At 46.3% G+C, this 144,179-nt stretch overlaps 2 protein-coding genes across 2 annotated transcripts; both read right to left on the bottom strand.

Moving 5' to 3' along the window:
* Positions 1 to 43,435: 43,435 nt before the first annotated feature.
* On the bottom strand, positions 43,436 to 80,542 carry LOC309559017 (uncharacterized protein; the record flags this gene model as incomplete). The annotated part of the gene is given in 3 exon segments (XM_082262127.1): positions 43,436 to 44,921; positions 44,923 to 45,018; positions 78,965 to 80,542. Coding segments are annotated over 3 exon segments (3,150 nt in total). The 3' UTR covers positions 43,436 to 43,445.
* A 14,917-nt stretch (positions 80,543 to 95,459) lies between these two features.
* Positions 95,460 to 97,031, bottom strand: LOC309559013 (E3 ubiquitin-protein ligase TRIM39-like; the record flags this gene model as incomplete). Its single annotated transcript, XM_082262123.1, has 1 exon — positions 95,460 to 97,031. The coding sequence occupies one exon, from the start codon at positions 97,029 to 97,031 to the stop codon at positions 95,460 to 95,462; it is 1,572 nt and encodes a 523-aa protein (XP_082118249.1).
* Positions 97,032 to 144,179: the final 47,148 nt, after the last annotated feature.

The following is a 144,179-nucleotide window of genomic DNA, read 5'->3' as shown; positions in this document are numbered from 1 at the left end:
AAAGTGCTATTTTCTCTATTTTCGGCCGAATAATGTTCGGCCGCCGAATATTCGGTGCATCCCTAATGAAAACCATCATTACCACCTAAACAGAAACAAACAAGGTTACGGCGGGCTAAAGAATATAAATTATGGGCTGTGAATCTGCATTGGGCAGGGTGATGATGCTGGAACTTTTGTTTGGTGCCGTTCCAATGAAATATGTGAAGACGACTGCCTGAAGAAAACATGCATATTTCCCTAATTATTGATGATATGGGGTTGCATGTCTGGTAAAGGTACGGGGGAGATGACCGTCATTAAATCTTCAATAAATGCACACGTTTATATTGAAAATGTGGACACTTTTCTTATTCTATCACTTGAGAGGATGTTTGCTGATGATGACATCATTTTACAGGATGATATGGCATCTTGTCGTAGAGCAAAAACCGTGAAAACTTTCCTTCAAGAAAGACATATACAGGTGCATCTCATGAAATTTAAATATAATCAAAAAGTTAATTTATTTCAGTAATTCAATGCTCAAAAAAATTAAAGTAACAATTTGAAAACACATCAGATCTCATTGGGGAAAAATCTCATGCTGGATGTCAATACTGGTATGGACTGGGTAATGTGTTCGGAACTAAAGGATGTCAAATCATTGGATGGAAATAAAAATGATCAACCTACAGAGGGCTGTATTCAAAGACTCCCCCTTCCCCCCGAAAATCAAAGTTAAAAAATTATGCAGCAGGCTAGTCCATTTTGCTGAAATTTCATTGCAGCAACTCTAAATGGTACTTTGTATGGACCCCACGTGCTTGTATGCATGCCTGACAACATCGGGGCATGCTCCTAATGAGACGACAGATGGTATCCTGGGGTTTTTCCTCCCAGATCTGGACCAGGGCATCACTGAGCTCCTGAACAGACTGAGGTGCAACCTGGTGGCGTCAGATGGACTGAAACATAATGTCCCAGAGGTGTTCTATTGGATTTAGGTCAGGCGAGTGTGGGGGGCCATTCAGTGGTATCAATTCCTTCATCCTCCAGGAACTGGCTGCATACTCTCTCCACATGAGGCCGGGCGTTGTCCACCAGGAGGAACCCAGGACCCACTACACCAGCGTGGGGTCTGACAATGGGTTTAAGGATTTCATCCCGATACCTAATGGCAGTCAGGGTGCCATTGTCTAGACTGTAGAGGTCTGTGTGTCCCTCCATGGATATACCTCCCCAGACCATCACTGACCCACCACCAAACCATGCTGTATGACTTTACAGGCAGCATAACGTTCTCCGTGGCTTCTCCAGACCCTTTCATGTCTCACATGCTCAGAGTGAACCTGCTCTCATCTGTGAAAAGGACAGGGCGCCAGTGGCTCTGGTGTTCACTGGCAAATGCCAATGGAGCTCCACTGTGCAGGGCAGTGAGCACAGGGCCCACTGGAGGAGGTCAGTCCCTCCGGTCACCATCATGAAGTCTGTTTCTAATTGTTTGGTCAGAGATCTTCACACCAGTGGCCTGCTGGAGGTCATTTTCTGCACAAAGGAGCAGATACCAGTCCTGCTGATGGCTTAAGGACCTTCTACGGCCCTGTCCACCTTTCCTAGGGTAACTGCCTGTCTCCTGCAATCTCCTCCATGCTGGGTTTTCACTAGCTGTAAGCCATAATCTTCAAAATGAAAGGAAAGAAATGCCTGAAATAAACCACTCCTGTGTGTAACGCATCTACACTGCTCAAAAACATAAAAGGAACACTTTACAAGTCAAGTAAACTCCTGGGATATTGACCTGGTCCGTTAAGTAGCAGAGGGGGTTGTCAATAAGTTTCAGCTGCTTTGGTGTTAATGAAATTACCAACTGGTGCACTAGAAGGACAACAACGACACGACCCCCAAAACAGGAATGATTTTACAGGTGGACTTTGGACTTGATAAAACAGTGGACCAACACCAGCAGATGACATGGCTCCCCAATCCTCACTGACTGTGGAAACTTCACACTTGACCTCCTGCAACTTGGATTCTGTGCCTCTCCACCCATCCTCCAGACTCTGGGACCTTGATTTCCAAATGAAATGCAACATCTACCCAAAGTCAGTGATGATTTGGGGAACCATGTCATCTGCTGGTGTTGGTCCACTGTGTTTTATCAAGTCCAAAGTCAGTGCAGCCCTCTACCAGGAAATTCTAGAGCACTTCATGCTTCTTTCTGCTGACCAGCTTTTTTGAGATGCTGATTTCATTTTCCAGCAGGACTTGGCACCGCCCACACTGCCAAAACTACCAATACCTGGTCACATGATCATGGTATCACTGTGCTTGTTTGGCCAGCAAACTTGCCCGACCTAAACCCAATAGGGAATCTGTTGGATATTGTGAAGAAGGAGATGAGAGACACCAGACCTAACAATGCAGATGAGCTGAAGGCTGCTATAAAAGCAACCTGGGCTTCCATACCACCTCAGCAGTGCCACAGGCTGATCACCTCCATGGCACGCTGCATTGATGCAGTAATTCATGCAAAAGGAGCCCTGACCAAGTATTGAGTGCATACTATACTGTACATGGACAGACTTTTCAATAAGACAACATTTCTGTTCTTAAAATCCTTTTTTTATTGGTCTTATGTAATATTCTAATTTTCTGAGATACTGAATTTTGGGGTGTTACTAGCTGTAAGCCATAATCATTAAAACTAAAAGAAAGAAATGCTTGAAATGTAATCACTCTCTGTGTAACACGTCTATATAGTATATAAAGTTTCACTTTTTTAATTGAATTACTGAAATAAATGAACTTTTTGATGATATTCTAATTTTATGAGATTTACCTGTATATGTCAATGGCATGGCTTGCCAGTCCAGACCTCAATCCAATTGGAAATCGATGGTGGAAATGAAAGAAAACGTTCCATGACAAGGCTCCAACCTGCAAAGCTGACCTGGCAACTGCAATAAGAGAAAATTGGAGACGGATTAATGAAGAATATTGTTTGTCGATAGTTAAATCCATCCCTCAGAGAATTCAAGCTGTTATAAAAGCCAGAGGTGGTGCAACAAAGGACTAGTGGTGTACTGTAGTGTTTTTTTTTTTGTTTTTTTTTTCATGATTCCATAATATTTTCCTTTAGAATTGAGTGATTCCATGTTTTTTCCTCTGCTTGATCTGCAAAAACAGTTGCAATTGACTACAGTTTTCTTTCTTTTTTAGGTATTTCTTAGAGCCAGAAGGTTGGAATGTTAAATAAAAATAGTTTTGAGCGATGTCTGTGATTCGTTTTTTTTCTACACAAATTAAACTATTGAATGAACATTTTCCAAGAGTGGTGATTGCATACTTTTTGCCAGGGGTTGTAAGAGAGGCTGGAGGAGGTCAGTAGTGCTGATACTTGTATACTGCTTATCTATCTAAAAGGATGGCACCGTCTTCGTTCAGGCATCTGCCAGGGTCACCAACTACTTCATGGACTGAAAATTTGGCTCTTAATTATGTAAATACTGGTGCCTATGCAGTTTCTGCCACAGGCCAGCCCCTGGCTGCAGCCTTTTATCTTGTGACTTGCAACAAAGTTACAATGTATAGTCTGCTCCCTGGGGAGGGGAAATGTTTTCCCCTTCCAGCAATACCTCAGGTGCCCTGACTGAGAGGTGTCTCAAAGATTTAGTGACAGCTGCATGACAACCAGACCATACGAATGCTGTGCGTCACGCTTCCTCTCACGTGGTTTCAGAGATGATGGCGGAAGTTTTCTTTACACAGAAGTTTGTGGTTTCGATGCAATTTCCTCTCCCACCACCTTCTACCCTAAACCTTCACTGGAGCGGAGACGAGGGGACCTTTAACACGGTATGATAATGATTTTACTGCGATTTTGATTGTCTGTTCTGCAGTTGTAGCATAAGACGGACAATGACACTGAGATGTGTCTGCTGCAATGTGTGGATGGTCCAGCCCCATCAAGGAGCACACAGGGGTGGTTCTGTATACATAGGGATGGATATAGAAAGCTGACATTCATCACAAATCTTCCTGATCCATGTGTATTCAGTGGCAGTGACTGATTCTCCACAAGTAAATGTTTAGTGAAAGTCACATTGACTGCTTAATAAAAATGTGAATATTAAATTAAAACCCATGCTTAAGGTGCGAAGTGAAAAAATGTCTAAAATTATAAATAAATAAATGTAGAATGTACGCAGCTGCTGTGTCTCTAAGTAAATCTTAGATAAAAATAGAAGATCAAATTTAAAACAGCGCTAGCAGATCTATTGTGACAACAGTAAAATATAGTGAACAAACAATTTAATTTATAAATAATTAAAAATATATAATACAAAAGTCCTTTTAAAAGTGAATGAAATCCAAAAAAGGTGCTTGAGTGCAGATAATCTATCAATCTATAACAGGGGTTTTACTTCCTGGATCGGCAGTGGAACGCACGCTACCAGCAGCGTCCACCACCATCTGTTCCTATACATTGCGATATTTTTTCTTCTGTTTGTGAGTATGGCTCTTACTTTATTGGGGCAATAAACGTGTATGAATATATTACACTATATGCGGTCCTTTTTGTTTTCTTATTTGGGGTCCACGGAGGAGCTTTGGACCTATCCCACAGGAGACATTGCGGTCTTGAGTTATCCCTAGAAAGAGGCTGAGTGCACCATCCTGATCGATTTTTCAAGCGATTGAGATTTATCATTGTGGTGAGTAGGGAACCAAGAGGGTTTGCCAGTCACCTTGAGCACCTTTCGAATAGATTATCTGCACTTGAGCACCTTTTTTGGATTTCATTCACTTTTAAAAGGACTTTTGTATTATATATTTTTAATTATTTATAAATTAACTTGTTTGTTCACTATATTTTACTGTTGTCACAATAGATCTGCTAGCGCTGTTTTAAATTTGATCTTCTGCTTAATAAAAATGTCCCTTATATACTGGTATGATGAATACTCAGCCCAGGTTATACATTGATGCATTGGAATGTGATCACAGAGCAGATGCCCACACTGAGGTGCAAGAAACAGCTTGCTACATTATGTAGGTGTATACATATATATATATATATATATATATATATATATATATACTGTATGTGCACACACACACTATGTATATATGCTCCTATTAGGGATGATCAAGTGATTTCCCAGTTTGCTATAAAATAGTTGTTTTTGTTTTTTCATTTGGAGGACTTTTTTTTTTTATTATTGGAGTGAATGTTTTTAAGGTAGTTTAGTTATTCATTTAAGACCTAGTTTACACTTGCGGTTGGCAGAAGGGGGAGGTAAAAAAATAAAGTTAGCTTATGATTTTTATCCTGCCCAAATGTTGGCAGTAGTGGGGCTATTTACACACACAGTGCAAGTCATACTGACTGTTGGTTATTTGATGGAAATGATTAGGATGGACTGTAGTGACCACAAACCCATGCCCCCCCCCCCCCCAATGGGAACCCCATGCCATGTATCCCGGGCACCGTTCCACCTGTGGGGCCCAGGACAGACATGGCTGATGTCTTGCCAGGTTGAGTGAAAGGAGATCAACAAACATCTGTTCCTTGATCCTCCATCTTGTGAATGAACCTGCAAGCGACATGCATTTTGTCCATGTTCAGAGCTTTTGTTCCCTGACTGCAGTGGCCAGGAAAGCAGCTAATCAAGCATGATTTGTGCTTGATTAGCTGCAGGGGTGTGCAGGGGAGATATTTAAGAGGACCTGTCATCAGTAATATGCTATTACATTTGTGATAGCATTAACCACTTCCCTTTTGGCCTATTGTAAAAAGATGCAGTCAGGAACACTCTCTCCCTTTGGGCAGGCGTCATACAACCGCCCGTTCTCACCGCTCTCGCGCGCCCATCGGGGATGAGGCCTGTCCTTTGGGACACAGCCCATCCCTGATCAGTGTAAAGAGCCAATAAAAATGGCTCTTTACCACGTGACCGACTGTCTCCAATCACAGTCGGTCACATGCACTGTCCTTGTGCACGCCTCTCGTGTGCCCCCCCAGGGGCGCATGGAGTGACGATCGGGGGTAAGACTTGTCACTCTGACACAGCCCATCTCCGATCTGGGTAAAGAGCCAATGAAATTGGCTCTTTACCACGTGAGAGGCTGTGTCCAATCACAGCCCGTCACAGAATGTAAACAAGCCGTGGTAACTAGCTGTTTTCCAACACATACCATCTTGCCTCATACTATATAGTATCTAACTAGCTGTTAGCGGGTTCTCCTCCTCACACACCGATCCTGTGTGAGAAGGAAATTGCAGCAACAGCTAGTTACTGATTACAGTACAAAGTAAAACACACTGATTGTCCCAGTAATAAAGAGGACCTGTCACCAGCCCATCAGAGTACCCGGGTACATGTCACCAGCCCATCAGAGTACCTGTCACCAGCACATCAGAGTACCCAGGTACATGTAACCAGCCCATCAGAGTACCTGTCACCAGCCCATCAGAGTAGCCGGGTACCTGTCTCCAGCCCATCAGAGTAGCCGGGTACCTGTCTCCAGCCCATCAGAGTACCCAAGTACCTGTCTCCAGCCCATTAGAGTACCCGAGTATCTGTCTCCAGCCCATCACAGTACACAAGTACCGGTCTGCAGCCCAACAGAGTACCCAAGTACCTGTCTCCAGCCCATTAGAGTACCCGAATACCTGTCTCCAGCCCATCAGAGTACCCTGAGTACCTGTCTCCAGCCCATTAGAGTACCCGAGTATCTGTCTCCAGCCCATCAGAGTACCCGAGTACCTGTCTCCAGCCCATCAATGTACACAAGTACCTGTCTCCAACCCATCAGAGTAGCCTGAGTACCTGTCTCCAGCCCATTAGAGTACCTGAGTATCTGTCTCCAGCCCATCACAGTACACAAGTACCTGTCTGCAGCCCAACAGAGTACCCAAGTACCTGTCTCCAGCCCATTAGAGTACCCGAGTATCTGTCTCCAGCCCATCAGAGTACCCGAGTACCTGTCTCCAGCCCATCAATGTACACAAGTACCTGTCTCCAACCCATCAGAGTAGCCTGAGTACCTGTCTCCAGCCCATTAGAGTACCTGAGTATCTGTCTCCAGCCCATCTGAGTACCTGTCTCCAGCCCATCAGAGTGCCCGGAGTACCTATCTCCATCTCATCATAGTACCCTGAATACCTGTCTCCAGCCCATTAGAGTATCTGAGTACCTGTCCCCAAGCCCGGAGTACCCGAGTACCTGTCTCCAGCCCATCAGAGTACCTGAGTACCTGTATCAGGCCCATTAGAGTACCCAAGTACCTATCTGCAGCCCATCAGATTACTTGTCTCCAGTCCATCAGAATACCAGCGTGTGACGGTATGCACCGTCACTATGAGTAAAAACAGATAATTAATGGTTTAAATTGCTTCAGATGGGACGGTCATATTTGCCAGCCATATCTCCATATAGGAATATAAAGATTTATTCCCATTTGCCATGAAATCTGTAATTACTAAATGATGTGTATATTACATATCTTTCGATGTCAGACAAGTTCCTTTTGTTGTGTATTGGGAGGGAATGTGGATTGCCCTGTCTCATTGTTAAGTGCTAATGACCTCCCATTGTTCTGTCTGTCTGCCTTAAGAGAAACTCATTATGGGATATGTGGATTGGATGCTAAGGGGGAGGGGGGATTGTCCCAAATTGTATATTTTTGTGTACACTGTATGAGAGTGTAAAACTCTGTTCCGATTGGATGGTGAATGTTGAGTACAGTCTTCAACAAGATCCACCTGGGTGGTACCTTGTGGGTGAAAACTGTATATAAGTCTGTTTAATAAAGTGTTCTAGAGTTAGTTCACCCTCAATCTAGAGTCTTGTATCTTATTGGGGGAATCTGCTGCAAGGGATTGCTATGGTCTTCCATACTCCCTTAGAGAATCACTGAGCTCTTGTAAGAGCTTGTGTAAGAGCTTGTTCTGCTGCACTCTCTGGGGAAAGAGAGGTTCACCCACAGGAACTTGGAGCCTTGTCGTAGGTCCAGGATGGGTAGGAGATTGGGAGACCCTAACCAAGCTGTGGCGGTTCGTGGGGTCTGAAGTGGTTACGTTGTCTGGTGGAGTGCTTGGAGCCCTTGGAAAGCACTAGGAGCAGGGCCAGCCTTAGGTATTCAGGCGCCCTGTGCGAGCTAATCCTGTGGCGCCCCAATCCCCCCCCCCCGCGCGCATTTTCTTGCACCTTTTTTGCACTTTGTTTGACTTTTCTTTTTTATGATCACTAATAACTTAGCCCCCCTTACATCAGAGACCCCCCACACAGAGCCCCCTTTACATCAGAGACCCCCCACACAGAGCCCCCTTTACGTCAGAGACCCCCCACACAAAGCCCCCCTCACTTCAGAGACCCCTCCACACAAAGCCCCCCTCACATCAGAGACCCTCCACACAAAGCCCAACTTACATCAGAGACCCCCCCCCCCCCCACAGAGACCCCCTCACAAAGCCCCCCTAAGATCAGAGACCTCCTACACACACACACACAAAGCCCCCCTCACATCAGAGACCCCCACACACAAAGCCCCCCTCACATCAGAGACCCCCACACAAAGCCCCCTTACATCAGAGACCCCCCACACAAAGCCCCCTTACATCAGAGACACCACACATCAGAGACCCCCCACACAGAGCCCCCCTCACATCAGAGACCCCCCACACAAAGCCCCCCTAACATCAGAGACCCCCCACACAAAGCCCCCTTACATCAGAGAACCCACACACAGAGCCCCCTTACATCAGAGACCCCCATACAAAGCCGCCCTTACATCAGAGACCCCCACACAAAGCCCCCATAACATCAGAGACCCCCCTACATCAGAGACCCCTCACACAAAGCCCCCCTCACATCAGAGGCCCCACACACAGAGCCCCCCTCACGTCAGAGACCCCACACACAGAGCCCCCCTCACATCAGAGACCCCACACACAGAGCCCCTCTCACATCAGAGACCCCCCACACAAAGCCCCCCTTACATTACAGACCCCCCACACAAAGCCCCCTTACATCAGAGAGCCCCCCTTACATCACAGACCCCCCACACAAAGCCCCCTTACATCAGAGCCCCCCCCCCACATAGAGACCCCCACATCAGAGAGCCCCCCTTAAATCACAGATCCCCCACACAAAGCCCCCTTACATCAGAGCCCCCCCACACAGAGACCCCCACATCAGAGAGCCCCCCTTACATCACAGACCCCCACACAAAGCCCCCTTACATCAGAGCCCCCCCCACACAGAGCCCCCCACATCAGAGAGCCCCCCTTACATCACAGACCCCCACACAAAGCCCCCTTACATCAGAGCCCCCCCACACAGAGCCCCCCACATCAGAGAGCCCCCCTTACATCACAGACCCCCACACAAAGCCCCCTTACATCAGAGCCCCCCCCACACAGAGACCCCCACATCAGAGAGCCCCCCTTACATCACAGACCCCCACACAAAGCCCCCTTACATCAGAGCCCCCCCACACAGAGACCCCCACATCAGAGAGCCCCCTTACATCACAGACCCCCACACAAAGCCCCCTTACATCAGAGCCCCCCCCCACACAGAGCCCCCCACATCAGAGAGCCCCCCTTACATCACAGACCCCCACACAAAGCCCCCTTACATCAGACCCCCCCCATGGAGCCCCCCACATCAGAGAGCCCCCCTTACATCACAGACCCCCTTACATCAGACCCCCCCATGGAGCCCCCCACATCAGAGAGCCCCCCTTACATCACAAAGCCCCCCTCACACAGAGCTCCCCACACAAAGCCCCCCCCCTTACATTTTTTGTAGGAGAGAGTCCTCACCTTCCGCTCTGCAGCTTTTTTTTTTTTCTTTAAACTTCCCGCCCACACATCCCCGGGAGTGTTAGCGGGGCGGGAGGAGGAGGAGAAGGGGCGGGGCGAGGAGGAGCTGACGATCTCTCCTCTGGCGTCAGTGCAGGGAGGGAGGAGAGATCGTCAGCGTGGAAGGATCGGAGACTGAGCTGTGTGTAATACACAGCTCGCCTCACTGCATCTGTAGGTGACCGAGGCACAGCCGCACAGCGGGAGGTAAGCGGCGGCCGCGGCCTGTGTTAATCCCTGTCCAGGCAGCGGTCGCCGCTCACCTCCCGCTGTGCGACTTGATCCTCTGCGAGCTGTGATGGCCGCACGGCGCCCTTGTTGCCCATGGCGCCCTGTGCGGCCGCACGGCTCGCACACCCCAAAGGCCGGCCCTGACTAGGAGCATCTGTCAACGGAGGTACCCGGTCTGGGGTGCCCTCTTCCGTTACACAGAGTACCTCTCTGCAGCCCATCAGAGTACCCAAGTACCTATCTTCAGCCCATCAGAGTACCTGAGTACCTATCTGCAGATCATCAGAGTACCTGAGTACCTATCTGCAGCCCCTTGCCTCATAGAATATATGTCAGGGTATTTGCTTTCCAAAATGGGGTTATTTTGTGGGCGTTTCCATTGTCCTGGTGCTTCAGGGCCTTCAAAAATGTGCTAGGTAGGAACGGCTTTTTTCTCAGGGAATAGGTGCAGGAAACCACCTTCCACAGTCAACTTTTCGCCCAACCTAACCCTCAACCCTGCCGCCATTCCCGCCATTCTTCAGGAAAGAGAAGTGTTGCCAAATAATCAAATAATAGATGTTGTCAAGGCTCACCTTGTCTCCCAACACAGCTCACCTCTCCACATCCACAGCCCACCTTTTCTCCCTATTCGCAGCTCATGCTCTTCTGCTCTGTGTACACCCCCCCCCACACAGGTCACCTTATCTCCTCTCGTCCACAGCTCACCCTCTCCCCCCTGTTCACAGCTCACTCTGTCCTGCCTGTCCACAGTTCACCATCTCCCCCCCTGTCCGCAGCTCACCCACCCTCTCCCCCCTGTCCACAGCTCACCCTCTCCCCCTTGTCCCACATCTCACCCTTTCTTCCCCCCTCCTCCCCCCGTCCATAGCTCACCCTCTCCCCCCTGTCCACAGCTCACCACCCCCCCCCTCATCCACAGCTCCCCCTCTCCCCCACATTCCACAGTTCATCTTAGCATGCACCCAACATCCACAACTCCCCGTTTTACCCCCTGTTAACATGTCACCTCTGCACACTCCCCCACCCCCATCCACAGCTCTGCACCCCCAGCTCCCCCCACAGCTCTCCTCACTTTGTACAATTCCCCCTGCCCACAGCTCTCACTTTGCACAATCTATAACCCCCCAAACCCCCCTCCCCCCGCTCTGACCTCTGCAGAACATCCTCAAAGTCTTCACACTCTGAACAACCACCCTTCCTCCCCCCTTTTCCTCTGCAGCTCTCTCACCAGCATTTACATTAGAGCAGTGCAGCTGACTCTGGGCTGTTAGGCAGAGCGGGCTTTTTTTAATTTTTCTCAGCATATTGCGGTCCCATCCGTGCAGCTACGCATGTCAGATCAGTGTAGCATATCTCCATGCTATACTGATCTGACAGGCAGCAGGCAAGGATAGAAGCTAGCTCTGGAATGCCCCGTTAAATGCTGACAGTTGCAGCTTCTAGACCCGGTCCAGGGGCACCCATCAAGCTGATGTGGGCATGTGTGCGGTGCTAGCATACAGATTCCTGAGGAGGAAGTGAGTGGCATAGAAAACTTCCTCTACTGACTTCTGTGTTATGTGACAGGCTGAAGAGGAGAAGGCTACTGTAGGTAACGGAATGGCGTACTGCCTCCTTCCTGCAGAAAAAAAGCCCTGTAGGAATGAAATTGGATCTGTAATTTATGCACCTTGAATGCCTGCAGGTGCTACTTGGATGTTGGGCCTCTGTATGTGGCCAGGCTGTGTAAAAGTCTCACACATCTGATATCGCCATATTCAGGAGTAACAGAATGTATTTTGGGGTGTAATTTTTGCTATGTACATGCTATGTGTTAGAAATATCTTATGAATTGACAACTTTGTGTAAAAAAAATACATTTTCATTTTCTTTCCACATTTTCCAAAAACTTGTGGAAAAAAATGACATGTTCAAAAGACTCATTATGCATCAAAGATTATACGTTGGGGTGTTTACTTTCCAAAATTGGGTAATTTTGTAGGTAATTCCACTGTCCTGGGGCTCCAGGGCCTTTGAAAGTGTGATAGGTCGTTAACAAAATATATGTGTAATTTATGTCCATAGAACACCTAAAGGTGCTCCCTGCATGTTGGGCCCCTGTATGTGGTAAGGCTGTGAAAAAGTCTCACACATGTGGTATCACCATACTCAGGAGGAGTAGCTGAATGTATTTTGAGGTGTAATTGCAAGTATACATATGCTGTGTGTGAGAAATAGCTTGTTATTATGACAATTTTGTGTAGAAAATAAAAAAGGAATCTTCATTTTACCAAGAATTGTGGGAAAAAAATTACTACTTCAAAAAACTCACCATGCCTCTTGCTAAATACCCTGGAATGTCTATTTTCCAAAAAGGGGTCATTTGAGGGTACAGAAAAACCTTGAATCAAGAGTAACTTGGTTTGAGATTGTTTTGCAAGACAAGCATATTTTCCCTTTGACGGACACAGCTTATGATCTTCTTGACCATTGGGTTATACTGCCCCCTACAGGAGTAGGACACTAGGCAGAAAAATACTTTGACTACACCTATGGGCAGTCCAAGGAGGTATACTCCCCCTCTCTGCTATAGGTACTATAGGTTTTTTTTTGCTTAGTCAGGAGTACGGACCTAGTTCCTTGCTGGGATCTCTGATCCTGGCAATTTTTTATTTTAGATAGATTTTTTTCTCCTGTTTTTTTTTTCCTGTGAGAGCTACAATCAACTGCCGGACTGGGCGACGGGCTGGATAATTTAGATCCAGTGGTCACCCTAGTCTGGCCAGCGAGCGTGCGCAGACCTCAGCTCCGTGCTAGGTTGGCCTACATCTCACGGGTCTCGGTCTGGCATTGAATTAAATGGCAATTATTACTGTGGAGCCTTCAGGGCGTCCATTTTAGCTGTGGGAGCCCCTCCTGGGCCTCTTTTTTTCTTTCTGGATGCCACACGTGGAGTGCTTTGATCCTTGTGCTGCCGGTGACTGCCTAGTGGGGTGGTGAGTTTGGTGGGATCCTCTCCCTCTTTCTGCTGCAGGATCAAGGGATGCTCTGTGGCTGGCAGCCAGGTGGTGTTACCAGCGCTGTGTGGGTGTCCCCCAGCAGTGTTTTTTTGCACTTTTGTGGGGTACCCTTATTTCTCATGGGGTCCTTGGAGCACATTTTCCCAACTGAACCCCTCTGAACCTCTGGGAGCCTCTTCTGGGTCCCAACCATATATTGATGCTTTGTGTCCCGGGTGGAGGTGGCTTTTGGGTGGAGGTGGCTTTTGGGCGACGGTGTAGTAAAAACCGCCCCCGCCTTCCCCTGATTCATCTATCTCCTCAGATTCTGAATCTGATCTGGCCGCCATGGACGGGGCCCACCCTGAGGGGTCTGCGGCCACGCCCCCTGAGTCCTCAGATAGTGAGGATAATTCCTCCACTCCTGTAGCCACGCATGAAAAGGTGCTGGTGAACGCTGATTGACTAAAAATGGAGGACGCAGCTGAAGCTGCGGCGGAAACACAGGTTCCCTTTGCCACTCACAAGCCGTCTAGAGCGGCGAAGGTGTTTCAGTTTCCTTCCTATTTTGACAGATTTGTCACAAAAGAGTGAGAACCTCCTAAATTGCCCTTTGTGGTCCCTAAGCATTTCGCAATGAGGTACCCATTTGAAGAGTCCCTCCTTAGGAAGTGGACTGTTCCACCAGTGGTGGATCCCCCTGTTTCCAGATTGAATAAGGCAACCATGACTTAGGTAGACGAATCGCCAGCTTTTAAGGATCCGGCTGACAGAAAGACAGAGGCTGTGCCCCGCAGTATGCTCCTTGTGGCCGGCTCGGCACTCAGACCGGTCTTCACCATTGCCCTGGTGTCAAAAAACTCTGACCGAGTGGGCTAAACTTTTATGCCGTGACCTGGAGGGTGAGCAGCTCTCCCCTGCCTTTGTGGAGCTGGCGGACCAGTTGGTCCAGGGGCTGCAGTTTATCTGTGATGCCTCTTTGAATGCGGCTCCCCTGATTTCTAGACTGTCTGTTTCGACAGTGGTCCTTAGGCGTGTATGTGGCTCAAATGTTGGTCTGCGGACTTTAGACTTCTAAAAAAGCCATAACTGATCTTCCTTTTCAAGGAGATCGCCTGTTTGGAGCTACCCTGGATGACATCAAGAGTCTCAAAGGAGGAGAAGAGCACCTTTCTTCTGCAGGCTAGTAAGGGTAAGGAACCCTCAGGGTCGGCCCACATCTAAGTATGCAGGCATCCGGGGTAAAGCTGTCCACATAGACTGTCCTCCGCACCACCATTGACGTCATTCTTTCCACACTGCGCTCCACTAGCGCTTCAAGCCTCACTTTCAGATCGCTCTACTGCAGGGTAGTCTTCCCGGTCACGATTGCAGACTGACAGCGGTGAGAGCCGGCGGTGCGGAAGACGGTCTATATGGACAGCTTTCCCCCGGATGCCTGCATACTTAGATGTGCCTCTTTTAATCATCAACCATGTGAGTTGCTAAATGTTGAACCTTCACAGTGGTGGCTGGTGCTCAAAATTTTGGGGGGGGGGGGGGTGCAAACAGAAAAATGTAATAGGCATCGCTTTGCGGCAAAAAACGCTGTAAAAAATTGCGTGACTTTGAGGTCGCAAAATTGTGAAAGGGGCCTTCAGTAATTAAGGTATAGTGTGCCCCCTTTCAATGCAGAGAGACCAGCATGCCCCCTATTAATGCACAGTGACCAGCGTGCCCCCTTTCAATGCAGTGACCAGTGTACATGCCCCCTTCAATGCAGTGACCAGCGTACATGCCCCCTTCGATGCAGTGACCAGCGTACATGACCCTTTCAATGCAGAGATCAGCGTACATGCCCCCTCTTCAATGCAGTGACCAGCATACCATTCCCCCAGTGCAGAGATCAGCGTACATGCCCCCAATGCAGTGACCAGTGTACATGCCCCCAATACAGTGACCAGCGTACATGCCCCCAATGCAGTGACCAGCATACATGCCCCCAATGCAGTGACCAGCGTGCGTGCCCCTAATGCAGTGACCAGCATACATGCCCCCAATGCAGAGATCAGCGTGCGTGCCCCCAATGTAGTGACCAGCATACATGCCCCCAATGCAGAGATCAGCGTGCGTGCCCCCAATGTTGTGACCAGCATACATGCCCCCAATGCAGAGATCAGTGTGCGTGCCCCCAATGTAGTGACCAGCATACATTCCCCCAATGCAGTGATCAGCGTGCGTGCCCCCTTACTTACCTGGAGCAGCAGCGGCGATCGGCTTCTCCTCAGTCCCCCGAACGGCTTCTTCTCCTCGGTCCTTCCGATCCTGCCTCCTCCTCGGCCAATGGCATGGGGTTTGCCTTGCGGCCAATCAGGAAGCACGTATCGGACGCGCTTCCTGGTTGGCCAGGAGGAGAATCGGTGTGACAATAGCGAATTTTCATTCGCTATTGTCACACAATGGGTGGACTCGGGACGCACTGCTCTGCGCCCCGGGTCCACCCTTTGCATTGCCCTATTAGAGCCTCTCTAATCAGGTGATGAAAAAGAAAAATCCCCATTGAACTCCATGCAGATTAGGGGGCATGGATGCATGGATGGGGGGGGGGCGCCGCCCCTAACGCACCGGCCGCCACTGAACCTTCATTAAAGGAGTTGTAAAGTCAGGAAAATTTTTTGTTTTAATGCATTCTATGCATTAAGGTAAAGATCCTTCTGTGTGCAGCAGCCTCCCTCAACCCCCTAATACTTACCTGTGCCCCCTCTGTGTTCAGCGATGTACACAAGTCCCTTGGCCGTCCTGGGACTCTCCCTCCTGATTGACTGAGATACAGCCACGGCACCATTGGCACCTGCGGCTGTCAATCAAAGTCAGTGATCAAATCAAGAGAGGGAAGGGGCGGGGCCGAACAGCAGCTCCATGTCTGAATGGACACACGGAGCTGCAGCTCAGTTCGGATGCCCCCATAGCAAGTTGCTTGCTGTGGGGGCACTCAATAGGAGTTAGGAGCCATGAGCAGGAAAGAGGGACCCGAGAAGAGGAGGATCCGGGCTGCTCTGTGCAAAACCAACTGTACAGAGGAGGGAAGTATAACATGTTTGTTTTTTATTTAAGACTTTACAATCACTTTAAATGTAACCATATAACTAGACTTAGAGGCGCCTCTCTTCTCTTTTATACTCTGTAGCTCCTGCTGGATTTGCTTCTAATCCCCTTGTGGAGGCGCCATTTGTGGATGGACATTTTATGGTTGCACAACCCATTGCATTGCTATAATCTTTTTATATGGACTATAAACGGAAGGATTTATAAATAAATGGATGTAGAACGAATCATCTGAGTTTCCATTTTTTCTTATGGGGAAATTCACTTTGATATAAGAGTGCTTTGGATTACAAGCATGCTTCCGGAACGAATTATGCTCGCAATCCAAGGTTTTACTGTGTACTGTCCTGACATTTCAGGGCCTCAAGAAATGAGATAGGCCGTCAGTACATCAAGTGTGATCAATTTTTAATGATTGGCACCATAGCTTGTAGACTCTATAAAATCCACACAGACTAAATAATATCCACTAATTTGGGTTATTTTTACCAAAGATATGACCTACGTCGCTTGCCCATGAGCCTGTAGGGGGCATGCGCCGCCGGCTGCGTGCTCCAGCCCCCACTCGTTCCCTGCCTTCCCCGCGCGTTTGACCGGAGGCTCCAATGTCTGCCGGCCACTCGCAATCTCCCTCAGGAGAGGAAGAAAGACAGACGGCTGATGTGAACACAGCCGTCTGTCAGTCTCCCTTAGATCCATGGGCATCCGCAGGTAGGGGCAAGGGGGGGGCAAATGCCCCCCCCCCTGGAATCTCAACTTCCCCTTTCATGTGGTTGTTAAGCCATTTTATACCATCCTGTCTGGTCTGTTTAATAATCCTGTTTGCCCGTGTGTCTGTGTATGTGTTTTAAAAAAATAAGCCGTTCTTTACCAGTTTTCAGAGGGCCGAGCACCGCTCACGTGACCCGTCAGCTCTCTCCTCTCCCCGTCTTACAGCTGCCTGCAGTGGGCAGGGCAGAGGATTTCTCACTGATGTCAGTCAGGAAGGAAGGAGGAGGGGAGGGGGAGAGGAGGAGAGAGGCGGCGGGTCACGTGAGCGGCGAGTGGTGCTCTGAAAACTTGTAAAGAATGGCTTATTTTTATAAAACACAGACACAGGGGCACACAGGATTATTAAACAGATTGTAGACAGGATATGAAACTTTAAATTAAACTACAGCAGCAAGAGGGGAGAGTGGGCACTGACACAGGAGCAGACAGGCAGGGAGGGAGGGGGGAGAGAGAACAGAGGAGGACAGGAGGGCTGCGGATGACGGAGGCACGTAAACTGACCACAGTGTCAGGGCTCAGCAGCCATGGAATACCGTGGTCAGTTTACAGAGGGGAGGACATAGCCAGGCAGGATCAGCCAGGTATTTTAGGTGATAGAAGGGGCCAAATTACACAGCAAAGCACTGTGCTGTATAACATGCTTTAAGGGAACAGGATACATTTTTTTTAGGTTAAAAATGCTCTAAAAATAAATTCTAGTGTTTGCTCTTTAAAAATAAATGCTCAAAATAAGTATAATGACTAAGCCCCTCCCCTTCATGACATTTTTGAAAAGGGGCAGAGCATGGGTGACCAAAAATGATGCCCCCCCCCCCTGAAAAAAGCTCTGCGGACGCCCATGCTTAGATCATCACAGAAGCTATGCGATCCTGCTATGTAGGATCGTATGTCTCTGTGATGATCTAACGCCACGCCCCCCCCCAAAGTTAGAATCACGTCCCTAGGGACACACTTAACCCCTTGATCACCAATAAAGTTAACCCCTTTCCTGCCACTGTCATTTTTACAGTAACAGTGCATATTATTAGCACTGATTACTGTAGTAATGTCACTGGTCCCCCCAAAAGTGTAAAAAATGTCAGTCAGGGGTCCGATCTGTCCGCCGCAATGTCGCAGTCCCGCAAAAAAATCGCAGATCGCCGCCATTACTAGTTAAAAAAAAACAATAAAAATGACATAAATCTTTCCCGTAGTTAGTAAACGCAATAACTTTTGCGCAAACCAATCAAAATACGCTTATTGTGATTGTTTTTTACCAAAAATATGTAAGAGAATACAAATTGGCCTAAAATGTTAAAAATTTTTGATTTTTACTTTTTTTTGAGAATTTCATATAAAAATTTTTTAAAAATATTGTTATTTTTTCAAAATTGTCGCTCTTTTTTTGTTTATAGCGCAAAAAGCAAAAATTGCACAGGTGTTCATATACCACGAAAAGAAAGCTCTATTTGTGGGAAAATGTCAATTTCATTTGGGTACAGCGTCGCACGACCACACAATTATCCGTTAAAGTCACGCAGTGCCGAATCGCAAAATAGGGCCTGGTCTTTGAGCAGCCAAATCCTCCGGGGCTTAAGTGATTAACTGCGCGGTCGTGCGACACTGTACCCAAATAAAATTGATGTCCTTTTTTCACCACAAATAGTTTTCTTTTGGTGGTATTTTTTTCACCTGTGTGATTTTTTATTTTTTTTTGCGCTATAAACAAAAAAAGACCAACAATTTAAAAAAAAAACAAAAAAACAATATTTTTTACTCTCTGCTCTAAAACATATCCAATAAAAAAAATTGTAAAAATCAAATTTTGTTATCAATTTAGGCCAATATGTATTCTGGTACATATTTTTGAAAAAAAAAAAAATCCCAATAAGCATATATTGATTGATTTGTGCAAAATTTATAGCTTCTACAAACTATCAGATATACTTATGGAAATTTTATTTATTTATTTTTTTTACTAGTAATGGCAGCAATCTGTGACTTAAAGCGGGACTGGGATATTGCAGCAGAGCAATCGAACACTAACTGATGCTTTTGACACTTGGGGACCAGGGACACTAATACAGTGATCAGTGCTAAAAATATGCACTGTCATTGTACTAATGACACTGGCTGGGAAGGGGTTAAAATTAGTGGCGATCAAAGGGTTAAATGTGTGCCTAGGGAGTGCTTGTGTACTGTGGGAAGGTGCTTTTTCTCTAGTGGAAAACATGGATCGGTATTCCTGCTTTACAGGATCCATGCCTTCCCTACAGACAGAATGGTAATCTGCCTTGTTTACATTGGCAGGCTGGCATTCTGTCAGAGTACTAAACGATCAGCGAGTGCCGGCGAACATTGGGTCCGCGGGACCCGCTGATCAGCTCCTGTTGTGGAAAACCACAACGGGAGTGAGCCGACGGCAGGAAGTGCAGGATCACGTATATATACAAAGTATATATATATGTGTGTGTGTGTGATCCCGCACAGCCTGGCCGCCCTGTAGCAGTAAATGTGCTATGGGGCAGTCAGCAAGCGGGCAAATTATTCATTATATAATTATTAATTTAGTAATTATTCATTATATAAATATGTATTCCTTATATAATTATTAATTTAGTAATTATTTATTATACAAATATGTATTCATTATATAATTATTAATTTAGTAATTATTTATTGTATAAAAATGTATTCCTTATATAATTATTAATTTAGTAATTATTTATTGTATAAAAATGTATTCCTTATATAATTATTAATTTAGTAATTATTCATTATATAAATATGTATTCCTTAAAAAAATTATTAATGTAGTAATTATTTATTACATAATTATGAATTTGTTATAAAATTATTAATTTAGTAATTTTTTATTATATAATTATGTATTCCTTATATAATAATTTAGTAATTATTCATTATATAAATATGTATTCCTTATATAATTATTAATTTAGTAATTATTCATTATGTTCATAAATATGTATTCCTTATATAAAAACAAAATAGTTTAGCGCTAAATCATATAAACATATCACATTTGAATGCAATAAACAGTGAATTGTATCAAAGTGCAAAAAATAATTGTGCCAAAACCATAGGTGAATATCGGTGTGAAAAAGAGTCCAAGAAAATCCAAAAAAAGTGAAAAAAGAGTCCCAATAATCAATATGTGCAAAAACATCCAACAAAGGGCTGATCTGAAAAACAATTCCTCTTGTGACAACCACGGGAAAGTGAAGATGGGGACACCACAGTGCGGGGTTATATGAGGCTTCTTACCATAACGATATGGCCAATCAAATTAATGAATTGGCCTCGCACACATATAAATAAAGGTAATCTTCAAGCACATCAGAAAGTCCAGTCCTCACAATGGATTCACATTGCGAAACAGATGCGAGTATATGTAGGAAATAGAATAGAGACCGTAGCGTAATCCCATAAAGCACCCAATAAAGTTTATTAAAAAAACTACTTACAAAGTTCCAGAAAAAACAAGCGTGTAACATAAATAGGACTGTAGATCAGGATTGCGGCGTCCCGCGTCCTCACTGCAGACAGATTGCAAAAGCCGGAGTGGAAGGGGGCGTGCTGACGCTGCGTCTGGTGCCACCGGCGCGTTTCGTCATCAAAAGACGTCTTTTGATGACAAAACGCGTCGGCGGCACCAGACACAACATCAGCACGCCCCTTCCACGCTGGCTTTTGCAATCTGTCTGCAGTGAGAACGCGGAATGCCACGATCCTGATCTACAGTCCCATTTATGTTACACGCTTGTTTTTTCTGGAACTTTGTAAGTAGTTTTTTTAATAAACTTTACTGGATGCTTTATGGGATTACGCTATGGTCTCTATTCTATTTTCTACATATACTCGCATCTGTTCGGCAATGTGAATCCATTGTGAGGCCTGGATCTTTCTGATGTGCTTTAAGATTACCTTTATTTATATGTGTGTGAGGCCATTTCATTAATTTGATTGGCCATATCGTTCTGGTGAGCAGCCTCATATAACCCCGCACTGTGGTGTCCCCATCTTCACCTTCCCGTGGTTGTCACAAGAGGAATTGTTTTTCAGATCAGCCCTTTGTTGGATGTTTTTGCACATATTGATTATTGGGACTCTTTTTTCACTTTTTTTGGATTTTCTTGGACTCTTTTTCACACCAATATTCACCTATGGTTTTGGCACAATTATTTTTTGCACTTTGATACAATTCCCTGTTTATTGCATTCAAATGTTATATGTTTATATAATTTAGCGCTAAACTATTTTGTTTTTATTTATGTTTAGATCACTGTCTGTGGATCTAGTGTTAACAGCTTCACGTTATCTATTTCCTTATTTATTGCAATCATTACTTTAGCGCAAAAATACCCTATTTTTTTCATATATTCCTTATACAATTATTAATTCATTAATTATTCATTATATAAATATGTATTCCTTATATTTTTATTAATTTACTAATTATTCATTATATAAATATGTATTCCTTATTGAATGATTAATTTAGTAACTATTCATTATATAAATATGTATTCCTTATATAATTATAAATTTAGTAATTATTCATTACATTCATAAATGTCTTCCTTATACTAGTATTTATTCAGTAATTATTCCTTATATAAATATGTCTTCCATATATCATTATTAATTTAGTAGCTATTCGTTATATAAATATGCATTCCTTATATAATTATTAATTTAGTAGCTATTCATTATATAAATATGTATTCCTTATATATTTAATAATTTAGTAATTATTCATTATGTATATAAATATGTATTCCTTATATAATTATTAATTAAGTAAATATTCATTACATAAATGTTTAAGTGAATATTTATTATTTTATTAATTATTCATTACATAAATGTTTATTAAGTAAATATTTATTAATGTAGTAATTATTGATTATATGAATATGATTTCCCTAATTATATAGTTTAGTAATTATTCATGATATAAATATTCATATATTAATGATATAATTAATTATGTAGTAATTACTAGTTCTATGAATGTTATTTTATTATATATACAATTATTAGTCCATTGTGAAGGTTTACATTTAAAATAAATGTTTCCCTTCTCAGCGGCTTCAATGACTTTCACTAAAAATTGTGACATTTTTTATGAAATCTCCTTTTTACTGAAATGAAAACTCTCAGTTTCACTCACCACTGCTGCCTCTGTACAACTCTTTGTAAAGCAACTTCAGGAAATATCTAAATATTCTCTTTTAGTTTTCCTTTCTGGGACGTAAAAACATTGTTCACTTCACCAATGTGTAATTACATAAGATCTAAGTTGTCACACACCAGCTGAATGCTGATATCAGGCTTGTAGTCAGGGCCGTCTTTAATATTGTTTGGACCCTGGGCAAATATTTTCTTGGGCCCCCCCAAAACCACTTATTAACGATTTGCAGGCAATGTGGGCTCAAGGGGCAGCCGCTTTGGGCCCCACAACAATGACTGGACCCAGGGCAGCTGCCCCTTTTGCCCTGTGTTAAAGACGGCCCTGCTTGTAGTGAGGGTGGCTGCTCTGTAAGCTGATGGGGTTCAGAGGTGCTGGGGAAGGGGGGTTGTACTGGTAAGTATACTTACCAGTATAGTGTACTGGGGTATAGGTAAGTCATGCTACTGAAACCTCTAGCAAAGATAAAGTGATTGATTGCTGAACATACTGTATGGCCTCCTATGGAGTGAGCTGCACAATAATATAATGAAATGATCACAAAAGAATCAATATACAATCCTATGAGATTCATCGCTGCTTCCTGTGTAGTCGGTATTCAGGGACCATTTACTTGTTTCCGGTGGATGAGCACACGTTATCTGCTACATTAACATGCATTGTGTTAAGGAAGCCTATTGAAAAAAATACATTAAGGGCTCATTACACTTCGACTTTAACACACATTAAAGCGCCGACTGCAACAACATACTTGTCTGATGTGTTTTTAATGATTCAGTGATGCTTTTTTGAAGCTTTAATGAAGCTTGGCAAATGCCCTGTGTGTGTGTGTTGATTTTCTATTTGTTTTAAAGGGGCCAAGTAGAACCCCAGCTCATTAGGTCCCCCGTTCAGCAGATTCCCAGCTCACTAGTACCCCCGTTAAGCAGATTCCCAGCTCATTAGTACCCTCTGTTCAGCAGATCCCCAGCTCACTAGTACCCCCATTCAGCAGGTCCCAGCTCACTAGTACCCCATTCATCAGATTCCCAGCTCATTAGTACCCTCTGTTCAGCAGATCCCCAGCTCACTAGTACCCCCGTTCAGCAGATTCCCAGCTCACTAGTACCCCTGTTCAGCAGATTCCCAGCTCATTAGTACCCTCTGTTCAGCAGATCCCCAGCTCACTAGTATCCCCATTCAGCAGATTCCCAGCTCAATAGTACCCCCGTTCAGCAGATTCCCAGCTCATTAATACCTCTGTTCAGCAGATCCCCAGCTCACTAGTACCCCCGTTCAGCAGATCCCCAGCTCACTAGTACCCTCTGTTCAGCACATGCCCAGCTCACTAGTACCCTCGTTCAGCAGATTCCCAGCTCACTATTACTCTCTGTTCAGCAGATGCCCAGCTCACTAGCACCCCCGTTCAGCAGATCCCCAGCTCACTAGTACCCCCGTTCAGCAGATTCCAAGCTCATTAATGTCTCTGTTCAGCAGATCCCCAGGTTATTAGTACCCTTGTTCATCCAATCCCCAGCTCACTAGAACCCCTGTTCAGCAGATCTCCAGGTTATTAGTACCCTTGTTCATCCAATCCCCAGATCACTAGAACCCCTGTTCAGCAGATCCCCAGGTTATTAGTACCCTTGTTCCTCCAATCCCCAGATCACTAGAACCCCTGTTCAGCAGATTCCCAGCTCATTAACCACTTAAGGACAGCCCGCCACAGATTTACTGTGGCAGGCAGCCCCTCCTGCGCGAACCGACGTAGCTGTACGTCGGTCACGCACCTGCAGCTAGGGGGCGAGCACGCGCCGCCGCCGGTGCGCTCCAGCCCCTATTCGACAGCGGGGACTCCGATGCACGGGGCCGGCAGCTCTGATTGCCGCCTAACACCCGAGTTCATTCCCCGCTGGGAGAGAAGAACGGCCAGCTGTTGTAAACACAGCTGACCGTTCTTCTCTCTGGAAGATCATAGAACCCATGTGATCCTTCTATATAGGATCACAGGTCTCTAAGTCCCTCCCCCATACAGTTAGAAAACACCCCTAGGCTTACATTTAACCCCTTGATCACCCACTGTGTTAACCCCTCTCCTGCCAGTGTCATTATTACAGTAACAGTGCATATTTTAAGCACTGATTACTGTAGTAATGTCACTGGTACCCCCAAAAGTTTCAAATATGTCAGTTAGGGGCCCGATCTGTCCGCTGCAATGTTGCAGTCCCGCTAAAAATCTCAGATCGCCGCCATTACTAGTAACAAAAAAAAACCAATAAAAATGACATAAATCTTTCCCCTAGTTTGTAGACACGATAACTTTTGCACAAACCATTCAAAATTGTGATTTTTTTTTTACCAAAAATATGTAGCAGAAAATAAATTGGCCTAAAATGTTAAAAAATTCTGAATTTTATATATATATATATATTTTTTTTTTTTTTTTTTTTTTGAGAATGTTATATAGCAGAATGTGAAAAATATTGTTTTTTTTTTTTTTTTTTTAGAAAAGAAAGCTCTATTTGTGAAAGCTCCATTATTTGGGTACAGCGTCGCACGACCGCGCAATTGTCCGTTAAACTAACGCAGTGCCGAATCTCAAAAAATGGCCTGGTCATTAAGGGAGCAAATCCTTCCTGTCAAGAAGTGGTTAATGTCTCTGTTCATCGGATCCCCAGCTTGTCAGCAGTGTTGGGACAAGATCATCAGTGCCCAGGGCAAAGATGGCAAATTGCACCCTCCCCCCTCATTATGTGCGAGCTTATCAGGAGGAGAGAAAGCACAGCCTGCATCCCCTCCGGGCTGTCTCCTTGCTGCTTCCAGCGCTGGTCAGTCAGACGTAGTGATGCCGCTGTCTCTACTACTGTCAGCCTTATAGTAGAATGAACTTGCTGCGCCCCCATTCCCACAATACATGCTGCGCCCAGGACAGCCAACCCTTTTGCCCACCCCTTGTCCCAGCCCTACTTATCAGTACCCTGGTTCGGCAGATCCCCAGCTTATCAGTACCCTCGTTCTGCAGATCCCCAGCTTATCAGTATCCTCGTTCTGCAGATCTCCAGCTTATCAGTACCCTGGTTCTGCAGATCCCCAGGTTATCAGTACCCTTGTTCTGCAGATGCCAAGGCTCAGTAGTACCCCCAGCTCTGCTGATCCCGCACTTAGTAATAACCCCCAGCTCTGCTGCACACCAGGTGTGACATCTGTTAGTTTCTCCTGCTCGGGTCCCCTTGCTCTGCTGATCCTCTGCAGCTCAGTCCTCGCTCCCCAGTCCTGTTCACCTTCCACTATAGAGTTTGCTTGTTGCACACCACATGTGCTGTCTGCTAGTTGCTCCACTCCAGTCCATATCCTGCTCACCTTCCTGCTGCTTCATGCTGCACACCAGATGTGACATCTGCACCAGAAACTTCCAGAATATATGACTGCTGATGGCGCCTTTCCAGTTCGCTTGTTGGTTTCCCAGTGCATCCTGGGATATCTCATACCTGCAATACCTCCAAAACAAAGCTAAATAAAAGCCTCTCAAAAGCTTCAGGTGCTGTTAGCGAGCTTTATCATAGACTTCTATGGAGGCTTTGAAAATGCTTTAAGGCACCAAGAAAGTGACATTGAGTATATTTTTTGAAGCATAGCAAACACAACATGTGAACAGGAGGACTGTAAGCTGACCTTTTTATTTAGTGACATTCAGAGTGCTGTAAAACAGCGTGTCAAATGCCACATTTTGAAGCAATTGTAAATGAGCCCTAAAGGAAATGTACTGTATATATTGTTTTTGTACACATGTATGACAGCCAGGCAAATTGCATTTTCATAAGTAGAACATCAATGTCAGCCCATATATTTCTCTTTTGACAGGTTTAATTTAAAGTGTACATTGACATTCCTTGTTATTTTTCTCCTGTCCCAGGTTTCCGGTCTCCATAATCATGGCTGCCTTTGCAACCAATTCTGGGGGTGCCACCACGGCCGCGGACCTGCCTTTGCTTCAGCAGCCTTGCAGTCTATGTCTTATCGCCATGCTCTGCCTGGCATTGGTCACTGCCATATTCATGGTCACCTGTCTTGTACTGTCCTTCAAAGTCTGCCAAATCTCCCAGCAGAGGTCACGGCAAAGCAAGATCAGGCCGTCAGCTCCCAAGTCCATGGATCTCTGGGCCTCACCTCCGATCTCTCACAGCCAATCAACTCTACTAATGGAGGAGCCAGCAGTGAATCCACTCGTGCTTCCTGCATTCTCCCCAGAATGGGACGAAGTCATCTCCCGGCAGCCGCGGGTGACCCTACGGGACCTGGATGAGTTCTGGTGGCGCAGTAACGCCACGGCTGTGTAAGACCAGAAGGCTTTGAACCTTCACCAGACTATGATGCAATAGCCTAAATGCTCTTGATTACCTCTGACATTTTGTAAACGTTTTGAACTCACGATGAACAATACAAATTCTATGGATATGACACATCTGAAAAATAATTATGTGGTGCTCTTTGTAATCTCTTCTATGTAATTGACCACAACTGCTTCATTTCCTAAGAATAATCTATTGTATATTTTGTGTGTAATCTTTCTTGCTTAGGGCTTGCTACTTCCTGTTACAATAGATACATTTTAATTCCGAATTAATTTTCAATGACCAATTACCAAATACCTGTTTAGATACCTGCAGCTGAAACGTGCCTTCATGTCTCAGTTTGGCTCTGCTGTCCTCGACCTTCAGCCATCGGCATTGGAGCTATTTTTACACAATGATTCTTGGGTTAAGCCTATGTCTGTAGTGTATAAAGAACTATTTACAGTTTGGCCAAAGGCACCTAATAAATGTAGACAGGGCTGCTGTTAGAAATTGCGGGGCCCCGTACAGACTACCCGGCAGGGCCCCCTCAAGAAAATATTAAAGATATATTTAGCTAAAATTACAACAAAATCACTATTAGCAGACACAAATATAACATAACTCACATAATTCCTGCTAAATCTAAAAAAAAAAAAAAAACTATGTTAAATAAAAATGAAGATGAGATGAGAAAAATATACAGGCTGGGCAGTTGGAGCTCAGTGATCAGAGAGACAGAGAGAGAGAAACAAAGTTACAATTTACAAATAAACTCCTGAGCAGAGATAACATTAGAGCCTGTGCTGGGAGGGGGGCCCACACAAGGGAGGGGGATTAGTGAGGGACGACTGTCTCTTTCTCAACAGATAAAATCTGATAGCAGGGAGAGGGACAGATCAGATTCAGGTGCTGGAGGAAGATTTCTGTATTTGTTGTCCATCACTAATCCCCCTCTCTGTGTGGGCCCCCCTGTGTGCTCGGGCCTCATACAAGAGGGCTGGTGGCCCCCCCCCTATCAGCAGCCCTGAATGTAGAGATGTTTGGATGCAACTTATTCCCAATTTTCAGGGAGAGGACTGGGATGACATTTGGGAGGTTCCTTTTAAGGCACTGATATCAGCTAGGATCTCCTTATCCAATTTAAACTGTTACATACAATCTATTATACTGCGGCACGGCTAGCCTCTATTTTTGCGTCCACTTCGGCAGAATGTTGCACGGCCTCGCCAGCTTACTTTGACCACATCTTTTGGCATTGTCCGGAAATACAAATTTTTTTGGCCTGAGGTTATCTGCACTTTGCAGGAGCTTCTATCGGTGTTAGTCCCTTTAACCATTTTAGTCTGCCTCTGGGGGTTGGTTGAAGTCTTGGTACCGAAACAGGCGCAGAGGATGTTTCTATCCATCACAATATTTTATGCACATATACCCATTATATTATTTTGGAAAAACATCAGAGGCACAATCACTAGCATTTTGGAAGGGTATGGTTAATAAATTATTACCTTTTTATAAAGTAACATATGCGACTCGAGGATGCCAGGGCAAAGTTGAAAAGGTTTGGCGTAGTTGGCTGGCAGATCTGTAAACTGTTGAAAGAGGCTTTTTATAGCTCTTACAGGTAATTTTGGCCAGGGAAGGTGCTTGTCAAAGGGTATAATATTTGATGGCTTTTGTATATGCATGCTTTCATAGTTTGTAAAAGGGAACACTAGGCGATAATGGAAGATGTATGGGTTTCACCTTCATTTGGACCTTGCTAGTTGCATGCTAAATTCTTTATCCTAATGTCCTAGGGTGGGGGTTGCACATGGGGAGAGGGGGAAGGGTTAGGGGGGGGGAAAGGAGGGGTTTATAGTTTAATGTATAGATAGTTCTAGCCCCTGTTGAGCCTGGGTATGCTCAATAGGCTCTGTGTTGTATATTATACCGCTTTTAAAATCAATAAAAAAAAATTCTCGATTACCAAAAACAAGTTCTTGCACCATGGAATGTCTAAACCGTCAGGAACTCAAAATTATTGTCCACTGCTGCATATAAATCAGCTGTCCGACTTGGAGGCTTTCATCTTTTCTTTGGCCCTTCTTCAGTTGTAGATGCAAGTGGATCATGGAACAACAGCTGAAGGAACCTGAATATCTTATCACTAGAGGGATCACCAGCAGGAGGAGGGAGGTTCTGATTCTTTTATGTAGATCTTTATATCACTAGAGAGATCACAGGCAGGAGGAAGGAGGTCCTGATTCCTCTATATAGATTTTTATATCACTAGAGGGATCACCAGCAGGAGGAAGAAGGTCCTGATTCCTCTATGTAGATCTTTAGTTATCACTAGAGGGATCACAGGCAGGAGGAAGGAGGCCCTGAATCCTCGATATAGATCTTTAATTCTTACTAGAGTAGCCACACCGACAATGTTGAATGTGAAAAGGTGCACTAGATCCGCCACCAACAGAGATGTTCAAAATACCCTTACCAGATCTAAGGATCAAAAAGGCCATATATATCAGATGTAAAAATCTGGGAAGCATCGATCAAGAAACACCGGACTATTCCACATCCATATCCTGCATTTCAATTCAAGCCACTGAACCACTTTGAACTTCACTCTCATAAAAAGGAGAAAAAAATGCCCCTCATAGTGTAGTAAATCAAACATGAATATATTAAAACAAAGGAGAGAGACTCACATTGTATCAGAGTGGCAGCAGCATGTGTGTGCAGTTCATTCGGCGTGGATCTGTTTCCAACCAAGAAGATGGCCGCCGTCCTCCTCAGCTGCGCATGCGTCCGGACATCCACCAATGAGAGTCAACCCAACGCGTTTCGTCAAACCTAATGACGTCATCAGGGGCGTGGCCTTATCATGGAGGGACGCAGCTTTATACAGACTGGAAGAAGCGGATTGGTTAACGGAGTAAACCGGAACAAGGGTCTAAAACTGAATGCGTTCCAAAGACCGGAAGAATTGATCATAACTATATTAGGCCAACCTATACCGATTACATCTACCATTATATAACAATATTCTGCCTAGATTGCAATAATGGCCTAGTTATAACTAAATAGTTTACTGGACATTGTAACATGTCATATCGGTTCATATATTATACCATTGATACGGACGTGCAAAGCCTGGTAACAGCGCCATCTTGTGGTAAAGAAACAGAACCGCTTCCAAATAGCATTTGCACAGATCAGCCACTCCTGCCCAATGTCATATTAATACATACATTCAAAATTATAAATTAACAAGAAAAAAGAACAATTAGAAAAATACAAAAATACAAATTTTAAGGGACTAATACATAAAATTAAATAAAAGATTGGACTAGATGAATAAAATACAAAAATATATAAGGAACACGCACACACGCTTGACACCGTCTGAACCAAATAAGCTTATCTTGGTCTCATCAGACCACAGGACACGGTTCCAGCAATCCATGTTCTTAGTCTGCTTGTCTTCAGCAAACTGTTTGCGGGCTTTCTTGTGAATCATCTTCAGAAGAGGCTTCCTTCTGGGATGACAGCCATGCAGATCAATTTGATGCAGTGTGCAATGTATGATTTGAGCACTGACAGGCTGACCACCCATTCTTTCAACCTCTGCAGCAATGCTGGCAGCATTCATACATCTATTTACCAAAGTCAACCTCTGGATATGATGCTGAGCACGTGCACTCAACTTCTTTGGTCGACAATGATGAGGCCTGTTCTGAGAGGGAACCTGTCCTGTTAAATCACTGTATGGTCTTGGCCACCGTGCTGCAGCTCAGTTTCAGGGTCTTAGCAATTTTCTTATAGCCTAGGCCAGTGATGGCGAACCTTGGCACCCTAGATGTTTTGGAACTACATTTCCCATGATGCTCAACTACACTGCAGAGTGCATAAGCATCTTGGGAAATGTAGTTCCAAAACTTCTGGGGTGCCAAGGTGCGCGATCACTGGCCTAGACCATCTTTATCTAGAGCAAAAATTCTTTATTTCAGATCCTTAGAGAGTTCTTAGCCATGAGGTGCCATGTTGAACTTCCAGTGACCAGTATGAGAGAGAAAGAGCGATAACACCAGATTTAACACACCTTCTCCCCATTCACACCTGGTACCTTGTACCACTAAGGAGTCACATGACAACGGGGAGGGAAAATGGCTAATTTAGCCCAATTTGGACATTTCCGCTTAGGGGTGTACTCACTTTTGTTGCCAGCGGTTTAGACATTAATGGCTGTGTGTTGAGTTTTTTTGAGGGGACAGCAAATTTATGATGTTATACAAGCTGTACACTTAAAATTGTAGCAAAGTGTTGTCACATAAAAAGATGTAATAAAATATTTACAAAAATGTGAGGGGTGTACTCACTTTTGTGAGATACTGTAGATCATAAGTTATCACTACAGGGGTCACTGGCAGGAGGAAGGAGATCCTGATTCTTCTATATAGATCTTTAGTTATTACTGGAGGGATCACCAGGTGGAGGAAGGAGGTTCCACTTCCTTTATATAGATCTTTATATCACTAAATGGACCCGGGGCAGGAGAAAGGAGGTCCTGATTTCTCTATATAGATCTTTATATCACTAGAGGGGTCACCAGTGGGAGGAAGGAGGCCCTGGTTACTCCATATAGATTTTTATGTAGCAGGTTTTCCAGGCATTGGGCCTGATGTGGGTCTGCCATTGTTACAGGTTACCAGGGATCAGTGGCAGAGGAATTGTAGTGGAGTGATGAGTACAGTGGCAGAGGAATGGTGGTGGGCGATGGGATCAGTGCAGAGGGATGGTGGTGGAGGGATAGGATCAGTGGCAGAGGGATGGTGGTGGAGAGATGGGATCAGTGGCAGAGGGATGGGGGTGGAGAGATGGGATCAGTGGCAGAGGGATGGGGGTGGAGAGATGGGATCAGTGGCAGAGGGATGGTGGTGAAGAGATGGGATCAGTGGCAGAGGGATGGTGGTGGAGAGATGGGATCAGTGGCAGAGGGATGGCGGTGGAGAGATGGGATCAGTAGCAAAGGGATGGTGGTGGAGAGATGGGATTCGTGGCAGAGGGATGGTGGTGGAGAGATGGGATCAGTGGCAGAGGGATGGTGGTGGAGAGATGGGATCAGTGGAAGAGGGATGGTGGTGGAGAGATGGGATCAGTGGCAGAGGGATGGCGGTGGAGAGATGGGATCAGTGGCAGAGGGATGGTGGTGGGGAGATGGGATCAGTGGCAGAGGGATGGTGGTGGAGAGATGGGATCAGTGGCAGAGGGATGGGGGTGGAGAGATGGGATCAGTGGCAGAGGGATGGCGGTGGGGAGATGGGATCAGTGGCAGAGGGATGGTGGTGGAGAGATGGGATCAGTGGCAGAGGGATGGCGGTGGAGAGATGGGATCAGTGGCAGAGGGATGGTGGTGGGGAGATGGGATCAGTGGCAGAGGGATGGTGGTGGAGAGATGGGATCAGTGGCAGAGGGATGGGGGTGGAGAGATGGGATCAGTGGCAGAGGGATGGCGGTGGGGAGATGGGATCAGTGGCAGAGGGATGGTGGTGGAGAGATGGGATCAGTGGCAGACGGATGGCGGTGGAGAGATGGGATCAGTGGCAGAGGGATGGTGGTGAAGAGATGGGATCAGTGGCAGAGGGATGGTGGTGAAGAGATGGGATCAGTGGCAGAGGGATGGTGGTGGAGAGATGGGATCAGTGGCAGAGGGATGGTGGTGGAGAGATGGGATCAGTGGCAGAGGGATGGTGGTGGAGAGATGGGATCCGTGGCAGAGGAATGGTGGTGGGGGATGGGATCAGTGGCACAGGGATGGTGGTGAAGAGATGGGATCAGTGGCAGAGGGATGGGATCAGTGGCAGAGGGATGGTGGTGGGGAGATGGGATCAGTGGCAGAGGGATGGTGGTGGAGAGATGTGATCAGTGGCAGAGGGATGGCAGTGGAGAGATGGGATCAGTGGCAGAGGGATGTTGGTGGAGAGATGGGATCAGTGGCAGAGGGATGGTGGTGGAGAGATGGGATCCGTGGCAGAGGAATGGTGGTGGGGGGATGGGATCAGTGCAGAGGGATAGGATCAGTGGCAGAGGGATGTTGGTGGAGAGATGGGATCAGTGGCAAAGGGATGGTGGTGGAGAGATGGGATCAGTGGCAAAGGGATGGGGGTGGAGAGATGGGATCAGTGGCAGAGGGATGGTGGTGGGGAGATGGGATCAGTGGCAGAGGGATGGGGGTGGAGAGATGGGATCAGTGGCAGAGGGATGGTGGTGGGGAGATGGGATCAGTGGCAGAGGGATGGGGGTGGAGAGATGGGATCAGTGGCAGAGGGATGGGATCAGTGGCAGAGGGATGGTGGTGGAGAGATGGGATCAGTGGCAGAGGAATGGTGGTGGAGAGATGGGATCAGTGGCAGAGGGATGGTGGTGGAGAGATGGGATCAGTGGCAGAGGGATGGGATCAGTGGCAGAGGGATGTTGGTGGAGAGATGGGATCAGTGGCAGAGGGATGGTGGTGGAGAGATGGGATACGTGGCAGAGGAATGGTGGTGGGGGGATGGGATCAGTGCAGAGGGATGGGGGTGGAGAGATGGGACCAGTGGCAGAGGGATGGGATCAGTGGCAGAGGGATGATGGTGGGGAGATGGGATCAGTGGCAGAGGGATGATGGTGGGGAGATGGGATCAGTGGCAGAGGGATGATGGTGGGGAGATGGGATCAGTGGCAGAGGAATGATGGTGGGGAGATGGGGTCAGTGGCAGAGGGATGGTGTGTGGGATGAGATGGTGGTGGAAGGATGGGATCAGTGGTGATGGAATGGAGGGATGGGATTAGTGACAGAGGGATGGGATCAGTGGCAGGGGGATGGTGAGGGGGATGGGATGGTGACACTGGCACTCACCTGTTCTCAGTGTCAGTCGATCCCCTCCTTGCTCAGCCTGGCTTCACAGTGCCTCCAGTAGCAGCTCTCCCGACATGGAAACTTTGTCTTCACATTGGCTCACGCAGGGGAGAGCTCCTCCCCCTTCACTCTACTGGCCCATCAGCATAGGTGTGCGCAGCCTATTGCATTAGAGTGTGCACCCCAAAGCTCAAACACACATGCCTTTCTCTGCAGCCTCAGCTGCACTGGACAGTGAATGAATGGGAAGTGCTCTGTGCTGAGCGGCTTCCTGTTCATTCACAAACTGAAGCATAGTAAACCTAGTTGTGTTCACAATGTTCATTTGTAAAAGGAAGGCACCAGTAAATTACATATTTACTAGCCCCTTTCCCCACTCTTCATCCTGCAGCGTAGTGATTAGGGTGTGCCTAGGCACACCTGGCACACCCCCTGCGCACGCCTATGCCCATCAGCTGACATTGATCTGCTTGGAGGAATGGGCAGAGCGCTGTGCCAGTAGCAGTGAGCGCTCACTCAGCCACAGTGAGTGTACAATGTCCCGACTGAAATGATGCCTGCACTAAGCGGCGGCTGGTGGCGCCCAAAGTGTACAGCTACTGTATGAGAAGTTGCATAAGCATGACACAGTATACCTGTTCACAATTCTAATCATTTAGAATGTAACCTCCCCAATTGGAGATATGAATGATCAGGATTTGTGAATGAAGCAGATCTTATTATTACAAAATTAGAGCCATTTTATTTCATTGTATCCAGATCTTTTAAACAATTGTATTCACTTTACATTGTATCCAAAACACAATTTTAATACAAAATGTTGGGCGAGTGGGTTTGACCGAGCATAAGTCTGGCACAAACATTGCCTGTTTGGCAAACACCAACACCATTTGTGGGGCACTCGTGGGATGTTTTTCACCCACCGAGTGCCCGACAATGCAACATGTGGGGGTGCTTTGGGGCAGAGATAGCTCTGCCACCCCACCCCAAAGCACCTTGTCCCCATGTTGATGGGGACAAGGGACTCTTCCCCACAACCCTGGGCTATGGTTGTGGGCAGGGGGCTTTTCAGAATCTAGAAGCCCCCTTTAACAAGGGAGCCCCTAGATCCTGCCCCCCCCCCCCCCATTGTTAATGAGTATGGGGACATTGTACCCCTATGCATTCACCAAAAAGAAAAAACACAGTTCTTAACAATTCTTTACTTAAAAATAAAAAAACAATGTCCCCTGACCTTGATCCATCATCAATCATGACGCCTATGGCACTGCCAGACCCGGGGAAAAAAAAAACTCTGCCTGCGACGAAGGCTAAACGCCGACTGCCTGCTCCACCGTTTGACAGTTCTTAAATAGATAAGGGGCGGGGCCCCCTGGTGACATCACCTGGTGGCACTGCTCCCATGTGACGTCACTGACCCAACATGCACCAGTCGGTGATGTCACATGGGGACAGTGCCACCAGGTGATGTTGTCAGGTGGCCCCACCACTTACCTATTTAATAACTGTCAGATGATGGAGCAGGTAGTCAGCGGTCAGCCTTCGTCGCAGGCGGGGGGGTCCTGTGGTGGTGGCAGGCATTCGTGATTCATGAAGAATCTACATCTGGGGACATTGACGTTATATTTTTTATAGAGGAATTCTCAAAAACTGCCTCCTGTCTTTATTTTTGCCACTTTATGTACCCCATACTCATTTACATAGGGGGGGGGGGCTGGGACCTAAGGGCTCCCTTATTAAAGGGGGCTTCCAGATTCTGATAAGCCCCCTGCCTGTAGACCCCCACATCCACAGCCCAGGGTTGTGGGGGGGGGGGGAGGGAGATGCCCTTGTCCCCATCAACAAAGCAACCCCTCTCATGTTGAGGGCATGTAACCTGGGAAGGTTCAGGAGGGTGCTTGCTTGTCCCCCCCTTTCCTGGCCTGCCAGACTCCGTGCTCGAGTAAGGGTCTGGTATGGATTGGGGGGGGGGGGGGCACGCTGTTTTTACAAAACATTTTTTTTTTTGCATTGCCAGCGATAACATGCAACCATGAGTCAAGTTAAATGTAATTTTTTTTTCTTTATAAATGTCAGTTTTGCTGCAGCAGGTTCTATACATGATACAGATGTGCCACTTTACAGACAAGCTAAAGGGAACCCCCCAGGCACTATATTATAAGGAATTTTTCATTTTTTTGTTTGTTTCACTTTAGGCATCATTAAAATCACTTTGTCTATATAAAAAAAAAAATAATAATTGCTACATATCCCCCAGGGCAGTACCTGCACCCCCATACCTTTTTATGGCCAGTAACTTGCATATAAGCCCACAAAATTTGGACTTTTGATTTTTCATTTTCGATTGTGGACTTTAATAGGGTTCATGGTTCGGGTCCAAACTTTTTCTCTGTTCGGGAGTTCTGGTGCAAACTGAATCGGGGGGTGTTCGGCCCATCACTAGTAATACACAGACACAGTAGAACCCACATTAACCACTTGAGCTCCATAAGGTTTTACCCCCTTAGGGCATTTTTTGTTATTCGGCACTGTGCCACTTTAACTGGCAATTGCTCGGTGCTTCTTTAACTGGCAGTTGCCAGTGTCATGCAACACTGGACCCAAATTCAATTTATATACTGTAATTTTTTTTGTGGTATTTGATCACCTCTGTGTTTTTATTATATTAATGAAAAAAAAGACTGAACATTTATATTAAAAAAAAAAATCTAATCTCTTTATAAATTTAGGCCAGATGTATTCTGCTACATGTCAAAAAATCCTAATAAGTGTATTTTAAATGGTTTGTGTGAAGATTACAGCGTCTACAAACTATTGATTATACTGTAATTGTTTTAAAAAATCTTTATACTAGTAAAGATGGCAGTGCCAAACTGTGCCCCCCCCCAAGGTATATGAGCAATATGTGTCAGAAAAATCCCCCCCCCCCAAAAAAAAAAACAAAAAAAAAAACAAGCACCAATCTGCATGCTGAAATCCCTACCCCCCCCCCTCCAAGCTCAAATATATACAGTATATATATATATATATATAGTGGGAAAGGATGGGAGTTAGGAAAAATATGCAAAATATAAGAAGGGGGGGTGGCGGGGTCTGAGCCGGCCAACACAGATTTAGTTGGCATGGGGGGGGCTACACTTTTTGCTGATGTTTATGTTACTGTAAAACTATATTCATGTCAACTGTTTTGAATGGTTCCTTTTTTATTTTGTTCCATGGTCATGGACTGATTGTACCTTTGTGATCTTTCCTTAAAAACAAATAAAAATATTGAAATCCAAAAATGTAAGAAGGGGGTTGAAGCCCAGGAGTGTAAAAACTGAAAATATTCTATGGCGCGCCAATTGTCTAATACTTGGACAATCTAATGGACATGGAAAAGATAGTTGAATGGCAGTATGTGTTGTGGACTGATCAGTCATAATGTGAGATATTTGGCTGTAGCAGGAGGCAGTTTGTTGGGGGAAGCGCTGGAGAGCGGCACAAAAATAAGTGTCTGCAGCCAACTGTGAATCATGGTGGAGGTTCCTGCCAAGTTTGGGGCTGCATTTCTGTAAATGGAGTTGGAGATTTGGTCAGGATCAATGCTGAGAAATACAGGCAGAGACTTCTCCATCATGTCATTCCATCAGGAAGGCGTGTGATTGGCCCCAAATTTATTCTGCAGCAGGACAACCCCTACAAACATACAGCCAATGTCATTAAGAACTATTTTTAGTGTAAAGAAGAACAAGGAGTCCAGGAAGTGATGGTTTGGCCCCCACAGAGCCCTGATCTCCTCAAAGTGGAGTCTGCCTGGGATTACATGAAGAGACAGAAGGATTGGAGGCAGCTGACATCCACAGAAGATCTGTGGGCAGTTCTCCAAGATGTTTGGAACAACCTACCTGTCGAGTTCCTTCAAAAACTGTGTGTAAGTACCTAGAAGAACTGATGCTGGTTTTAAGGCAAAGGGTGGTCACTGCAAATACTGATTGGATATCTCTTCTGTTCATTTACTTGAGAGGAGTACCGAGGCCGGGTGCTGGGATGTTTTCAGGAAGCTGTGTACAGAACCCTGCCAGCCCCTCCCACCTACCGTGATCTGCCTGCAGTCGTAGAGAAGAACAGAGACCCAGTCATGTAATGAACATGGAAGGTTTTATTTAACATTTTAATTGACATGTTGCTGCGCAAAGGGAACGGGGGAAGGAGGAATCAGAGAAGGCAAAATATAAATCATACTGAACTTCAACTTTGGAAAAGTGCCCCTTTTGCAGTTCTTTTTTTTGCTGTCTGTGTCCCACTTATTGGATTTTGTTTTAATTTTCTGCCCCAGAGATACAACAGAAAGCCAGGAATTCTCTGCAAAGGTAACAGAAAATGCCACCCTAAAATTTGGTCACTGGTAAAAGTGTCCCCCATTGGAAGATTTCCATCTATTAATGAAATGTTGGAGTTCTTATCACCTTCTCTCCCAGTGACGATGGTGACCACAACAAATAGAGAGGATGGATCTCTCCAGAGGGGACACAGACAGCAATAAAAACCTGACAGAGCTTCTAATTCTTCTCTACGGCAATAAAAACCTGACAGAGGTTCTAATCCTTCTCTACAGCAATAAAAACCTGACAGAGCTTCTAATTCTTCTCTACTCAATTCATAATGAGAGCATCTTCAGATCATTTCTAACATCAACCAATAAAATCAACAGTGATATGACAACCCGACCCCATCATATCATAGGACTCTGTCTCCTATAAGAGGAGCTCTCTATACCCAGAATAAGTTTTACCTCTCCAGTGTCTCCTATGACTCTCCTAAGTTCCCACAACCCAGAATAGGAAAGAATGTCGCTGCATTCCCAGTGACTTGTATGGAAGTGGGCTGGGCTTTCTATGGGTGGAGGGTGTGGCTATATGGTGACAAATGGAGAGAGATAGATACATTACAGTGATATGACAACCCAACCCCACCATATCATAGAACTCTGTCTCCTATAAGAGGAGCTCTCTATACCCAGAATAAGTTTTACCTCTCCAGTGTCTCCTATGACTCTCCTAAGTTCCCACAACCCAGAATAGGAAAGAATGTCGCTGCATTCCCAGTGACTTGTATGGAAGTGGGCGGGGCTTTCTATGGGTGGAGGGTGTGGCTAAATGGTGACTAATGGAGAGAGATAGATACATTACAGTGATATGACAACCCAACCCCACCATATCATAGAACTCTGTCTCCTATAAGAGGAGCTCCCTATACTCGGAAAAAGTCTCACCTCTCCAGTGTCTCCTATGACTCTTCTAAGTTCCCACAACCCAGAATGGGAAAGAATGTCGCTTCATTCCCATAGACTTGTATGGAAGTGGGCGGGGCTTTCTATGGGTGGAGGGTGTGGCTACATGGTGACTAATGGAGAAAGATAGATACATTACAATGAAACAAATGATACATTACAGTGAAACAAATTTTCCTAACAAGTGTGCCAAGAGGAAAACACAAATTCTGAAAATAGTAAAAGCTGAACTCCAGCATAAGAAAATATTGTCTATACATTCATCATGTGTATTCTGGAATCTCGATGTGCTTTGTGTATTTCTTCCAGATCTGTGCAGTAATCCAATGTGAGACTTCCTGTAATAAAGACCGCTCACTGCTGCTCTACCTTCTTGTGTAGGGGGACTGGTCTCGTCTCCGCCCCCTCCTGTAGTCTTCTGTAGGCAGCCTTTAATGAATGGCTCCTTCTGGGCCCCTCCCACAGCTCTGCTCTCTGCCCAGGCTATGTACAGCACAGTGATGATGTCACTTCTACTGTTATAAAGTAATATCTGGGTTTGAAAAAGCATTTGAAGCAGACAATATGGATTTATATACACGGTGGATAAAGAGGAATAACTGATTTTTTTTTTTGTTCCTGAGCTCAGCTTTAAGAACCTCACTTTTACCTGTGACATACACTATATTGTAATAAGTATTGGGACGCCTGCCTTTATACACACATGAACTTTAATGGCGTCCCAGTCCAAAGCTGGATACACACTATACGACTGGGATGCCATTAAAGTTCATGTGTGTGTAAAGGCAGGCGTCCCAATACTTTTGCCAATATATTGTACATGTAGCTCATAAGTATGTAGTCATGAGATAGTACTGATATACAGTATATATAGGGGTGCCAGAAAAATAGCAGTGCTAACCCCTAGTTATTAAGAGATAAACGGATATTAATATGCAGTGTGTCTGATATCTCCGAGAATCAAATCATATTTGTAGACTCCACTTTCTGCTTAGTAATGCTGCACAAAGACTGAGCCATGCTGATCCTTGTATCTCACTGCAGGTATAGCAGACAGGGCTATAAGCACAGCCGGTCATGAACCTGTATAACTTTCTTCCAAAGATGTTGTTTTCAGAAGGTTTGTTTGATTATTTAAGAGTAAGACCCCGTTCATACAGGGGCGACCTGTCAGGCGACCTGGTCGCCTGACAGGTCGCCTGCCATAGAGAAGCTGTGGACCCGTTCTAATAGGAGCGACACAAGTCGCTCCGACTTAGAAAACGGGTCCGGAGCTTCTTTGGGGCGACCTGGAGCGACCTGCATTGACCTGTGAGGTCGCCCCGGCAAGTCGGATCGCCCCAGTGTGAACGGGGTCTTAAAAGGGGGCCAATTTCACAATTAAATCTGTAGGACAGAGATGGAAAAATTTTGTCAAATCAAATGGGAACGAACAGGATTTTTATTGTTGAATTCGCTCCCAGCCAAGAAAAATCTTTTTGTGCATTCACTTGCCAAAGTTAATCCGAAAGCAGAAGGTTCATTCTATGAAAATTGAGACTTTAAAATGATAAATCAAAAAAATAAAAAATAAACTTGTGAATTTAGTCAAGTCCACGAAGGCGCCATTGGATGATCAGACAAGCGATTTTTATACTTTGTCTGAAAGTTTGAATGGAATTCTACAGGTGTAAGGCCAGCTTTACATAGTGGGATTAACCAATCATTTCTAACATATTCATTTTGTCATGGATGTTGTTACCCTCCTAGCGGTATTCACGAGTGTGGCTCGGGGTTAATTTTCTGTACCAAAAGCGGTAACCCCGAGCCACACTCGGGATTACCCCGCAATGTTACTCACCTTCCCTGCGATCCCCCACCGTCATCCCCGTTCTCCTCACCCTCACTCCCCACTCTGTGCTCGGCCGATGCCGGTGTTCCGTGAGAATTACCTACCCCGTGAGAAAAACCTACCCTCGTCATTTCCGATGCACGGCAGTGTGTGTAATGCGGCGGTTACATTAAAACAGCTGTGCTGCAATATGAGTCATCTCCGCTCCTGTCCTTGTCACTACCCTGATCTTGGCTAGTAAATATAAAAGCGACGGCGGGTCTATGAAAAGATAAATCACGGAGCCGAGAGCCGCTTTTATATTTACTAGCCAAGATCATGGAAGTGACAAGGACAGGAGCGGAGATGACTCATATTGCAGCACAGCTGTTTTAATGTAACCGCCGCATGGGTAGGTTTTTTTCACGGTACACCGTGATCTTTCCATACTAGTGCGCATGCGCACTAGTCAGCTCCTCATCTGTTCCATTACGTATCCGGGGCTGTGAGCATGCGCACTGCTGCGCTGCTCAGCTGTTCCTGGCAGGAAGGGACGAGGGTAGGTTTTTCTCACGGGGTAGGTAATTCTCACGGAACACCGGCACCTGTCTTCCAGTTCCCTTCCCTGTGAGCGTTGCGATGCAGGGGGGTGGAACCGGCGGCAAATTCAAAAATTTAAATACACCAAATGAGATGATACAACGCCGTGATCCTAACGGATTGCACTTTATCATGCCATTTCACCACAGGATTTCACCTGGTGACTTTTCCAGTGCCCTGCCTGTGCTTTTCCAGTTCTTTGTGCCTGGAAAATAGAGAACGACCATGGCGTCCAAAAAGCGTTCTTTTTGCGCAAAATCGCTTTTAGACGAACTGGAAAACAGCAAAACTGAGTTACTTGAAGAACTGAGCGATAGCGATTCGTGGGAAAATTTGTCATCAGGTATGGAAAGTGACGACAGCGACGATTCTGATGTCTCTTTCTGGCACATCACTTGTGGAATTTGGGAAGTATATCAAATGATTCTTCAGAATTTCCAACGAAGCGATGTGCCAGAAAGAGACATCAGAATTGTCGATGTCCTCACTTTCCGTACCTGATGACGAATTTTCCCACGAATCGCTATCGCTCAGTTCTTCAAGTAACTCCGTTTCGCTGTCGCTGTTTTCCAGTTCGTCTAAAAGCGATTTTGCGCAAAAAGAACGCTTTTTGGACGCCATGGTCATTCTCTATTTTCCAGGCACAAAGCACTGGAAAAGCACAGGCAGGACACTGGAAAAGTCACCAGGTGAAATCCTGTGGTGAAATGGGATGATACAGTGTAATCCGTTAGGATCACAGCTTTCTATTATCTCATTTGGTGTATTTACATTTTTGAAATTGGCGCCGGTTTGACTCCCCTGCGTCACAACGCTCGCAGGGAAGGGAACCGGAAGACAGGTGCTGGCATCCGCCAAGCACACAGCGGGAGGACGACAGGGGAGGACGGTGGGGTAGAACGGCAGGGGAGGACGGTGGGGTAGAACGGCGGGGGAGGACGGCAGGGGAGGACAGCGGGAGGACGGAGGGGGAGGACAATAGGGAAGGACGGCGGGGGATCGCAGGGAAAGGTGAGTTTTAAAATATAAAATAACAGATTTTCATACAAAAGAATGTACCACTTTTAGCACAGAAATCCAGAGATAATCAGACCGCCAGGGAGGTTAAGGTGGCATGGAAAGGTAGAGAGGTGTCTTTTTTTTTTTTACATACTTTGTCCTGAAAGGTCTGCCTCATTCTGATTTAGAAAGTTTGGAGATCTAAGAGTAAGGCTATCCATACATTATACAATTTTCTTCTACAACTTTTCTTGAGATTTATCAAAGCCATATAATATGAGGTCACACCTAAACACTTACAATTTCTATGCAATCAGGCAGGCCCTTACACTACATAGTTGAAGGTAAATCTAAAGAAATTGAACAAGAAAATTGTATAATGTATGGCCAGCTTTAGGCTACATTCACACTGGGGATTAAGACCGGTGTGAACTGCAGTGGTAGCAATCTTTTGATTCCTGCTGCAGCTGTGAGTGGCTCTCCACACAGATAGCGATTACCTGCGGTGATCTTTAGGGCCGCTGATAAGGCAGTACAGCCAGTCCTGTTGTACCGGACCCGGCCCTATCAGCTTAACAGGGGGGGCCCGGGCACCTCTACACTTCATTTCTGCAAAATAACAAACAGGGCTTTCTAAAGGCTTGTAGGAGCAGAAATCTCAATATGATGCTTTTAAAGCTAGAGGAGAGATTTGGGGTCTAATAGATCCCAGATCTCTCCATATAGAGGACCTGTCATGTCTCATTCTATTACATGTTCAAAGCCGGGACAGGAGAGGGGCCAAGAGTGGGGTCAAGGGCGGGTCACAGGGGCCCCAAAAGGTAGGCTGTACGGGGTCCCATGATTTTTAACAGCAGCCCTGGTGATCACCGCAGGTAACCCCAGGCTGGGTGGAGGGCCGCAAATAGCTGCAGATGCTGGAACTTTGTCATTTGATTGAACAGAGACAGATTCTAACCGCTCACAGCTGCAGCAGAAATCATACAATTCCTGCCGCTGCAGTTTGCACCAGCCTAAGGCCCCGTTAACACTAGTGCGACCTAAAAGTCGCGTAATTGTTTTGCCACAATTTTGACTGGACTTGAATCAATACCTATGTCTATGGACCTCAAAATGCATCAAAGTCGAACCAAAGTAGTGCAAGGATCACCTTGAAGTTGCGACTTGAAGTCACACAGATATGAACGGTACTCATTGGAAATCATGGAGTACGATTTTTCATGCAACTTTGCAGTCCCAAGTTGCACAAGTGTGAAAGGGGCCTAAATCGCCGGTGTGTATGTAGCCTTAGCAGAAGGGGATATGAACGTGTATCATTCTGAATGCTGTCAGGATCTCTTTCAAGTAATGTTGGTTTACTAATCTTAATTTAGAGCTTCTTTAATTGCCCCAGATGATTTCACCCTTCCACCCTCTTTATTATTTGTATTGATGACAAAATTGTAGAAATATGTTGTAAATTATGGTTTCATAGAAAACGCCGGAGATACCAGCTTTACCCAGGCTCTGTTATCCAAATAAAAAGCAGCATGAAGGGGTTCGGTGAAGGTGGCGGTGAAGGTGTGGAGGTGTCTGATGGGGTCACTCAGCTGGTAGAAGGACAGACGGCCACCTTCATAATCCAAATATAATCCCAACCTCTGCCCAGGAGACTCTGGGTATAACAATTCTTCCTGAGAGTCATGAACAAATGCATATTCGTTTTCAGTTTTGCAGAAACTCCAGGACTTGTTATTATTCCCAATACCAGACTCCTTTCCATCTCTCTTTATACTGGGATAGCAAACAGCCACATACCAATCCCCAGAGTCACCAACCTCAACTTCCCAGTAATGTCTCCCATGGGAAAAACTCTCTATGCTCATCACCTGAGAGTATTGTTTAAATCTCTGTGGTAATTTTGGTTTAACCAATTTTGTTTCAGAGTCGGAGGCTATTCTCAGGTCATCTGATATAGCCACAAAGTCACCGGCAGTTTTTTTATCCAGTAACAGATCAGTTCCATCCTCCACATAAAGGTTGTTTTTCAATTGCATATCAGTGATAAGATCAGTTATAGAGTTGTGCAAAACAAGTGAGATGATAAAATCATCCAGATTACGAACAGAAGATTCCTCCACATTCTGGTCACCCGTGTCTGATTCCTGATCCTGTAGGACAGTTATTGGGTCGGTCACGTTACACAACTTCTCAATGTGACAAATTTTCCTGGACAGCTCATCCTTCTGTATCTCCAACTGTTTGATGAGATCAGTGACTGACAATGAGACCTCCTCTACCTGCCTGGAGATCTCACTCAGGACTCTCTGTTCCTGGACCTCCAGCTGTCTCCTGATATCCTCAAACAGGGCAGTGACTCTTTTCTTCTCGTCATCTGCTTTTTCTTCAGCTTTTCTTTTCTGGTCCTGTAGATTCTGAACATTCTTCTCAGTTGTCTCTTTTGTCATAGTTAGTTTTTCTAGAAAATCTCTCAGTTTCTCCTTCTTCTTATCCAAAGCCTCTTCTAGAAGTTCCACTTCATGTCCTTTATGTTTTCCCACCAGACAGCAGGACACACATAGACAGATGGCATCCTCGGAGCAGTAATACTCCAGAAGCTTCTTGTGGATGGAGCATTTTTCACTACTGAAGGACGAGGTGGGTTCCACCAACACATGGTCCACTGTCTTGTTGTGGGCTATCAGGTGTTTATCACACATAGAAGTCTCACACTGCAGACAAGTCTTGATAGCTCCTACTGGAGATTCCACACAATACGTACAGAGGATCTCACTTTTCTCCTCTTTTTGTTGTGTAGATCTGAAGTTGTCCACAATGTTACACAGCTTCCTGTTCTTCTCCAAAGTAGGACGTTCTGCATACTCCTCTCTGCACTCTGGGCAGGAATAAACTCCAGACCGCTCCTGTGTATCCAGAACAGTCACAATACAATCCCGGCAGAAGTTGTGTCCACATCCCAGTGACACCGGCTCCGTATAAAGGTTCAGGCAGATGGAGCAGCTCAGCTCGTCTCCTAGAGCAGCAGACGCTATTCTGGAGACAAGGAGAAAGAAACGAAACAAATAATCAGTTTTCATAAAGAAGGTGGAGGCTTTACAAGTTAACCTCTATAGAGGACAGAAGGAACCCAAAACAAATGATTTTTGCTTATTGTCTGTCATAGAAATAAATGTGTAGCAGAGATCAGAGACTAGGCGTGATGGGAATTGTAGTCCCTGAACACCTGGAGGGCCATAGTTTGAAGACCCCTGGTGTAAAGAATAAGCCACTTATCTATGACTCATTCTTGGCTTTTGATGGGAGGAAAAAACAGAATTTTTGTAAAATCTTACCGTAAAATTCCTTTCTCGGAGTCCTCTGACAGTCGCCGCCCACTCATACAGTCTTCACCAATGGGTATTGACCTCTTATCCATAGGAGCAAGCCAGGCATAAGACTTGTTAAAAACAAAGTAATTTACATAGATACACCTATGGGGGCTGTCGCACTGGTCCAATACCCCCCTGCAATCAGCCATCCCAACTCAGTTTGGTAGCAAGCAGTTAAAGTCCACAGAACCCCAAATAGAGGGGCGGGGCGGCGACTGTCGGAGGACTCAGAGAAAGGAATTTTACGGTAAGATTTTACAAAAATTCAGTTTTCTCTTACGTCCTCTGACAGTCGCCGCCCACTCATAGTCTTCACCAATGGGATGTCCCAAAGCAGCGTAGACATGAGGGGTGGGAAACGCAACCGTCAGAAAGGCAATGCAGCACCCACCGCAGAGAAAGGAACCTTACATGAGCAGAAAGGTATCCTCTAGGCAACAGAAAAGCTCAACTGGAGCAACAACCCAGGAAAGCAAATAAACAAGGGGGAAAACAACCCCAACAGTATTTTCTTGATTCAGCCTATTTAGTATTTTATCCAACAGCCAGGGCCCTGCAAAACTAGGGTCCCCTTAAGGCACTGCCGCACACAGAACTCTGCGGCCAAAGGAGGCATCTGCCGATGCCAGAACATCAAGTTTGTAGAATTTTGAAAAGGTGTGCACAGACGACCAAGTCGCAGCCTTGCACACCTAGACCACTGAAGCCTGATGCCGGAAGGCCCAAGACGCACTCACCGCTCTGGTAGAGTGCACCTTGACAGGGAAGGGCGGTACCCGTTCCTTAATCGAATAGGCCTGCAAAATCGTCTGTCTGATCCATTTTGAAATGGTCGCCGCAGACGCAGCCATACCCTTCCGAGGTCCATCAGGAAGGACAAAAAGAGAATCTGACTTACGAAAGGATTCAGTGGACGACAGGTAAACCCTGATCGCCCAGGCAACATCCAAGGCAAACTCCTTAGGATGTTTAGGATTCGCACAAAGCGAATGCAAAACAATGTCCTCATTAAGGTGAAAATCAGAAACCACCTTTGGAAGGAAGGACTGGTTGGGTCGCAAGACCACCTTATCCCTATGAACCACCAGGTAAGGGGAGCCGCAAGACAAGGCCGCCAACTCTGACACTCTGCGTGCAGAAGTGATCGCTACCAGAAAAGCAACCTTTTTCCGACAGCAGAGGCAAAGAAATCTCCCGGATGTTTTCAAAGGGAGAACGTTGCAAAACGGACAGAACCAAGTTCAAGTCCCAAGGAGGTAGGGGCGCCCTCTGAGGAGGGGCCAAGTGACGCACACCTTGAATAAAGGTGGGAATCAAAGAGTTAGACGCCAATTGGCGCTGGAAAAGGACGGCCAGTGCAGACAACTGGCCCTTAATCGTGGACAATGCCAGGCGCTGGTCCCCACCAGTTTGTAGGAAGGCTAACACCCTTGCCACCGAGTAGGATTGAGGAGGGAAGCCTCTGGATTCACACCAGGCAAAATAAGCCTTCCAGGTACGGTAATAGATCTTACCGGATGAGGCTTTCCTAGCCTTGAGCAAAGTAGGAATGACCTCAGAAGAGAGACCCCCTGTCTCTCAGGACCTGGCTTTCAACAGCCATGCTGTTAAAGCCAGCGACTGTAAAGCAGGATGGAAGATCGGGCCCTGAGACAGTAGATCGTCTCGTAACGGTAGCCGCCACGGAGGCTCGACGGCCAGTTGAATGATGTCCGCGTACCAGGACCGGCGTGGCCAGTCCGGGGCCACCAGAATCATCAACTTCGGTTCCGAGACCAACCTGCGCAGGAACCTGGACAACAACTGGATCGGGGGAAAGGCATACATCAGACGATACCGGTGCCAAGGCACCACCAGCGCATTCGAGGCGTCTGCCAGAGGATCGCGCGTTCTTGCCACGAAACTTCCCACCTTGTTGTTTAGCCGGTGTAACGTGAGAATTACCTACCCCGTGAGAAAAACCTACCCTCGTCACTTCTGGCCAGGAACAGCTGAGCGCCGGCAACCTAATGTAAAAGCAGAGGAGCTGAGTAGTGCGCATGCGCACTAGTAGGATATTATGACTGATCTGTGGAAAAGAACTACCCACGCCGCGCTTACATTAAAACATGTCGGCTCCAATATAAGTCATCTCCGCTCCTTTCCCTGTGACTTCCCTCATCTCGGCTAGTAAATATAAAAGCGGCTGGCAGCTCCGTGATTTATGTTCTCATACACCCGCCGTCGCTTTTATATTTACTAGGAGTGGAGATGACTCGTATTGCAGCACAGCTGTTTTAATGTACACGCACGAGGGGTAGGTTTTTCTCACGGGTAGGTAATTCTCACGGAACACCGGGACGCGAACAGATCCACATCCAGGGATCCCCATTTCCCACACAGCATTTGAAAAACCTCTGGGTGCAGGGACCATTCCCCCTGGTCCAGGGTCTGGCGGCTCAGATAATCGGCCTGCCAGTTCTCCACACCCGGAATGTGAACTGCCGAAATCACCGGGACGTGAGTCTCGGCCCAAGACAGAATGCTGGTCACTTTCTGAGCCGCCCGGGCACTCCTGGTGCCCCCTTGGTGATTGATGTAAGCCACCACAGTGGCATTATCCGTCTGCACCCGTACAGGGTGGCCCTGAAGACGATCCGACCAATGGAGCAGGCACAGCCTGATCGCTCTCAATTCCAAGATGTTTATCGGTAGGGATGATTCCTCCACCAACCAAGTGACCTGGGCAGACAGGTTGCCCAGGACGCCACCCCAGCCCGACAGGCTGGCATCCGTAGTAATCACCGTCAACAGCAAAGGCCAGAAGGATTTCCCCTCCGCTACGGCCGGGGACTGAAGCCACCACAGAAGATCCACACTGGTTTGGTGACTCAGAGACACCCTCAGGTCCAAGAACTGAGGGAGCCTGTCCCACCTGGCCAGTATCTCCGCTTGGAGAGACCGCGTGTGAAACTGTGCAAACGGTATCGCCTCGAAGGCTGATACCATCAATCCCAGGGACCGCATACAGGTCTTGAGCGACGAGGACTCGTTGTCCCTGAAGGACCTGACCCTGCTCTGCAGGGTCCGGAGCTTGTCCTCCGGCAGAAACACCTTCACTTGGGCAGAGTCCAAGACCATTCCCAAATATGGGAGACGAACCGAAGGAGACAAAGTCGACTTCTGAACGTTGATGGCCCATCTGAACTCCTGGAGCGTCTGAACCGTAGTGGACAGATCACACAGCAGGCTCTGACTGGCACTCGATCTTAACAGGAGATCGTCCAGATAACCCAAGACCGCAATGCCCTGTGCCCGTAATAGGCCCAGAACAGGAGCCAGCACTTTGGTATACACCCTTGGAGCCGAAGCGAGACCGAAAGGTAACGCCACAAACTGAAAGTGTTCCTCCGCAATAGCGAATTGGAGGTACCTCTGATGATCCTCGAATATGGGGATGTGTAAATACGCATCCTTTAGGTCGATAGAAGCCAGGAAATCTCCCGGGCTCAGGGAGGCCACCACCGAGCGGAGCGATTCCATGCGGAATTTTTGAACGCGCATGAAGCGGTTCAGAGCTTTCAAGTCCAGAATCGGACGCACCTTGCCCTCCTTTCTGGGCACAGTGAACAGATTCGGGTAAAACCCCCGAAATCTGTCCCGATGTGGCACTGGGACGATTACCCCCTGGGCGAGTAGATCCTGAACCGCCCGATGAAGATCTTGCAGCCGATCTGGGGTCAAATGAAGATTTGAGGGAAAGAATCTGTCCCCTGGTCGAGAAAGGAATTCGATCTTGTAACCTGATCGAATGATTTCCTGAACCCACTTGTCCCGAATCCAGAGCAGCCAAGGTTGGAGGAAACCGCGCAGACGTCCCTCCACCCCTGAAACGGGTGAGGGCGCCCCTTCAGGCAGTGGCGGACTGTTCCGCCGCACCAGCCTGGGCGGTTTTTGGCTTGCCTGCCCAGGGCTTTCTCTCGCCACCCTGGCCCTTGAAAGGTTTCCCCTTGTCCTGCGCCTTGAAGGCACGAAAGGACCCCTGATTTGGTTTAAAGGAGGGGCCCCGCTTACCGCGGAAAAACTTACCTCTAGGATTCTGGGGCAACAGAGTGCTCTTGCCCCCAGGGACACCTTTAACCAATTCATCCAGGGATTCTCCAAAAAGACGAGACCCAGCATAAGGGATGTCAGACCGTCTTCCTGGAAGTCTGGTCAGCTGATCAGCTTTTTAACCAAATCAAGCGGCGATTAAGTACTGCGACACTAGATAAGCGCGCAGCTAATGGGGCCTCATTCAAGGCCGCATCGCACAAATACATGACCCCTTGATAAATCTGGTCCACCATCCCCAAGCTAGTAGGGGGGGCAGAATCAGCCACGAGGGTGCGTCTGAGCACCTTGGTCCAATCCACCACGGCTTGAGCCACCATGACAGAGGCGAAAATAGGTTTCAGCATGGAACCCGCCACCATGTAGGAATGTCGGGCAAGACAGTAGGATCCTTAAACACCGGAGAATCCTCGGTGGGTACCAGAGTGGCCCTGTTCAATCTGGCCACAGTGTGATCCACTTTGGGAGCCACAGACCAGCGCGAATTCGTAGGAGACGCAAAGGGGTAGAGGAGTTGAAACTTCTTTGGCACCACAAAAGTGCGCTTCAAGTTGCGCCATTGTTCATTCACAGTTTCGTGGAACTCAGCGGGGCAAGTAAATACCTGCGCCACCTTACGGGATCTGTGGGTACCAAAAGATAACCGCTTTCCCGGAGGATTGGGCTCATCCTCTAAATGTAGTGTTTCCTTAACGGCAATGATTAGCGCATCCATAGCTGCGCGGTCCTCGGCCGTCCCAGGGGGGGGGGAATCATCCACCCCCGCATCCTCCGCCTCCCCCTCAGACTGAGAAGAGCGAGACCCTTCAAGGGGCACACTATCTACGGCAACCATGTCAGATTCAGAATCAGAAGAAAGAGAGAGCCTAGGCCTTTTTCTAGTATCCCGTTCAGTCATCAAAAGATCCACTTTGGACGCTAAAGTCACAAGTGTGGCAGTCAAAGCAGGCAGAGCAGAAGATTCAGAGGAACCTGAATCATCCACCAAAGCTGGGGGAAATTTGCTGTCCTGGGACTCCATAATAAAAAACTTTTTTTTTTCCAAGGTACTGGCCCTTTAAGCGCACCGCGATCCCCCGCAGTACACCGCTATGAAGGATTCTGCAAGCAGACCCCCAAACAGGAATAAGCTGACAGCCAGAGGTATTCCCACAAAAAACAGCAAAGACAGACCCCACAAGTGTTACCACACGCCTGCCGATCTCCTCTGTACAGAAAAAGGAAGTGATGTCACCGCAGGAGGCTGAACTAGGACTTCAGACTAAGGAAACATGGTTGCCAATAGAAAGCAATGGGAGGCTCCGGGAAAATGGCCGTCGACATGTGCTCAGGAGAACACATTGCCACAAACAAGATGGCGCTGTAAGGCGCCAAAATACATTACATACATCGCTGCAGAAGCGCCCACAGTGAAGCCAGCATGCTGCCCACACCTAAAATGGCGGACTGGCGGTTTTTAACCCCGCAGCGGTTGCCGCACGTGTCTGCACCTCCACACACACCATAAAGTGTCACATAGGAGAGAACCCCCACAAACAACCCCACATAGCGAACTAGCTGAGTTAGAGTCCCCGCAGGGAAAGGGAGAAAGGGAGCCCCAAAAATGCACAGACATTAGGGGATACCACAGACACACAGGACTGCCAGCCCCAGACAGAGGCCCCACACAGAATGTACTTACCGTACCTGATGGCGTGGGTGCCTCACATCGACGGGAAACCTCCCACCCCAGATGGCGGGGGTGCCAAAAACGCAGGACGCTAGCAACGCACGGAACCGTGGGAGAGACGTCCAGACGAGGTGGCCACCTCGCAGGCTTTCATCCCTGAGGACAGGGATGGGTCGTTTGCGAGGCCAGGGCGTACGCATAGCCTACTAAACGCTCGATGGCGGGCTGGGATTCCATAAGGCCCTCTGTCCTGGGATACCAGGACGACCAGTGCGACTCCCAGCTCCGCAACGCCGTCATCATCTTGAAGAAGTGACTAACTAAACGCTGATAAATAAACAGCTAGTAATGCAAAGAAAAAAACGCATTTTCAGAAATAAAATCATAAGAAATAGAAGAAGGCTGAGACTGTAGCCCCAGCACAGGGAGAGCCTATCTTACTCCTAACTAGGCAGAAGACAAACTGAGTTGGGATGGCTGATAGAAGGGGGGTATTGGACCAGTGGGACAGCCCCCATAGGTGTGTCTATGTAAATTACTTTGTTTTTAACAAGTCTTATGCCTAGCTTGCTCCTATGGATAAGAGGTCAATACCCATTGGTGAAGACTGTAGGAGTGGGTGGCGACTTTCAGAGGACGTAAGAGAAATATAGTTTTAGATTTTTTCAGGCTGTCATATGAAATATAAACCAAATAATGTATGAGATCTGTTCTCTGTGTGTTCTGGATGCAAACTAGATCGAATGTATTGTATGTATTTTATAGTGTATCCCTCCCCATGCAAGGAAAATGACTCAATTCACAAAGCTTTAAAGTGAATGTAAACGGTCACCTTGTAAAAACAACCCATTCAGTTTAAAATAGGAATGAAAGGCAAAACATTTGTGTATAGATATAAAAAAAAACATTACAAATACATTTTTCCCATTTTTATAATTGATCACATACCCTCTGTTCCCAGCTGCATAAGAGCCGGGGGAGGAGAAGCAGCAGCACACTACTCTTCCTAGTGAAAGGCTTTGTGGTGGTGGTGGGGGGGGGGGCACATGTCAGGACAAGTCTGATCTTTGGATGAGAGCAGGCTGAGTTCCCAGCACAGCTTCAGAACTGACCATGTGGTGCTCTTCGGCCCAGTGTGGTCAGTTTAATAGGAAAGCAGAGGGATTAGCAGGAACACCAGGGATTTCACACAAAGGAAGCAATATAAAGAGAACAGTAGACTTTTTCATACAAGTACATGGTACATATACATAAGTGCAGCGCTAGGAGATAATAGTCAAAACACATAAGAATGTCAGATGCAAGGTGTAATGAATGAATGAATGAATGTCCAAACAAAGAGAGGAAGGAAAATGAATCCTTATCTAGAGTAAAAAATTAGCATTTGAAGATGGATAGTCCAACTCCACAACCGCAATGTAAAAGCAAACTGCTTACCAGATATACTTGACCACTGGATTACAGGTGGTCAAGTTAGGCCTGAGGAAAGGTAAGGTCTCCCTCAAACCATATCCCCGATGTCTCCACTCATGCTCGTCCAGCAAAAATGATATGTAAAAAACAAACAGGCACTTCCATAGTGTAATACGTATAAACCCGTTTAATAGGAATAAAAAAGGTTGCACTTACAAAGCATCCAGATAAACTGCGCTCATAATCAGAGTATAAAAGTAATAGCGGCGTCCCACCAGGTCTTCCTCCGGACTCTCTCATGAATCGACCAATCAGAGATGCGTTCACCGTCGTAGGCCCCACCCTACGTGTTTCGTCACAAATAACGTCTTCTTGGGATAGGCTGAGATCTCATGAGCGCAGTTTATCTGGATGCTTTATAAGTACAACCTTTCTTATTCCTATTAAACGGGTTTATACATATTACACTATGGAAGTGCCTGTTTGTTTTTTACATATCATTTTTGCTGGACGAGCATGAGTGGAGACATCGGGTATATGGTTTGAGGGGGACCATACCTTTCCTCACGCCCAACTTGATCACCTGTAAACCAGTGGTCAAGTATATCTGGTAAGCAGTTTGCTTTTACACTGTGGGTGTGGAGTTGGACTATCCCTCTCCAATTGCTATTTTTTTTCCCTGCAATTCTCACTGTATGGGACTCTGAATAAGAATTAATTTTACTTCCCCTCTTTGTTTGGACATTCATTCAATTATTACACCTTGCATCTGACATTCTTATGTGTTTGGACTATTATCTCTCAGCACTGCACTTCTGTATATGAGATCTAGATTGGAGTGGTTGTATTATGACTTCTAGTGTCGGCTGTGCAATGGTATCGTGCGTGAGGACACCATCTTGTCCTCGGCATCCATTTTGTTTAGTGACCCAGGCTCCTTGAGCGAAAGTAGCCCCCACCTTTCGCTAATCAGTGGAACCAAAACGCACTCATTCGCCCCCACCCCACCTCAATTAGTGTCACTGAATGCAGGTTCCTGTGTAGCTGACACTTTTCACATCTTTAATATACACAAGCAGACATTCCGTCTCCTCTCTAGAGTGAGGAGTAACTCTAGTGCTCTAGAGTTAATTGGTAATCTAAACACAGCATATGGCTCCTAGGTCATTCGAAAATGACACAGTTAACCACAAAACTACCTAACTTTATACTTAAGCAAGACATGTCTCTAGAAAGTAGATATTTGGATGCCACATAAAATACAGATCGAATTAATATCAAACATGAACACCCTAATGCCTAGGGGAGACAAGCTAGCGATCAGATGCCTTACAGGTCAGAGGTTATTCCGAGATAACCCATGTTTAGTGTCTAAAGATAGGACATTCAAAACCGGACCATAAATTATCGGTTTCAAGCATGTAACCCTTTCATACCTCAAGATATGAGTGCTTTTATTAATCTGTCAAACCGGGAGGTCCCTTAGCAGTTTATAGACTCAGAGCCTATTGGCTAAGTACTTCTGGTGACACCCCCTGGAGGGTCAGAGAAAAAGACAGGAACTGAGAGAGCAGGCAGTTCTCATCCTACCATCGAAGCCATAACATCGCCCAAGGGGAACCAATCATACCTGTTCAGCTTCTGAAACTAAGGTAATACCAGGATCGTTTTAATGCAAGTATTTTAACTCTTTATATTCATATTTCTAAGTTGCTGTATTGTGTCTCTATTTCTTTGTAATCCATTTTTCTGTAAATATTTTTATTCGCACCAATTTTAACCTTTCTTATAATTAAAACCTTATTTTGAAAAGTGTTAACTTTGTCTCTAAGCTCTTAAACGCAACTTGACCCAAAAGAACCTGCCTCCTGAAAACGCGCTACTGTTTAGGCTAACCTATCTGAAACATTCTTGTCGGAGGTGACAGTGTGTGTTACAGATGGTTATTCTAACGTCATAATTGATATTTGTAAAATCACGAGCGTCCTCTAGGCTCACCTGTGACAATCGCTCTCAGTCTGCTGGCAGCTAGATTGTGGTCCCGCAAGCTGGACAATCTGTGTGCTGGGTGCAGCTGAGAGTGGCATTGCTACGCAAGTGATGGAAGGGTGTGAGATTGCTTGGTCTTTGGTCACGAGGTGGATGAGAAGGCCAGGGGTCTGATACCCGCCACCATCACAGGCTGCTTACCTCTATTTTTTTTACTCAAGCACAGCGTTCTTTTTCTATTTTTGTTTAACCACTTCCAGACCGCCCGCCGCAGTTATACTGCGACAGGCAGCCCCTCCTGCGCGAACCGACCTAGGTATACATCGGTCACGCTCCTGCAGTTAGGGGGCGAGTGCGCGCCACTGACGGCGCGCTCCCGCCCCTCCTCGTCAGCGGGGACTCCGATGCACAGCGCAGGCTTCTCCGATTGCCACCTGACACCCGCAACCTCTCCCCGCTGAGAGAGAACGGTCAGCTATTGTAAACACAGCCGACCGTTCTTCTGTCTGGAACGATCACAGAGCGCCTGTGATCCTTCTATATAGGATCACAGGTCTCTATGATCATTTCACAAGCCCGGCCCCATACAGTTAGAAACATGCTCCTAGGTAAACATGTAACCCCTTGATCACTTACTGTATTAACCCCTTCCCTGCCAATGGCAGTATTACAGTAACAGTTCATATTTTTAGCACTGATAACTGTAATAATGTCACTGGTCCCCCCCAAAAGTGTCAAAAATGTCAGTCAGGGGTTCGATCTGTCCACCGCAATGTCGCAGTCCCGCAAAAAAAAAAAAAAAAAAAAAATCGCAGATCGTCGCCATTACTAGTAAAAAAAAACAACAATAAAAATGACATAAATCTTTCCCGTAGTTAGTAGACGCGATAACTTTTGCGCAAACCAATCAAAATACGCTTATTGCGATTATTTTTACAAAAAATATGTAGCTGAAAACAAATTAGGGTAAAATGTTAAAAAATTTAGATTTTTACATTTTTTTTTTTTTTGTGAATGTTATTTAGCAGAATGTGAAAATATATATATATTTTTTCAGAATGGCAGTATAACCCCAATATTTTTTTAAACAGTGGGCAGTCCTTCTAAACATAAGGGTGGTCCCAGTGGCGGATTCACCGCGGAATCACCCTTATGGGCGGCGGGAAAGGTGCCCCCCTCCTGCCACTTCCTGATCGTTTTACCCGCTTACCAGAGCTGCCGGTAGCGGGGAAAACGATCCGGTCCACTCTCCTCTCAGGCAGGAAGTCAAGTGAGGGCAGGATGGCCCTCACTCTACTCTATGGCCTTGGAGGACAGGAGAAGCAGCAGAATATTTTTTGGGGTGTAATTACACATATACCCATGGCATGTGTGAGCAATATATAATTTCAATGACAACTTTGTGTAAAAAAAAAAAAAAAATTATTTTTTTTAGTAATTTTTCCTGTTACAAAAAATGAAATATTCAATGAGCTCAACATGCCTCTCAGAAGATTCCTTAGGATGTCTACTTTCTAAAAAGTGGTAGTTTGGGGGGGGGGGGGGTTTGTACTGCCCTGCCATTTTAGCACTTCATGAAATGAGATAGGCAGTCAGAAATTAAAGCTGCATAAATTTCAGTATTTACACCATAGTTTGTAGACGCTATAACTTTTGCGCAAACCAATAAAAATACGCTCATTGAATTTTTTTTTGTCAGACATGTAGCTAAATATATTTTGGCCAAAAAATATGACATAAATTGAGTATATTGGATATTTTTTAAAAGACAAAGTTGAAAATGTCATTTTTTCGCAAAATTTTCGCTCTTTTTTTATTAATATCACAAAAAATAAAAAGGGCAGAGGTGATCAAAAGGACGTAAATTTTGTTTGGGTACAGCATTGCATGACCGCGCAATTGTCAGTTAAAATCACGAAGTGCCAAGTTGAAAAAAATTGATTTTTGTAAAATCTTACCTTAAAATCCTTTTATCTTAAGCTCATTGACAGACGTAGTCCTCGTTGATTAATAACAACTCGGGTTTATACTGCCCTCTACAGGAGTAGGACTAGACAGGAAAGAAAACGTTCTGGCCACACCCTAGGGGCAGTCCCAGAGGGTATATCTTCTCACTTCCTGCTACAGCAAATCAGTTATGTCACAAAGCAGTGTTTAGAGAATTTAACCCAACCCAACTCAAAAACAGAGGGGCGGGTACTACGTCTGTCAATGAGCTTAAGAGAAAAGGATTTTACGGTAAGATTTTACAAAAATCAATTTTTCTCTGTCGCTCATTGACAGACGTAGTCCTCGTTGATTAATAACAACTTGGGACGTCCCAAAGCAGTACCACAAATGAGGGGTGGGATAACAGAAATCAAAATCCAGAAGGCCCAACCGGAGCCAACCAGAAGCATCAAGGACTCATCGAGCAAAAAGATGAGACCTAAGTGAAACACCCAACAAACCCTTGAGGTAGACCAACAGTCTCCTCAGATTGCGGCCTGCAGAACCTTGTGGCCAAAAGAGGCATCTGACGATGCCATCACATCAACTTTATAAAATGTTGTAAAGGTATGAACCGACGATCAAGTCATCGCCTTGAAAACCTGGATCGCTGACGCCTGATGGCGGAAGACCCAGGAGACACTAGGCGCCCGAGTAGAGTGCGCCTTAACAGGGAACGGAGGATTCCGACCCTTAATAGAATAAGCCTGTACCACCGTCTGACTGGTCCATCTAGATATGGTCGCGGCAGACACAGGCAACCCCCTTCAAGGGCTATCCGTGATCACAAAAAGTGAGTCCGTCTTACGAAAACAAGTTCGTAGTAGTCAAGTGTATCCTTCTGAACCCCATCCAAGGAGTGTAATGCAAACTCCCAAGGATGGCTAGTCTTAGGACACGGGGAAGGTAACACAATATTTTTATTCAGACGAAAACTCTGAAAACCACTTAGGAAGGAAGGATGGATTTGGAAGAAGAACCACCTTATCCCTATGAACCACCAGATATGGGGAACGTCAAGATAATGCGGCCAGTTCTGACAACCTGCGTGCAGAAGTAATGGCCACCAAGAAGGCCACCTTCTGGGATAATGTAAGCAAGGGAATCTCCCTAATATCTTCAAAGAGAAGTTTCTGAAGAACCGACCACACTAAATTAAGATCCCAGACGGTAAGGGTGCATGCACTGGCGGAGCCAGATGTCGCACCCCCTGGATGAAATTCCGCACCAAGGAATGATTAGCCAAAGGTTTCTGAAAGAAGATTGCTAACGCTGAAACCTCACCCTTGATAGTGCTCAAGGACAGTTTCTGCTCAACCCCTTGTTGCAGACAGACCAAGATTCGGGTCACCGAATATGTGGGGGAAATCCAAAAGATTCACACCACGCAATATAAGACTTCCATGTGCTGGAAGTCGCTTTCCTTGCTTTAACTAGAGGTAGGAATAACTGAAGCTGACACTCCCTTGTCCTTCAGTACCTGGGTCTCAATGGCCAGGCCATTAAGCCAGCGATTGTAAAGCAAGATGGAAGATCGGTCCCTGAGACCGCAAATCCTCCCTGAGAATAAGTCTCCAAGAAGCGTCCGCGACTAGCCTCACCAAGTCGGCGTACCAGGCTCGACGAGGTCAGTCCGGAATTTCCAGAATAACTGGAATTCCCTCCACCTCTATCTTGCGAAGAAGTTCCCGCAGTAACTAGAGAGGATGGAAGGCATGCCGTAGCTGATACTGCCCCCACGGGGCGATCAGCGTTTCTGCTGCGTCCGCTAGAGGATCGCGGGTGCGAGCTTCAAACCTCCGCACCTTCCTGTTGAGCCAAGGTGCCAACAGATCCACATCCGGGGTGCCCCATGAAGGGACAGCTAGTGAAAAACCTCTGGATGAAGAGGCCATACCCCTTGATCCAGAATCTGACGGCTGAAATAATCTGCCTGCCGATTTCCCACCCCAGGAGTGAACACTGGGGAGATCCGGAACAAACCGTTCCGTCCAACGAAAGATGCTAGTCGTTTCGATGGCCACCAGGACACTCTAAGTGCCCCTTCTTGACATTAGACATATGCGGGTTTTCGGTTATGCGATATACCGCGGTATCGCATATCCACGGTATTGATATTGCCAACTTTTTTAAATACCGAGTGTCTGTGCTGTCTGCCGGGCTGTGTCATTCTCCCCGCTGTGTCAGGCTCCCTGCTGTGTCGCCGTATCATGCCGTATGTGTGTCTGTCCGGTCTGCCGGGCTGTCAGGCTCCCCTCTGCATAATAACCCTGCTGTGTCGCCGTGTCGCGCGGCTCTGCTCTCCTACTAGAACAGAGCCGCTAATTCCTGTATAGTTCCGGGCGGCTCACAGGCGGAGTGATATCAGATGCACTCCGCCTGTGATTGTGAATGGAGGGAGCCGTACACAGGAAGCATGCGGCTGTGCTCTACACTGCAGCCACATTCTTCCCGGGCTCAGACAGACACAGTGCCCCTGCCTAGTGAGTGACTCGTGCGTGACGATTATATAACTACTGCAAGTACCTATCTACCCCCAATATATACTGTCACTGTGTAGATATATATATATATATATATATATATATATATATATATATATATATATATATATATATATATATATATATATATATATATAAATAATATATTATATATATATATATATATATATATATATATATATATATATATATATATATATATACTGACTGACTATATAATAATGTGCATAAGTGAACCAAAGTCCCTAAATTCAGCAATGAAATTCAAGTGAGGTAGAAATGTAATAATTTAAATTTAATAATTGAATACCGTGATAATACCGTATACCGTGGCAAAACCTTAATCAATTAATCGCAGCATGAAAATCTGATATCGTCACAAGCCTACTTGACATAAGTCACGACCGTGGCATTGTGCGATTGGATCCGAATCGGGCTGCTCTAGAGCTGCTCGGTCCAGTAAATCAGACAAAATCTGATCGCTCTCAGTTCCGATACCTTATTGGTAACCTGGATACTATCGGAAGGAATGACTTCCCCTGGTTGAGCATCGGAGGCTCCCTGGTCCGCTCGCTCAACCGGACAACCGGATCCGATTGTCCAGGAAATCGGAATTCTGATTCCATAAGAAAAGAATCTCCTTCAGGAGAATTCGGGTATGAGACTGGGTATACGGTACTGCCTCTAAGAAGGCCACCATCCGTCTGTAACGCTCCTGCGTTTTATGTATAATGTGGATTTACAGCTGCAGAAATATTCCACTTCAGTAGTCATGTAGAGAAACGCTGAGACACCAATCCCAACTCCCAAGACTCATCATGTATGGATAGTCTCAATTCAGCAAGTAAATACACACACTCAATAAGATGTTCCTAGAGTAACTTATATGTATAGTAATATAGTGATGATAGGCTGAAGAGACAGGTTGGGTAGAGATGGTAGATGACAGACACTTGAAAGGAATGTTCTTGAAAGTAAGATAGTAGCAGATGGGATGCAGATAGGTTTAGCAATCATGTATGGTAGCAGATGATAGAGTAGCAGGTGAACATACAGGATAGACCAACCCAGTGCAAGAGCAGATGGTATTAGGCTCAAGAGCTAGCAATCTTAGTTAGTGCAGATGTAGTAATAGTCCTTAGTATGCAGAGCTAGATAGTGTAAGCTTTAGTATGAAGGTTATAGAGGTTTCCCCTGTGGGGTACTTATCACTAGTAGCAATGTAGTAGAGGAGAGGTTCGGCAAGAGCGGATGATCCGGTAACGGGATACAGGGATCAGCAGCGTGGTTCCGATAGCGAGGTATGCTTGCAAGCATGAGAGCTTCAAGGCAGATTATGCGGCGTTGAACGAACATGTGAGTGAGACCGCCGGAGGTTGAAATAGCCGCTCCAGCGGCGCTCAGTGATGACAGCATCGGTCTTAAAGGTGTATGCGCACCTTACCAAAAGAGAATGGTGGGGCGTATACACTTAGGAAAAGTGGAATTAGGGTACCAAAGGTACCAGAACATTACACCATCCCAGCCAATTGACAGACGGCAACATCCGAATCGTTGACTGAACCTTCTGGAGTTTTTCCGCAAGGAGAAACTTTCTTGCCCAGGATGTATCCAACATTCCAAGTCCAGAATTGGACGCACCTTGCCCTCTTTCCTGGGCATTGTGAACAGGTTTGAATAGAACCCCTGAAACCGTTCAATGTTAGAAGGGAAGAATCGTACCGGTGGAAGTGATCGAAACTCGATCCTGTATCCTGACCGTATGACCTCGCGAACCCCTTAGTCCGGGGTTCTGGCAAGCCATGGATCCGGAAACCGGTGAAGACATCCCCCCACCCCAGAGATGGGTAGGGGCGCATCAGGCTGTATTCTTCAGGCTTGGCTGAGCCAGACTTTTTGTTTAGCCGACCAGCGCCCTTTGAAAAACCCTCTGAAGGGGCTTTGGAGGGTTTCGCCTTATCGCCCGCCCTCGGGGAACGAACAAACTCTTTATGAGCAGAGAGGGAAGGTCCTCGTTGGTTACGAGGTCCTCTTTATCCTAACAGTCTGTGGCAAGACAGCAGGTGGTACCGTCTATCCTTTAAAGAGGGATTCCTCAAACGGATAGCGCCTAGCCATGCGTTAGGAAATAACAGGGGTTCGTTTCAAAACGACCCCATTTGGGTAAAGGAAAATCCTTAGCCCTTTTGGTAGGCTAACAAGTACCAAAAAGGAATTTCAGTCTCAGCTACCTCTGCCGGTGTAACCTCAAAACTAAAGGTTTCCCGGATGGACACAACTAGTGCATCCACCACTCTTGTGCTATGGCGGAGGCAGAAACGTTCTCCTCACTGCTGAGGAGACATTACCTGAGACAACAGCCCCATAAGAGGGACCTGCAGCTGCATTGACCAGCTCCGAATCCGTATCTGAAGTATCAGATAAAAAATAGGGGTAGGCGGGGGTCGCTTCTTGACCCCCGTCCCTGACAGGCCACCTCCACCCGGGATACCAAAGACTCCAAAACTGCCGATAATGCATTAAAAACAAGTGGGGTACTGGAGAGTCCTGCGGCCACCTTGAGGGGATCAGGTGGGGATACCTATGCGGCAGGGTCAATGATTATACAAGACATTTGCCAGCGACAAAAAATGACAAAGTAAAAAACTTTTTTTTTTTAATTTTTTTTTTGTATCCCCCAGTCGCAACAGCGCCCCTCAGTGTTACCTGCCTTTTTGGACCCCACAGAGAGAGAGAGAGAGACCCCAAGGCTCATCCCTGATGCACGGAAGTTTTCATCAGCTTGCTCAGTGCTGTCCTGTTACAGACAGGAAGTCTTTGGCCCTTTTTCCTGGGTAAAGGAGGCTCCGCCCCTTAACACGCCTTCCGGCGCCTCCCCCTGGCTCCACGAGGTGTTTGGTCACCTCAAACATGGCCGCCCCCATGCTGGAGACACGAGGCTACGCCAATATGGCGGCCTCGTGTGCTCTGCAAGACAATGGCGGCGGCCTGTTAGGATATCGGCGGCTTAGCAGCGGCCTGCGGGATGCTGTATTCGGCCTAGCGGCCTGCGGGAGTGCATCGGCCCCCCAAATTTCACCCTGGATGGTGATCAGCCTGGCCGGCGGTACCGGACCCTGGCAGGCCGTATGCGGTCCGTGGGCCGTCGGAAGGCAGCCTGCCCTTGCTGGAGGAATGCGATCTGGACTGCAGTTATACATGCATAGACATCGCCCTGTGAAAACATCTGACAGGTAGGATACCTTATGCTACCACAGTAATCTTCTAGTACTGCCACTGACTTCAGTCATCTTTACAGTTTTGAAATGACATTAGATTGTCAGCTCCCAAACCAAGCCTCCTGGTTTCTTGTTCACAAAAATCACACTCAAATAGGGAGATCTGTGACATGTTATAGGATAGAGGGGAGACCCATCCTTACCCTTTCAGAGAGGGGCCCGCGTTCACCACAAACCCGTCAGGGGGAAAAGGGGGAACATACTACTCACCATACCGGAACCAGGCGGGCGCCAACTCCTGACAGTACCCCTCTCCACCGGGGTGGGAGGGCTGTCGACCAATACGGACGACGTGACTCATGGTCATTGGCGTTTAAGCGAGACGTTTAACTCGCAGGGTCAGTCCCCGTCCAGTGGGACTATGTCGCGGCCGACCCAGCGCGGAGCTATGGCCTGCACACGCTCGTAGGCTGAACTGGGGTGACCACTGGATCTCAACATCCAGCCCGTCGCCCAGTTCCAGCTTTCTTGCTTGAAGATCTCACAGGAACACTGGAGAAAAAAGCTGTCTAAAAAATCTTTCTAAGAAAAAAATCCTGCCAGGACCGAAGATCCTAGCAAGGCATCTAGGTCCTTACTCCTAACTAGACAGAAAAAAACTGATTTGCTGTAGCAGGAAGTGAGAAGATATACCCTCTGGGACTGCCCCTAGGGTGTGGCCAGAACGTTTTCTTTCCTGTCTAGTCCTACTCCTGTAGAGGGCAGTATAAACCCGAGTTGTTATTAATCAACGAGGACTACGTCTGTCAATGAGCGACAGAGAAAAGGGGTCTGGTCAGGAAGGGGGTAAAACCTTCCGTACAGTATGGGAGGGATCCCCATGCAACTGACACACTGGATTGTGTCTAGCGCTACACCTGAATTAACTTCAGTTTAACCAGAAAGTCCGCCTCTTCGAGCTAGGGTGGTTTTATCTTAAGTTTTGGGACATACAGAGGACCCCCCTTTTTAGGGGCTCGGCAGTATATATCTATAACCCATTATCAAATGAGGTAAAATTTAAGGTGTATGCCATAATTGAACACCTGGGAATACCAGATACATGTGTGTCTTTTTCTACTTAAAGCGGAGTTCCGGGCACAAAAAAGATTTATTTTTTTGTGCCCCTCCGCTAGGTATGCCTCACCTGAAAAGGAATTGGATAGTTATTTTTTTTTTTTTTGTTTACTCACCTTTTTATTGAAGATCGTAAATACTCACCTATGACAGCTTCCTCCTCCAGCGCCGAGGCTCACCCCGTCACTTCCTGCCTCGCGATGATTCCTGGGAGCTAAACGTCATCGCTCCCAGGAATCAATGCGCCGCACCGGCCCCGCTCGTCATTTCCGGGCGACGCCGCATTCCCCTGCTAAACAGCTTCTGGGCATGCCCAGAAGCTGTTTAGGAATGCGGCGCCGCACCGGAAGTGACGAGAGGGGCCGGTGCAGTGCATTCTGGGACACGAAGACGCGGAAGAAGACAGAGAAGAGGACCGCGCCGGCTTCAGCTGCCCACAACCGAGATGGAAACGCTGTGGAAGAAAATTTCTAAGTAAGTATTTCTTCTAAAAGGTAAGTGCGAACCGGGACAGATCAGAGGCTAGCCATTGTGGAATGTGCTAGCCCTGACTGTCCCGGGGGTATGTTCAGAAAAAAATCGTTTCTCTGCCCGGAACTCCGCTTTAAAACCTTGTCCTTGGCTCTGTATAGCCCTGGGAATACTCAGGAAAACTGAATGTTACAGTACAAATTAATATATACCCCTGAAGAAGCAGTAAGGAAAACTGCGAAACATGTCGGGTTGATCCGGTATTTATATTGGATATATTAAATATACAAGATCCTTCACATGTACTCCTGTATTGATACTATTTATGCTGTTTATTGTATGTCTAATATTTCTTATTGTCTGTTATTTTAAATTTTGGAATAAAATGTATAAAGTTTTTTTATATATTTCTTACCATTTCATATATCATTCTATCAACTAGAGCTAAGTACCATTAAAAATCCCATTTGCCCTCACACGTTCTATTTCTCCCTCTTTCTGTTCTATCTATTTCTGGGAAGATTTCTTCCCTCTTTATCTTGAGTAGGACAGACCTTGTCACCTGGTCTTGCCTCTCTTCTATCAAGGGGCTTTCCCCAATTTTGCAATCAATGACCCCAAGGGATGTCGGTACAACTGATTAGGTATTCTCGTCAAACACTTTATCTATTAAAGCTGTGGAGAACGTTATGCTGCCTTTAACATCGTTCAGCATGACCGGTTTTGTGGTGGGTCAGTGATGGTCTTGGGAGGCATATCCATGGAGGGATGCACAGACCTCTACAGGCTAGCCCAGTGATTGCGAACCTTGGCACCCCAGATGTTTTGGAACTACATTTCCCATGATGCTCAACTACACTGCAGAGTGCATAAGCATCATGGGAAATGTAGTTCCAAAACATCTGGGGTGCCAAGGTTCGCAATCACTGGGCTAGACAATGGCATCCTGACTACCATTAGGTATCGGGATGACATCCTTGGATCCCTTGTCAGACCCCCACGCTGTACAATGGGTCCTGGGTTCCTCCTGGGGCACAACAATGCCCGGCCTCATGTGGCGAGTATATGCAGCCAGTTCCTGGAGGATGATTTGATTCCATTGAATGGCCCCCACGCTCACCTGACCTAAATCCAATAGAACACCTCTGGGACATTAGGTTTTGGTCCATCTGACGCTGCCAGGTTGAAATAACGCAGGACTAGGGATGCACCGAAATGAAAATTCGGAGCCGAAACCGAAAATGCAGGATGCCCTTGGCCGAAAACTGAAAATGACTTTTTTCCCCCAAATAATTTTAAAATAGATAGAACAGGGGCATACACCAAAAACAGGCAGCGACGTACACCTATAGCTGCCACCCTGTCGCAGTATATGTACTGTGACGGGTTGGCAAGTGGTTAATTTAAATCCATAACCCCGGAGTTGGATTTATAGAGGATTTCCACTTATACACTTTTTTAATATTTTTAAAATTTTTTATATTTTTTTTATTATTTTAGTGGTGTTATTTATATTTATACACTTATGAGCACCATTTACATTTACTCTTCATATTATATTTCACCACTGCACAAAGCTATAGGCTTTTCACTTGAGAATATCAAATTCATTAGTATCGATTTATACAATCACACTTTTTTCACAGAGATTTAGAGAATCGCGTTAAGTATGGTTACTGGAGATACCAGACTTTAAAGAGGTTGTAAACTCGTTTTTTTTTTTTTTTTTTTACACCCTGCAAGAGAAAGACATAATGAGCTAGTATGCATCGCATACTAGCTCATTATGCAATACTTACCTTAGAACGAGCCCCCGCCATGCCGCTCACTCACCTCTATGACGGGCGACATGTCCAGTCGCCCGTCTTCCGGGATCGGTGACGTCACTCCCGCGCACGGGAGATATTTACAGTACCTATAGGTAAGCCTTATCATAGGCTTACCTATAGGTACAAGTTGTAGAGGAGGGTTTACTTCCTCTTTAACCACTTTACCACCGGAGGATTTTGCTGTCTTCCGTCCAGGCCACTTTTTGCGATTCGGCGCTGTGCGACTTCAACTGACAATTGCGTGGTCGTGCGACGCCGTACCCAAACGAAATTTACGTCCTTTTTTTCCCACAAACAGAGCTTTCTTTTGGTGGTATTTGATCACCTGTGCGATTTTTACTTTTTGCGCTATAAACAAAAAAAGAGCGTTTATTTTGAAAAAATAACAATATTTTTAACATTTTTTTATATGAAATTCCCCCCAAAAAAGATGTAAAAACCAATTTTTTAAAAGATTTTTGGCCAATTTGTTTGCTGCTACCTATGTTTGGTAAAAAAAAATCACAATAAGCGTATTTTGATTGGTTTGCGCAAAAGTTATTGCGTTTACTAACAAAGAGAAAGATTTTTGTCATTTTTGGTGTTTTTTTTTAACGCATAATGGCGGCGATCTGCGATTTTTTTTGCGGGACTGCGACATTGCGGCGGACAGATCGGACCCTTGACTGACATTTTTGACACTTTTGGGGGTACCAGTGACATTACTGCAGTAATCAGTGCTATACATATGCACTGTTACTGTAAAAATGACACTGGCAGGGAAGGGTTTAACTTTATTGGAGAGGGAGGGGTTAATGTATGCCTGGTGCTTACTGACGTGTAGGGGGGGAGGTGACTGTGTGAGTCATGGACAGATCGGATGCCCAGCTATGCTGAACACTCTGATCTGTCACTCCCTGTCACTATGGAGATGTAAACACAGCGGGCGGATCTCCAGACTCGATCCCTGACGATCGGGTAAGAGCAGCGGCGATCGCCGCTGCTCCTCCCCTTGCCCGTCTCCCGCTGTGACTGAATACAGCGGGAGCGAGCCTCCGGCGGCGCGCAAGTGCCGCCCAGAAGGGGGAGTGTCTGACGACGTAGTACTACGTCGTCAGGCGATAACGAGTCACTCTGCCGCAGTAATATTACTGTGAGCAGTCGTAAAGTGGTTAAAATAAAGCACTTTAACACATCACTAATAGTACTGTACACCATTATTTATTTCCATATCACCATCACTATTTATTTGTTACCCACTCTCCTAGGAGTTATATACTTTCTATATATTTTTTATGGTTATTGCACTATTGCACTTTATGTAGGGTTTTACGCTAATTACTAATAAGTGATTCATAGGCAGCGCCACATACCTCCCTTTTTTCTTTTAATAAGCGTATTTTGATTGGTTTGCGCAAAAGTTATTGCGTCTACTAACTACAGGAAAGATGTCATTTTTATTGTTTTTTTTTTTTACTAGTAATGGCAGCGATCTGCGATTTTTTGCGGGACTTCGACATTTTTGGGGGGGACCAGTGACATTACTACAGTAATCAGTGCTAAAAATATGCTCTGTTACTGTAATAATGACACTGGCAGGGAAGGGGTTAATACTGTGGTTGATCAAGGGGTTAAATGTATGCCTAATGCTTACTGACTGTGTGTGGGGGGGGGGGGGGAGGGTTCTGTGACAGGCAGAGAGATCGCAGTTTCAGCATAGCTGTCTGTGAGAAGATCCGCCTGCTTTGTTTACATAAGCAGGCTGGTCTTTTTTCTGTTTCACGGCCCGCCTCCCGCTGTGTCTAAACATCTAAACACATGCACTCCAGTTACGTAGTAGTACGTGACTGGACGCAGGGGAGCCGCTCTACCGCAGTAATATTACTGTGGGCAGTCGGCATTTGGTTAACCACTTTAGGACTGCTCACTGTGCTGCTACTGCGGCACAGTGGCAGTCCTGGGTCCAGCGATGTAGACTTACGTCGCTGGACTCCTAGCGGGCGGGAGTCGGGCCGGAGGAGGAGAGACGGCAATCACCGCCTCTCTTCCCCGATCGTCTGGGAAAGTGTGAGAAGATCCGCCTGTTTGTGTAAACAAAGCAGGCGGATCTTCTCAGTGACAGACAGGGACAGATCACAGGATTCAGCATAGTTGAACCAGCAATCTCGGTCTGTGTCACAGAACCCCCTCCCTCCCCCCCCCCCCCACACACACACACACACACACACACACACACACACACACACACACACACACACACACACACACACACGTCAGTAAGCATGAGACATACATTTAACCCCTTGATCACCAACAGTGTTAACCCCTTCCCTGCCAGTGTCATTATTAAAGTAACAGCGCATATGTATAGCACTGATTACTGTAGTAATGTCACTGGTACCCCCAAAAGTGTCAAAAATGTCAGTTAGGGGTCCGATCTGTCCGCCGCAATGTCAAAGTCCCGCAGAAAATCGCAGATCGCCGCCATTACTAGTAAAAAAATAAAAATAAAAATGACAAATCTTTCCCATAGTTAGTAATTTTTGCGCAAACCAATCAAAATACGCTCATTGCGTTTTTTTTTTTTTTTTTTACCAAAAATATGTAGCAGAAAACAAATTGGCCTAATCTGTTAAAAAATTTTGATTTTTAAATTGTTTTTTGGGTATGTTATATAGCAGAATGTGAAAATTGACATTTTGTACTTTGACTGTTAATAAATATCCAAAATATTAAATTTTTGTCATGTATTTAGGCCAAAGTGCATTTAGCTACATGTCTTTTGACAAAAAAAATTCTCAATGAGCGTATTTTTTATTTTTATCCACTTTACGAGCGGAAGATTTTACCCCCTTCCTGACGAGGCCATATTTTGCAATTCGGCACTGCGTTACTTTAACGGACAATTGCGCGGTTGTGCGACGCTGTACCCAAATAAAATGACGTCCATTTTTTCCCCCCACAAACAGAGCTTTCTTTTGGTGGTATTTGATCACCTGTGCAATTTTTAATTTTTGCAAAAAAGAGCGACAATTTTGAAAAAAAAAAAAAAATATTTTTTCGCAAAACTTTCGCTCTTTTTTTATTAATATCACAAAAAATAGAAACCGCAGAGGTGATCAAATACCACCAAAGGAGAGCTCTGTTTGTGGGGAAAAAAACACGTAAATTTAGTTTGGGTGCAGCATTGCAGTTGAAGTCACGCAGTGCCAAGTTGAAAAAAGTAGCCTGGTCATTGAGCAGCAAAATCTTCCAGGGCTAAAGTGGTTAAAGAGCTCATTCACATTAGTGCTGGTGTCTGAAGAGCAATCTGTGTTTGGATCTCTCTTTCTAGGGCATTTTATTGCCTCCACACTGCCTGCTTTATCCCCTTGATCCCTATGGTTGCAGGGCAGCATTCACTTGAAGAGCTCAGATCTGTCAGGCACAAAACCTGCGAAAAAGTGTCAGGGGCTAGAATTGCTACCATGCGGCGACAGCAAGCGCACACCCTTGGATGTTCCCTCTGAAGTAGTGGTTGGAGGCCAGGGTGGTAAAGTGTGACTCAAGCATAGTTTTACCGCCCCCCTCCCCCAATCACTAGTTTAAATGAGCCCCAATTCACTGCAGGGGCCTCTGGACAGTGACATGCACAGAGCAACTTCATCAGCACTAGTTTAACCAATTGACGACCGCCCACCGCAGATTTACTGCGGCAGGCAGCCGCTCCTGGGCAAACCGACATAATATTACATCGCTCAGTCAGGAGACTCTAGGGGGCGTGCGCACGCCCTGCCGGTGGCGCGCTCCCGCCCCCGCTCGTCAGCCGGGGAGCCAGTGCATGACAGGCGGCTCCCGATGGCTGCCGGCCACACGCGATCTCCCCCCTGCTGACAGAGAAGGACAGACGGCTGATGTAATCACATCCGTCTGTCCTTCTCCCTGAAGTGATCACAGAGGCCATGTGATCCTGCTATATAGGATCCCACGTCTGTGTGATGACTTTTCAAGCCACGCCCCCACAGTTACAAACACGCCCCTAGGGGCACATTGAACTGCTGTTGTAAACACAGCCGACCATTCTTCTCCCTGGAATAATCACAGAGCGCCTTCTATAAAGGAACACAGGTCTCTATGATCATTTTATAAACCATGCCCCCCCCCCCACAGTTAGAAAGTACCCCCTAGGCTCATATTTAACACTGTGATCACCCACACTGTTAACCCCTTCCCTGCCAGTGTCATTAGTACAGAGACAGTGCTACACTGATTACTGTAGTAATGTCACTGGTACCCCCAAAAGTGTCAAAAATGTCAGTCAGGGGTCCGATCTGTCCGTCGCAATCCCGCAAAAAAAAAAAAAAAAAAAAAAATCGCAGATCGCCGCCATTACTAGTAAAAAAAAAAAACAATAAAAATGACATAAATCTTTCCCGTAGTTAGTAAATGCAATAACTTTAGCGCAAACCAATCAAAATACGCTTATTGCAATTTTTTTTTATTAAAAATATGTAGCAGAAAACAAATTGGCCGAAAATGCTAAAGAATTTCGATTTTTCCATTTTTTTTTTTTTGATAATTTCATATAAAAGAATGTGAAAAAATATTTTTTCAAAATTGTCGCTCTTCTTTTTTTGTTTATAGCGCAAAAAAAAAAAAAAAAAACGCACAGGTGATCAAATACCACCAAAAGAAAGCTCTGTTTGTGGGGAAAAAAAAAAAGGACATCAATTTCGTTTGGGTACAGCATCGCACGACTGCGCAATTGTCCATTAAATTCACGCAGAATGCCGAATCGCAAAATAGGGCCTGGTCAGGAAGGGGGCAAATAATCCGGGGCTGAAGTGGTTAAAGCCACTTGTAAATTATCCCCTCACAATAATTAATCCTGATCACAATATCCCCCCCTCCCCCCTCCTATAGTCCCCGCCACCTTAACCCCCATTGTTGGGTCCCTGGCACACACAGAAATCAACTTACTGTGCTGCATGCAATGCTGTTCCTTGCACAGATCAACATAGAAGCCGGTAACATGGAGCTCCTGCCCCCTCCTCCATGTCCCTCTTGCAGCCAATCAGGACAATGGCAAGATGAAGGCTCCGCCTCCATGTCCCTTCTGCAGCCAGTCAGACCATGTCCTGTCTGAAGCACACCAGACTGACACACAGTGGTGGGGGAAGGGAGAACTGTGAAGCAGCCATGCAGTGACCATGAGGCAGGAGCAGACACTGCACACTGTAGCCAGGGCCAGTGCAAAGACTTTTTCAAGGCAAAACTCCGCCCCTGACTCCACCCCCTTTGTCAGTGTTAACCACTTTAGCCCCCAAGCCTATTTTTGACACATTTTGTTCACAAGTTAAAATCAGTATTTTTTTGCTAGAAAACTACTTAGAACCCCCAAACATTATATATATATATATTTTTTTTTTAACAGTGAATAAAATGACGGTCATTGCAATATTTTTTGTCACGCGGTATTTGCGCAGCGGTCTTTCAAATGTCAATTTTTGGGGAAAAATTACGAAAAATCACATTTCACTGCATTTAAAAAAAAACGAAACAGTAAATTTAGCCCATTTTTTCTTTGTATACTGTGAAAGATGATGTCACGCAGAGTAAATAGATACCCAACATGTTACGGTTACGGAATGGCGACAAACTACGGTCAATAGAAATCTCCATAGGCGACGCTTTAAAATTTTTTACCAGTTTAGAGTTAGAGTGTAGCTCTTTTTTTTTTAATTATTGCTCTCACTCTGGGGATCGCGGCGATACCTCACATGTGTGGTTTAACAGCGATTTCATTTTATGGCGCGACTTCCGTATACGTTTTCTTTCATGCGCGAGCTCACAGCGACGGGTGTGGTTAAAATTATTATTTTTTTCCCCTATTTATTTTTTTAATTTTAGCACAGGTTTAAAAAAAAAAAAAAAAATCTGATCACTTTTATTGCTGTCACAAGCAATGTAAACATCAACTTGTGACAGCAATATGCAGTGACAGGTACTCTTTATGGAGGGATCGGGGGTCTAAAAGACCCCAAACCCCTCCACTGCACTTCCATGTATTCTAAATGGTGAATACATTGTGGTCATTTTGAATACATTCACTTTTCAAATCTGCCGCCTTTAGCAGCAGAGTAACCCGGATGTGACATCATGGACGCCGCCTCCGGGTTACGTCATCGGAGGCCCGATCAAAGCCGCATCCAGCTTTGATCAGAACTCCATCCAGCCGGCGGATGCGCCGGCTGGGTGCTCGGGTCTCCCGGTGGGACGAGAGACCCAGGCAGAGCCGCGGAAGGCAGCAGGAGGGGGGGGGGTGTCCCCTCCCGCTCACTGGGGGAGCAATTGAGCGGCTCCTGAGCTGCATTGGTCCGCCGGAAAGCCGGCCGCTGTCTCTAAAAAACGGTATCGGGGTGATGCCTCTAGCTAGAGTCATCGCCCCGGTACAACCACCTAAAGTCAGCCGATGTAGGTCTACGTGGCTGGTCGTTAAGTGGTTAAATGGTTGAATTCAACCCTCTAACTGCTACATCTGCAAGACGGTTTGTTCTTTTAAAAAACAATTGACTTACTAGCAGGATCAGTAGGTAAAAATAAAAGCGAGAAAACCTAAAAGCAAAAAAAGAAAACGAATGCAGCCGCCCATCTAAGAACTAGTAAGCTGCAGTACAATAAATATTTTGCTTTGCTTTAACCACTTGCCGACCGCCCACCACAGTTTTACTGCGGCAGGCTGGCTCGGCTGCCCGGAAACGACGTAGCTCTATGTCGGTTGCGCGCGTGGTGCCGTTGGCGTGATACCACCCCCCACTCCCCCACTAGGCAGCGGGGATGCCGATCCACGGGACAGGCAGCCGCGAATGCCGATGGGCACCCGCGATCACTCCCCGCAGAGAGAGAAGGACGGTCGGCTGTTGTAAACACAGCCGACCGTTCTTCTCCCTGGAATGATCACAGAGCGCCTTCTATAAAGGATCACAGGTCTCTGTGATCATTTTATAAACCACGCCCCCCCCCCCACAGTTAGAAAGCACCCCCTAGGCTCATATTTAACACATTGATCGCCCCTAGGTTAACCCCTTCCCTGCCAGTGTCATTATTACAGTAACAGTGCATATTTTTAGCACTGATTACTGTAGTAATGTCACTGGTACCCCCAAAAGTGTCAAAAATGTCAGTTAGGGGTCCGATCTGTCCGCCGCAATGTCGCAGTCCCGCAAAAAAAATCGCAGATCACCGCCATTACTAGTAAACAAATAAAACAATAAAAATGACACAAATCTTTCCCGTAGTTAGTAAACATGATAACTTTTGCGCAAACCAATCAAAATACGCTTATTGCGATTTTTTTTTTACCAAAAATATGTAGCAGAAAACAAATTGGCCTAAAATGTTAAAAAATTTTGATTTTTACTTTTTTTTGGGAATGTTATATAGCGGAAAGTGAATTTATTTTTTTTCTAAACTGTCACTCTTTTTTTGTTTAATGCGCAAAAAATAAAAATCGCAGAGGTGATCAAACACCACCAAAAGAAAACTCTATTTGTGGGGAAAAAAAGGACGTTGATTTTGATTGGGTACAGCGTCACATGACCGCACAATTGTCCGTTAAATCACGAAGTGCCGAATCACAAAATAGGGCCTGGTTATTAAGGGGGCAAATCCTTCCGGTCCAGAAGTGGTTAACAGAAAGGGGTAAAGCTATTTCCAGTGCTGGCAAAGACAGAGAGAGAACGATCAGGGAGAGAGAAGGGGTCAGGGAGAGAGAAGGGTCAGGGAGAGAGAAGGGGTCAGGGAGAGAGAGAGGGGTCAGGGAGAGCGAGAGGGGTCAGGGAGAGCGAGAGGGGTCAGGGAGAGAGAAGGGTCAGGGAGAGAGAAGGAGTCAGGGAGAAAGAAGGGTCAGGGAGAGAGAGGAGTCAGGGAGAGAGAGAGAGGGGTCAGGGAGAGAGAGAGGGGTCAGGGAGAGCGAGAGGGGTCAGGGAGAGAGAAGGAGTCAGGGAGAAAGAAGGGTCAGGGAGAGAGAGGAGTCAGGGAGAGAGAGAGAGGGGTCAGGGAGAGAGAAGGGTCAGAGAGAGAGAGGGGTCAGGGAGAGAGAAGGGTCAGGGAGAGAGAGGGGTCAGGGAGAGAGAAGGGTCAGGGAGAGAGAGGGGTCAGGGAGAGATAAGGGTCAGGGAGAGAGAAGGGGTCAGGGAGAGAGACGGGGTCAGGGAGAGAGAGGGGTCAGGGAGAGAGAGGGGTCAGGGAGAGAGAAGGGTCAGGGAGAGAGAGGGGTCAGGGAGAGAGAAGGGTCAGGGAGAGAGAGGGGTCAGGGAGAGAGGGGGGGGCAAGGAGAGAGGGGAAGAGTAAGGTCTGGAGGGTCTGGTCAGTGACAGTGATCACTCAATTGGAATTGGGGGCTCTCTGGCTCATTCAGCAGTATTTCAGTGTGGCTGTCGGCTGCTTCTTTTTAGTGCCGGTTCACACTAATGCGATCACAGAGATCGCATGTAATTCGGAGCGCAGTGCTCCTAAAAATCACATGCGATTTCTGTGCAGTGCAAATTCAGCCATACAGTTTGTATGGCTGAATTTGCAACGCCATCGCAGTGAACTCGCACAGGACCCTTTTTTGGTCCGCAGCAGAATCGGATCGCATGGGGGTTCACACCAGTGCGATCCGATTCATGTGTGAACTGTCAGATCGCACTGCGATATGCGATCTGATCTGGGGGTGTCGTTAACTTTGAATTGACACCCCCAGCGTATCGCATATGGCAGTGTGAACTGCCTGTTCTGAGGATGCGATGCGGGAACACGCAGTATATTCGCAGTGTTCCCGCATCGCAATAGTGTGAACCGGGACTTAATCTTCTCGCCCACCTTTCCTTCACAGACAGTGAAGAGTTCCGGGCAGAAACTTTTTTTTTTTACCTAAAAATACCCCAGGGACAGTCAGGGCTGTGCATTTAAGCAACGATAGCCTCTGAACTGTCCCCGGGTTCACTTACCTGTAAGAAGAAATACTTACCTTGAAAATGTCTTGTCCAGCGCTGCCATCCCAGGTGTGGGCAGCTGAAGCCAGAGCACTCCACAGACACACCACACCGTCACTGCACCCCACAGACACACTGCACCCCACAGACACACCTCACCCTCACTGAACCGCACCGTCACTGCACCCCACAGACACACTGCACCCCACAGACACACCTCACCCTCACTGAACCGCACCGTCACTGCACCCCACAGACACACCTCACCCTCACTGCACCACACCCCACAGGCACACTGCACCCCACACTGTCACTGTGCCCTCCCTCTGGACTGGTCCTTCTCCAGATAGTACAGGAGGACGATGTAAGTCACAGCTGAGGGTGCACACCAGCCATTTACAAAGCACGCAGTGGAGAATCTCCCTACCTGTGCCTGGTGGTGTTGTTAAGGAGGGAACTCAAAAAGCTGCTAACATACTAGATCACACACCTGGCACTGATTCACAGCAGCGGTCAGAGGACTGATTTGAAAACAGCGCGCAAGAAGCCTTTTTTTTAGCTGAGGAAATCCACAGCATGTGTAATACCCCTCCACTGCGCCCGCCCTTTCCAGCAGATACATGGCACATCTCCCCAATTGTGACAGTGGCTGGACATATGGGACGGGGAAAGCTCCTGCTACGCTCACCATAGAAATGGCCCCTGCGAAGTCTGGGACCGGAGGTAGGATTTAGCTGGGCCTGTCTTTGGTCGGAGCGGCCGGTAGCTGTTCAATATTATGTGCTGCCGTGGAAGTTAACGGGGAGGGAGTGCGGGGAGTGCCTCGGTACCTGTCAGTACACACAGCACTGCACTAGTAACACACTCAATTGGTCTCAATTAGCCATTTTCCCTCCCTGGTGTCATGTGACTCATTAGTGTTACAAGGTCTCAGGTGTGAATGGGGATCAGGTGTGTTAATTTGGTGTTATCGCTCTCACTCTCTCATACTGGTCACTGGAAGTTCAACATGGCACCTCATGGCAAAGAACTCTCTAAGGATCTGGAAAAAAAGAATTGTTGCTCTACATAAAGATGGCATAGGCCAGTGATGGCGAACCTTGGCACCCCAGATGTTTTGGAACTACATTTCCCATGATGCTCATGCACTCTGCATTTTAGTTGGGCATCATGGGAAATTTAGTTCCAAAATATCTGGGGTGCCAAGGTTCGCCATCACTGATAAATTGAGGATTGATCCCTGATGCCTGAGTGGTAAGTGTAGCCAACATCCCAATTGTTAATCTTAAAGCAGGGTTTGGTGCCTCAAGCCAAGGGGGTGGGACTTTATGGGCTAGTCAGGTAGTAAACTTGTAGTAAAATTATATAACAATTTATTTGAAAAATAATAAAGAATTCATACACTGGCCTAGGCTATAAGAAGATTGCCAAGACTCTGAAACTGAGCTGCAGCACACTGGCCAAGACCATACAGTGGTTTAACAGGACAGAATCCACTCAGAACAGGCCTCGCCATGGTCAACCAAAGAAGTTGAGTGCACGTGCTCAGCATCATATCCAGAGGCTGTCTTTGGGAAATAGACGTATGAGTGCTGCCAGCATTGCTGCAGAGGTTGAAGGGGTGGGGGGTCAGCCTGTCAGTGCTCAGACCATACGCCACACACTGCATCAAATTTGTCTGCATGGCTGTCGTCCCAGAAGGAAGCCTCTTCTAAAGATGATGCACAAGAAAGCCCGCAAACAGTTTGCTGAAGACAAGCAGACTAAGGACATGGATTACTGGAACCACGTCCTGTGGTCTGATGAGACCAAGATAAACGTATTTGGTTCAGATGGTGTCAAGCTAGTGTGGTGCCAACCAGGTGAGGAGTACAAAGACAAGTGTGTCTTGCCTACAGTCAAGCATGGTTGTTGGAGTGTCACAGTCTGGGGCTGCATGAGTTCTGCGAGCACTGGGGAGCTACAGTTCATTGAAGGAACCATTAATGCCAACATGTACTGTGACATACTGAAGCAGAGCATGATCCACTCCCTTCGGAGAGTGGGCCACAGGGCAGTTTTCCAACATGATATCGACCCCAACACACACCTCCAAGACGACCACTGCCTTGCTAAAGAAGCTGAGGGTAAAGGTGATGGACTGGCCAAGCATGTCTCCAGACCTAAACCCTATTGAGCATCTGTGGGGCATCCTCAAATGGAAGCTGGAGGAGCGCAATGTCTCTAACATCCACCAGCTATGTGATGTCGTCATGGAGGAGTGGAAGAGGACACCAGTGGCAACCTGTGAAGCTCTGGTGAACTCCATGCCCAAGAGGGTTAAGACAGTGCTGGAAAATAATGGTGGCCACACAAAATATTTGACACTTTGGGCCCAATTTGGACATTGTCACTTAGGGGTGTACTCACTTTTGTTGCCAGCGGTTTAGACATTAATGGCTGTGTGTTGAGTTATTTTGAGGGGACAGCAAATTTACACCGTTATACAAGCTGTATACTCACTACTTTACATTGTAGCAAAGTGTCCTTTCTTCAGTATTGTCACATAAAAAGATATATTAAAACATTTACAAAAATGTCAGGGGTGTACTCACTTTTGTGAGATACTGATTTTATATATATATATATATATATATATATATATATATACAGTATATATATATACACACACAGTGCCTTGCGAAAGTATTTGGCCCCCTTGAACTTTGCGACATTTCAGGCTTCAAACATAAAGATATAAAACTGTAATTTTTTGTGAAGAATCAACAACAAGTGGGACACAATCATGAAGTGGAACAAAATTTATTGGATATTTCAAACTTTTTTAACAAATAAAAAACTGAAAAATTGGGCGTGCAATGTAAAGGGGTCTGGCATCCCACATGCTGCCAGGCAGAGGCGCCGATTGTCAGCCGTTCTGGGTGTCATCGGGGCGCAGAGCAATGCGCCCCGACACTCCCCACTTCTACACTTCTAGTTCTGTGATTGGTCCAGACTCCAGCCTGGACCAATCATTCAGGACTCCCGTCTGACGTTGTTGTGGGGGCGGTGCGTGCGTCAGTCACTCTGACTCGCTCACCTTCCCGGTTCCCGTCCGCCGTCAGAGCGAGGAGGAGCAGCGTGGTCGGTGGTCCCGAGAAGTTTTGAGTCAGCCAGGAGCAGGTAAGTGAAGCCGCTGCCTCGTGTCTGTGTGTCTCCTCTGCCGCCGGCCGCCACTGCCATGTATGTCACGACTTGAGCTGAGAAGTCCTGGATGGAGGAGCTGTGCCCCCCCCCCCGTCCCTGGAGTCCTGAGCCAGCAGGTGTCAGCCAGACATCGCGATCCAGACTTGTAGAGGAAAGTTCCTTCTCTTCCTGCAGGTGCTGCTGATCAGATGTGTGCGCAAGAAGAAATCAGGCTGCAGCTGGTGTGCTCTTCTCCTTCCAGATCCCAACTTTGTCCCTTACGGGTCAGAGGTTACTTTGAGATAGCTGGTGTTTTGTATCTATGGATATACAATTCAATGCTGCACAATAATCTATCAGTTTCAAGAAGGCAACTGGTAGATATTGGAACATATGAATTATGTTATACATCTGTCTATACGGGAGGTTCCTTGGTATTGTCGTAAACCTTAGGGCCGCCCATGGCCACTGTGTTTATTGGTCAAGGACATCTGTTAACACCCCCTGTGGTCTCAGAGAAAAAGAGAGAAGCAGACAGGGTTGGCAGTTCTCATGGTAACATCAAGAAGGAACATTTATCAAGTTTGAGAACCGATCACACTGGCTCAGCTCCTGAACTATTGTAACACCAAGGACATTGAATGCAAGTATTCTTACTTCTCAATTCTTTATCTTATTTTTCTAAATTGCTGAATTATGTCGCTATTTCTTTGAAACACCTTTTTCTGTAAATATTTTATTTGCACCAATTTTAACCTTTTTATTATTAAACTTTATTCTGAAAAGTGTTAATCTTGTCCATAAGCTCTTAATGCAAACTAACAATGAACCTGTCTCTTGAAGAGTGCTACTGTATAGAATAAACCCTCTGAACGTTCCTGTCTGTGGTGACAGTGCGTGTTACAGATGATTATTCTAAAGTCGTGATTGGTATTTCTAAAATTACGAGCTTTCGCTGGGCTCATAACGTAGCGGTGGTGGCAGTGAAAGGGTTAATTGCTTAATTAGCCCGATGACAATCGCTCTCAGCCTGCTGGCATCTAGATTGTGGTCCCGCAAGCTGGAAAATCTATGTTCCGAGTGCAGCTGAGAGTGGCATTGTTACGCAAGTGACGTCAGGGTGTGAGATTGGCTGGTCTTTGGTCACGAGTTAGTGAGAAGGGCAGGGATCTGATACCCGCCACCGTCACAGTTGTAAATTATGGTTTTACAGAAAACACTGGAGATACCAGCTTTACCCAGGCTCCATTATTCACATAGAAGATAGCATGGAGGGGTTCAGTGAAGGTGGTGGTGAAGGTGTGGAGGTGTCTGATGGGGTCACTTAGCTGGTAAAATGACAGACGGCCATTTTTATGATCCAAATATAATCCCAATCTCTGCACAGGAGACTCGATGTGTAAATCCTGTACTTTAAAGTCATGTTCACATGTAAATTCATTTTCAGTAAAGCCAAAACACCAAGACTTGTTATTACGCCCAATAGCAGACCCCTCTCCATCTCTATTAATACTAGGATAGCAAACAGCCACATACCAATCCCCACAGTCACCAACCTCTACTTCCCAGTAATGTCTCCCATGGGAAAGTCTCTCCCTACTCATCACCTGACTGTATAATGTAAATCTCTGTGGTAATTCTGGTCTAATCTTTTGTGTTTCAGAGCGAGATGCTTTTCTCAGGTCATTGGATATAGCCACAAGAGTATAGGCCGTTTTTTCATCCAGGAGCAGACTGCTTGCATCCTTTGTGTTGAATTTGGTTTTTAATTTCATATTAGTGATAAGATCAGTTATAGATCTGTGCAACACAAGAGAGATCTTAAAATCATCCAGATCACAAACAGAAGATTCCTCCAAATTCTGGTCACCTTTGTCCTCATCTTGAACAAGTTTTAGAGCATCTGATTCCTGATCTTGTAGAACAGTTAGTGGGTCGTTCATGTTACAAAACTTCTCGATGTGACCAATTTTCCTTGTCAGCTCATCCCTCTGTATCTCCAACTGTTTGATGAGATCATTGACTGACAATGAAACCTCCTCTACCTGCCTGGAGATCTCACTCAGGACTCTCTGTTCCTGAACCTCTAGCTGTCTCCTGATATCCTCAAACAGGGCAGTCACTCTCTTCTGCTCATCATCTGCTCTTTCTTGTGCTTTTCTTTTGTGGTCCTGTAAATTCAGAATTTTCTGCTCAGTTGTCTTTTTCTTTATAGCAATCTTTTCTAGAACATTTCTCAGTTTCTCCTTCATCTTCTCCAAAGCCTCTTCTAGAAGTTCCACTTCGTGTCCTTTATGTTTTCCCACCAGACAGCAGGACACACATAGACAGATGGCATCCTCGGAGCAGTAATACTCCAGAAGCTTCTTGTGTATGGAACATTTTTTACTACTGAAGGACGAGGTGGGTTCCACCAACACGTGGTCCACTGTCTTGTTGTGGGCTGTCAGGTGTTTATTACACATAGAAGTCTCACATTGAAGACAAGTCTTGATAGCGGCCACTGGAGAATCCACACAATACGTACAGAGGATCTCACTTTTCTCCTCATTTTGTTGTGTAGATCTAAAGTTGTCCACAATGTTACACAGCTTCCTGTTCTTCTCCAGAGTAGGTCGTTCTACATTCTCCTCTCTGCACTCCGGGCAGGAATAAACTCCAGACCCCTCCTGTGTATCCAGAACAGTCACAATACATTCCCGGCAAAAGTTGTGTCCACATCTCAGTGACACCGGCTCCATATAAAGGCTCAGGCAGATGGAGCAGCTCAGCTCGTCTCCTAGAGCAGCAGACGCCATGTTGGGAAGAAACGAAACTAAAAATCTGTTTGTATAATGAGGGCGGATGCTTTACAAGTTAACCCTTACAGACAGAAAGAACCTAAAGCAAGTGTTTTTTATGTATTGTCTGTGAAAGGAATATATATGTAAAGAGTAAGCCACTTATCTGTGGTTCATTCTCAGTTTTCTATTGAAGGAAAAATATTGTTCCATTATTTTTTGAAGCTGTGATAAGAGACATAGACCAAATAATGGAAGAGATCCATTCTCTGTGTGTTGGGAACACAAACTGGAAAGAATGGTATTCATTCGAACAGTGGATTCCTCCCTATCCAAGGCATTTGGCTCAATTTACAAAGATTTAACACAAGGATAAGGATCTTTATTTTAACCATGTGATTGTAATTTGTTTTAAATTTCATTGGACTCTTATAATAGACACCTTTTAGAAAATAACAATCCTCAATGAAAACTGTATTATTAGTAGTAATCAGCATGGATTTATGAAATTTTTTTCTTGCCAGACCAATCTTAATCTTCTATGAAGAAGTGAGCTGCCACCTAGATAAAGGAAGGCCTGTGGATGTGGTGTATCTGGACTTTGGAAAGGCATTTGACACAGTTCACCACAAATGCTTACTGTACAAACTAAGGTACGTAGGTATGGACTATAGGGTAAGTACCTGTATTGAAAACTGGCTCCAGGGGCAAGTCCAGAAAGTGGTGATAAATGGGGAGTACTGGGATTGGTCGGGTGTGGAAAGTGGGATCCCCCAAGAATCTGTCCTGGTACCAAATCTTCTTTAATTTATTCATAAACGACCTAGAGCAGGGGTATTGAATTAAAATTCAAGGGGGTCCGGTCGCTAAAAATTTCTTTGGGCCGAGGCGCGAATCTCAAGTCTGTGCCCATCACAGTACTCCTTTATATCAGGTGTCCCCATGACAGTGACACCTTACGTCAGGCATTCCCGTCAGAGTGCCCCCTTACATCAGGTGTCCCCATGACAGTACTCCTTTACATCAGTTGTCCCCGATGTGCCGAACCAGAGCGCCCGGTAAACAACAGACTGTTCGGCGCTCACGGTCTTTGTGACAGATTGCACTGTCTGTCCTTCTAATGATTGCTTTGACTGCAAAGGCTGCAGATGGCAACACTGTTGTTAGCAGTGGACACATTAAAAAAAAGCCCACACTGCGGAGCCATGTGTCGGCGTCCTTTACATCAGGTGTCCCCATCACAGTGCTCCTTTACATCAGTTGTCCGCATCACAGTGCCACCTTACGTCAGGCATTCCCGTCAGAGTTCCCCCTTACATCAGTTGTCCCCATCAGTGTGCCCCCTTAACATAAAATATGCCCATCAGTGTGCTCAATAGCATAAATGTGCCCATCAGAGTGCCCCTTAACATAAAATATGCCCATCAGTGTGTCCCACAGCATAAATATGCCCATCAGCGTGCCCCTTAGCATAAAATATGCCCATCAGCGTGACCCTTATTTTATGTTAAGGATTACGCTGATCGGCACATTTTATGTTAGGGGCACTCTGATGGGCAGAACAAAATATGCCCATCAGCGTGACCCTTAACATAAAATGTGCCCATCAGCGTGATCCTTAACGTAAAATAAGGGGCACGCTGTGGCACATTTTATGTTAGGGGACACTCTGATGGGCACAGTTTTCGTTAAGAGGCACGCTGATGGCCCATCAGGGTTGCTCTTAACATAAAATGTGCCCATCAGCGTCACCCTTAACAAAAATAAGTAGCATGCTTAAAGAGGAAGTAAACCCTCCTCTACAACTTGTACCTATAGGCAAGCCTATGATAAGGCTTACCTATAGGTACTGTAAATATCTCCTAAACATGTACCGTTTAGGAGATATTTACCTTACATGTCGCCAGTGACGTCACTGGCGCATGCGCTCTGAAGGAACGGCCGATCGTGCCGTTCCTTCAGAGCCCCGTGCCGTGACTGTCGGCTCCCGCGCGCGTGCGCGGGAGTGACGTCACCGCGGCTCCGGCCAATCTGATGGCCGGATGCCGCGCTCCCGGAAGACGGGCGACTAGACATGTCGCCCGTCATAGAGGTGAGTGAGCGGCACGGCGGGGGCTCGTTCTGAAGTAAGTATTGCATAATGAGCTAATATGCGATGCATACTAGCTCATTATGTCTTTCTTTTGCAGGGTGTAAAAAAAAAAAAAAAAAATTATACGAGTTTACAACCTCTTTAAGGGCACTTTTTATGTTAAGAGGCACTGTGATGGGCACATTTTATTTTATGGGGCACTCTGGCCTTGCACTTTATTGCACTTGGTATTAGCATTGATTTGCTCTTACCTAAATATATACAATTTTATTATGTATATATGCATTAATCAATTACTTAATTTTTTTCACTTGGCGCAGCAATATCATTTATGTATTTGTATTCGCTGGTGTTTAGTGTATAGCACTGATTGTATGCAGCCTTGTGCGTTTGTTTATTTATTTAATTTATTTTATCCACGTATATGTTTTGCGCTGATTATACCACCATTTGTTGAACGGAGATCCATCCTTTTGCCACATCCCGCCAGCTGGTCACCATGGACCCTTGCCACCTTCACCTCGTGGCGGACCTGCTGCCATTCACAGCACCTCCACCAGCTATGTCACTTCAGCCTGCTGACCGGGCACCCACCTCTCCAACTGAGCATCACTGACCCCCACCACCTCGTGGTGGACCTACCACCATCCACAGCACCTCCATCAGCGGTGTTATCCCAGCCTGCCGACTGGACATCCATCCCTCTAGCTAGGCATCACAGACCCCCACCATCTTGTGGTGGACCTGCCGCCACTAACAGCCCTCCACCAACTGTGTCAGTTTAGCCTTCTGACCGGACACCCACCTCTCCAACTGAGCATCACTGACCACCACCACCTCGTGGCGGACCTACCGCAATCCAAAGCATCTCCATCAGCGGTGTTATCCCAGCCTGCCCACTGGGCATCCATCCCTCCAGCTAAGCATCACTGACCCCTGCTGTCTCTGCCTTGCAGCTAACCTGCTGCTGTTTACAGTACCTTCACCACCAGATGGGCAACTCCTCTCTAGCAGCTCCCAGATCTTGAGGTCTTCCAATCGTACACATTACATAATTTTTCATTACATTTCTATAAATTTGATTGAAGCAAAGAGTATTATGTCTTATTTTTTTACCATCTTGTTTGATAACCTAATGTTAAGGGGATGTAAATCTTTAAAATAAAAAAGTTTTTCAGAATTGTGAGAGAATCGTGATCTTTATTCTAAGCAAAGAAAATTGGGATTCTCATTTTAACCAGAATCATGCAGCTTTATTCTCAGCTATGGTAACACAGAAGGAGTGCATGAGCATCATGGGAAATGTAGTTCCAAAAGCATCTGGGGTGCCAAGGTTTGCCATCACTGCTCAAGGGCCTCGGCTTTAGAAAAAAAAATATATGTTGTGAGTTCTAAGACATTTTCTAGCAAAATATACTGATTGTTGCATGTAAAAAAAGAAAAATGCCAGAAAAGGCCCGGTGTGGAAGTGGATTAACAAAGTATGGAGGAGGTGTCACCAGCACACCATAGGAGACCAAAGAGAACATTTACAGTTGTGCTAATAAGTTTACAGTGGGTACGGAAAGTATTCAGACCCCCTTACATTTTTCATTCTTTGTTATATTGCAGCCATTTGCTAAAATCATTTAAGTTCATTCTTCTTCCTCATGAATGTACACATAGCACCCCATACTGACAGAAAAACACAGAATTGTTGACATTGTTGCAGATTTATTAAAAAAGAAAAACTGAAATATCACATAGTTACATAGTAGGTGAGGTTGAATAAAGACAATAGTTCATCCAGTTCAACCTGTGTAGGTGTGTGTGGCTGTAATCATCTCACATACCCCTGAATGTTCTGATCCTTGAGATGTAAGTCTAAGAGTCTTTTGAAAGCCACCATACTACCCGCAGAAACCACCTCTTGTGGTAGAGAATTCCACAATCTTGTAGCCCTAACAGTAAAGAACCCCCCACGTTGCCTGAGGTTAAAACGCTTCTCCTCTAATCGCATTGTATGCCCTCGAGTCCTCATGCAATCCCTTCGAATGAACAGCTTTTTTTCTAAGCTGGGATCCCCATTAAGATATTTATAAATTGCTATCATGTCCCCCCTCAGACGTCTCTTCTCCAGGGAGAATAAATCGAGCGATTGTAGACGCTCTTCATAGTCAAGGTCCTCCAATCCCCTAATTAGTTTAGTTGCCCTTCTCTGGACTCTCTCCAGCTCCAACACATCCCTCCTGAGGACTGGCGACCAGAACTGGACAGAATACTCCAGATGCGGTCGGACCAGAGTTTTATAAAGTGGAAGGATTATAGTCTTATCTCTGGAATGCATCCCTTTCTTTATGCATGCTAATATTCTGCTGGCTTTGGCAGCTGCCGCTTGACATTGCATGCTGTTGCCTAATCTATCATCAACCAAGACTCCCAGATCTTTCTCCATTTTTGATTCCCCCAAGGGTTCCCCTCCTAACGTGTATTGTGCTTTTATGTTTTTAGTCCCCAAGTGCAAAACCTTACACTTCTCCACGTTAAACCTCATTTGCCATGTCGTTGCCCACTCTGTAATTTTGTCCAGGTCATTCTGTAGGATATCTGCTTCATGCTGTGCAGTTATTGCCCTGGCCAATTTTGTGTCATCTGCAAAAACTGATATCGAACTACTGATCCCGACCTCAATGTTGTTTATGAATAAATTGAACAAGGTTGGTCCCAGGCCTGAGCCCTGGGGCACCCCGCTTACTACCTCAGACCAGTCTGAGTATGCGCTGTTTATTACCACTCTTTGGACACGCCCTTTAAGCCAATTCCGTATCCAAGAGCAAACCTTGCTGTCGATACCTGCAGACCTTATTTTATAAATTAAGCGCTTGTGGGGAACTGTATCAAACGCCTTAGCGAAATCCAAGTACACCACATCCACTGGTCTCCCCCTATCTAGCTCACAGCTCACCTCCTAGTAGAATGTTAATAGATTGGTTTGACAAGAACGCCCATTTGTAAACCCGTGCTGATTACTGCTGATGATGTTGTTGTCTTTAGCAAACTCTATGATATAGTCCCTTATCATCCCCTCCAGAAGTTTACATACTATTGATGTCAAACTGACAGGCCTATAATTTCCCGGGATATGCCTCTGGCCCTTTTTGAATATCGGAATCACGTTAGCTTTCTTCCAATCCCCTGGTACATCTCCTGTCCTAATACTGTCAGCAAAGATCAGGAACAGTGGTCTGGATATAACCTTACTGAGTTCCTTGAGTACTCTCGGATGTACGCCATCCGGGCCTGGTGATTTGTTTGTGTTGAGTTTATCCAGCCTTTCCCTGATTTCACCCTCTGTTAGCCATAGTGGCAAGTCCTGTGTATTACTACTAACCATACAGTCATGGTCAGTGTACCCCTCCGTTTCCTGTGTAAAGACTGACGAGAAAAAAGCATTCAGCACGGTTGCTTTTTCAGTGTCCTCTGTAACCATCCTCCCATCATTGTTAATTATGTGTGCAATATGCTCTGCCCTAGTTTTTTTGCTGTTGATATATTTAAAGAATTTCTTTGGGTTTTTTTTACTATCCTCTGCTATTTGTCTCTCAAAGTTGATTTTAGCCATCTTGATTTCTTGTTTACTTTTCTTATTTGCCTCCTTGTATTGCTCGAAAGTCGATACTGTGCCCTCTGATTTATACTTCTTGAAGGCCAATTTTTTTCCCCTAATAAGTTTTTTGACGCTACGGTTTAACCAGCCAGGTTTGGCTTTGTCTCTTCTAAATTTATTTCCCATAGGAATGCACTGCAAGATGCCTTTGCCCAATATGTTCCTAAAGCATTCCCATTTTTCCTCTGTGGTCAGGGATCCCAGGGTTTGGTCCCAGTTTACCCTTTCCATCAATGAGTACAATTTTGGAAAGTTTGCCCTTCTGAAGTTTAGGGTTCTTATGTTCCCCACTTGCCTTGTTATATTGTTATTTATACTAAATGTGATCATCCTGTGATCGCTAGAGCCCAGGTTGTCCTGGACTCCTACCTGCGAGATTAGGTCTGGGTCATTAGTGATCAATAGATCCAGGACTGCATTTTCTCTAGTCGGAGAATCCACCAACTGTGACATGTAATTATCCAGTAAGGTTTCCGTGAATAGGCGGGCCTTCTGTGAGTGTGTAGTCCCCTCGTCCCAGTCAATGTCGGGATAATTGAAGTCCCCCAATATGACGACTGATCCCAATTTTGCCACTTTACTCAGTGCTAAGAATTCCAGCTCTACCTCCTCCCCTTGGTTAGGTGGCCTATAGCAAACCCCCACAATTACTTTCCCCTTTTCTCCTTCCCTATGGAGTTCAACCCACACAGATTCTAAATCCATGCTCATCCCATCCGTAATGTCACTCCTTTCTATCACCTTTATATTGTTCTTGACATAGAGACATACCCCTCCCCCTCTTTTTCCTACCCTGTCCTTCCGGTACACCGAATACTCTTGGATATTGGCCAGCCAGTCATGTGAGGGGTCGAACCAAGTCTCTGTTATTCCCACAAGGTCTATGTCCTCCTCATGTACCAATATTTCCAACTCATCCATTTTATTAGCTAGGCTCCTGGCATTAGCATATACCCCTCTTAGTTTTACGGAAGTTAAGCGCAATTGGCGGTTATGTTTATTCCTGTTTGGTCTGAGATTTTCCCGCACAGACCTGCCAATTGACATTGTGGACCTACTGTCGCTGCTGACCCTACAGCTGCCTTCAGTCCTCTGCTCCCTCCTGACTGACTCTACTTCTGAGCCCTCCCCCCCGTCTCCTAGTTTAAAAGCCCCTCCAACTTGGTGGCCATCTTTCTCCCCAAAAGAGCTGTACCGTCCCCATTAAGGTGCAGCCCATCCTTACTAAAGAGCCGGTAGCCGACTGAGAAGTCAGCCCAGTTCTCCAGGAACCCAAACCTACTTAGAACATGGTCCTAAGTATTCAGACCCTTTGCTCAGTATTTAGTAGAAGCCCCCTTTTGATCTAATACAGCCAGGAGTCTTTTTGGGAAAGATGCAACAAGTCTTTCACACCTGGATTTGGCGATCCTCTGCCATTCCTCCTTGCAGATCCTCTCCAGTTCTGTCAGGTTGGATGGTAAACGTTGGTGGACAGCCATTTTTAGGTCTCTCCAGAGATGCTCAATTGGGTTTAAGTCAGGGCTCTGGCTGGGCCATTCAAGAACAGTCACGGAGTTGTTGTGAAGCCACTCCTTCGTTATTTTAGCTGTGTGCTTAGGGTAAACCTTCGGCCCAGTCTGAGGTCCAGAGCACTCTGGAGAAGGTTTTTGTCCAGGATATCCCTGTACTTGGCCGCATTCATCTTTCCCTCGATTGCAACCAGTCGTCCTGTCCCTGCAGCTGAAAAACACCCCCACAGCATGATGCTGCCACCACCATGCTTCACTGTTGGGACTGTATTGGACAGGTGATGAGCAGTGCCTGGTTTTCTCCACACATACCGCTTAGAATTAAGGCCAAAAAGTTCTATTTTGGTCTCATCAGACCAGAGAATCTTATTTCTCACCATCTTGGAGTCCTTCAGGTGTTTTTTAGCAAACTCCATGCGGGCTTTCATGTGTCTTACACTGAGGAGAGGCTTCCGTCGGGCCACTCTGCCATAATGCCCCGACTGGTGGAGGGCTGCAGTGATGGTTGACTTTCTACAACTTTCTCCCATCTCCTGACTGCATCTCTGGAGCTCAGCCACAGTGATCTTTGGGTTCTTCTTTACCTCTCTCACCAAGGCTCTTCTCCCCCGATAGCTCAGTTTGGCCGGACGGCCAGCTCTAGGAAGGGTTCTGGTCGTCCCATACGTCTTCCATTTGAGGATTATGGAGGCCACTGTGCTCTTAGGAACCATATGTGCAGCAGAAATCTTTTTGTAACCTTGGCCAGATCTGTGCCTTGCCACAATTCTGTCTCTGAGCTCTTCAGGCAGTTCCTTTGACCTCATGATTCTCATTTGCTCTGACATGCATTGTGATCTGGAAGGTCTTATATAGACAGATGCGTGGCTTTCCTAATCAAGTCCAATCAGTATAATCAAACACAGCTGGACTCAAATGAAGGTGTAGAACCATCTCAAGGATGATCAGAAGAAATGGAAAGCAGCTGAGTTAAATATATAAGTGTCACAGCAAAGGGTCTGAATACTTTGGACCATGTGATATTTCAGTTTTTCTTTTTTAATAAATCTGCAACAATGTCAACAATTCTGTGTTTTTCTGTCAGTATGGGGTGCTATGTGTACATTCATGAGGAAGAAGAATGAACTTAAATGATTTTAGCAAATGGCTGCAATATAACAAAGAGTGAAAAATTTAAGGGGGTCTGAATACTTTCCGTACCCACTGTACATACCCTGGCAGAATTTATGATTTCTTGGCCATTATTCCGAGAATATGAATGATAACACATAAACTTTTCTTTCACTCATGGTTAGTGTTTGTGCCGATATGCACTTTCCCCAATATATCGGAATCGGCCCCTGAGGTTACCGATATTGCCGATATTTCGGGAAGTGTTTGTACCGGAGTGATGCCTGCAGCTAAAAGCATCACCCCGGTACCGGCGTCCATAGTCGACGGTCGGCTGTCTTGTGATGACAACCGATGCGGCTGAGAAGCCGCTTGGCTGTCATTACAAGGAGCGACATGGAGGAGATTGGTTCCTCTGTATGCTGCCCCCGCCACTCCTCCTATCCAGTTCACTTGTGTTCTGCTGTCTCTGGGCCCCTGTGTGCTTCCCTGGTCCCCCCCTGTCCCCACTGCGCTTTATGGTTTCTTGCATCGGGGCCCTGAAGGTTCTAGTTACGCCTCTGACACATACTGTTAGACAGGATAATATGGTTGGTTGCAGGCTGGTCGGTAAGTTGAGCTGGGAATTTCTTTGGTTTCGTTTTTATCAGAGAGGGACACCGACATGACTGGGGGAGGGGTAAGTATACTGATTTCTTCTTTACAGGGCTAGATAGGTTAGTGTTAGATCGTGGAGATCTATAGATGCAGGGATTTTAGTGTTAGGGTGGACTCATCCTTTAAAAGAGAAATACACACTTAAAGCGGTAGTAAACTCTCCAACTCGGATTCTGTTTTTCCATCTAGTCCATTTTATTAAGCTTTTAACAAACATTATTCTTTATAATCAATCCCCAATCGCGTGTTACTCACTTCTTTGAAAATCTGTGCCTCCAGGGATAAGCCGGCACCATCTTAGATATTGTTTTCCGGGTCCGCATTTCAGAAGACTTCCCCCCACCCCCTTTCATGTAGCCCTAGCTGTAATCTTGTGCATGTGCGATCATTTCTTAGCCAAGCCTCATTCTAATAAGGTTCACTGATGCTGCAGCTGATCCCCACTATAGTATGCCATCCTCTGCCCAGATGTACACCCCATGTGACGTCACACGGCCACGGAGGTTGTAGCTGGAACTTGTGAATGAAACAGTAGTCTGGCGGTTTATGAGCGCAGTGCCGCAGGGAGTGGAATTAATATACGCGGCATACTTGTCAGCGGACTGACAGCACACAGATTGTGCCGAGAATCAGGGGAGAGACGTGCATGCGCCGGTGACATCATTAGAAAGAACAGAACAGATTACAAGACAACTGAGCAAGTGAGGAGACATCTTTATGCAGCGATCATTATCTTATTTATGCTGATTTTAAATGTGATAAAGTTGTGGGGGGAGACTTTACTACCACTTTAAGCCCACCACACATTACAATCTCCTTTAGGCTCCTTTGGCATGGAGCAGACTCGGTTTCCCTCAGTGAGGGATCTGTCCACTGGTCACCTGCTAGTCAGAGCAGAGCGGGAGGATGACAGGTCCGTGTCCGCTCAGTTTATGGAGTGCGGACATGGACAAAGCCTGGTCTGCTCTATGGGCAGTCAAGTTTAAAGGGATTCTGCTCTCCGTTTACACTTGGCTGCCCTCCGATGCAATCCACCTAGATAATCCCCACCAGTTTATTTTTTGTACGTAATATATATATATATATATATATATATATATACAGTGGGTACGGAAAGTATTCAGACCCCCTTACATTTTTCACTCTTTGTTATATTGCAGCCATTTGCTAAAATCATTTAGGTTCATTCTTCTTCCTCATGAATGTACACATAGCACCCCATACTGACAGAAAAACACAGAATTGTTGACATTGTTGCAGATTTATTAAAAAAGAAAAACTGAAATATCACATGGTCCTAAGTATTCAGACCCTTTGCTCAGTATTTAGTAGAAGCCCCCTTTTGATCTAATACAGCCAGGAGTCTTTTTGGGAAAGATGCAACAAGTCTTTCACACCTGGATTTGGGGATCCTCTGCCATTCCTCCTTGCAGATCCTCTCCAGTTCTGTCAGGTTGGATGGTAAACGTTGGTGGACAGCAATTTTTAGGTCTCTCGAGAGATGCTCAATTGGGTTTAAGTCAGGGCTCTGGCTGGGCCATTCAAGAACAGTCACGGAGTTGTTGTGAAGCCACTCCTTCGTTATTTTAGCTGTGTGCTTAGGGTCATTGTCTTGTTGGAAGGTAAACCTTCGGCCCAGTCTGAGGTCCAGAGCACTCTGGAGAAGGTTTTTGTCCAGGATATCCCTGTACTTGGCCGCATTCATCTTTCCCTCGATTGCAACCAGTCGTCCTGTCCCTGCAGCTGAAAAACACCCCCACAGCATGATGCTGCCACCACCATGCTTCACTGTTGGGACTGTATTGGACAGGTGATGAGCAGTGCCTGGTTTTCTCCACACATACCGCTTAGAATTAAGGCCAAAAAGTTCTATTTTGGTCTCATCAGACCAGAGAATCTTATTTCTCACCATCTTGGAGTCCTTCAGGTGTTTTTTAGCAAACTCCACGCGGGCTTTCATGTGTCTTACACTGAGGAGAGGCTTCCGTCGGGCCACTCTGCCATAATGCCCCGACTGGTGGAGGGCTGCAGTGATGGTTGACTTTCTACAACCAATCAGTATAATCAAACACAGCTGGACTCAAATGAAGGTGTAGAACCATCTCAAGGATGATCAGAAGAAATGGAAAGCACCTGAGTTAAATATATGAGTGTCACAGCAAAGGGTCTGAATACTTAGGACCATGTGATATTTCAGTTTTTCTTTTTTAATAAATCTGCAACAATGTCAACAATTCTGTGTTTTTCTGTCAGTATGGGGTGCTATGTGTACATTCATGAGGAAGAAGAATGAACTTAAATGATTTTAGCAAATGGCTGCAATATAACAAAGAGTGAAAAATTTAAGGGGGTCTGAATACTTTCCGTACCCACTGTATATATATATATACACACACACACATACACACACACATACACACACATACACACACACACACACAAAAGTATTTGATCTCCTGCTGATTTTGTACGTTTGCCCACTGACAAAGAAATGATCCATCTATGATTTTAATGATCGGTTTATTTTAACAGTGAGAGACAGAAAAACAACAAAAATATCCAGAAAAACACATTTCAAAGGAGTTATAAATTGATTTGCATTTTAATGAGTGAAATAATTATTTGATCCCCTTTCAATGAGCAAGATTTCTGGCTCCCACGTGTCTTCTATACAGGTAACGAACTGAGATTAGGAGCACTCTCTTAAAAAGGAGTGCTCCTAATCTTAGCTTGTTACCTGTATAAAAATAGACACCTATCCACAGAAGCAATCAACCAATCACTCCACCATGGCCAAGACCAAAGAGCAGTCCAAGGATGTCAGGGACAAGGTAGTAGATCTATACAAGGCTCGAATAGGCTACAAGACCATCGCCAAGCAGCTTGGTGAGAGGGTGACAACAGGTGGTGCGATTATTAGCAAATGGAAGAAACACAAATGAAACTGTCAATCTCCCTCGGTCTGGGGCTCCATGCAAGATCTCACCTCGTGGACTTTCAATGATCATGAGAATGGCGAGGAATCAGCCCAGAACTACACGGGAGAATCTTGTGAATTATCTCTAGGCAGCTGAGACCATAGTCACCAGGAACACAATTGGTAACACACTAAACCGTATAGGAGTTAAATTCTGCAGTGCCCACAAGGTGCCCCTGCTCAGGACATGCACATGTACAGGCCTGTCTGAAGTTTGCTAATGAACACCTGAATGATTTAGAGAACTGGGTGAAAGAGATGTGGTTAGATTAGACCAAAATCAAGCTCTTTAGCATCAACTCAACTCACCGTGTTTGGAGGAGGAGTAATGCTGCCTATGACTCCAAGAACACCATCCTCACCATCAAACGTGGAGGTGGAAACATTATGCTTTGGGGGTGTTTTTCTACTAAAGGGGACAGGACAACTTCACCGCATCAAAGGGACAATGGACAGGGCCATTAACCGTCAAAGCTTGGGTGAGAGTATGCCTGATGAAGGAGCATGCATGCTCCGAGCGCGTGCATTCCCCTGCTCTAACCGCACGTGACGACATCGAGTGAGAAGGAAGCTCCGGAGATCCAGAAGTGCCGGAACCCACCGATACAGCCAGGGACCTGAAGCTGCACACTTACACGCCACTCCACAGAGCGGAGGAACACCATTACTTCTTGGTGCATCTCTACAATCCTCCTGTGAGTTACTATAACTGTGTGTACTAATAAATCGTTTTACCACACTCCGATGGCGCTACTCTCTTTCTCTATCCTATTGGGTGAGAACCTCCTTCCCTCAGTTAGGGCATTAAAAATGGGTCGTGGATGGGTATTCCAGTATGACAATGACCCAAAACACACGGCCAAGGCAAAAAAGGATTGGCTCAAGAAGAAGTACATTAAGTTCCTGGAGTGACCTATGCAGTTTCCAGACCTTAATCCAGAAGGAGAACATTCCTTCTATGAATATCAAGATATTGACATGGTACGCAAAAAAAAAAAGAAGTCATTTGAAATTAGTCAAGTCCATGAAAACACATTCAAATGGTTGAAGACATTTTATACTTTCTCATCTGAATGATCTGAAGAAATTCTACAGGTGTAAGGCCAGCTTTGGTTAGTAAGTTTAACCAATCATTTTTGTCATATTAATTTTGTATGGCCTTTGTATAGGGAGTGTGGCAAGGGGTGTGCCCTTTTCCTACATACATACACTAAAAGGTGTCCCTCTTTCTGGTCCTAGAAAGCTTGGAGATAGAAGAGCTAGCAGAAGGGAATATGAACATCTATCATTCTGATTGTTGTCAGGATCTCTTTAAAGAACCGTTTCATTTCTAATATAGCGATCATTTAATTGCACCAGCTGTTACTATATCCAAGATGATTTCACTCTCTTTATTAGTTTTATTGATGATAAATTGTACAAAAGAAAATTAATAAAATGTAAGCAGCGCTCTGCTAGTTAACATGAAGTTAGATTAGATTACTCTGCCATTGGTAGTGCTGCACCCACGCTGTGGGGTTATGCAACCTTACACTCAATTAGCGAGAAATTAAAATTAGAAAACAGTCCACCATGCGTGAGTATAGTTAGTCTCTATATGCATAACATCCACGGAGCAGTACTCAAGCGAAAATCCATGATGCCTGTCACCAACACCACCACAAGTGAGTCCCACTCCCCTTAAACACAGCACTCACCAGATGTAGGTAAGTAAAAAGCATATACTGATGGTATTACTTCTGTGATCTCTTCACGGGTGGATCGCCTACACTTCTGAGTATTATTACACACGCTGTCACAATTGCCAAAAAACAAACAGCTCCATAGTGTAATTCCGTTCAGGTAACTTTATTAGGCAGACCCTCCCCATTACAATGTTGTCTGACATGACGAAACGCATCAGAGCGGGATCATATGGCGACCAGAAGTGACGTCTGCTGGAGGCGGCGGGCATCGCCTCAGAGTTTGTAACAAAGTGGGGTGATATCAGGGGGTAAACTGACAACAATCTGATGGGATTTGAGCTTATTAATCCTCAATGCTTGCAAGTGAATTTTTAAAGGGGGGGGGGGTCTGCCTAATAATATTACCTGAACAGGATTATACTTTGGAGCTGTGCTTTGTTTTTTGGCAATTGTGACAGGGTGTATAATAATACCTGGCAGGGTAGACGATCCACCAGTGGAGAGATCACAAGAGTGATATCATCAGTATATGCTTTTTACTTACCTACATCTGGTGAGTGGGACTTACTCATGGTGGTGTTGGTGACAGGCATCACGGATTTTCATTTGAGTACTGCTCCATGGATGCCATGCATATAGAGACTCACTATACTCACGCATGGTGGACTGTTTACTAATTTAAACTGTGTGTAAGGTTGCATAACTCTATTAGCTTTTAGACGATCCCTGAAAACCCTCCTCTTCAGAGAAGCCTATCCTACCCACACCTAACAACCGTACTTCCGTTTTCTCCATCAGCTCATCCCCCACAGTTATTGCCTTCTGTTTCACTCGACCCTTCCTTCTAGATTGTAAGCTCTAATGAGCAGGGCCCTCAGATTCCTCCTTTATTGAATTGTACTGTAACTGTATAGTCTTCCCTCACATTGTAAAGTGCTGCGCAAACTGTTGGCCTTAATAAACCCGTTATAATAATAATAATAATAATAACCCCACAGCGTGGGTGCAGCACTACCAATGGCAGATTGATCTAATCTACTCAGTTAAAGAGGACTTTGTAGGAAACTTATGAGTATTTGATGTATGTATCACTTCGTGTTCACTAACGGGGGTAATACTTGCAACCAGTAAATCTACTCATAGCAGCAGCTAGATCCCTATTTTAATACTGTAGTACTTCCTGCACAAGAGCGCTCCTTAGACTGGTCTATATATTAGAGCAGCTGTGTTTTAGAAAAAAAAAAAATAGGTTGTAAATTATGGTTTTATAGAAATCACCGGACATACAAGCTTTACCCAGGCTCCCTTATTCACATATAAGGCAGCATGGAGGGGTTCGATAAAGGTGGCGGTGAAGGTGTGGAGGTGTCTGATAGGGTCACTCGGCTGGTAGAAGGACAGACGGCCACCTTCATAATCCAAATATATTCCCAATCTCTGCACAGGGGACTCCAGGTTCAACTCCTGTAACTGAGAGTCATGTTCACATGAATATTCATGTTCACGTATGCCAAAACTCCAGGACTTATTATTATTCCCAATACCAGACTCCTCTCCATATCTCTTTATACTGGGATAGCAAACACCCACATCCCATTCCCCACAGTCACCAATCTCTACTTCCCAGTAATGTCTCCCATGGGAAAAACTCTCCCTACTCATCACCTGATTGTATAACGCAAATCTCTGTGGTAATTTTGGTTTAATCATGCGTGTTTCAGTGTCGGATGCGGTTCTCAGGTCATCGGATAAAGCCACAAATGTATGGGCAGTTTTTTCATCAAGTAGCAGATCATTTGTATCCTGTGCATAGAAGCTGGTTTTTAATTGAATATTAATGATAAGATCAGTTATAGATCTGTGCAACACAAGGGAGATCATAAAATCATCCAGATCATGAACAGAAGATTCCTCCACATTCTGGTCCCCCGTGTCTGATTCCTGATTTTGAAGGACAGTTATTGGGTCGGTCACGTTACACAACTTCTCAATGTGACCAATTTGCCTGGACAGCTCATCCTTCTGTATCTCCAACTGTTTGATGAGATCAGTGACAGATTGTGAGACCTCCTCTACCTGCCTGGAGATCTCACTCAGGACTCTCTGTTCCTGGACCTCCAGCTGTCTCCTAATATCCTCAAACAGGGCACTGACTCTCATCTTTGAATCATAGGCTTTTTCTTGTGCTTTTCTCTCTTGGTCCTGTAGGTTCTGAATTTTCTGCTCAGTTGTCTTTTTCTTTATAGTCATCTTTTTTAGAACATCTCTCAGTTTCTCCTTCTTCTTATCCAAAGCCTCTTCTAGAAGTTCCACCTCATGTCCTTTATGTTTCCCCACCAGACAGCAGGACGCACACAGGCAGACGGCATCCTTTGAACAGAAATATTTGAGAAGTTCCTTGTGGATGGAGCATTTTATAATACTGAAGGATGAGGTGGGTTCCACCAACACATGGTCCACTGCCCTGTTGTGGGCTGTCAGGTGTTTATCACACATAGAAGTCTCACACTGCAGACAAGTCTTGACAGCTCCCACTGGAGATTCCACACAATACGTACAGAGGATCTCACTTTTCTCCTCCTTTTGTTGGGTAGATCTGAAGTTGTCCACAATGTTACACAGCTTCCTCCTCTTCTCCATCACTGGATGTTCTACATACTCCTCTCTGCACTCCGGACAGGAATAAGCTCCAGACCCCCGCTGTCTATCTAAAACAGTCACAATACATTCCCAGCAGAAGATGTGTCCACATCTCAGTGACACCGGCTCCGTATAAAGGTTCAGGCAGATGGAGCAGCTCAGCTCGTCTCCTAGAGCAGCAAACGCCATTCTGGGAATAAGGAAGAGGAAACCAAACTAATAATCTGTTTTCATAATGAAGCTTTACGAGTTAACCCCTACAGAGGACAGAAAGAATCAACAGAAAGTCATTTTTACCTATTGTCTGTTAATGAGGATTCTAAATAAATCCTAAAGACACCCAGAAATAAACATACAGAGGAAAAGATACTTTTCTATAACTCATGCCTCGTACACACGCAACGATTATCGGCCGACCGATCGTCCGACTTTTGTCCAGAGTGGTGTTTTGTTGGTTGGAATGTGCCTAGACTGCACACGAATTTTCTCGGCCAACAAAAATCTACTTCAGAAGTGATGTCATGTGCTGGTTTACTTTCCGTGTGTTTTTTCTTCTCTGAGCATGCCCAGTCTTGCTCATCAGATTTTTGTCTGCCGAAATCTGTACTGACTGACGGAAAATCAGCCGTTGTGTTGACGGCCAACAAAAATTTCATAGCCTGCACACCAGATTTTTTTCGGCCGAAAAGTGAGAGTCGGTTGTCGGAAGCATCATACTAACAAGCCGAAAATAGGCCGATCGGACGTTGGCTGAAAATTCCTGGCCAATAATCGATGCGTGTGTACGAGGCATCATTCTTAGTTTTCAATAGTGTAGATGAGAAATATTTTTCCATGTGATTAAAAAAAAAAAAAAAAAAAAAAACTTTAGGCTGGGTGTAATGCTCCATGGGATGTGCAGCCTTTGATTACCAGATAACAGCCATGTTTCGGCTCTTACTGCACATCAGCAATGCTATCACCCTCCACAGACATAGTTTTTCGGTTTTTACCAACCTTTATCTCCAACACACCAGACCTGTCTGCTCCCAAGGATGCAGAGCTCAGACTCGGTGCAGGCGAGTCTAAATTGGCTGAAAGGGAGAGGAGGAAAACCTGGAGTGGACGGAGGATCAGAGGTCTGGAAAGGTGGCAGAGCCAGGAGATGTGTAAATCCTGAAAAGGGGTTTTCCAGGATCCCTGCCAGACCCTCTGCTACAAGACCAAATAATGGAGGAGATTCATTCTCTGACACAAACTAGATAGAATGGTATTCATTCCAACAGTGGATCCCTTCCCAGATCACAAAGCTTTAAAGTGGAAGTAAACTTCCATGTATGATGTTTATCTATATAGGTAAGCCTATAATAAAGGGTTACCTATAGGTACTGTAAATATCTCCTAAATGTGCATCGTTGGGAAGAAATTTTCTTTGGATGCAGCCGGTGACGTCACCAGCGCATGCACTCTGAAGGAACAGCATACCTGTGCCGTTCCTTCATTGCCATGCCATAAACAGCGACTTCCGCATGCATGCGCACGAGTGATACACCGGCTCGGCCACTCACATAGCCAACACCTGCAAACCCGGAGAGAAGACCAGGTGAAGATGGGAGCGCCTACGGCGGTGACAGCGCGCTGCTGGAGGGCTTAGCTTGCAGGTAAGTCTGTCATGAGCTAATATGCGATGCATACTAGCACCAGTGGTGTATTTGTGCTGTTTGTTTTGTGCTGCCCTAGGCAAGACTAAAACTGGGCGCCCCCCCCATCCTATGTAAATTTGCCCCACTCCCTTTTTAATGGATGTGACTCCCTTAAAAATTGAAGGACTAAAAGTCCCAGCATGAACCCCTGAGATCTCACGAGAGGGGGGGTGGGAGAGAGGGGGGATGAGAGAGAGGAGGGGATGAGAGAGAGAGGGGAGATAAGAGAGGGAGGGGGGTGAGAGAGATGAGAGAAAGAGGGGGATGAGAGAGAGAGAGGGGGTTAAGAGAGAGAGGGGGAGGGGGAGAGAGAGAGAGGGACGGTTGAGAGAGAGAGAGAGGGGGGTGAGAGAGAGAGGGTGAGAGAGGGGGGGGGGGGTGAGAGAGAGAGAGAGAGGGGGGATGAGAGAGGCGGCTCTAGCAACCAGGAGCCAATAGAGTCTCAGATGGAGGGGGGTGGCTTTTTTTTGCTGCCCCCTGCAAAGTGCCGCCCTAGGCCTGGGCCTTGTTGGCCTAGGCCAAAATACAGCTCTGACTAGCACATTATGACAAACTGTCCGGGCCCATTTTTTATTTATTTTTTTTTATTCAGTTTACTACCGCCTTAACACAAGGATAAGGATCTTTATTTTTGGTATGGATATTTTGTATACTTATATTGATCCAGTCATAGGCATGCGCAGGGGTGTGCCAGGTGTGCCTGGGCACACCACCCTAATCATTATGCGTGTTGCTGATTCCCCCTACTGCCTGAGCTCCCCCTCCCCCTTTTTGCCTCCCCCGCCCGCCTGCCTAGCAGTGCTGCTGGCTTCCCTCCTCTCCTAATATCATTGTGTTCCTATTAGTGTTACAGTAGATAAAATGTATAACAAATGTACTCATAGACATGTGCAGGGGGTGTGCCAGGTGTGCCTGGGCACACCCTAATCACTATGCGTGGCGCAGATTCCCCCAACTACCTGAGCCCCCCCACCTAGCAGTGCTGCTGGCTTCTCTCCTCTTCTATCTTAATTGTGTTCCTATTAAATGTTACAGTACATAAAAAGTATAACGGATATACTCATAGACGTGTGCAGGGGGTGTGCCAGGTGTGCCTGGGCACATCCTAATCACTATGTGTGGTGCCTGAGCTCCCCCCCCCACCACCCTGCCTAGCAGTGCTACTGGCTTCCCTCCTCTCATTATATCTGTGTTCCTATTAGTGTTACAGTAGATAAAAAGTATAACGGATATACTCAGATGTGTGCATGGGGTGTGCCTGGGCACACCCTAAACACAATGTGTGGTGCCGATTCCCCCTACAGCCTGAGCTCCCCCCCTTTTTGGTCCCCCAGCTCCCCAGGTGTGTCTGGGCAAACCCTAATCACCACATGCGGTGAGGATTCCCCCTACTGCCCAGGCTTCCTGCTTGCCAGAATATTGTGCCTTCACCAGCCAATATCTTGCTTGTCTCTCCTGCTGCCATCCGTATCTTCGCTATCATCCGTTATCGACTTTTGGCTTGTTTCTGCTTAATCCCAGCCTGCAACTACTCATTACCGACCTTAGGCTACTCCTTGACTACGCTTCTGCTTGATCCCTATCTGCTATATCAGCTACTGGACCCTGGCTTGCTCACCTCCTGGCGGGGCGATCCTGAGGACTGTGATCTGGTGCTAAAACATAGCAAAATCCATCTCCACAATCAGGAGCTCTGGTGGACACTTTCCACACCTCAGATGAGCCTTCATCATCTGCAAAGGTGATCTACCCGTGTTCCTATCCTGCTGGTTCCCGTGTGAGCTTCCTCTGCTATAGCTTCTGGCCTCCGGGCCGGACTCCAGACCGAGACAGCAGGATGACACGAACTACCCCATATGGACACTGCATTTAACCACTTTCAGACCGGGCCATAGCCGAAAGATGGCTACAGCGCGGTCGAGTTATTCTGCGGGGGCGTACAATGACGTCCTCCCAGAATCGCGCACACGGGAGTGTCCGTGCTCGCCGAGTCCCGGGGACCGGGCCCATCAAGGATCGTGGTAAAGGGCCAATGGGAGGGGCCCTTTACCACGTGATCATTCCGTCCAATGAAGGAGCGATCACTTGACAACAAACCGTTGCATGTCCGGTTCATTTCTCTCCTCGCACACTGTACATAACAATCGGTACAGCGAGCGAGGAGAGGAGAGAAACTGCAGCTGCACGCCTCCTCTGCCTCATCCATTTCTCATCCGTGCATCTCCCATGCCTCATCCGTGCCCACCCATGCCACATTTGTGCCCACCCATGCCACATCAGTGCTCATCCATGCCACATCCCTGCTCATAAATGACACGTCAGAGCTCATCCATGCCACGTCAGTGCTCATCCATGCCACGTCAGTGCTCATCCGTGTCAAATCAATGCCACGTCAGTGCTCATCCGTGCCACATCCATGCCACGTCAGTGCTCATCCGTGCCACATCCATGCCACGTCAATGCCAAATCTGTGTCATATCAGTGCTCATCTGTGCCACATCCATGCCACATCAGTGCTCATCTGTGCCATATCAGTTCTCATCCATGCCACATCAGTGCTCATCTGTGCCTCATCCATGCCACATCAGTGCTCATCTGTGCCTCATCCATGCCACATCAGTGCTCATCCGTGCCACATCCATGCCACGTCAGTGCTCATCCATGCCACATGAGTGCTCATCAGTGCCACGTCAGTGCTCATCAGTGCCACATCAATGCCACATCAGTGCTCATCCGTGCTGCATCCATGCCACCTCAGTGCTCATCCATGCCATGTCAGTGCTCATCCGTGCCACATCAGTGCTCATCAGTGCCACATCCATGCCACGTCAGTGCTCATTAGTGCCACATCCGTGCCACTACAGTGCTTAACAGTGCCCTACAGTGCCTCACAAAATTGTAATGGGAAGTCAGGAAATGACGGTGCTCCCTGAATGTTGGGCCTCTGTATGTGGCCAGGCTGTGGAAAAGTGTCACACATGTGGTATCGCAATACTCAGGAGGAGTGGCAGAATGTATTTTGGGGTGCGTTTCGATTTTCTTTCTACGTTTTCCAAAAACTTGTGGAAAAAAATGACATGTTCAAAAGACACATTATGCCTCCTAGATTATGTGCTGAGGTGTTTTCTTTCCAAAATGGGGTCATTTTGTGGGCGTTTCCATTGTCTTGGCGCTCCAGGGCCGTCAAAATTGTGATAGGTTGTCAGGAAATTATATGTGTAATTTTTGCATCTAGAACACCTGATGGTGCTCCTTGGATGTTGGGCCTCTGTATGTGGTCAGGCTGTGGAAAAGTCTCACACATGTGGTATCGCCATAGGCAGGAGTAGCAGAATGTATTTTGGGGTGTAGTTGCAAGTATGCCTATACAGTGTGTGAGAAATAACCTAGTAATATGACCATTTTGTGAAAAATAAAAAACAATTTAAAAAAATCTTAATTTTGCAAAGAATTGTGGGAAAAAATTACAACTTCAAAAAACTCACCATGCCTCTTACTAAATACATTGGAATGTCTACTTTCCAAAAATGGGTCATTTGGGGGATATTTGTACTTTACTGGCTTGTTAGGGTCTCAAGAAATGAGATAGGCCGTCAGTACATCAGGTGTGATCAGTTTTCAATGATTGGCACCATAGCTTGTAGACTCTATAACCTTCACAAAGACCAAAAAATGTATACTTATTTGGGTTATTTTTACTAAAGATTGGTCTGTTTAGCAAGGGGGTTTAAGTGCCCAGTGGGTAAGTGGTTAAAGTGGAAGTAAACCCATCCATGTAACAGTTTCAAAAAACAGCACGTGCCGGAAATGTAACACTCCCATTGGTTGTGCTCTCAACCAAACGGTCAAAGTATCTAATGGCTGATGTCATAACCAATCACATGTGCAGCACCATGGCAGTTATAGATTAAACAGAGGCCAAGATGGCCACTTCCTTGGCTGAAATGATAGGAGGGTTTAGTTCCACTTTAAGACAATGAATCGCATAAACAGATGTTAATACAAATAGTGATGACCCATGGACAAGGCCCCTTCATTTTGGACTGCCCCATCAGACAAGGGATTGAGTCACGGCTGGTTGTAGGAACAATGTATTTTAAGAAGGTCATTTATATTGAGAGCTTGACTGTTAAATTGCTTTCCTGATGAAGCGGGACTTTGTACCCGTCAAACCCAACTGCGTCGGAAGTTGTAGCAAGCTACTCATCAACTGATCCAATCAGGATTGATGAAACATTCTCCTACATTGTGGAATGCAATTGTAATTTAGCATATGAAAATATATATGTTCTGTCGTGTCTAGTGATTTTAAATGTGTATAAATAAAAATCTTTTGTTACATTTTATCAATTGATACCGGTAAAGTCCTTAACCAGTTGCCGACCGCTTACCGCATATAAACTGCGGCAGTGTGTCTCTCCCAGGCAAACAGACTGTCGGTCGTGCGCCTGCAGCTAGGGGGCGAGAGTGCGCTGCAGGCAGAGACCTGGAAGCTAGCAGCTAGAGTAGCGGGAACTACTACAGTGATTTCCAGCTTCCACAAATATGGTACATGCATGGACCAATATACATACAGTATCCCACAAAAGTGAGTACACCCCTCACATTTTTGTAAATATTTTATTATATCTTTTCATGTGACAACACTGAAGAAATTACACTTTGCTACAATGTAAAGTAGTGAGTGTACAGCTTGTATAACAGTGTAAATTTGCTGTCCCCTCAAAATAACTCAACACACAGCCATTAATGTCTAAACCACTGGCAACAAAAGTGAGAACACCCCTAAGTGAAAATGTCCAAATTGGGCCTAATTAGCCATTTTCCCCTCCCCGGTGTCATGTGACTCGTTAGTGCTACAAGGTCTCAGGTGTGAATGGGGAGCAGGTGTGTTATATTTGGTGTTATCGCTCTCACTCTCTCATACTGGTCACTGGAAGTTCAACATGGCACCTCTTGGCAAAGAACTCTCTGAGGATCTGAAAAAAAGAATTGTTGCTCTACATAAAGATGGCCTAGGCTATAAGAAGATTGCCAAGACCCTGAAACTGAGCTGCAGCAAGGTGGCCAAGACCATACAGCGGTTTAACAGGACAGGTTCCACTCAGAACAGGCCTCGCCATGGTCGACCAAAAAAGTTGAGTGCACGTGCTCAGCGTCATATCCAAAGGTTGTCTTTGGGAAATAGACGTATGAGTGCTGCCAGCATTGCTGCAGAGGTTGAAGGGGTGGGGAGGGTCAGCCTGTCAGTGCTCAGACCATACGCCGCACACTGCATCTTGCAATTGCTCTGAATGGCTGTCGTCCCTTTGCTTTTTGTAGTGTAGCACTACTCCCTTGGGAGCTGTTGATTATGGATTCCCCTGGGTTACCATTAGCAACTGTAGAGCAATCTGGCATTTTTCCAAGTGTTTTACCTGAGACAAGGATCAGTCCAGTTTCTTTGGTTTTTATGTTTTATTAGGAACTTGGATAGGAGAAGGGATGAGTGGGATATTCCAACTGACTGGAACTATGCACAATAAGCAGGGACGACTTGAAAAATGCTGTGTAACGCTGAGTAACGCTGTGTTGAGCTAGTCACAGCTAGGCCGCTGCTTCACTTTGCCCTTGGCTGTGAAAAGAGTTATTTAAGCTTCCTGAGGTGACTCTGTCCTAAGGCAAGCTATTCTTTGAGGTAAACTGTACTGCTGAACAACTTCAGGGCCCTTCCTGGCACCCCCTTTGTACTATTCTTCAGGGCTTGACAACTTGGCACCCCCTTTACTATAACACTCTGGGTGAGCTGGCTCCTTGATCCCCCTGACTTCTCTGGAGTGGTCACCTCTCTTAGGCAGGCCCCTTAGTACTCAGGATACTGTTTTTCTCTGCCCAACAGCTCCACTGGTCAGCACACTGGATCCTCTGCAGCACAGCTCCACACCTGGTCGCTAGGCCGACCACCTGGACCACCTTCCTCACACCTGCAGGAGGAGAGACAGCCGTCCACCTCCTCCTGGGACTTTGCTCCCACCAAAAGATACCCTGTCACATGCCCCCTCAGGATTTATTCCCAATCCCAGGATGCACTGCAGCAATGCCTGCCCACTGGGACAGTGATAAACCCTGGTGTGCTATTAGTTAGGTTTCCTCCACTATCCAACAAACTCCCTTATTGGATACAGTGGGGAGACTCCCCAGATCCAACAAGTCACACCTGGGAACATGTGACAGACTAAACTAACCGATCAAGAAAAGAAAGCAAGGGCGCCAGGTTACAAGGGATAAGTGAACAGAAATTACTTTATTGTAGCAACTTACATGTATGAAATCCAGCATCAGCCTGCGTGGTGTCCAGGAAGGATTCTTGCAGCGAAGTCAGGTGGTATATGGTCAACTGGGGACCCCGGCGGTGGTCCTATGCTGTGTTAAAGAACTGTCCGAGCCCTGGGCTATGGCTGAGCGTAGCAGAGGCTCCCTGGATGGGCAGCCTCGCTAATGCCCATGGCCGGAAGTGACGTAATAGCACACTGCCGGTTCCTCCACGGAATCCAACAGGGGTCAAAGCGGCAGAGCAAGTAGTGGAGGGCGGGCCGCAACGTCACTTCGGAGGTCCTCCTCCTTCATCAGGCAGGCCCGCCCCTCCATCAGTAAATATTTATATGGGGCCATAACCTATGACCTAATTGGGGAAAGAAACATTCAATTTAGAACGGCATAAAATAGAAAAAACAGAAAGGCAGGGAAAAGTTAAAGTGGAGTTCCACCCATTTTTAATAAATTGGATTACATAGATGTATGTAATCCCCTTTAAAATGACTTTTACCAATGGAAACTTTTTTTTTTTTGCTAGTAAATACCTTATTTTCTGGTTTATTCGTCCTCTCCTCACTTCCGGGTCCGGTCGGCGATTACGTCATTCGGCGATTCGCAGGGTGTGCTGGGATGTATCTCAGGGCATGAAATCTTGCATTATTACACAGGAGATGAGCTGTACTGCGTGCTCTGCCCCGCCTCCTCTCAGTGAGCTGTACTGTATGTATTGTATTGAGGCCGTGCTCTGCCCCGCCTCCTCTCAGTGAGCGGGGACTGAAAGCATTATATCCTCACTGAGCTCACTGAGAGGAGGCGGGGCGGAGGCGGCCGGGCAGAGCACGCAGTACAGCTCAGAGAGATTTCATGCCCTGAGATACATCCCAGCACCCCCTGCGAATCGCCGAATGACGTAATCGCCGACCAGACCCGGAAGTGAGGAGAGGATGAATAAAGCAGAAAAACTGAATTTTTGTAAAATCTTACCGTAAAATTCCTTTCTCTGAGTCCTCCGACAGTCGCCGCCACTTCATAATCTTCACTAATGGGGTAATTGACCTTTGCTCCGCAGGAGTAGCTAGGCAACAAGATTTGTTAATATCAAAGCTTTTAGCATATCACACCCCTAGGGGGTGGTCCCCTCAGTCAATACCTCCCTGCTTCCTGCATTCTCAACTCAGTTTCAGTAGCATAGCAGTAGAGTACATAAACAAACCCCAAAAGAGGGGCGGGGGCGGCGACTGTCGGAGGACTCAGAGAAAGGAATTTCACGGTAAGATTTTACAAAAATTCAGTTTTCTCTTACGTCCTCCGACAGTCGCCGCCACTTCATAATCTTCACTAATGGGGACGTCCCAGAGCAGTGTAGACATGAGGGGTGGGAAAAACGCAGCCGCGCCTAAAGCAACGCAGTACCCACATCAGAAAAAAAGAACCTTACCAAAGTAAGAGAACCAACTGGGCAACAGGAAAAACGTGCTCAACAGGAGCAACAACCCAGGAAGAACAAGTAACCTAGGGGTTAATACACCCCAACAGCCAAGGACCCAAACAAGGGACCCTAAGGCACTGCCGCACTAAGAACTGTACGGCCAAAGGAAGCATCTGCCGATGCCTGAACATCCACCTTGTAAAATTTTGAGAAGGTGTGAACGGACGACCAAGTCGCCGCCTTACACACCTGGGCCACAGAAGCCTGATGACGATAAGCCCAAGACGTACTCAGAGACCTGGTAGAGTGCGCCTTCACAGGGAAAGGAGGAGCCTTCCCCTTCAAAGCATAGGCTTGCACAATGGTCTGTCTGATCCATTTGGCGATGGTCGCAGCAGACGCCGCCATGCCCTTCCGATGTCCCTCTGGAAGGACAAATAGAGAATCCGACTTGCGAAAGGATTTAGTCGACGACAGGTAAATTCTGATCACCCGAACCACATCCAAGGAATGCAAAGCCACCTCCTTTGGATGCTTAGGCTTCGCGCAAAGCGAAGGTAAGACAATGTCCTCATTGAGGTGAAATTCCGAGATCCTCTTCGGAAGAAAAGAAGGGTTAGGTCGTAAGACCACCTTATCCAAGTGAATCACCAAGTAGGGAGAGCTGCAGGACAAGGCCGCCAGCTCCGATACCCTGCGAGCCGAAGTGACCGCCACCAAAAAGGCAACCTTCTTGGACAACAGAGACAACGAGAACTCCCTGATCTTCTCAAAGGGAGCATGCTGCAACACGGACAGAACAAGGTTCAAGTCCCATGGAGGTAAAGGGTCCCTCCGAGAAGGGGCCAAGTGTCGCACCCCTTGAACAAAGGTGCTAACCAAAGAATTAGACGCCACAGGGCGTTGAAAGAGAACGGCCAGCGCAGAAATCGGACCCTTAATCGTGGCCAACGCCAAACGCTGGTCCACGCCCGTTTGAAGGAAAGCCAACACTCTCGATACCAAGTATGAGCGAGGGGAATACCCCCTGGACTCACACCAGGCAAAATACGCCTTCCAAGTACGGTAGTAAATCTTGCCCGAAGAGGCTTTTCAAGCCTTAATCAAAGTGGGAAAGACCTCAGGGGAGAGACCCCTATCCTTCAGGACCTGGCTTTCAACAGCCAGGCCGTTAAAGCAGGATGGAATATCGGTCCTTGAGACAGGAGATCTTCTCGAAGAGGCAGACGCCATGGAGCGTCGACCGCCAGATTCACGAGGTCTGCGTACCAAGACCGGCGAGGCCAGTCTGGCGCCACCAGAACCACCGTGTGCGGTTCCGAGGCCAACCTGCGAAGGAGCCTGGACAGCAGCTGAATCAGTGGAAAGGCATACATCAGACGATACTGATGCCATGGCGCCACTAACGCGTCTGAGGCGTCTGCCCGAGGATCGCGCGTCCTTGCCACGAACCTTTCCACCTTGTTGTTTAGATGAGACGCGAACAGGTCCACATCTGGAGAACCACACTTCGCGCACAACATCTGAAAGACATCCGGGTGAAGGGACCATTCCCCCTGGTCCAGGGTCTGGCGGCTCAGATAATCCGCCTGCCAGTTTTCCACCCCCGGAATGTGAACTGCAGATATCGCCGGGACGTGCATCTCGGCCCAAGACAGAATGTTGGCTACTTCCCGAGCCGCTCGGGCACTCCTGGTGCCCCCTTGGTGGTTGATGTAGGCCACCGCTGTGGCATTGTCCGTCTGCACCTGAACCGGACGGCCCTGAAGCCTGTCCGTCCAACGTAGAAGGCAGAGATTTATCGCTCGCAATTCCAGAATGTTGATCGGAAGGGAGGATTCCTCCTCCGACCAAGTTCCCTGGGCGGACAGAACGCCCAGAACACCACCCCAGCCCGACAGGCTGGCATCCGTGGTGATTACCGTCCACGACAAAGGACGAAAGGACTTGCCCCCCGACACCGCTGGGGACTGGAGCCACCATAAAAGACCCCTTCGGGTGAGGCGGATCAATGAAATCCGCAGATCCAGAGATTGCGGACGCCCGTCCCACTTGGCCAGGATCTCCGCCTGAAGATCCCGCGTGTGAAACTGGGCGAAGGGAATCGCCTCGAAAGCCGAGACCATCAATCCCAGACACCTCATACACGTCCGGAGGGACGAGCACTGATTGTCCCTGAGGGACCTGACTTAGTTCTGAAGTGTCCGAAGCTTGTCTTCCGGCAGGAAGACCTTCGCTTGAACAGAGTCCAGGATCATCCCCAGGTAGGGGAGACGAGCCGACGGACACAGCGTTGACTTTGGAAAATTTATCGTCCAACCGAACTCCTGCAGAGTCAGCACCGTGATGGACAGGTCGTTCACCAGGCCCTGACTGGTCGCAGACCGAATCAAGATATCGTCCAGATACCCCAGGACAGAGATGCCCTGGGCTCTCAATAAAGCCAGGACCGGCGCAAGCACCTTGGTGAAAACCCACGGAGCCGAAGCGAGACCAAAGGGTAACGCCACGAATTGGTAATGATCCTCCGCAATGGCGAATCGAAGGTACCTCTGGTGACCCTCGAAAATGGGGATGTGAAGGTACGCATCCTTCAAGTCGATGGAGGCCATGAATTCCCCCGGAACCAGGGCAGCCACCACCGAGCGCAGGGATTCCATGCGGAACTTGCGAACCCGCACAAAGCGGTTCAGAGCTTTTAAGTCCAAAATCGGACGTACCTTGCCCTCCTTTCTGGGCACAGTGAACAGATTGGAATAGAACCCCCGAAATCTGTCCCGATGAGGTACCGGAACCACCACTCCCGGGCCCCGCAGGTCCCGCACCGCCAGGTGCAGATCCTGCAAGCGCTCCGGAGACAGCTGAAGATTTGAGGGAAAAAATCTGCCCGCCGGCCGAGAGAGAAACTCGATCTTGTATCCAGATCGAACGATTTCCTGAACCCACCTGTCCCGAATGCGGGCCAACCAAGGTTGAAGAAAACCGAGCAAACGTCCCCCCACCCCGGAACGAGGCCGAATTGGCATGGGCAGCGGACTCGGACTGTCCGGACTTCTGCTTACCTGCCCACGGCTTCTTCTGGGAGCCTTGGCCCTTGAAGGGCTTGCCCTTATATTGCGACCGAAAGGACCCCTGAGAAGGCCTAAACGAGGTATTCTTCTTACCGCGAACAAACTTATTCTTGTGAGTTTGGGGTAAGAGAGTGCTCTTACCCCCGGAAATTCCCTTTATCAGAGTATCCAAAGACTGGCCAAAAAGGCAAAATCCCGCGTAGGGCAAATTAGCTAAAGTCTTGCGAGATGATTGGTCAACCGACCAACATTTCAGCCATATCAGGCGACGGTTCAATACCGCCACACTTGAGAGGCGTGCAGCCAAAGGGACTAAATCCAAGTCCGCATCGCACAAATACATGACACCCTGATGAATTTGATCTACCATAGCCAATGTTGTCGGTGGAGCAGAGTCAGCCACCAGGGTGTGCCTGAGCACCTGTGCCCAATCCACAATAGCCTGGGCTGCCAAAATGGAAGCAAAAATAGGCTTCAGCATAGAACCAGCAACCGTATAAGCATGACGGGCAAGAGACTCCAATCTCCTGTCCGTAGGGTCCCGGAACACCGGGGTATCCTCAGCAGGGATTGCAGTGGATTTGTTCAAAACTGCCACCGCGTGATCAACCTGAGGCGGCACACACCGGTAGGGTGTTAGCGGTAGGGTGTTCGGAGCTCCTATACCCAGGGTGGGTACGGGGAAAAATCAAGAGAGCAGCCTAAAAACATCAAAATTACGAGGCTTATATACCAATGCCAGAAGCCTGGCCAACAAGATGGGAGAGCTGGAGCTGCTGATGTTTGAGGAGGACTTAGATTTTGTGGGGATAACTGAGACTTGGTTTGACAGCTCTCATGACTGGATGGCGACCATTCAGGGGTATTCCCTTTATCGCAGAGATAGAGAGGGTAAAAAAGGGGGAGGGGTAGGTTTGTATATTAAGAACAGTATACAGGTAAATATGAGGGATGATATTAATAATGGAGCTATGGACGAAGCAGAATCCCTATGGGTAGAGCTTCAAAGGGAAGGCACGGTGGGGAAGGTAATATTGGGCGTATGCTATAGGCCCCCCAACCAGAGGGAGGAGGGTGAGGCGGACCTCATGTTACAGATAGGATTGGCAGCAAGGATGGGAAATGTCATTATAATGGGGGACTTTAATTATCCTGATATAGACTGGGCAGAAGGAACCGCGCATTCAGCCAAGGCTCGACAGTTCCTAAATGTTTTGCAGGACAATTTCATGGGTCAGATGGTGAATGCACCGACAAGAAACAATGCGGTACTTGACCTACTGATTACCAACAATACAGACGTGCTCACGGATATAGAAATACGGGACAACTTAGGGAACAGTGACCATAGGTCAATTGGTTTCAGTATTAATTACAGTAATAGGAAACACAAGGGTAATATAAGGACACTGAATTTCAAAAGAGCCAATTTCCCTAAACTGCGCTCGCTGCTAGAAAATATCAAATGGGATAGAACCCTGGGAACAAAGAACACGGAGGAAAAATGGGAGTGCTTCAAGAGCATACTTAACAAGGGGGTGGGCCAGTGCATTCCACAGGGAAATAAATTTAAAAGAGCAAAACTAAACCCTGGGTGGCTAAACTCCAACATAAAAATGTATATTAGAGCTAAAGAAAAGGCCTTCAAAAAATACAAGACTGAGGGGTCATTGGCAGCATTTAAGCACTACAAAGAGTGTAATAAGAAATGTAAAGATGAAATCAGGGCGGCTAAAATAGAACACGAGAGACATATAGCGGAGGAGAGTAAAAAGAACCCCAAGAAGTTCTTTAAGTATATAAACAGTAAGAAAGCGAGGCCAGAACACATTGGCCCCATAAAAGATGATAAAGGAAAAATGGCCACTGAGGACAGAGAAAAGGCGGAAGTGTTAAATAATTTCTTTTCTTCAGTCTTCACAAAGGAATCGGGGGGCTACACTAACCCAGCTTGTAAGGCCGAACTAAATAATACACCTCAGGAAGTGCCGCCATGGCTAACAGAGGATAGACTTAGAGCTAAACTAGAGAAACTTAACATAAATAAATCCCCGGGACCGGATGGCTTGCACCCAAGGGTTCTTAATGAGCTCAGCCAGGTGATTGCCAGACCATTATTCTTGATCTTTAAGGATAGTTTACAGACAGGTATGGTGCCAGCTGATTGGAAAAAAGCCAACGTGGTACCAATATTTAAAAAGGGGCCGAGATATATCCCGGGTAACTATAGGCCGGTCAGCCTAACATCAGTAGTCTGCAAAATTTTGGAGGGGATGATAAGGGACCACATACAAGACTTTAGTAATGAAAACGGTATTATTAGTAGTAATCAGCATGGATTCATGAAAAATCGTTCGTGCCAAACCAATCTATTAACCTTCTACGATGAAGTGAGCTGCCACTTAGATAAAGGTAAGCCTGTGGATGTGGTGTATCTGGACTTTGCAAAGGCCTTTGACACCGTTCCCCACAAACGCTTACTGTACAAACTAAGGAAGGTAGGTATGGATCATAAGGTGAGTACCTGGATAGAGAACTGGCTCCAGGGGAGAGTCCAGAGGGTGGTGATTAATGGGGAGTACTCTGATTGGGCGGGTGTGGAAAGTGGGGTCCCCCAGGGTTCTGTCCTGGGACCAATCCTGTTTAATTTATTCATAAATGATCTAGAGGAGGGGATATCTAGTACAATCTCAGTATTTGCAGATGATACTAAATTAGGCATGCCAATATCTTCTATGCAGGATGTGGAAATCTTGCAAGCAGACCTGAACAAAATAACGGGGTGGGTAACTACATGGCAGATGAGATTTAATGTAGAAAAATGTAAAGTAATGCACTTGGGGGCCAGTAACCAGAAAGCAAGCTACTCACTTGGGGGGGAACCTCTGGGTGAGTCTAGGATGGAAAGGGACCTGGGGGTACTGGTAGACAACAGGCTTGGAAGTGGCATGCAATGCCAAGCCGCTGCAAGCAAAGCCAACAGAATATTGGGTTGTATAAAAAAGGGGATTCACTCCAGAAATAAAGAGATTATTCTTCCACTCTACAAAACTCTGGTCCGGCCACATCTGGAATATGCTGTCCAGTTCTGGGCACCGGTCCTCAGGAAGGATGTGCTGGAACTGGAGAAAGTCCAGAGAAGGGCAACAAAAATAATTAGGGGAATGGAGGACATCAGCTATGAGGAAAGACTACAAGCACTGAACTTATTCTCTCTGGAGAAGAGACGATTGAGGGGGGATATGATATCAATGTACAAATACTGTACTGGCGACCCTAGCATAAGGAACAAACTATTCAGAGTAAGGGAATACAATAAGACACGTGGCCACTCACTAAAACTTGAGGAAAGGCGGTTTAACCTTAAAGTGCGTAAGGGGTTCTTCACTGTAAGAGTGGTAAGGATGTGGAATTCTCTTCCGCAAGCAGTCGTATCAGCGGGGAGCCTTGATAGTTTCAAAAAACTATTGGATGGACACCTTAAAGACCACAACATACAGGGGTATACAATGTACGGTTAAAAGCAAACACACACACACATCATAGGTTGAACTGGATGGACTTGTGTCTTTTTTCAGCCTCACTAACTATGTAACTATGTAACACCAACGCTCATCAGTGGTGGGAGTAAAGGGATAACGCAGCTTGAACCTACTTGGCACAGTAAATGGCTTCTTTAAATTGCGCCATTGCTCATCAACATGAAATTCCGCAGGGCAGGGAAAAACCTGCGCTGTTTTGCGTTTCCTTTGCGTCCCATAAGAGGACATCAAAGCAGGAGGACACGGTTCATCCTGAAAACGCAGTGTTTCCTTGATAGAAGCAACCAACTCATCCATGAGTGCAAGCTCTTCAGGCGAGCCAGGGGGAGAATTATCAACCCCTTCCACCTCAGCCTCCCCCTCAGACCCCCCAAGGTCCAGAGATGAGCGAGACCCTGAGAAGGGCACTCCAGCCATAGCAGCCCCATCGCCCTCTGAATCAGAGGAAATAGACAATCTGGGCCGTTTTGCGGATCGATCAGCCATTAGCATCTGCACCTGAGAAGCCAGGTTCGCCACAATAGCAGCCAGATCAGCCCCCTCGGGGGATGCAGCAGCCCCTTGGCCCCCCACCAGGGTGGGAGGAAACTTGCAATCCTGAGAATCCATGCCCCAGCAATTAATGAAAAAAGGAGGACTGCCCCTTTAAGACCGCGGCGAGCGCAGCCCACCGCACACTACTGTATGTACCGACCCCCACAGGTATAAGGACACTGAGCAAAGAATTACAGGAAAAAGTAAAGGTAAAAACCTGGAGAGACCACACAGGCTGCTGCCACCGATCGCTGTTCCAGAGCAAAAGGAAGTGATGCAATGACTGACCGCCCTATAAAGCCTATGCAGGCTACACAAACATGGCCGTTCGGCTGAGGCATTTTAGGCAATGAGAAAATGGCGCCGACATGTGGCTGTACTATCGAACGCCGCCAGAATGGCGGCGTTTGGCGCTAAAACACCGCGCCGTACCACACAGGGCCGGTCACCATAATTTTGCCGCAAAAAAATGGCGGGACGCAGTAGCGGCCGCCGCACAGCATGTCCAAGCTCAGTCTGCCCCATACTCTCACATAGCAGAGCGGGAGAGCCCCCCCCCCCCCCGCAGCCCACAGAAAGGCAGCTATTCCACACAGGAATCTGACAGGGAGCTCAGCAGATACACAGACATGTAGGGTCACACAGTCACAGACTGACACCCAAACAGACAGGTCCCCACATAGAAATTTTACTTACCAGTCCGGATGGCGTGGGGAGCCTTCTCCAGCGACCAAACCGCTGCACTGAGGACAGGGAGTGTCGCAGTCAGGACGCAGTGGAACTGCGGTGCGAAACCGCAAATGGCGTCCGGTGAGGTAGCCACCTCACAGGCAGCATCCCTGCAGCGAACAGGGATGCCAGGGAAACCTGAGCTGAACGCTCGATGGCAGGCTGGGAAGCCCCTGGCCCTGAACCCTGGGATCCAGGGTGGCCAGTCCGAGACCCAGTTCCGCATGATCATCTTCATCCGAAGAAACTAAACTAATGCTGAGAAAAAGAACAGCTAAGTAAAAGAAAGAGAAAAATACTCCAAATAAAATCAAAAAGAGGATAGAAGGCTGAGACTGAGAGCCCCAGCACAGGATCAGCCAGCTACTCCTAAGCTAGGCATTAGAAACTGAGTTGAGAATGCAGGAAGCAGGGAGGTATTGACTGAGGGGACCACCCCCTAGGGGTGTGATATGCTAAAAGCTTTGATATTAACAAATCTTGTTGCCTAGCTACTCCTGCGGAGAAAAGGTCAATTACCCCATTAGTGAAGATTATGAAGTGGCGGCGACTGTCGGAGGACGTAAGAGAAATAAGGTATTAACTAGCAAAAAAAAAAAAAAAAAAGTTTCCATTGGTAAAAGTCGTTTTAAAGGGGATTACATACATCTAAAGTTACTAAAATGGGTGGAACTCCACTTTAATGGATTCAGAGAGAACCCCCATAGTTTTCTCATTAAAAAGCTTTAGGAACAACGATATCCTGTTAATGACACTGGTGGTATGAAAGGTTGATCTAATAAGCCCCCACCTGTGCATCACTAATACAGAATCAATCCTTTACATGTAATAAACCATACACAATAATACGTATCTAAGAAGTGGATACATATATTACACATACATATGTTAAAATAGAAATTAAAACTGAAATGGAAATTAAAATTAAAACAGTTATATAACTGATCTAAAAAAGGGGGAAATGTATACAGGGAGTGCAGAATTATTAGGCAAATGAGTATTCTTGAGGATTAATTTTATTATTGAACAACAACCATGTTCTCAATGAACCCAAAAAACTCATTAATATCAAAGCTGACTATTTTTGGAAGTAGTTTTTAGTTTGTTTTTAGTTTTAGCTATTTTAGGGGGATATCTGTGTGTGCAGGTGACTATTACTGTGCATAATTATTAGGCAACTTAACAAAAATCAAAGATACAATATAACCATTTCAATTATTTATTTTTACCAGTGAAACCAATATAACATCTCAACATTCACAAATATACATTTCTGACATTCAAAAACAAAACAAAAACAAATCAGTGACCAATATAGCCACCTTTCTTTGCAAGGACACTCAAAAGCCTGCCATCCATGGATTCTGTCAGTGTTTTGATCTGTTCACCATCAACATTGCGTGCAGCAGCAACCACAGCCTCCCAGACACTGTTCAGAGAGGTGTACTGTTTTCCCTCCTTGTAAATCTCACATTTGATGATGGACCACAGGTTCTCAATGGGGTTCAGATCAGGTGAACAAGGAGGCCATGTCATTAGCTTTTATTCTTTTATACCCTTTCTTGCCAGCCACGCTGTGGAGTACTTGGACGCGTGTGATGGAGCATTATCCTGCATGAACATCATGTTTTTCTTGAAGGATGCAGACTTCTTCCTGTACCACTGCTTGAAGAAGGGGTCTTCCAGAAACTGGCAGTAGGACTGGGAGTTGAGCTTGACTCCATCCTCAACCCGAAAAGGCCCCACAAGCTCATCTTTGATGATACCAGCCCAAACCAGTACTCCACCTCCACCTTGCTGGCGTCTGAGTCGGACTGGAGCTCTCTGCCCTTTACCAATCCAGCCACGGGCCCATCCATCTGGCCCATCAAGACTCACTCTCATTTCATCAGTCCATAAAACCTTTGAAAAATCAGTCTTGAGATATTTCTTGGCCCAGTCTTGACGTTTCAGCTTGTGTGTCTTGTTCAGTGGTGGTCGTCTTTCAGCCTTTCTTACCTTGGCCATGTCTCTGAGTATTGCACACCTTGTGCTTTTGGGCACTCCAGTGATGTTGCAGCTCTGAAATATGGCCAAACTGGTGGCAAGTGGCATCTTGGCAGCTGCACGCTTGACTTTTCTCAGTTCATGGGCTGTTATTTTGCGCCTTGGTTTTTCCACACGCTTCTTGCGACCCTGTTGACTATTTTGAATGAAATGCTTGATTGTTCGATGATCACGCTTCAGAAGCTTTGCAATTTTAAGAGTGCTGCATCCCTCTGCAAGATATCTCACTATTTTTGACTTTTTTGAGCCTGTCAAGTCCTTCTTTTGACCCATTTTGCCCAAGGAAAGGAAGTTGCCTAATAATTATGCACACCTGATATAGGGTGTCAATGTCATTAGACCACACCCCTTCTCATTACAGAGATGCACATCACCTAATATGCTTAATTGGTAGTAGGCTTTGGAGCCTATACAGCTTGGAGTAAGACAACATGCATAAAGAGGATGATGTGGTCAAAATACTAATTTGCCTAATAATTCTGCACTCCCTGTATAAACCATAATACTACAACGTGATACAAATACATGTATGTATATATGTATAAACTAACCGATCCGGCTCTCCTGATAAGCAGACAGAGCCACCACATGTGTTTACCTAGCACTTACCTAGGAGGGTGCTACATCAGCAAACAGCGATGATATCAATCCTTTCTCCTTTTGGAAGTTTGTTCCTAGCCTAGGAAGGCACTAAGCGTTTTCTGACCAAACTTAATCGCAAAGGTCGCATAAATAGAGGTAAGGACCATGGGCGTCCGCAGAACTTTTTTCAGGGGGGGGGCATCATTTTAAGGTCACCCATGCTCCGCCCCTTTTCAACAATGTCATGAAGGGGAGGGGCTTAGTCATTATACTAATTTTGAGTATTTAATTTTAAAGAGCAAACAGCAGCATTTATTTTTAAAGCATTTGTTAACCTAAAATAAAAAATTATCCTGTTCCCTTAAAGCATGTTATACAGCACAGTGCTTTGCTGTGTAATTGGGCCCCTTCTATTACCTAAAATTCCTGGCTGATTCTGCCTGGCTATGTCCTCCCGTCTGTAAACTGACCACGGTATACCATGGCGACTGAGCCCTGACACTGTGGTCAGTTTAGGTTCCTCCGTCATCCGCAGCCCTCCTCTGTCCCCTCCCTCCCTATTAAACAGACCAGACAGGATGGTATAAAGGGGAAGTTGAGATTCCGGGGGGGGGGGGACATTTGCCCCCCCTTGCCCCTACCTGCGGATGCCCATGGTGAGGACCCAGCCACGAGGGGGGTGCACGGTTCTAGGTGTACGTTCACTGGGACACTGTTTGAAGCACATCGTCACTTTGCATTGCTTTTTGAGCTTGATATTGGCACGTCTACAGCACTACTGGCACTTTTTGGAGAAAGGATTGTTCGTGACCGCACTTTATATTTATATGGACTTTTTTTCACAACTTTATTAGATGAACTTTTTTCACTGCAAAATATAGTTATTTAAGCATTTTTATATGTAATATGAATGTATGATCCTACATTTGTTATTTAGCACATATTCATACGTTGGAGGTTTACGTATATTTCAAGCACTTTATTGCACAGTTAAAATATAGCCAATATTTATTGCACGGCCTTATTTGGGATTATTTGCTTACACTTATCAGATAGTGGAGTGCCAGCAGCATTACTTTTTACACATCTTGGTTGCTCGCAGGACTATATATCAGGGCTCGACAAACCCCGGGCGCCAGGTCGCATTGGCGACTAGAATTAGCAACCTGGCGCCTGGGGTGCACTCCAAATGGTGTCCGGTCCTTTTGCGCCCCCCCAACCACTCATTGAGTGCACGGACTGAAAATTGAGGCCGCGGCTTTTCGGCCTTCTTCAGTGAGAGAACGGGGAACTGGCGTCCTCTTCTGGTGGCCAGGAGTTTGACAAGCAGTAAACTAATGGCTGTTTCCCCTGCCTGTCCATCTCCTTCCCTAAGAGGATATGAGAGGGAAGTTTTTGCAGGCTTAATCTCCCTGTCCACTTACCTTTGCTTAAAAGGTAAGTGGACAGAGAGTGTGGTGGTTATTATTATTATTATTATTAATATATATTTTTTTAATTATTAAAAAAATAATAATAATTTTTTTTTTTATTAAAAAAAATGTTCTTTTTTCAATTATAAATTTTTTTTTATTTTTCTATTTTTTTTCAATTATTATATATAAAAAAAAAATCATATTATATAATAATATAATTTTTTTTCCCTCATTGCCATGCGACAGCTGAAGGCCCCTTTCACACAGGCTGTCTAGACAGGTCCGCCTGTCAGTTTCTCAGGCAGACCTGATCGGACCCTTCAGTCTCCTCTATGGAGCGGTAATCTGCCGCCATCTGATCCGGTCTGCCAAAAACAGACGGATGGTGGTTCTATTTTCTATCCATCCCGTGGATCGGATCAGATGGCATCGGATGGAAATTGACAGACAGTCTGTTTCCATCCGATTGCGCTATAGAGGAGAGTGGGGTTCTAGTCGTCTTTGTGTAAATTTAGTACGTTATTTTTTGGAAATAAAGCTTGGTTGTTTGTTTTAAAAAAAAAAAAAAAAAACTGGCTCCTAACTTTTATTTGCTGGCTCCTAGATTTCAGGAAAATTTGTCAAGCCCTGTATATATATATATATATCAGTACATAACGAGTAGAGCGTCTTCACAGAACACCGGGTAAGTGACATGGTTGGAGATTTTGGTGAGTTGGAGTTTTCGGCAGAACACCGGGTAAGTGATGTGGTTGGTGGAGATTTTGGTGAGTTGGAATTTTCAGCAGAACACCGGGTAAGTGATGTGGTTGGTGGAGATTTTGGCGAGTTGGAGTTTTCGGCAGAACACCGGGTGAGTGATGTGGTTGGTGGAGATTTTGGTGAGTTGGAGTTTTCAGCAGAACACCGGGTAAGTGATGTGGTTGGTGGAGATTTTGGTGAGTTGGAGTTTTCAGCAGAACACAGGGTAAGTGATGTGGTTGGTGGAGATTTTGGTGAGTTGGAGTTTTCGGCAGAACACCGGGTAAGTGATGTGGTTGGTGGAGATTTTGGTGAGTTGGAGTTTTCAGCAGAACACCGGGTAAGTGATGTGGTTGGTGGAGATTTTGGTGAGTTGGAGTTTTCGGCAGAACACCGGGTAAGTGATGTGGTTGGTGGAGATTTTGGTGAGTTGGAGTTTTCGGCAGAACACCGGGTAAGTGATGTGGTTGGTGGAGATTTTGGTGAGTTGGAGTTTTCGGCAGAACACCGGGTAAGTGATGTGGTTGGTGGAGATTTTGGTGAGTTGGAGTTTTCGGGAGAACACCGGGTAAGTGATGTGGTTGGTGGAGATTTTGGCGAGTTGGAGTTTTCGGGAGAACACCGGGTAAGTGATGTGGTTGGTGGAGATTTTGGTGAGTTGGAGTTTTCGGCAGAACACTGGCTCTCTAACAACCAGGAGCCCAGAACAGGAAGGGGTCACATTTAGCGGTAATATTGCTTATAGCGCCCTCCTAGTCAGGTGCTAGGTAAAAGCATTAGATTGCTATCCTGCTTATCAGGGAGTTAGGCCTGTTACATGTGTCTATGTGTGATTCACTTGGTCTGAGGGAGTGTCCCCAATAGGGGAGCCTGTTGGACAATGGAGGAAACCCATCCAGTGACACACAGGCTTTTGTGGCAGTGCCAGTGGGAGGGCATCCTAGGATTGACCATAAAAGCCAAGGGCACATGTGACAGGGCGTCTTTGGGCGGGAAGCAGAGTCCCAGGAGGAGAGTGACAGCGGTCTCTTCTGCTGTCAGCAAGGAAAGTAGCCACAGGCAGTCGGCCTGGTGAGCCAGAGTGTGGTGCGGAGCCAAGAGTTCCAGGATACTTACGGCGGAGTTGAAGGCAGAGCTACCTGAGGAAAAACAGTGTCCGTGAGTACCAGGGAGCCTGCCGGGAGTCTGCCCAGGAAGGGGGACCACTCCAGTGGGGTCAGTGGACAAGAGCACGCATGCACGGTCAGTGAGAAAAGGAGGTGCCAAGTTAGACCCTGAAGAGTGATTCACAGTATAGTTCACCATTCAGATCTTCACTTCAGTGGCAAGGTGAAGCAGCGGCCTTGCCACATTCATTTCAGTCAGACGTCCTCAGAATTGTGCATAGTTATCCAGTTGGAGTATCCCACTCATCCCTTCTCCCATCCAAGTTCAAATAAATACAAAAAAAAAAAAAAATCCTGTGGACTGTTTGACTAAGCCAAGTGTTAAAGTGCCAAGATTTAAGGGACTGTTGCTATGGGTAACCCAGGGGAATCCGCTCTAAGCAGCTCCCTAGGGGGCAGTGCTACACGCTACTAAGCCTTTCACTTCACACTACAACTGGCGGTTCAGTCGGGCAAACACCCATCCTGCCATTCGCATTGACATCTCCAGGGCTTTTTTTCAGCGGGAACATGGGGGAACGCAGTTCCGGCACCTCCAGCACTGAATGTATGACATGGCAAGGGGTTCTCGGGTGTGCTGGAGGGTCTACTGATGCTTGCTGCTGGGGGATCTATTGTTGCTGGAGGGGATCTATTTTTGCATGCCAATCTATTGTTTCTGGTGGAGGATCTTTTGTAACTGGGGGTTAATTGTGACTGGAAGGGATCTACTGTTTAGGGAGGGATCTACTGTTGCTGGCTGCTGGAGAGTCCATTGTTGCTAGCTGTGAGATCTGTTGTTGCTGCTGGGGGGATCTGTTGTTGTTGGAGGGGGGGGGTCTATTGCTGCTGGCTTTGGGGGATCTATTTTATTGCTTTTCTTGTTATCATTACCAAATTCCATACTACAAAATGATACTTGGCCCTATATTCTCCAGGAGGGTCTGTACTGGGAGCTGGGTGAAACCAAGGGTCAGTGCTTGAAACTGGGTAGCGGGGGTGAAACCAAGGGTCAGTGCTCGGAGGTGGGTAGGGGGGGGTGAAACCAAGGGTCAGTGCTTGGAGGTGGGTGGGGGGGTGAAACCAAGGGTCAGTGCTCGGGGGTGAAACCATGGATCAGTGCTCGGAGGTGGGTAGGGGGGGGGTGAAACCAAGGGTCAGTGCTTGGAGGTGGGTGGGGGGGTGAAACCAAGGGTCAGTGCTCAGGGCTGGGTGGGGGGGGGTGAAACCAAGGGTCAATGCTCGAGACTGGGTAGCGGGGGTGAAACCAAGGGTCAGTGCTCAGAGGTGGGTGGGGGGGGGGGTGAAACCAAGGGTCAGTGCTCGGGGGTGAAACCATGGATCAGTGCTCGGAGGTGGGTAGGGGGGGGTGAAACCAAGGGTCAGTGCTTGGAGGTGGGTGGGGGGGTGAAACCAAGGGTCAGTGCTCGGGGGTGAAACCATGGATCAGTGCTCGGAGGTGGGTAGGGGGGGGGGTGAAACCAAGGGTCAGTGCTCGGAGGTGGGTAGGGGGGGTGAAACCAAAGGTCAGTGCTCAGGGCTGGGTGGGGGGTGAAACCAAGGGTCAATGCTCGAGACTGGGTAGCGGGGGTGAAACCAAGGGTCAGTGCTCAGAGGTGGGTGGGGGGGGGGGGGGTGAAACCAAGGGTCAGTGCTCGGAGGTGGGTAGGGGGGTGAAACCAAGGGTCAGTGCTTGGAGGTGGGTGGGGGGGTGAAACCAAGGGTCAGTGCTCGGAGGTGGGTGGGGGGGGTGAAACCAAGGGTCAGTGCTCGGAGGTGGGTGGGGGGGGGTGAAACCAAGGGTCAGTGCTCCGAGGTGGGTGGGGGGGGGTGTGAAACCAAGGGTCAGTGCTCGGAGGTGGGTGAAACCAAGGGTCAGTGCTCGACTAGACTACACAGAGCAGAGGTCTCCTCAGATCTCCTCTTCTGGTGGAAGAAGAATGTTCCTTAGTGTTTACATATTTTCTCTATTGATGAAAGTTCAACTTCACTACTAAAAATCAAATCATTCCTAACAGAGGACAATCTTCATGTGCAGAATCATTTCTCTCTTCTCTAAACATTACTCACCCCTAGGTTCTGGATCTCTGAGGCCTTCAGAGCTTCTCCTCCTCTTCCTCCTGGTAATGACCACCTGGGAGTTGTAGTTCCCTGAGATAAGAAGACACTACAAGTCCCATGAATCATTGCATTCTGTGTGCACTACAAGTCCCATGAATCATTGCATTCTGTGTGCACTACAAGTCCCATGAATCATTGCATTCTGTGTGCTGGATAGGAGGGGGAAGGTCAGTAGATTAGCATTTCACTCCTCCTGTGATTTCCACATTGCTGTGACTGGAGGAGGGGAGAGCAGACATTCTGCTCTGTCATAAGAAGACCTGGGAGTTGTAAAAGATAAAACATTGCAAAGTCCCAGTACATACAGCTGTCTATGTACAGCGCATCCGGAAAGTTTTCAGCCTTATTCCAAAATGGATTAAATTATTTTTCTTAAAATTCTACAATTAATACCCCATAATGACAACATGAAAGAATTGTATCTGAAATCTTTGGAAATTTATTAAAAATAAAAAAAATCCCATATACATAAGTATTCACACCCTTTACCGTGACACTTATTGAGCTCAGGTGCATCTTGTTTCCACTGATCATCCTCGAGATGTTTCTACAACTTGATTGGAGTCCACCTGTGGTAAATTCAGTTGGTTGGACATGATTCGGAAAGGCCCACACCTGTCTATAGATTAGTGCATGTCAGAGCACACACCAAGCCATGATGTCCAAGGGATTGTCTGTAGACCTCCAAGACAAGAGTGTACCGGAAAAAAAAAAAACTCTACAGCATTGAAGGTCCCAATGAGCACAGCGGCCTCCATCATCCGTAAATGAAAGATGTTTGGAACCACCATGACTCTTCCCAGTGGCATAGCGTGGGTTGTCAGCGCCCAGGGCAAGGCTAGTAATTTGCGCCCCCTACACAAATCAACTAGACCACTACACAGACCACTACAAAGACCTAGCTGATCACTACACAGACACCTACACTGACCTATCTTATTCCTGCACTAACCTACCTGATCACTATACTGACACCTACATTGACCTACCTCACCACTACACTGACCTAACCAATTACTATACTGACAATTACACAGACCTACCTGACCACTACACAGACCTACCTGATCACTACACAGACCTACCTGACCAGTACACTGACCACTACACTGACCTACCTGATTCCTGCACTAACCTACCTGATTACTATACTGACACCTACCTGACCACTACACTGACCTACCTTATTACTACACTGACATTCCTGATTCCTACACTGACCTACCTGACATCTTCACCGACCCCTCCCTACACTGACCCCTTCATTGACAACTACACTGACATCCCCACCAGTGACACCTACACTGGCCCCTCCCCCTTCACTGACCCTTTATCCCTGCCCCTCCTTCACTGACCCCCCTAGACTGAACCCCATTCACTGACACCTCCACTGACCCCCCTACATTGACACATACACTGGACCCCCTACAATGACCCTTCTTCCCTGTCCCTCACTCACTGACCCCCTATACCTTCACTGACCTCTACACTGACCCCCCCCCCACACTGACCCCTTCACTGACCCCCCTACACATTGACTCATACAATGACCCCCCCTACACATTGACCCTCCTTCATTGACCCCCCCCTACATTGACCCCTTCACTGCCACCTACACTGACCCCCCTACATTTACCCCTTCACTGACACCTACACTGACACCTACACTGACCCCCCCCACATTGACCCCCCCTACACTGACACCCCCTTACTGAACCCTTCCACTGACCCCCCTACATTGACACCTCCACTGACCCCCCCCACACTGACACCTACACTGACCTCCCTACACTGAAACCCCCTCACTGAACCCTTACACTGACCCCCCTACGTTGACACCTACACTGACGCCCTCCACTGACACCTACACTGACTCCCCCTACATCATCCTGTGTCCTACTGTGGAGGAGTCTCACTTACCTGTTCGTGAGGTGCCTTAGAGTTTAAAATGGCGCCGCCCGGCGCTAACACGTCATTGCACATGCGCGACCGCCATTCGGGAAAGCTCGTATACGTTCGGCTATTCCCGGCGCATGCGCGGTGACATGTTGGCGCCATGTTCTTCCAACAGAACAACAACCCTAAGCACACAGCCAACAAAGGAGTGGCTACGGGATAACCTTGTGAATGTCCTTGAGTGGCCCAGCCAGAGCGCTGACTTGAACCTGATTGAACATCTCTGGAGAAATCTAAAAATGTCTGTGCACCGACGCTCCCCATCGAACCTGATGGAGATAGAGAGGTCCTGCAAAGAAGAATGGGAGAAACTGCCCAAAAATAGGAGTGCCAAGCTTGTAGCATCATAGCCAAAAATACTTGAGGCTGTAATTGGTGCCAAAGGTGCTTCAACAAAGTATTGAGCATACGTGCCTAATAAAGTTATCATTGTTTGATTTTCATCCAATTGGTGTCCCTAGTTGACTCTTTCCCGGGGGACTTCTGGTCTCCCCACCCTCTTTTGTAGTTTATTTTTGACAACAGCCACCTCTTGTTGGTTTGGGCCCCCTTACCCTCTGAACATAGGCCCTATCCCATGGTGGCCCCTGGGAATATGCTCTAGCTTAGTTGGTATAGTTTCCCTGGATCTGCTTATGATCCTTTCTGATTCCCAGGCTGCTATGACCGTATGGTCACTCATTATTTATTCATATTGATTATATTGAACGGTGTGATTTGGTGTGGCACTGACATATTTATACAGGATTGTTTTTATCATTGTATGTATCTGGTTTTGCTGTTGATGTTAGCATCTGGGTCCATTTATTTCTATAATGGCCTATAGAATTGATTCCAATATAGAACAAGAAATTGAGGTAGCATTCGATACTCATACTGAATCGGATGCTGCCGAACTGGAACCTCTTAGTAAACTATTTAGGAATCATAAAAAACTGATCATCAAGTCTCTGAATAGGAAGTGGGATATAGCCTCCCTTCAATCTCATGTGGCACACAGGGTGATACCACGGGGGTTGAGGGAAAGGCTAATCCCAGCTCAACATCTCCACACCCCTAGATTTTTAGAGGTGTGGAAACAAGATTGCATTTCCAGGGGTCTACACCTGATGAACCTCATTATTAAGGAGGAACAGGCTCAACTCCAGGAACTGCAACTTGAAATTGATAAAAGTACAACAGCACTGTAAAGGCTTTAAAGAAAAAGAGGAATTCATTAAACTTAACGAAAACCTTAAAAAGGAAGTAGAAAGGACTCAAAAAAACCTAAAAACAGCTAAACAAATCAAGTTCAAACACAACATCTTAGACAGCGAAAGGGAAGACCTTTTTGATGCAATTAAAATAAGGAGTAGGAGTAGGTCTAGAGGGGGATACAGGAATCACAGGACCCCCAGCTGGAATAGGGGACATTCATCTGGTAGTGACTCGGATGTGGGGGAGAAATCTGTTACTTTTTTAGAGTTGGGATTGAACCCAGAGACCACCGGGAGCAATCAACAAAATCCGGAGTCTCTAAAAGGTATTCAAAAAGAAAAACTAAATTCCAAAATAAAAGGCAGGGAGAATCAACACAAAACAGGACCACCGAGAGCAACGAGATCCCGCAGCCAGAAAGCACACAAATAGTTTCTGGCACCAGAGATCTGAAGGTTGTTAATCTTTCAGATTTCAACCTACAAGACAGACATATTAAATTACTCAGTAAGGGTTTGTCCTTTTCCCCAGCCTCCTCCATGTCTGAATTTGAAGTTTTCAAAGATGTCAGCCTTTTTCTGAGGAGGGTGATCTTTCAAATATGGCACAACGAAAAAAAACCCTAACTCCGAACAAGGAAATGGCCTCACTGAGCAGGATAAAGAGGCTATTGAAATACTTACCTCTTTACTATTTGAGAATGACCCCCCTAAGACAGAGGCTGAACTGGAGGACCCAGTTAGACGAGATGCCAACCTTCGGATCAAGTCACTTAAAATGCCACCTCTTGCAAAACACAAAAACATAAAAAATGTTTTTGATTTTGTACAGAAGGACCTCCGAAAAATCCAATGGGAAAGAAGAGGTATAGACAACTTATCTAGGGCGGAATGGACAGTCTTAAAAGAACTTGAGGAGGCACCTGGCCTGGTGATTAGGGGCAGTGATAAGGGAGGGAATGTGGTACTGCTCAGCGAAGATCTTTATGAAAAAGAAACTTTGAGACAGTTAAAAGATATAACCACATATAAGAAACTGACTGGCAGTCCCTTTCCCTCCCTTGTTTCTGCCCTAAATAAGAAAATCGTACTTGCGAGGGAGGCTGAATTGATCTCTAAGAAGGAGGCAGATTATCTTATGGTTAACACCTTCAATTTGCCGACATTTTACACTATCCCGAAACTCCACAAGTCACTATCTAATCCACCCGGGAGGCCGATAGTGTCGGCAATAGGGGGTCCCCTAGAAAAACTTGGGAAATATGTTGATTCCCTCATCAAAGGGATGGTCTTTGACCTCTTGTCCTACGTGCAGGACACCAGAGATGTCCTTAGACGGCTTGCTGATATTTCTATCCCTGAACAACTTATACTGGTGGGGATAGACGTAGAGACACTCTACACGTCTATACCCCACGAATGGGGTCTCAAGGCTGTTACACACTTTCTTCAGCTTAAGTTTCCCCATCTAGGAGCGCACAATGTGTTCATTGTCGAGCTCCTTGAATTCATGCTCAATAACAACTATTTCCAATTCCTTAATACCTTTTACCAACAGATCAGGGGGACCTTGATGGGGGCATCGTGGGCACCCGCCTACGCCTGCCTCCACCTGGGCCTCTGGGAGGAGCAGGTTATATATCCATCTCCGATGTACCTCAGCCACTGTCACATGTGGCTAAGGTACATCGATGATGTCCTGCTCCTCTGGGGAGGTACTCTCCCCCAATTGGAAGTCTTTGTTCAAGAGCTAAACCACAATGATCGAAATATCAGATTGACCTATACGGCAACCACCAATGACCTCCCCTTTCTTGACCTATTAATTTCACAGAATCAGGGCCTTAAAACTAAAACATTTCGTAAGGAAACGGCCGCCAACACTCTTTTGGCCGCTGATAGCCATCATCCCAGATCCTTGATCGAGGGCATACCTGTAGGCCAGTTCCTACGAATAAAAAGGAATTGTTCTGACACAACGGACTACCAGATAGAAGCAAGAGATTTACACAAAAGGTTCAGGGAAAGGGGCTACTCAAATAGAGTAATTAGAAAAGCACGCAAAAAGGCAGCCCTCAAGAAGAGAGCAGATCTGCTCACTAATAGGGAAGAACAATCCACCTCATCAGCAAACCCAAAGCCATCTTACCCCTGTATAGTCACTAAATTTGGTACACTATGGGACCAGGTTAAGGCCATACTAAACAAACATTGGCAAGTTTTGACAGTCTCACCACTTATAGGTCAAATTGTAGGCCCAAGACCATTAGTCACAGCCAAAAGAGCTAAAAACCTTAAGGACAGCCTTACCCATTCTGAGTTTGTCAGAACAGGTAAAAGTGGGGACTGGCTATCCTCATTACCCCAATTGAAAGGTATATTTGCCTGTGGCAGGTGTTCTATATGTAGGTTTGTTATAAAATCAGATTCATTTTCCAGCTGTGATGGCATGACAGATTTTAAGATAAATAGTTTTATCAATTGTCAAACCACACGGGTTATCTATCAGCTGATCTGTCCTTGTAATAAAACCTACATAGGTAAAACTAAAAGACAGCTTAAAGCGGAGTTCCAGCCATTTACTCACCTGTCCAACGGTCCAGCGATGCGGCCGCCGGAAGCCTCGATCCTCTCCCTCGGCGCCGGCATCACTGCTGTGGGCACCCGGCTGTTACAGTTTGCGGCTTCACAGCCGGGTACCCACTGCGCATGCGCGAGTCGCGCTGCGCGCCGTGATTGGCCGGCAATCTTCTGGGACCTCTGACGTGTCCCAGAAGATTGCAGGGAGGGAGGGGGAGAGGAGAACTTCCGCTCAGGGCGCCGCGGCGCTCCGAGCGGAAGTGGGAGCGGGTACCTGTCAAAACTAGGTACCCGCTCCCCCCCCCAAAAAATGACATGCCAAATGTGGCATGTCGGGGGGTCAGGACTCCCTAAAGCGGAAGTTCCACTTTTGGGTGGAACTCCGCTTTAAAGTTAGGATAGCGGAAAACCTGACTGATATTCGGAAAAAAGTGGATAACCAAACCATTCCGCTACACTTTTTAGAACATCATGACTCTAATCCAGACGGCCTTAAAATAAGGGGCATTTATGCGCTGAAACTTCCACCTAGAAGGGGGGATTTCGACACCATTCTGTTACAGAAGGAGACATACTGGATTTACAGAATGGGGTCACTTGCGCCCCGGGGACTGAATGTGGAATTTAGTCTACAACCCTTTTTGGAATCTTAGCATTTCATCTGTCCACCTTAATGTGGGGGGCTGTTTTTCATGGAACCATATATGCATGTCCCCTGACCTGACTGTTATATTCAATGTAAATCTCCCATAGTTAAGGAACCCCTAACTTATATCTGGTATTTCATCCTACTGTAGGTAGATGGATATATATATCTATTTACCTATATATAGGGCTATGGCAGTTCATTAATATTTTGATTTTATTTTTATTTTTCCTGTTTCCTTATATTTTCCAGCTACTCTGAAGGTGGGATTAACCCGTACTACTGATGTATTTATGTATATGTGCTTATGTACAATCCATATTGCTGGTATACAGAAGGAGTCTAACCTGAGGGTAGAGGGAGATGGTTGACATATGGGAGAGATTCTCCACATATGTACACATACTCATGTAGTTCCTTAATTCCCTCGTACTCAGGAGGACCACTATATACCCTATTCAGACTATGCTATAGCAATAGGAAATTGTGTCCGAATATATGTATGCATCATCATCAGCAAAATCTAGTTTTATCCTGTATTTTGTTTTAATTTTTAATTGTAAATTTGGTCAATCTGGGCCTTGTTTTGCTTTATTTCCCAAGAAGTGAATAGCCCTCCTATTTTGGCATTTACTTCTATGGAGAAAAGAATGACGTCTGTGGGAGCATCATATATGTTTATCCTTACGCTGGAGTGAGGACATCTTGTGGCCAAAATAATGTATTACACGTTATTCCTATTAGTTTGTAACCACACCTGCATTTAACCAATGGGCCTCTATAAATATCCTTTTACATCCTCCCACCACTAGCTCTGAGGAAACTGGCTCTGCGCCAGTGAAACGCGTCAACATCCACGTCATTTGCCTCCATCCAATGGAACGGTGACCATTGCGACCATTGCGACCATCGGGCACTGCACGGCTGGAGTCATAGCGTTCCCCCGCCCCCACGTCCGGCGTGACGTCGGGCCGCAATTCCCAACTGATGCCTACTGAGTGAATCTGTCATTTATACAGTGCATGGTTCACCTGGGAACTTTTTTGACTTTGCAAACCCCATTTGCCTGCTTTCAATTTACCAGCTATTTGTCTCCACCAGACCCAGTTCCCCCGATACGGGATTCAACATCTCCATTATTTATTCACCCCATGTGGTGTGTGGAACTGTATCTGCTGAGTATTTAACTACTATTCCAGTCATCATTGTTTACTGGCACTGGGATTGTGCATTATCACCCCCCCCCCCTGGCCTCATTAGGCCGTCGTCCATTATTTCATGATCATCTATCATCATTAGCCTTCACATTCAACACGGGTTGATGTTCTTTCTTTGGATGTTGCCTTGTTTTTATTCATGCTGTGCCACACTTATTCACACTGCTATTTAATTGCACTGGCATACGTGCCTAATAAAGTTATCATTGTTTGATTTTCATCCAATTGGTGTCCCTAGTTGACTCTTTCCCGAGGGACTTCTGGTCTCCCCATCCTCTTTTGTAAAGTATTGAGCAAAGGTTGTGATACTTATGTACATGGGATTTTTTTCCTTTTTTATTTTTAATAAATTTGCAAAGATTTCAAACAAACTTTCACGTTGTCATTATGGGGTATTGTTTGTAGAAAATTCAAGGAAAATAATAAAATTTAACCCGTTTTGGAATAAGGGTGTAACATAAAATGTGGAAAAAGTGAAGCGATGTAAATACTTTCAGGATGCACTGTACACTATATTATCAAAAGTATTGGGACGCCTGCCTTTACACGCTCATGAACTTTAAAGTGGTGGAAAACTGCTGGTGGTAAAAAAAAAAAAAAAATTCCTGCAAGGCATGGTCATAATGTGTTAGTATGCATTGCATACTAGCACATTATAAGAAACTTACCTTAGAACGAAGATGTCCTCCTACGCCGCAATGTCACCGCTGACATCTTCCCCCGGTTTTCCTTCCGGGTTCACGTGCTCCGGCTACATGAGTGCCTGGGGGGTGCGATGATGCCACTCCCGCGCATGCCTGCGGGAGCTGCCATTTCCAGCAGGTTCTGAGGGTCCGGCTCTGTAAGTCGGACCTTCAGAGCGCATGCGCCAATGATGTCATCAGCTGCACGCACTATGAATATCTCCTAAACTGTGCAAGTTTAGGAGATATTCACCGTACCTACAGGTAAGCTTTATTATACGTAGGCTTACCTGTAGATACAAGTGGTAGTAAAGAGTTTACTACCACTTTAATGGCATCCCAGTCTTAGTCCATAGGGTTCAATATTGAGTTGGCCCACCCTTTGCAGCTATAACAGCTTCAACACTTCTGGGAAGGCTGTGCATAAGGTTTATTAGTGTGTCTTTGGGAATGTTTGACCATTCTTCCAGAAGTGCAGAGAAGGCCTGGCTTCGCAGTCTCCGCTTAACTTTATCCCAAAGGTGTTCTATTGGTTTGAGGGCGGTGATCAGACTGGGCCGGGTCCTGGTAAAGAACCAGACATGTGAAAGAGGCAGCAAGTTGAAGCCCAAGTGGGAATGCACCCCAATTGAGTGGAGAAACAGCCTTTCCCACCAACCTCTGTGTACAGTGTGGTCTCAGAAGGCCCAGAACCACTTAAAAAGACAGCTACATCAGAACCTGCTGCGACCCTGTGTGCTGAGTTGCGACTTTTCCTCTAAATCTGCTGCAGACAGAAGAGATGATGACCCCAAGGAAGTACCACCAATCCAGTAAGTCCTTTTTGAGTGGTTTCTGCCTCCCACTGAACTCGGTCCTCTGGCCCCAGATGAGCTTGAGGAGGAGAATATCACTGCTGCCTCTCCAGACAGTCCCAAGACACAGACTCCAGAGGCTGCCAGTCCTGCCGATTCTCTGGACTCGGAGAGTGCAGTCACCAGCATTATTCTCACTGTAGGATGCCTCAGATCTCTTCATGTAATCCCATACAGACTCCATGATGTTGAGATCAGGGCTCTGTGGGGGACAAACCATCACTTCCAGGACTCCGTTCTTCTTTACACTGATGATATTGACTGTATGTTTGGGGTGGTTTTCCTGCTGCAGAACAAATTTGCAGCCAATCACACATCTCCCTGATGGTATGGCATGATTGATAATAGCTGAGAAATAAACGCAGATACTTAAGACACAATTGATCCTGACCAAATCTCCAACTGTATGTGCAGAAATGCAGCCCCAGACTTGCAAAGAACCTCCACCATGCTTCACAGTTGCCTGCAGGCACTCACTATTGCACTGCTCTCCAGCCCTTCACCAACTGCCTCCTGCTACAGCCACATATTTCAAGTTTTTGACTCATCAGTCCAGAGCATCTGCTGCCCTTTGTCTGCACCCCAGTTTCTATGTTTTCCTGCAGAGTTGAGTCACTTAGCTTCGGTTTTCATGGTTTTTTTTTTTTTTTTTTAACGCAATTCTTCATGATGACCATTTCTGACCAGACTTCTGCAGACAGTAGATGGGCGTACCTGGGTCCTAGCGGTTTCCACCAGTTTTCTGCTGATGGCACTGCTGGACATCTTCCGATGTGGAAGGGAAGTAATCATGAGGTGTCTTTCACCTGTTGCATTAAGTTTCCTCGCCCAGCCACTGCATCTACACTCAACGTTGCCCGATCAATGTTCTCTTCAATGCTGAGAAATCACAGGCAGATACTTTATCCATCATACTATACCATCAGGGAGACCGGTGATTGGTTTCAAATTTATTCTGCATCAGGACATTGATTCCAAACATAAAGCCAAATGTCATTAAGAACCATCTTCAGCATAAAGAAGAACAGGGAGTCTTAGGAGTTATGGTTTAGCTCCCCACATCTCAACATTTGTCAAGCTATATACAGCGAAACATGTAGTTGTGGCAACCAGAAGCTCTTCAGAAGCATTTGCGATACTTCATCCGCCCAGCCTGGCCTCTGTGGATCCCCGCGGCACCATTTTCGGCTACTTCCGGTGACGTCATCCAGGTGTCACTTCCGGTCCGCACGTAGGACCCGGCTTTCAATTACGCATTGGCCCCGGTTCAGTGTAGCGGCCGCACACAGAACCGCGCGAGCCACTACCATCGGAAGTTCCAGCCTTCCATCAGGGAGCATCTTTTTCTATCCGAGTCACCTGATGTCATTGTGAGTCCCATGATTACCACCAGGGATTCCCATGGCTCCCTAGGATATCCAGAGGCTCCACAGGCTCCAGAGTTCGGTTTGAAAGTATCTTCATTTAATATTTTCTTATTGCATGAGTTCATTAAACTTTTGAGGCCCATTACAAAGACCATTCTCCAAGGTCATATTTGTACTTTTCTATCACAAGTGCACACCTGAGCACCATCCTTCTCTTCTGTTTAACTGTTTGCATACACCATCCTGTGTTAAGGATCATGCGAACGTGGCGCACTTAGTCTTCACCAGTTTATATATTTTTTGGGGGGTCATGATACAACATGGATATTGCATGTAGGATTGGCGCTTGAACTTTGTTTGTGGGCAACTCAATGTTGAACCCTATACGGACTAAGACTAGGATGCCATTAAAGTTCATGTGTGTGTAAAGGCAGGCGCCCCAATACTTTTGACATTTTAGTGTACATACAAACATCCATATTGTTTATGAATAACACTGTTCCTGACCAAGCTGTGTTCAAATGTCACATGCAAGTGACTGCAAAAAGTAAAACCGCATAAAAGTGTATATGCCACCTCCCAGGAAACCCAGATGGTTGGTAGGACCACCACACCATGACTAGCGGAGCCACTGGGTCCACTACACCTGGGCTAAAGGGAATCTCAGTTTGACCTTAGAAGCTGTATATAAAAGTTGTATATGTTGATTGTAACACTGCCCCCTTGAGGGCTGCTGGATTTCTCACCTTTTCTGGTCCCTCTGGGTTACCGGTAGTAACTGCATGCAGAATCTTAACACTTTACTCTCCGGCTCAGTCAATAAACAGTCTAGGACAGTGATGGCGAACTTTGGCACCCCAGATGTTTTGGAACTACATTTCCCATGATGCTCAACTACACTGCAGAGTGCATGATCATCATTGGAAATGTAGTTCCAAAACATCTGGGGTGCCAAGGTTCGCCATCACTGGTCTAGGAGTTGTTGTTTCATTATAAATAGGGATGGGAGAAGGGAAGAATGGGATACTCCAAAACTTGAACTATTCACAATGCTGAGGACTTCTATCTGAGGATGCGGCTAGGCCGCGGTTTCACCTTGCCACTAGATGAATCGGAGGTAAAGTTCCTGAATAGACAGCTTGCTTAGTACTTATCTTCAGGGTACTCGCCTAGCACCCCCTTTCTATCCACCAGCTGACACCCGTCCACTGACTACTCAACTCCGGAGTGACTCGCTTCCTGGTTAGGCCTTTAGAGACACGATCCCCTGTACTCACGATACTGTTTTTCCAGGTTCTTCAGTGTCTCAACCCCTCCTAGTCAGCTGGACCTCTCAGTTCAGTTCCTTCCTTCTGGCTCACCAGGCCGACTGCCTGTGACCATACACCAACTGCTGCAGAAGAGGAGGCAGCCGTCACCCTCCTTCCATGACTCTGCTTACCAGCCAAAGACCTTGAGCACGTGTGCTCCTGGCTTTTATACCACACCCCACAATGCACCAAGACAACCAGTCTGTGCCAATCACTGGGGATGTATCAAAGCCTGTGTACTCATTGGCCAGGTTTCCTCCACTGTCCAACGTGCCTCCCCATTGTTCCAGTGGGGACACTCCCCAGACCAAATTAATCACACACTGTGCAGACCAAATCACAGATCCTGCTCTCTGGTAGGCAGAAAGCAATATAGAATTTACCTGCTGCTCCTCTGATAGGCAGACAGAGCCAAAAACTGTACTCTCTCTCTAGCACCTACCTAGGAGGGTGCTACATGATATTGAGTCAACCTAAAGAATCAGGGAAATATATATTATAGGGACAAAAAATGTATAAGAAAGGCTTACATAAATAGGGTTCCCAGGGATGGATGTATTTAGAGCCGGTGTGTCTCCTATCAATGTCCGATAAGGGAAGCTATGATTAGCTGCAAAGTGGAGAGCCGGGACTCAGCCAAGGAATGCTGCCACCAATAAGGTGTACAAAGACCAAAGAAAATAAAAAAAACCATAAAAAAGATAAAAGAGCAAGAAACCCCCACACACTAAAAAAAAAAAAAAAAGGCAGCACATGCAATGGCATGGGTGCAAACTGAGTGTTCCTCCCCAATGAGTCGAAAACAGTATCCTTTACCACTTAAGGACCGCCCCACGTACATTTACTGCGGCAGGGCGGCTCTTAAGTGCAAAATCAGGTACCTATACTGTACGTGATTTTGTTGAAGGGCTATGGGGGGGGGGGGGCACGCGTGCCAATGGAGCCGCGCTCCCGCTGTGCTTATACACAGCGGGAGCCAATCAGAGGGTACAGCAGCCGTGATGGCCGCCGGCCACCCACGATCATTCAGGAGAATGACAGAACGGCGGTCTACCTATGTAAACAAAGCACACTTGATAAAGGAGCGTGCATTTTTAGCACGAGCTTCGCGCATGACCAGAAACACGTTGTGTCCTGGATTCCCGGTGACGTCACACGCTCCTCCTGCACTGCGATCCATCCTGCGGCTCAACACAGAAATGAACGAATAGGAGGCTGCCGGCATCTCTTCCTGTCCTGGCCGCAGGCTCTGCATACTTGGATCAGCGTGGCCGTACCCTTCACCTGTGGGAGATCCTTTAATCTTATGATGGGCCTTTTTCTTACTTCCATCTCGTGAGTTGCTAATTGTTATTGCTGTTTCCCTGTTTAATAAAGTATTACACTTAGAGGTGCTTTTCTGCTTTATGTATATGTAAACAAGGCAGACCGCTGTTCTGTCAGACAGGAAGAGAGAGATTGTGTGTTCCTACTAACCAAACATTCCCATAGGCACACTCCTAAACCTTGAGGTCAGGACTCTGTGCAGGCCAGTCAAGTTCCTCCACCCCAAACTCGCTCATCCATGTCTTTATGGACCTTGCTTTGTGCACTGGTCCAAATCATTTGGTGGAGGGAGGGGGGATTATGGTGTGGGGTTGTTTTTTAGGGGTTGGGCTTGACCTCCTAGTTCCAGTGAAGGGAACTCTTAAGGAGTCAGGATTTCAAGACATTTTGGACAATTTTATGCTCCCAACTTTGTGGGAACAGTTTGGGGATGGCCCTTCCTGTTCCAACATGACTGCGCACCAGTGCACAAAGCAAGGTCCATAAAGACATGAATAATTTGGGGTGAGTTTGGGGTGGAGGAACTTGACTGGCCTGTACGTCTTTGTGCATGGATTTGTGATGCTTTGGACTGGTGCACAAAGCAAGGTCCATAAAGACATGGATGAGCGAGTTTGGGGTGGAGGAACTTAACTGGCCTGCACATGCTTGACCATTCTTCCAGAAGCGCACTTGTGATGTTAGGCACTGATGTTGGAAAGAATACCTGGCTTGTAATCTCGGGTTGAGGTCAGGTTGAGGGAAAGACATGGATAAATGAGTTTGGGGTGGAGGAACTTGACTGACCTGCAACCCGACAGAACACCTTTGGGAAGAATTAGAGTAGAGACTGCAAGTCAGGCCTTCTCTCCAATATCAGTGCCAGACCTCACAAATGCGCTTCTGGAAGAATGGTCAAACATTCCCATAGACACACTCCTAAACCTTGTGGACAGCCTTCCCAGAAGAGTTGAAGCTGGTATAGCTACAAAGGATGGGCCAACTCAATATTGAACCCAACAGACTAAGACTGGCATGCCATTAAAGTTCATGTGTGTGTAAAGGCAGGTGTCCCAATACTTTTGGTAATATAGTGTATGTGACGTGAATATCTCAAGAGACTTCAGGGTGCCGGAGACGTCATTCTCACCTAGGCAAAAATGGTGGTTATGGGCATGGAGCAAAAAATGTTGCATTGTGCCTCTAATGGGCGAGGGTCCTCTTTCATGAAATAAATACATCTTTTGTTTAAAAAAAAAAAAAAAAGTTTAAGATAAATATAACACATGCAGATGATGGCAAATCTTTTTTGAAGGGTTTACTGCGTAGGCAACAATGATAGGAAGGACTATATATATATATATATATATATATATATATATATATATATATAAAAGTGAGCTATACATACGCTGGCTAATGTACAGCAAATCCCAGAATAGCTAATAATGGCAGTTCTTGTTTTTGGATTTTTTTTTAATCTATTACTTTGGTCCCTGTCATTTCCCAGCAGACTGTGTTATTTTTCAGGTCCATCTTAGGACACCCAGAAATCTGTAGACAGGAAGTGTGGCTAAATATCTATTTCCTGCTTAGCTTGGCTAAAGGGAGATTGGCAATTATGTATGTACGTATATATGCTTGTAGACCATCAACGCAGATTGACGCATTTAGTGTAACCTGCACTGACAGAGAGATATGGGCTGAGTCATAGCCAGACCACGACATAGAAAAAAACAAGGAGGCGCCCAGGAAGGGCGGTCTGGTGGTTGTGGAGATTGATAGTTACAAGAAAAATAAAAGAGGAAGGAAGAAACAAGTGGTTTAATAACAAGTTTTTTTTTAATAGATGGCAGCAAGCAGCTTTTTTTTTTTTTTTTTAAATAATCATACTATTTAAGATGACAGGACTGTACAGGCACATAGTACCAGAGCTGCTGTTAGATACGATGGGGCCCCCCCCAAATAAATGCAGTTTACTATGCTTCAGTTATGAATGAACACAACGAGTGATCAGTACCGATCACTCATTGTGTTCATTCAGGAGAAGGGGCTGGTAAATATGATATATTCACTATACCCCTTTCCCCAGTCTTCGTCCTGAAGGATCCTATTGTGTCCTTGCAGCTGCTGGTGGGAAGGAGAGGAGAGAAGCCAGCAGCACTGCAGCAGTGCAGGGTGAGGAGGCACACAGTGGGGCCTTGGCAGCAAGGGGAAACCTATGGGGCACAGGGAGGGTGATCAGTATGGCTTGGGGGGGATTACAGGAACTTATGCCCTATATGGCTCTCTCTGCAGATGCTGAAAGGTGGACGGAGGGAAAAGAGAAAAAGTCAGCTTTCAGTCGTTGACCCCCCTGCTTGCCTTGGCCTAGTACAGGAAGATCAGTGGTACCCCCTTATCCACGGCTCAGGATGGTATAGAGAGTACAGCTGTGCCCAAGAGATTCTTCTTATTAACCACTTAAGCCCCGGAAGATTTTACCCCCTTCCTGACCAGGGCCTATTTTGCGATTCGGCACTGCGTGAATTTAACAGACAATTGCACGGTCGTGCGACGCTGTACCTATACGAATTTGACGTCCTTTTTTTCCCCACAAACAGAGCTTTCTTTTGGTGGTATTTGATCACCTGTGCAATTTTTTGATCATGCGCTATAAACAAAAAAAGAGCGTCAATTTTGCAAAAATAACAATATTTTTCACATTTTTTTATATGAAATTCCCCAAAAAAAAATGTAAAAATCAAAATGTTTTAAAATTTTAGGCCAATTTGTTTTATGCTACATATGTTTGGTAAAAAAAAATTGCAAAAAGCGTATTAACTAAGGGAAAGATTTTTGTCTTTTTTTTTAACGAGTAATGGCGGCGATCTGCGATTTTTTTTCCGGGACTGCGACATTGCGGCGGACAGATCGGACCCTTGACTGACATTTTTGACACTTTTGGGGTTACCAGTGACATTACTACATTAATCAGTGCTATACATATGCACTGTTACTGTAAAAATTACACTGGCGGGGAAGGAGTTAACTTTATTTGAGAAGGAGGGGTTAAGTGTGTCCCTAGGGGCATGCTTCTAACTGTGATTGGATGTGGCTTGTGGTGTAAGAACAGAGATCAACGGTCCTACATAGCAGAACCGTATGATCTCAATTCTTACCCAGGGGAGAATGACAGGCGGCTGTGTTTACATTAGCCGCCTGCCTTCTCCCGCTGTAACGGACAATTGCGAGTGCCCGGTGGACATCGGGTCCACCAGGCATACGCGCGGGGGGGGGGGTCCGTGAATGAGCGGGGGTGGGAGCGCGCCTCCGGCGGCGCGCGCTCGCCCCCTAGAGCCTCACAGGCTAGCTACGTAGTACTACTTCGCTTTGCCTGTGAGGGGCTGACTGCCGCAGTAAATATACTGACGGCAGTCGGCAAGTGGTTAAAATGCATGAATATCAGTTCTGATTTACCTACAGCTGGCACATTTTTGATTGTTGTAGTTTTGAATGGAGTGGGGAAACTTTAGAACCTCTGTCCATTTTGTTTTGTTTTTTTAAATAAAACCTGCCTTGTCTCTCCTTTTAAATTGCAGCCTAACCAAGCTGCCTAAATATTGTCCTGCCACTCTACAATATTATTGGTGTTGTCTCTTAGATAATAAACTCTCATTTTTATTTTTAAATAATACCTGCCTCATCTCTCCCTTTTAAAATGTGGCGTAACCAAGTTGCCTAAAAAATATTGTCCTGCCATTCTACAATAATATGGCCTTGTGGCTTAGATAATATCCTCTAATTTTTATTTAAAGAGGAAACCTGCCTCATCTTTCCCTCTTCATTTTCAGCCTATCCAAGCTGCCTAAATATTGTCCTGCCGAGGGCTGTGTCCAAGATGGCAGAGTGACCAGACGTCTATTCCAGAGCCCTGCTAAAGAGAAATTGCTTAGCTTCTCCTGGCCGGGTTTCTCTGTGCTCTGGGTCAGGCAAGTTAATGGTGGATGCCTCCTAAACACTCTGGGCATGGCAGAGGGGGTAAGAAGACTAATTTTCCCCCAGGCATGCCCAAAACATCTAGCCTGGAGCCTTAGCGGGGCAGCAGCCAGATGCCACAAGTTAACATGGTATTCCAGACAGATCTGCCAGAGGAGTCTTCCACCCCCCATCACCAAGTATCCCGGAGGTCATGGCAGCCATTGCCCCCTGCCAGGTGGCCCCTACTAATAAAATAGATGTAGTTCAGCTGGACATTTGGCTCATCCGACAAGACCTAATTAAGTTCCGTTCCCGTTTGTACACATGGATGGGCTAGGTTGAAGATACTGTGGCCGACCATTCGGTGTGATTCGTTCTCTGCAATCGAGGGTCAAGGTGCTGGATACTGTGCTGAAGAGGCTGACAACAGATGCAGATGGAACAATATCCATATCATCGGCCTAGCAGAGGGTAAGAGCTCCACTGTCTTTACGCAGGAGCTCTTTCGATCCTTACTGCCTGCTGTTCAGTTATCCCCCTATTTCATAGTTTAGAGGCCTATTGCATGCCACCACAACGAGGCCCACAGGGCCCCCCCCCTCGCACATTTATCCTGCACCTTCTTAACTTCAGGGACTGGGATGAATTACTGTGAGCATCTAGTGCGGCGGGGGAATGCTGGTGTACCAGAATAATCGTCTCATGCTGTTCCCGGTTACTCCGTAGAGACTCAGAAGCTCCGCCGGTCCTTCAATTCCATTAGAGTGGCCCTACATACGAAAGGTATTAAAAAAGTGTCCTCTCTCCAGCTAAGTTGCGGGTAGTGGACGGGGTGATAGTCCGATTTTTACCTCCCTAAAGGATGCTGCGGACTGGCCAGAGACTTCACCCCCCCCCCCCCCTGTGCTGAAGATGTTTCCTCGTGCTTTCTACATTTCTTATTACCACCTGAGGGATCCTTTTTGCTCTGTTCTCAGCTACCTATTTTCCTCTGCTATGGGAGCCTGTTCGGCGTACATTCGCCGAAGTTCACTGACCCCAAGATGTCTTGTTACTGATCTATTGCACTATGCCTGGGCGGTGATCGCCGGAGTTACTTACTTATTGGTTGTTTCTGTTGTATTTACCTGTTTTACTAAGTGATGTGCCCTTAGCTTAGCCCAGGTAATGACTTGGAACCAGGTTTCGATGATATTCCAGCATCTCCAATGGACTTATTTTTTCAAGGTGATAAACTATGCTGGGCACCTGACTCTCTGCATCTGCATACACGTCTCCCAGTTACGGGGTATCTTCGGGTTGGTTATTTGTGAATCATGCGGTCTCACTTTAGGTGGGTCCCGCAGGGTGGGGGGAATGGGCCACCAATTGTTACTGGCAGATTATGGGCTCACTTGTTTGGAGTTTTTTATGGCCTTGTTTTTTCTTGTTTTGTGGGCTGTATGTTCCTTTATGGCATGGACTACCTTCTGTCACACATGATGACAGTTCCTGGTGGGCCTGGCAGGGTGGAGGTGACTGGCCTCCAGGTTGGATGGAAGTTCTCCTCTGTGGTTTCCCTTGGAGAGCTAAAGTGCCCCTTGGAAACTTCTCGGCTGGAATTGCTTATCCCTATCATCGTAGTGCAGATTTCTATACTCTCCGTGAATGTGCGGGGGCTTAATTCCATCCATGAAAGATCCTTAGTGTTTAACTATCTTCAGAAATATTCCCTCTAAATTTGTGTTATGCAGGAGCCCCACCTTCTTGGTTCTTGGATTTTAAGTCTTAAGAGAGTCTGGGTGAGTTCACACTGTCATACCACCTACTCTAGATACTCAAAAGGGGTCAACCTCTCCTGTTCCAGCTTTTGTATACCAGGAGGAACCCTGGGGGTTATGCTGTTGTTATGCATGGTTTACTAGCTAATGCACAATGTGTTCTGGGGGGTATTTATTTACTGCCTCCGGCAGATCCTGCCTTGCTTTTCACTATTACGCAACTAGCGCTTAGTTATGGGGTTGAGGACGTACTTTTTCTGGGGGACTTTAATTTTACTCCCTCCCCAGATCTGGACAGACTCTACTCTGCCTCCCACTAGGTTCCTGGTGTGGCCCACTAGGCTAGTACATTTGCCCTTATGGATGTCTGGCACCATTTCCATCTTACCTTTTGGGAATTTACATGCTATTCCTCCACCTTTCCCACCCTTTCCTGCATTGATTTATTCTATGCCACCCACTCTATGCTCCAGAAGGTGTCTGATATTACTATTTTACCCAGAGGCATATCTGACAATGCCCCTCTGTTGCAGAAATTATCTCTGGAGCCCCCCCCAAGGGAGAGGTTGTGGAGGATGTCCAGTTACTGGATTGGGGATAGTGGTGTCCAGGAGGCTATTCCGAAAGGAATTTGCCATTATTGGTTGACCAATGCTGATTTTACTATCCTCCTGATGACATGGGATGCCCTTAAGGCCTAGACTCTGGGAGTGTATATTTCCCATATTGCTGCGGCATGTAGGGCATCTGCGCAGTCTCTGGAGAGGTTGAAGGAAGAGGTCTGACAGAGGGAGGCTGCTTATGTGGAACACCCTGATCAGATCAATTATGGGGCTTGGCAATATGCTCTGAGAGAGGTTTCTTTATTTAGGGTGGAGATGACACAGAAGTCTTTTTTGAATGCTGCTCAGAGGGTCCATGAATTTGGGAACAAAATTGGTCGGGTATTAGCATGGTTGGCCAAGGGGCAATTTGCTGTTACTCACATTAGTGGTATAAAGAGACTCTGCAGGGGGAGTGTTGAGGTCACCTAGCAGTATCAATGAGAGATTCCACCACTATTTCCAGCATCTGTACTCCTCTTGGGTGAATTATACTCCCTTGAGCTGTACACCTACTTTGACAGGGTTGAGTTCCCTACACTTTAGGTCGATGCAAGCTTGGGACTGGAGTCTGACATCACCCTGGAGGAGATACAGATTGCTCTTTCACAACTTTCTCTAAGGCTTGTGTCTTTATTTGACCAGTTTTTCTCCTTGGGTTCCCTCCCTGACTCTATGTCTGAGGCGGTGATGGTGTTGGTACTCAAACTGGGCAAGAACCCCAGAGGAATGCTTCTCATACAGGCCCGATATCCCTCATTAATGTGGACGTCCAGATTTTGGCAAAACATTTGGCTAATAGGTTATCCACAGTACTGGAGGAGATCCTCCATGTTGACCAAACAGGGTTTATGCCTGGGAAGGGTACTTATTTTAACTTCCATTGCCTCTTTCTCAACCTCTTGGTCTCCCATGCAAATAGTGGGCAAAGGGTCATCGCCTCCCTTGACGCCAAAAAGGCTATTGACTCAGTGTAGTGGGAATTCCTGTGGGAGGCATTACATATATTTGGGTTTTGACCCTAATTCCTGTAGTGGTTATGCATGCTGTATTGTGCTCCCAAGGCCAGTATTCAAACTAATGACAGACTATCTGCATCTTTTCCACTACGGAGAGGTACTCAAAAGGGGTGTCCTCTATCCCCTGCCCTCTTTGCCCTGGCCCTTAAACCATTGGCTATCTTAATTTGAGGCACCGACCAGATCAAGGGACAAAGGGTGGGTTCTCTGAAAGAAAGAATTTCTCTATCTGTCGACGACACCTTCTTATAGCTCCAGGACACTGATGTGCCTCTGAGAGCGGCCTTGGATATTTTTAATGAATTCGGAGGGTTCTCAGGAATTCATATTAATTTATCTAATACAATGCTACTACCCTTAGACTCCCAGGCAGTTTAAGTACTTGGGTGTCCAAGTTCTGTGGGAATTGACCATTTTCTATCAACTTAATTTGCTGCCCTAACTTAATTTTACTCTCCACAACTTCGGTCAAAGTACACCTCCTGGGCTTCATGAATCTCATGGGGCGCATTAACCTTCTAAAAATGGTCTTTCTCCCCAAATTTTTGTATGCATTCCGCATCTGCCCTACCTGGATACCCAACACCTTCTTTACAAAGATTGACAGCTGTATCGGTACCCTTTCTGTGTGATGTTGAGGCTTAGCTTTGACGGACTACCGGACCTATTACTGGACGGCCATTTTGGTTACTGTTCGGTGGTGGTTTGTGCTCTTTTGGGCTAATGCGGCAGTGTGCCTTGAGGCGGCTATTCTTGGGTCGCTCCACGAGCTCCCCAATCTGGTCTATAGAGGCCCCCGGGCCTACTCTGATCTTCCACATCCTACTAGTACGACACTCAGGATCTGGGCAGTGGCTAGGTGCAGGTTTATGCACCTCCAACAGGTGTTCCTCTTTTTGCCCACTGTGGGGAAATCCAAACCTCAGACAGTTTTGTCTCTACCTGACCCTCTGGTTAGGATCGGTATGGAGTCAAAACCCTTAGAGACATATTCTCGCGGGAGTCTGCTTCCCTTCCCTGACCTTAGGGCCCAATATAAATTACCTGGCTGGATGTATTTCCGCTACTGATGTAACACCCTACAGGGTACGTGCTAGGTAAAAGTATAGTGGGCCTTGGCTCCCTAACAGCAACATGTCTCCCAGGTGTGTCTGCTGAGAGGGGAGTCTCCCCACTGGCTTCATGTGAGGATTCTCATTGGGCAGTGGAGGAAATCCAATCAGAGACACATTCAGGCCTGTATCTACCCCAGAAGGCAGAGGATTCTGGGAGTGGGTATAAGTTTGAGGGGAATGCATGACGCAGCATCTTTGGCGGGAAGCAGAGTCCCAGGAGAGTATGGCTGCCTCTCCTCCTGTCAGAAGGATCGGGTGTCTCAGGTGGCTGCCTGGGAATCCAGAGAATGCTGAGTTGAGCTGCAGAGGGGGATCCGTGTGCTGAGGACCAGTGGAGTAAGAGGGGTTCAGTTCCAAGAAAGCCTGCCAAGGTCGTGAGTACTGTGAACTGCCCCTAGGGGTCTGTCAAGTGTAGAGGGGACCACTCTAGAGAAGG

The sequence above is a fragment of the Pelophylax lessonae genome, assembly GCF_965119305.1.
Source record: "Pelophylax lessonae genome assembly, chromosome: 6".
NCBI classification, from domain to species: domain Eukaryota; kingdom Metazoa; phylum Chordata; class Amphibia; order Anura; family Ranidae; genus Pelophylax; species Pelophylax lessonae.
This window is presented reverse-complemented; position numbering and strand designations above follow the sequence as displayed.